This window comes from Ipomoea triloba, chromosome 9 (assembly GCF_003576645.1).
Source record: "Ipomoea triloba cultivar NCNSP0323 chromosome 9, ASM357664v1".
Taxonomy (NCBI): domain Eukaryota; kingdom Viridiplantae; phylum Streptophyta; class Magnoliopsida; order Solanales; family Convolvulaceae; genus Ipomoea; species Ipomoea triloba.
The window spans coordinates 11,825,898-11,935,972 of record NC_044924.1 but is presented as its reverse complement, the minus strand read 5'-3'; the positions used below and the strand labels follow the sequence as shown (position 1 = coordinate 11,935,972).

General features: G+C 35.0%; 9 protein-coding genes, 2 long non-coding RNA genes and 7 other non-coding genes across 22 annotated transcripts in view; 12 read left to right on the top strand and 6 right to left on the bottom strand.

Annotated features, from left to right (window-relative positions):
• Positions 1-9,559: 9,559 nt before the first annotated feature.
• LOC116028381 (50S ribosomal protein L17-like) lies at positions 9,560-13,822 on the bottom strand. The gene is made up of 7 exons (XM_031270089.1): positions 13,541-13,822; positions 12,362-12,465; positions 12,211-12,265; positions 11,845-11,895; positions 10,448-10,539; positions 10,257-10,334; positions 9,560-10,040 (listed from the first exon to the last, which is right to left on the bottom strand). The coding sequence occupies exons 2-7, from the start codon at positions 12,415-12,417 to the stop codon at positions 9,890-9,892; spliced, it is 483 nt and encodes a 160-aa protein (XP_031125949.1). The 5' UTR covers positions 12,418-12,465; positions 13,541-13,822; the 3' UTR covers positions 9,560-9,889.
• Positions 13,823-15,751: 1,929 nt separating this feature from the next.
• LOC116030479 (tRNA uridine 5-carboxymethylaminomethyl modification enzyme MnmG) lies at positions 15,752-24,194 on the bottom strand. The gene is made up of 13 exons (XM_031272736.1): positions 23,869-24,194; positions 23,540-23,691; positions 22,665-22,756; positions 22,066-22,179; positions 20,105-20,435; positions 19,167-19,346; positions 18,462-18,542; positions 17,958-18,176; positions 17,675-17,817; positions 17,089-17,255; positions 16,648-16,865; positions 16,427-16,519; positions 15,752-16,239 (listed from the first exon to the last, which is right to left on the bottom strand). Exons 1-13 carry the CDS (start codon positions 24,050-24,052, stop codon positions 16,036-16,038), a joined length of 2,178 nt encoding a protein of 725 aa, XP_031128596.1. The 5' UTR covers positions 24,053-24,194; the 3' UTR covers positions 15,752-16,035.
• Positions 24,195-34,453: 10,259 nt separating this feature from the next.
• On the bottom strand, positions 34,454-35,511 carry LOC116030614 (stellacyanin-like). The gene is made up of 2 exons (XM_031272921.1): positions 35,182-35,511; positions 34,454-35,074 (listed from the first exon to the last, which is right to left on the bottom strand). Exons 1-2 carry the CDS (start codon positions 35,378-35,380, stop codon positions 34,665-34,667), a joined length of 609 nt encoding a protein of 202 aa, XP_031128781.1. The 5' UTR covers positions 35,381-35,511; the 3' UTR covers positions 34,454-34,664.
• A 4,637-nt stretch (positions 35,512-40,148) lies between these two features.
• On the top strand, positions 40,149-42,425 carry LOC116029558 (protein trichome birefringence-like 38). The gene is made up of 5 exons (XM_031271609.1): positions 40,149-40,390; positions 40,610-40,781; positions 40,871-41,034; positions 41,143-41,304; positions 42,131-42,425. The coding sequence occupies exons 1-5, from the start codon at positions 40,149-40,151 to the stop codon at positions 42,423-42,425; spliced, it is 1,035 nt and encodes a 344-aa protein (XP_031127469.1).
• Positions 42,426-42,796: 371 nt separating this feature from the next.
• LOC116031121 lies at positions 42,797-42,916 on the top strand. The gene has a single exon (XR_004100551.1). It is a non-coding gene; the product is annotated as a U5 spliceosomal RNA (small nuclear RNA).
• A 312-nt stretch (positions 42,917-43,228) lies between these two features.
• Positions 43,229-43,345, top strand: LOC116031113. The gene has a single exon (XR_004100544.1). It is a non-coding gene; the product is annotated as a U5 spliceosomal RNA (small nuclear RNA).
• A 5,102-nt stretch (positions 43,346-48,447) lies between these two features.
• Positions 48,448-49,286, top strand: LOC116030493. Its single transcript, XR_004100418.1, has 2 exons — positions 48,448-48,857; positions 48,963-49,286. It is a non-coding gene; the product is annotated as an uncharacterized LOC116030493 (long non-coding RNA).
• A 6,996-nt stretch (positions 49,287-56,282) lies between these two features.
• On the top strand, positions 56,283-59,310 carry LOC116030473 (ankyrin repeat-containing protein NPR4-like). Its single transcript, XM_031272730.1, has 3 exons — positions 56,283-56,790; positions 57,622-57,774; positions 58,101-59,310. The coding sequence occupies exons 1-3, from the start codon at positions 56,484-56,486 to the stop codon at positions 59,174-59,176; spliced, it is 1,536 nt and encodes a 511-aa protein (XP_031128590.1). The 5' UTR covers positions 56,283-56,483; the 3' UTR covers positions 59,177-59,310.
• A 3,840-nt stretch (positions 59,311-63,150) lies between these two features.
• LOC116031118 lies at positions 63,151-63,264 on the top strand. Its single transcript, XR_004100548.1, has one exon. It is a non-coding gene; the product is annotated as a U5 spliceosomal RNA (small nuclear RNA).
• Positions 63,265-67,242: 3,978 nt separating this feature from the next.
• Positions 67,243-69,745, top strand: LOC116028788. Of its 4 annotated transcripts, none has more exons than XR_004100216.1 (5): positions 67,243-67,613; positions 67,965-68,086; positions 68,181-68,258; positions 68,406-69,549; positions 69,684-69,745. It is a non-coding gene; the product is annotated as an uncharacterized LOC116028788 (long non-coding RNA). The 4 variants fall into 4 exon arrangements; XR_004100217.1 differs by having other exon boundaries at positions 67,941-68,086; XR_004100215.1 differs by having other exon boundaries at positions 67,243-68,086; positions 68,406-68,522; positions 69,442-69,549.
• Positions 67,332-67,434, top strand: LOC116031136. The gene has a single exon (XR_004100565.1). It is a non-coding gene; the product is annotated as a U6 spliceosomal RNA (small nuclear RNA).
• Positions 68,432-68,534, top strand: LOC116031138. The gene has a single exon (XR_004100567.1). It is a non-coding gene; the product is annotated as a U6 spliceosomal RNA (small nuclear RNA).
• Positions 69,746-70,427: 682 nt separating the features above from the next.
• On the bottom strand, positions 70,428-71,517 carry LOC116030927 (lignin-forming anionic peroxidase-like). Its single transcript, XM_031273297.1, has one exon. It carries the CDS (start codon positions 71,515-71,517, stop codon positions 70,558-70,560), a length of 960 nt encoding a protein of 319 aa, XP_031129157.1. The 3' UTR covers positions 70,428-70,557.
• Positions 71,518-86,326: 14,809 nt separating this feature from the next.
• LOC116031123 lies at positions 86,327-86,444 on the top strand. The gene has a single exon (XR_004100553.1). It is a non-coding gene; the product is annotated as a U5 spliceosomal RNA (small nuclear RNA).
• A 310-nt stretch (positions 86,445-86,754) lies between these two features.
• On the top strand, positions 86,755-86,873 carry LOC116031124. The gene has a single exon (XR_004100554.1). It is a non-coding gene; the product is annotated as a U5 spliceosomal RNA (small nuclear RNA).
• Positions 86,874-90,757: 3,884 nt separating this feature from the next.
• LOC116028341 (actin-related protein 2/3 complex subunit 2A) lies at positions 90,758-95,905 on the bottom strand. The gene is made up of 10 exons (XM_031270029.1): positions 95,573-95,905; positions 95,255-95,321; positions 94,930-95,137; positions 93,898-94,067; positions 93,191-93,268; positions 92,817-92,949; positions 92,643-92,734; positions 92,269-92,325; positions 91,232-91,303; positions 90,758-91,121 (listed from the first exon to the last, which is right to left on the bottom strand). Exons 1-10 carry the CDS (start codon positions 95,632-95,634, stop codon positions 91,080-91,082), a joined length of 981 nt encoding a protein of 326 aa, XP_031125889.1. The 5' UTR covers positions 95,635-95,905; the 3' UTR covers positions 90,758-91,079.
• An 8,962-nt stretch (positions 95,906-104,867) lies between these two features.
• On the top strand, positions 104,868-106,207 carry LOC116030721 (ribosomal RNA-processing protein 14-C-like). Its single transcript, XM_031273035.1, has one exon. It carries the CDS (start codon positions 104,936-104,938, stop codon positions 105,980-105,982), a length of 1,047 nt encoding a protein of 348 aa, XP_031128895.1. The 5' UTR covers positions 104,868-104,935; the 3' UTR covers positions 105,983-106,207.
• Positions 106,208-107,864: 1,657 nt separating this feature from the next.
• Positions 107,865-110,075, bottom strand: part of LOC116028786 (annexin D3) — a 4,234-nt gene continuing 2,023 nt past the window's right edge. For both annotated transcript variants that reach the window (XM_031270603.1, XM_031270604.1), the window contains exons 3-6: positions 109,400-109,627; positions 108,976-109,188; positions 108,762-108,854; positions 107,865-108,305 (exon numbers count right to left, since the gene is read on the bottom strand). In XM_031270603.1, the coding sequence (XP_031126463.1) occupies positions 108,102-108,305; positions 108,762-108,854; positions 108,976-109,188; positions 109,400-109,627 (738 nt within the window). In that variant the 3' untranslated portion in view covers positions 107,865-108,101. The remainder of the gene's footprint in view (positions 108,306-108,761; positions 108,855-108,975; positions 109,189-109,399; positions 109,628-110,075) is intronic.

The window sequence follows — 110,075 nt, the reverse complement described above, 5'->3', positions numbered from 1 at the left end:
TTATGATTGTGTGAATGTAGAGTTGCCCAGAAATGTGTGAATGTGGAGGTTTCAAATTGTGAATATGGAGTATAGAAATCGTGAATGTAGAGTTATGCATGTGTGAATCTGTAATAGAGCTAAGAAGTTCTAGCAACTTGTAGCCCTGTAATGTGTGAATGTGGAGTTCTTAAGTTGTGAATATGGAATATAAGACCTGTGAATATAGAATTTTGAATGTGTGAATGCATAACAGTGGTAATATAGTTACTAAACATATAACCATGTAATGTGTGAATGTAGAGTTTACAAATTGTGAATGTAGAGTATAGTGTATGTGAATGTAGAGTCTGTGTTCCACATTTCAGGCCAATATGTTTAGTAAAAAAAAAAGTAAAAAAAAAAACAAAAAAAAAAAAAAAAAAGCAAAAAAAAAAAAAAAAAAAAAAAAAAAGCTAATAGCTCACATGTTAGCACCAGCACCACCAAGCAACCAATTTCCGGGAGATCAGGCAAAGGGGCCATACCAGACCCAACCGGCTCGTCGGACATATTATCAAAGCGAGACAACAGTGATACACCGGAATAAGGAGGAATAATGTCCCTATCACTTTTGAGGGGAGCACCACAAGCAGTGCCATTCGACGAAATATAAGCAGAGCCTTCATGACCACCCACCAAGTCCTGCACCCAGTAGTCAATAGAGGAGCACACATACTAAGTTAACACGATACAAAGAATTAACTGAACCTGAGCCCACAATATTAACCAAAAGTGCACGCACTGGTATAGCACAACAATAATCCATAAAACAAAAAAAAAAACAATTAATAAGAAGAACAAATGAAACATACCTCATGAGGCGTAACAAACCCCGGAGCATCAGCCGAAACATCTACACCCAAGCCCGGCTCGAAACGGTCTGTAGCCAACAAACCAGGACTGGCGGGCACCTTATCAGCACCTACATCAACAACATCAACATTTGCCTGCACACCAGCCTGTTAAGACATTTAACGAATAAAAAAAAATTAGAAATGCAAAATCCCGAATCATAGTGCACATACCCCTGAACCACCAAGCACACGGCATCATATACAAATGCACACAGGTCAGAATACCCTTTGAAAAAGAAATGAAAATGACTACTACCCAGAATAAGGGAAACATACACCATACGCAGAACCAACCTCTACAGGAACAGGAAAACCATCACCCAACAATTTCGGTTCACCAACCTTAGGCAAGGGTTCAGTACCCAACGACCCAGACCCTAAAAAAAAAAAATTAAAAACTTTAAATTTTGATCCAAACCAAATCCAAAACATCAACATAAACTGCAAAACCAAAACAACTAAAAAGATAACTGTGTAGTAAGATCGGATCACACAACAAAAAAAGAAGAGAACACACTACAATACCAAACTGAAAAAACATATAACCTAAACAACAACAAAAAAATAGTGGTCTTACCAAATCCATATGGTCAGAACGAACACACCCCATGTCAACACCACCGTTAAAATCTTGGGTCAACCCTAAACTAAAAGACAACACATCCTTAAACTCATCACGCTCAGCAATGGCACGCTCAATATCCTCAATCGCCCTAAGATTATCGGAATTACTCCAGAAGATATCGTCACTCTGAGAGAACGTCGATTGAGCATGTTTGCCACCCTCAACATTGGAGCACAACGACCGCTGTTTAACACCCACAAAAAGCTGGACTGCGACACACATCTGCCAACAAAGGTCCCCATCAAAGTCCCCTTCACGCACAAGCTTGACCAACTCGGACAATTCAAGAATAGCCCGCGCCAGGACAGTGGTCTTCTCAGCAACCAAATCCTCCAAAGTCTAGAGAACACAACACCAACAAAAACACTTAAGTATTTAGAAGATGTGCCCACAATGACAAACCCGTGTGCACACCCACCTAAAGCACCAGAACATAGAAAATATATACTAAAACACCCAACTAGTCCTCGTAACCCACAAGCACAATTCAAAAAAGGAAAAAAAAAACAAAAAAAAAACATACAATGTACCTTAGGACCATAACGACAAGCTAGCAGGGGACTAGAACCATCAAAACCAACACCACCATCACCATCCCCCTGAGGAGGGTCACCACCATCACACCAGACACCACCCAAGAGCGGTGGCTCAATAACCCCACCACCAAAACATACCAAACGAATCTTCGAGAGCTCCCGCTGATGAAGTAGATCTGAATCCCACCCACGAAAAGACAGGACCACCCTCAGGACCGAGCGACATAAATGCATTACTCGGTCAACATAAAACAACTACCAAGAAACAAAAAAGGTAAAACCAACAAACTCAGAACAAAATCAACACAATATACAACACATCAATGCAACAATACCAAAAAAGATCAAAAGCAAAGAGGGAAACATACTGCCACAAACTCAGCATGGCCTATAAAACACTTGTGCCTGCCAGACTTCCAGGCAGCCAGCGTCTCAACCAACGAATCAACTAGAAGCTTGAACCAGTTTAAATCCCGAACACGTGAAACATCATCAAAATACTGGAAGTACATATGATTCGCATACCTGTTGCGCATACAAGAAACTAACGTCGTCAACACCAACATACAAAAATGCCTCTTGAACCAAAGTCCCCCCCGTCTACAAGCTCCACCATCACAGTCGAAATCTCCGCGGGTGTCACATCATGCCTCTTTTTCTCAAATTTATCCCTCCACCGCTGCAACAAATTACTAATCTGAAGCCTATCACGCTTCACCATATCAACACGACCATGAGGAAACTCCAACACTAATTCAACATCCCGCTCCTCCAATGCCAACGACCTCCTACCCCCCAAATCAAACGACCGCGACTGCCCATCAAAGTTGGACAACAACCAATAGACTAGGCGAGGCAGGCACTCACTCACATTGAACTCCAACAAAGATGAAAACCCAAGATCTCTAATGGCCTCCTTTTGTTGAAAGGACAAATCCTTTAGCGGATCAACGAAAACACCAGCAGGGGACCTAGTCTTGACCCTAGGAAAAGCTACGTCCTTCTCCGCAGACAACTTCCCATCCGGGGCTTTCCAGACAGGGTATTCTTGCAACCTAGCAAGAAAAGCCAAGGGCAGCGCGACAAAGTCATCATCAGTACTATCCGGTTGGAGCTGCACCACTCTCACCTTCTTCCTTGAAACAAACCCAACCACAACACATTAACACCCACCTGAGCCTCCTAAATGAAAAATCACCAATACAAACTATATAAAACATACCACGCAGACAACAAGTGCACATACCCATACACCATGAAGCACACGGGCCAACTATCACCACCAATCAAACCACGACCAAAAAATAAACAACAACATCAATGACAATATAGCAAATCCCGCATGCACACACCCACAGACCACACCGCACACGGGCAAAATATCACCAACACACAAAACATCCCACCACCACCAAAATAAAAACGACGCCAATGACAACACCAAACAAAAAACCCTCCAAACCCACCCACACCAGACGCCCCACCAACGAACAGACACACCCAAGTTCGAACAATAACTGTAGAAAACGAAATTGAAAACATTGACAACAAAACACCTAAAAACAGAATCATTATACGCCAAAAATACCCAACACACACCAAACCCCCAAATAGAAATTCAAAAATAACAAAATACTAAACCCCATAACCAGTGACCCACCGCGATAATGCATCGAACACCCAAAAACTCAACAGCGTGTAATCCATGAAAGTACAAGAAAAAACCAAAACAATACACCGAGAACAGACCAACAAGGATTTAAAAAAAAAAAAAAACAACGCGACAAAGAGGGAGAACAAATATACCCGGAACGCCTCCCCGTACCGGTGGTCCCCGCCGCTTCCTCCTCGTTTGGACCCCACCAATAACCATCGCTATGACTCAGACTCCCACCAAATCGTTGACGCAAACCCTCGGCAACTCCACCAAGCAACCTAACAAGTGTATAGAAGCGAGTGGAAAAAACTACGGAATGTCAAGAGGTTAACACAGGCCAGTGGAGAGGAATGCGGATCTAACTTCAATGCCAAGATGCGAAATACCAAAAGTACCTCAGTCAAAAATAAAAACAATACGCGCAGTAATACAAACACCAAAAAAGACATAAATAAAAAAATAAAATAAAATAAAATAAAAATCACAGCCATCCAGACTACAGATCTCACGATTCAAATTAATCCACATAGTTTTTATTTTAAGGGCTATTTGTACATGAATGTACTTCTATATATATATATATATATATATATATATATATATATATATATACACACACACACACACACACACATAGGGACAGGTTCAAGCGTGGAAGAAATCTCAGGTGTAGTCATGCGGTTAGGTCTGAGTCGTTGATCAAATCTAGATCAACGGTTCAAATCAATGAAATTAAAAAAAAAAAAAAAAAAAAAAAAAAAAAGAAGAACTTGTGTCTGGAAGGAAGAAACATAACCTAAAAATGGTGCACCTTAAGTGATAGAAACACTCACCTTAATTGTTAAATGACGTACCCTAAGTCTTAACATCGTGCATCTGCAATTTATAACAATGGCGCACGTCGCACCTTAAGTAATACAAAGACGCATCTTAAGGAAGAAAACCACGCACCTAAAGTTTTAGACCGACGCACCTTAAGTTATCAACTAAAGAACTGACTCACCTTAATCACAGAAACCGCGCACCTTAAGCACAAAACATACGCGCCTTAAGCTCAGAACTTATGCACCTTAATTTCTCCACTGCACACACCTTAAGCACAGAAACCACACATCTAAAAAAAAAGAACACGACGCACCATAAGCACAAGACTTATGCACCTTAAGTTCGACCCATATGAAAAATGACCAAATTGCCACCGCATTTTTTAAACGTTATTAATTCTAAAGTTGATTTTGGCAAGATCAATAGCTCTCCTCTCACCGCACAGCCGCACGAGAACCGATTTCATAATACATATATACACATATAAATACGCGTGCATATATATATTAAAGTTTCATATTCAATGAATGGAAAATAACCTTTTTATTTTATTTATTTTTAAGGTTCAAATTGGCAACTGAACGTAATTTAAAAATGCAATTAGGCCACTGAATAATAAAAAAATAAAAAAATAAAAAAATAAAAAAAAGTGCACTGAACACTCCAAATATATGCAATTTCACCTGATAGTAGGTTACCATCAATTTCATCAGGTTACTTGCTTACGTGGATCGTGAATTGACATTTTAAAATAATTTTTAATAATAAACTATTAAAATAAAAAACAAAATAAAAAATTAATTTAAAAAAAAAAAGTAGTAAAGCGCGCACACACACCATAATAAAACAAAAGTTATTTGTTAAAGAAGTTGACTTTTCATAAATAATAATAATAATAATAATAATAATAATAATAACAACAACAACAACAACAACAACAACAACAACAATAACAATAACAATAACAATAACAATAACAATAATAATTAATTAATTAATTAATTAATTAAATGTGATTCATCCACAAGTTTCCTATCAAGGTGGCAAGGGTATTATTAAGGGGGAGGGGTGCCTGCAAATGTGTTTTATTATTATTATTATTTTATTTTATTTTTTAAATTATTATAATATTTTATTTTAATAGTTTATTATTAAAAATTATTTTAAAATACCAACTCACCGTCCACATAAGCAACTAACCTAATGAAATGCATGTAACCTGCTATCAGGTGAAATTACATATATTTGAAGTATCTAGTGACCTAATTGTACTTGTTTTTGGTTTAGTGACCTAATTGCACTTTCATGTTAAATTCAGTGGTCAATTTGAACCTTATTCCTTTATTTTTTTTTCTCATTTTTTATTCCTTTGTTCAAAAGTAGGGAATGAGAATGGTAATCTAAAAACATAATAAATGTGAATGAAGGTTATACCCCTCATTTATGTCCATTTTTTCCGTTAAGTTTTTTTATACATTATGCTATAAAAGTTGTACTACATAATATTTTGGACAAATATACTCCTACCGTTATAACTTTCGTTATCCTTTTCACTATTGTTACTATGCACATGCATCCACTATATATTTTCTTATCTTCTTCAATAATAATAATAATATATACACATTAAATATTAGAGTTATATGTTAGTTATTTTTCAAAATATAAATATCTAATTTATAAAAATATTTTACATTATTATTATTATTATTATTATTATTATTATTATTTACTATATTAAAATTTAAATAAATTTAAAATTTTAATATGAAATATTAATATTGAGCACCTATTTTTTGCGCATCGCGCATAAGAAAAGCTAGTATGTTTTATAATTATTAAAGAATTTGAATTCAATAGTAAGGTAATAAAAGTAGCTATGATAATCAATATCAAATCCAGTAGTAAGGTAGAAAAATCACCAACCGAAACGTTACCCGATATTCGACTCTTTTTAGAGCATCCCAATAGTTGAAATTTTTCTTCAATATTTTGTGTTCCAACATTCCACCTTACTCTTACTGTCTTATTCAATTTCAAAACTCTTTTTTCTCAATATTTTGAGTTCTTTAAGTTTTTTTTTTTTCACTCACCCATCTATATCAAATTTTATTTTAATTATTTCTTTATTTATATTTTAAAATTATAATTCAAAAAGAAAAGAATAAAAATTTTAAAAGTCAGTTGGCAGTAGTATCAAATACATTTGATTAATGAGATTTAAAGTTACCCTCAAACTGCCAATTTGCACTCACTTTGAAGCGTTGAAATGCACTTACAAATTGTATTAGACGCACCCAACGCGACACTATTGGTACGCTCCAACGTGCACCAACCATGTCTCTCTCTCTCTCTCTTTTTCCTCGCCCCGTAGGCCCCACAAAAAAAAAAGCTTAAGAGCAATCTCAAGAGCAAGGTTTTTTTGATAGTTTTTTAGGCCACATAGGATGGAGAAAATTGAGGAAAAAAAAAGGAAACAAAAAGAAAATTAGTATCAGAGAACAAAAAAAAGGAAAATAATTATTTACGCGCACTAGCACGAGAGCTTTTTTTTTTTTTTTTTTGTGGGACCCACAAAAAGCTAGGTTCTCTTGCAATTTTTTTTTTCTCTTTCTTCTCCTCTCTCTCCTCCAAGTCACTACACTCTCTCCTCACAATGCCCAAAAAGAAAAAAAATTCCCTTGTTGGGATGCTCTAATTGTGCAATTTTTTTTTCTTATCTTTAATAAAAGGGAAAGGTTGGAATAAGGTAATACTTAAAATTGATGCGCAAGTGGTGACAAATGCTGTTACCGGAGGGCAAAATATGACTCGTTTGGTGCGATTGTTGATGATATTCAGAGTCTTTTGTCACAAAGTCCTATGGTTTGCTTTGCCTTTACGAAACGTGGTGCAAATATGCCGGCTCATATTCTAGCTCGTCAGGCTTTATGTAATCGTGGGGTGGGATTGATTGAATATTTCGATTGTATTTCTCGTACCATTGCCCCCTTATGTATTTGAAAACTACCAGTTGATTAATTAATATATTTCCGTTTTTCAAAAAAAATCTATAATACCCTCTCTTTCCTCTAACTTTGGTTAGAATAAAACTCAACAAAAATGAGCAATTAGGAATGCTTGGATAAGTTTCATCATTGGTGATTGATATCCTTCAATTTATATTCAATTGATCATGTTAGATCCCTAGCGCTGAGCAACATTTCTGAATAACCAAAAATGCATGTTTTATTTATTTTTTTAGAAATAAAATGTACAAATATTTTAGGCTCAATATCCTACTCATTATTACGTTTTTTTTTTTTGGCCAATTTTGGTTCTGAGAATACAATCTTTGTTTATATATATATATATAGGAGGTTGTTCAGGTGAGAACGGGTTGCCAAGAAAGAACTAAGAATCACTCACAATTGTCCACGTGTCCAGATCTAACGAATCAGAAATATTGATTTCTTTTTTTAAAACGCGGTGTGTATTTTCGTAAATAATTGAAAATTGGAATGCAAGTAAATAGTGTTAAAAGTGCAAGTAAAAGTTTCATATAGTGTACCTAAGTGTAAGTAAAATGTATTAAAAGTGCAACAAAGAATATACAATGAGCATCAATATTAAATGCGTCTATCATTATCAATAGTTGCACCAATCGTTATCATTAAGTGCATTAATGTGAAAGATATTATCATTAAGTGCATCAATGTATTTAAGAGTTTATCATGTTAATACGAGAGGAAAGACCAGTGTGAAATTGCAACATTTATTTCAACTTCTAAGAGCATCCATTATAGGGGTTTTTTTGAGATTATTGGAATAGTAAATAGTGAGGTGAAAGAAAGAGAAAGTGGAGAGAGAAGAGCAAAGTATCATCTGCAAAAATAAAGTTTTTGTAACAGTATCCAAAGTATCAACAGAGCTCTGTTGTGCGCACAGCAGCGCCCACTCAGGCGCGCCCTGACAAAGCTGTTTTTTATTTTATTTTTTTAAAAATCATATTTTTTTTTCCTTCCCTCCCATTTTCTCTTTCCTAATCACACTTACAAAAACTCTTCAAAAACCGCAAAAAAAAACTCCATTGATAAGGATGCCAGTTTCATGCCATAATAAGCAAATAGTTGTGTACTACTGACTCTGTTGCAATGTAGTATCTGTTCATAGCTACTTTCTCAACCTAATGAAGCACAAAGAGTCAACAGTTGACTCCACTAAGGCTCGAATCCACTCACATCATCCATGTGAGAGTGTTAACCGGGACACCGGATACCACTAGACAACAAGTTTTTTGGCGAATAAGCAAATAGTTGTAATAAGAATTAAAAAAATCTTGTGGCCTAGAAAAGGGCACAAGAAAGAAACAATTATAATTACAAAGCTTAGCTTCCACAAGATGCCAGCAACCCGTTGCGATAACATCCCTAGAAAGAAAAAGAAAACGGAAAATTTGTCTATGTTCACACATTTTGATGTGCTTAACTAAGCTTAAGTAATACTCGGTAATAAATTATTAACTGATCACAATAATAAACTTAGATAATTACTTAATTAAGAGCTCAACCGCTTCAAATTATTTCGAAACAAGCTAATGATGATCGTTGGAAAAGTCGTTAAGTGACCGAAATATGCAAATCACCTGTTAAAAATGTTAATTGTTATTTTCTTTTCGATTTAGTAACTTAATTGTTTTGTTTTGTTTTTCTGAGTTTACTGGTTTATTTGGAAGTTATTCGAGTTCGATGGATTGCTAATTCTCAAATAATTCAGTGGCTTATTTGCACCTTTTCCCAAAAAGAAATGATGAGATAAGGTCATTAGAGCTTAAGATTGAACCTATATAAGCAATCTATTTGTCACTTGGGCAACTATATATATGCTTGTTTGAGACGTACAAAAATGGATAGTGAGTTGAAGCCTTGCACCCATCGCTACGAAAGTCTACATATCATAACCATATTCTGTGCATATATTAACTATAAAATACTGTAGTTGTCTATTTTATTTTTGAGTTTTTTGGGCCCTAGCAGTAGACCAGATATAATCAAACAGTTAGTTAGCAACCACCATCATACCTCTTTTTATCCATGGAATTTCTCTAAATTTTTCATTTTTTTATTACACAAGGAAGGGAAAGGAAAACATAAGCCAAAGGGAAATGGGAATCTTATGTCATTGCAAAGAGTCCAGACAAATTCACACACAAACTCACCACTTGAAAACCTCAAACACAGCTTTTCTATAAATGTTGTAAAGCCTGGATATTTCATCATTTGGCGTTATTCTATCCCGCTGTTGACAACCGTTATGTAGAGGCTGGCTCATTAAAGATAACAAGTAGCAGATTGGACAAAATCTCCATTAAATTCAATGGGTATATCTTATTTCAATTCTCAGAGTCGGTGCTTTTCTCTTCTTTAGGGGGTGCAAACTGCCTACTGAGCCGAGACTTTGTCCAGGGATCCATGGCTGGTCTTTGTGGTAGCTGTGGAGTGGGTGGTTTTGATTGTCTAAGTTCATTTTCCCTATCAATGAACCTGCCAAGGGAAAATGGAAATTTTTCAGATAAATAACAAGATGAAAAATTATGTCCTCACAGTATGTATGGTACAGATTAATAGGAATGCCAAATTATTTACAGTATAGTCTTTTCCAAGCCAACTTTTGCTATATATTTTCTTTACATTTTAAATTCAAAATAAACAAAAGCCAACTTGTTCTTGAGCTAAATGCAAATAAGGTAAATATCTCACTCAATATAGGCCATAGGTGCAGCATCACCAACACGTATTCTTGTTCTTAACAACCTAGTGTATCCACCAGCTCTCTCTCTGCAAGTTGAAACATCAAGATGTTATGCAACCACAAAGAACAAACCCCCAAGCAAAAAAAATAAAGCCAAATAAAATGAAAATGAATACAATTTAAAAGATTCCATATTCACTTGTATCTATAGGCCAGTTCTGTAAATAGTTTGTGAAGAACATCATCCCCACGCACAAAGCCAGCAGCACGCCTTGCAGCACATAGAGTTCCCTGCAAAGGTTTGAGATGGTTTCAGATTCATACAGATACAAATACCTACACCTTGAGTCCTTGAGGTGTTGTTTGGTTGGAGGGACAGACTAAAGGGGATTAGAAAGGATACTGGACAATGCTGGCACTCCCCTTAATCCCTTCTTCATTTTGATTACTTTGGCCTAGTAAATCCAAGTCAATCTGGATCAGATGGTCCCAGAGGGAACACTGGTATAGCCCAAAACTGATTAAAGAAAAAATGCCAAATCCAGCGATTACTTATGCCTTACTAAATACAGGACTGTTAACCAACCCTAGGACATCATCACCTTAATCCATTAAGCCAAGCATGACAGCAATCACACCAATAAATTATAATCCATAACTTACAGTAATCCCAGCACTATTTTACCACCAATCTGTAATCCTCCACAGTGGTTGGATACTTGGATTACAGCCAAACAGCCACAAAGGGATCAATGCAGCAATCCCACCCCAAGATAAGATTATGGGTCAGAGTTTAGTTGTTAGAATTACAGTAATACTTTTGGATTTTCCCATGACCAGTAATTCATTGTTTGTTTGTATACTGTTCCTAGAGATTAGGCCTTTACCAATGGTTCAAATGAATTTACTAGGAGCCTAGGATGGTAAATCCAGGAATTATAGTAACAAACTACCTGAGATCATCTAATATCAAAGGACTAAGAGTAATACTGGCCCCAACCCTCCTGATAGCTCCTTAATCCCTCCAACCAAATAGCCCTATAATTTGCAAAAAGCATAGGAAAAGAACATGACTATGAACCAAGAAATGTTTACATCATATAAAGAAATATATTGCACAAAAATGTTTACATCATATAAAGAAATATATTGCACAAAACACCAAACAGCTAACAATATCATACATTATAATGCAACACGACAAATGACAATAGTCCTTCTATATCAATTGAAATAGCTAATTCTATGCCACTATGATAATTGTAGATTTAGTTCTTGACTTTACAATTGGATAGTGTTGGTCACTTAATTATTGAGTAATGCCAATATTTGTCAAACTGTTAAGTTCTAGGTGAATTTGGATGGAAATTTGACACTAAAGATGACAGTAGTTTTATCAATTTTCACAGAATGTCCAAGAATTATTATTATTTTTTTTTTAAATCCCACTTTCAATTACATCTTCCTATATCTGAAGCCATTCAAATACAATAAGATTAAGCAACATAACAAGTGATTATAGATTGGAAGGAACCCCCAAGGACTGCACTTAAAACCATCAAGGAATCAATAACTAGACAATACATAGTGTCATACCTCTTTCCCAAGCTGCACCATATTATCAGCAAGCCTACGAACTTCCTTGGCCTACAAAAGGGCACAAGAAAGAAACAATTATCATTACAAAGCTTCCACAAGATGCCAGCAACCTGTTGCGGTAACATCCAGAAAGAAAAAGAAAACGGAAAATTTGCCAATGTTCACACATTTTGATGTGCTTAACTAAGCCTAAGTAATACTCGGTAATAAATTACTAACTCATATGCTTAGATAATTACTCAATTAAGAGGTCAATCGCTTCAAATTATTTCGAAACGAGCTAACAATGATGATAAAAAACCAATCAAAAGTACGCCAATTTAACATTAAAAAAAGTGAAAAGATTAAGCAAAACGAGATTACTTTAGCGACTGTGGTCTCTATACGCTCATGCTTCACCAACTGCGAAACCATCGTCCTAGAAGAAAAAATCCCAACAATTAAAAAAAACACACAGACACCGACACCCACACAAATTGACCAAAAATGAGGAGATAATGGTGAATGGAAGAACCTGAGCATGGAAAGTCGATGGCCCGTTGGGCGATTCAGCTTCCTAAGCTTCGTCATTGTCGAGCGCGCGTGAGAGAGAGAGAGTGTGTTAGAGGATGCAAAACCCTACAAGAGTACGGGGAGAAGGTTTTTGATTTAATCTTGTCAAATTGAACTGAATTATTCAACTATGTGGACTTGGGCCTTGGGCGGGTATACTCATCTTGAAAGCCCAATCAAGCTGGACCAAGGTTTAAACGGCCTTGGCCCATGTTACATGATGACACTTTATAGAAGCCCAATGGATAACTATCAAACAAATCACGAAATTAAATTCAGCCCTATTCACAAAAGTTTTTTTTTTAATTTCTTTTGTTGTTTAGCACAAGTCTTTAGAAAACACTTTTAGGGATGTTGGTTTAAGGTATCTAAAATAACCAAAATGATATCTGCTACGTATAAAATATTAGATTTTCATGTTCCGTTAAAGTTAGATTAGATTATTATTTTCTCAAGGAAAGTGATTTACTATTCACAGATTTTGAGGGAGTACAGAATTAAGTTTAATCTCCATCCTCACCATTTTGTTGGCATCCTTTGATATGTCTTGGTTTCAAAAAAGCATATCATGTCCACCTAGCTAGCTTCTAGGAACTCAATAGGCATGAATTTTGAAGAGTTTTTTTGTAAAGGTGACTATGAGAGAGAACATGGGAGAGAAAAGTGAAAGAAGGAAAAAAAAAACTGCAAATGAAATATCAGGGCGCTACTGGTAAGCATAACGCGCACCAGGGAGCTGTTTTACTGTTTTGGTGCAACCGGGGGTGATTAGATAAAGATGTATAAGAAATTATAACTTGAAATATTTGAACACAAAAAAAGTTAAGTAAAGAAAGGATGTACCCAAGTCAATTAATCAATTATATTGGTTAACACTCACACTGGCAGAGTGGCAGTATTGCAGTAACACAATGTTTAATTAAAAGTTCAAAACAATGGTAGAGAATGCTAGTCATTTCCAGAACACAATACTCAACACTCAAAATTAACACACTGGCAGTAAACAATAACGCACTAGCAGGGTGGCAATAAACAAATTTACCTACTTAATTAAACATGTAATAAGTAATAACATATTAATTATTAAGTATTTACATTAACAGTGAAAAGATTAAAAACAATAATTAAATACTTATATTACCTGACTGGTTGAGTGGGCGTCCGCGTCCGGCGAGGCTGAGGAGTGAGGAGCGAAGGCCGGAAGGCGTTGGCGTCGGAGGACAGACTACGGAGTCAGTGCGTGACGGAGAAGCAGTCAAGCAGAAGCCGGAGGCGTGAGGGAGTGACCGCAGACCGCCTGACCGGAGCTCGCCGACTCGCCGAGGGTGGAATCGGGGAAGACGGAGGGCGTGAGGACGAAGCCGAGTCGCGGAGAAGGTCCAGAGAGGAGAGACTCAGAACGATTAGGATTTAGGAATTATGATTTTAGGGTTTAAGACTTAGAATGATATCAGCCCATTAAGCCCATAATCATACTTGCATAGCTGATAGTTGCACAGAACCAACGGTCCATTCGAACTTAATGTATAAATGAGATTAATTAGGAGAATTAAATATGAGCTTGTTGCATGTGGAGTATTTTGATGTGCATATAAAACATCTATTGTGTGTAATATAGGTACATGTTTAATATGTACACGTTATAATGCTTTATATATGAGTTAATTCCATTTTTGGTCTTAGATTTATAAGTGGCATTCCACTTTTAGTCCTCTTTTATAAAAACATCCACATTTGGTTCTAGTATTATTGTGGCATGACCATTTTTGGTCCTCCGTCAACAAAATTGTTGAAATGTCGTTAAATACAATGGTTTTTCAATCATTTTTATACAAAGTAAGTTGACCCCACTATATTTTTATGTTTATTTTTTTGAAAAACTCTGTAATAGAAGACCGAAATGCCTTTGTATTTAACGACATTTCAACAATTTTGTTGACGAAGGACCAAAAATGGTCATGCCACAATAATGCTAGGACTAAATGTGGATGTTTTGATAAAAGATGACTAAAAGTGGAATGCCACATATAAATCTAGGACCAAAAATGAAATTAACTCCTTTATATATACACACGTGTTTTTAATTACCTAATTAATCTTATCAATAGATCTATTTTTTTAATGCATTATATTAGTTCTCATGGATTCATGAGGAAGTTGATTCTAATATAATCTCATATATATATATATATATGAATATTTCACATGATAATGTTATTAAATATAATGCATTAGGGTGCGCAAAGGACATGTGGCATCTCAACCGAGCATGCATACCACAAGCAAATATGGTGGCTAATCAACTTGTTAATAGGAAAATACTATGCACTCCATTTTCTACTCCAAAATTTTTCTTACAAACAAAATCTTGATGTAAACACTTGTATTGAAATCCACATGAAAAAATAGCTTATTAGTGCCGGCCATATCAGGAAGTAAAAAATTTAAATAGTAGCATCTTGTTAATATTGCTTTTAGGAGCACCAATGCTTGAAAAGAGCTCGGACTACGAGGACTGCCTAGGAGCTACGAGGCCTAGAAGAATCGGAGTGCAAAACCACTAAGGGGCCTCCCTCCCTTTGATCCAAAAGAAAATATGATAGAATAGTTAACTATCTGTTGACCATCTGTTACTCAAAACAAAAAATTAGAGATTTTAATTCTTAAAATAATTTTTTTTTTCATTCTTTAAGTAATTAATTAACTATGAAGTACTTAAGTTAATATTATAATTTGCACAAAAATACCTCTTCAACTTGTCATTTTGATGTATAGGTCTTATCAAAACATTTTTCTTCACATGGAATATTTGTGAACACCTCATGCTTGCTTCCTTGGATGAAAAGATTTATCCCCCAAAATGTCTTCAAATTGTTGTGATAGTAAACAACAAATTTTGGCCAAGAAATGGTACTAATTTGGTTAGGAATTCTTTTTTCTTCACGTGGGTAAATTAGTTATTATTAATGATTGTTCCTTGTGAGTAAGCTATGTGATTGAGGTGTTTGAACAAATTGGTTGATGAAAAACGCTAAATGGTAATTGAGCAACTAAGTAAGAGAAGCAAACATGTGATGTGAATCATTAGCATTAGATAGAGCAAAGAGATTACTCAATAAGCTTGTAAACGGAGCACACTCCTTAAGCTAGTTGGTCAATCATACAGGTGAACAAAAGTAAATTTCTCAATTAATTCTCTTCTTCATTAAAAAAAAAAAAAAGTGTTAAATTTCAATTAATTTACATGAAAATGTTAAAATCTTCTTGAATCTCGGTATTGAACACTTGAAACTTTTAAAGGATCTTTAACTAGTTACTCTGGATTCTCAACAATTAAAAGGCATGCCCATGGTAAACCCAAATGTAAGTCGTTGATTATAACTTATAAACTGCTCATTTTTACACTGAACTGTTGTTTAGCATGTATGTGACTAGTCACATACATATGTATATATACACACATCAACAATCCCCACTATCTTCGCAGTAGACTAAAACAAAAATGAGTATGAGAAAAATTGAGCGGTAATCAAGATTATTCACCCACCCTACAACTAACCTCCTTTGATGTTTTCACTCGATTACCACTTGTAGCTAGGATCTTGCATAAAAACTAGCCGTGCCAAATAGTGGATTTCAGGTGCAGACCGACTCTTTAATAGGATTCTCGGAAACTTTGTCGCCTGCATCAAGGACAGCGGGAGGAAGAGTTGCTTTCTGTTGCCTAAGAAGCTCCTGGGCTTTCCTTTTGTTGGTTTCAAGAATGATAACAAGTGCTGTAACGTCGGCAGGATTTACTCCACCTACTCTACTTGCTTGCCCAATCGTTTGAGGCCTGACCTATATGAAATAACACATTGTATGTCAATGGCATTTGTGTACATAAACTGACATAGGAACGGTTTTAGGACCTATGCCTTTTGTTTTACTTAATAGGATGGTATTGTGTCGAGATGATAACAATCAGAATGCATAGACAGGCATTGGGCAGGATATTAACCATCAACGAGTCATTATAGAAGGATACCTTTGAGAGTTTCTCGCGTGCTTCAAGTGACAAAGTGGTCATAGAATAATAATCAATGTTCTCGGGGATTGGTTTATGCTGTTGACGAGCCATCTAGAAGCAGAAAAAGGTCAAAGGAATATACCATATATTATGCATTAGAGGCTGCTTAAGAATATGAAATTTATTAGTGAAGGAGACATGCGTATATGAACGAGAATGGCAGGAGGTAGTTAGCCAACCTGTTGGAGTTGGATTTGCTGGCGAGCAATGAAGCCTTCATATTTGATGTCAATTTCTACGCACTGTTTCTCCTCTTTGGATAGGAGTCGATTTCCAAAACCATGCTTATCAAAGAGTTTATATTGCACATTAGGTTTCTTAAGGAGGCTCTCCAAAGTTGATGAATCCCTAACTGTCTGACCAGCGATAAGTGTAATTTCTGCAGCTAAATCCCCGCCTGAAAGCAAAGAGCTAAGGTCTATCAGAGTAACTAAATGTTAGAGTTAGGTGCATGTGTTGTTAACCATGAGATCTCGTTTGACTTATTACTTTGGAAAACTCATCTCTCTCATTACGAAATTTTAAAATATGGACAATACCGCAAATGCAGTGACAAGAGTGATGCAAGCAATTTGCAGGGATAAATATGAAAGGAGAAGCAATATGGTATGATCAAGGACCTGAAACCCTGACGGTCTTCAATCTCTTCTTTTCTTCCAATATTTGAGTTTGCTTGTCCTCATACAGAGCCCATCTTCTATCATCTATCAACCCAATTTCACGACCAAGCGGGGTCAGGCGACTATCAGCATTATCAGAGCGAAGAAGCAAACGATGTTCTGAGCGGCTGAAGTATTATAAAAATAAAAAAATAAATAAGAAGTTATACACTATAAACCATCATCTTAGTTACCCTCACTATACAAGGAGAAAGGGTTCTATTGGTTAGCACATGGTCAGGTGGACAGACTGGAGGTAGGACACTTTGTCAATTGTGATTGGGGACATGTTTCTACACCAAAGAGCTTAACAGGCTATAAAAGGTAATGAACTTGCATCTCTAATTTGATGTAGATTGTAGAATCAAATTGAAAAATTAAGATGTCCATTTCAATTTTATGCTTCAACATGTTGTGCATAACTCAAGACCACTTACCTTCAATTCTTCAAGGAATGAAGTTTTACTCTATATATTGTGGAAAATAACTGGCATTTACCAAGAGAACTGCAGCTTATTGCAACAACATAAAGTTGGCTATTTATTACCTAGTCAACATGCGGTAAGGCTCTCGGAGATCTTTCGTTACCAGATCATCAATCAATGTCCCTATATAACTGCTTTCCCTCTCTAGAACAATAAGGGATTTGCCATCAGAATGTCTAGCAGCATTAATCCCAGAAATAATTCCCTATCAAAAGGAAAGAAAAGTGAAGAAAATACAATGGAACCCAATTAGAGAGCAATCACAATGGCCTTGCTACATAATGTAATTGTGAAAAGTCCTCATTTATTGTCCCATTTACCAAGGAAACTGACGAAAATACAAACCTGTGCAGCAGCTTCTTCATAACCTGTTGTCCCATTTATTTGGCCTGAGAAGAAAAGTCCTCCTATTTTTTTGGTCATCAGAGATCTAGAACACTGATAAGCAGGTAAGTAATCATACTCTACAGCATAAGCTGGCCTCAGCATTGTACAGTTCTCAAGTCCAGGTAATGTCCGTAAAAGTGGCAACTGCAATCTTTCCGGTAAACCAGTAGAAAATCCCTGTGAATTAATTACAGAAATTGATCAAACTAAAGCATTTAGAGAAATGAAAGCACTTCATTGAACTGGATAACATCATTAATAGGAACTCTCATCTTTAACCCAAAAAAAAAAACCATTATCATTGTCATTTTAGCAGTAATCAAGCCAGCAATCATGCAAACCTCATTCGGAAAACATCTTTTGAGATCTATCAACCGAAAGGGTAAAAAGGAATAGGATGAAACAAAAAGATGAGATTTAGAACAGTAGTAAATGTTTTCAAATAATGGAAACAAAACCAACCTGCACATAGAGCTCAGGAACACTCCGACCCTCTGGTTCAAGGAATATCTGATGTGACTCTTTATCTTGAAATCGTACAATCTAGTAAACAAAACAGTAAGCTATATCACAAGAGCAAATGGCCCCGGGATATGAAATGGAAACAAAATTTCAATCTGAATCAGAAAAATATTCCAAAGTAAAAGAAAATAGATAAAGCTAATCTTCATTCAAGTGACCCCCCACCCCCCGCTCCCCTCTTTCTTACCCAAAAAGAAGCAAAAGGCATCTTGTATGGTTCTAGGCGGAAAATTATCCAAGTTTCTTTGTGAAAGGGCCACTAATCTTCATTCAAGTAAAGCACTCTTCCCCCACCCCACCCCCGCTCTTTCTTCCGGGCAAGAAAAAGAAGCCAAAAACTATCTGGTATGGTTCTAGATTCAATAATGATATGGTAAAAAATTATCCAAGTTTCATTTTGTCTTAATCAATTAATGTAAGATGAATGGATCTATGGGCCATTCTGGAGGGAAAGGGGTAAGGAACAATTTATCATCAGCATGAGCATAAATATACAAGAGATAACTTCCACCTGATATTTGACCCAAAGTCTAGTCATTCCTATGGAACTCCATTTCATGGACAATGGGCATGAATTATAATATAGCAATCAGATACTACAAATCCAAAGGGAGGAAAGTTGTTCTAGAAGAATATGAAGCATACTTTGTCCTCGATGGAGGGGCAATACCGAGGTCCCTTGGCCTCAACCCATCCTCCATAAGTGGGAGTTTCATGCAAATTATCCTTAATTAGCTGATGAGTTTTCTTTGTGGTACGTGTAAGATGGCAACACATCTGCTCCCTTTCTATGTGGAAATCAGGATCAAAACTGAACCAGCTAACCTGAATAATATACACATTAACTTTTCAACATCAATAGCAAGAATATAATACAGGATCAAATGATGTCATCCACATCATATTTTAAACTATCCTAATGATTTTAGCAGAGTGATAGTAAAAAAGACAGCATTTAAAAGTATCCATAGCTGTTTGGATAAATTTCAGTCAACCCTAAGTATATATAGCTAGTCCACTTCAGGAATTCAGGGCCAATCCAAGAATATGCAGAGACATAAATAGCTTCGTGGTCAGGAAGTGTACATGAAATAGATAATGTGCTTCAGTTTGTACACGTGCACAAATAATGGAGTTCATTCTTCAGACTGTTGGAAGATTTCCCATCTAGATAGGGTGATTTCAATAATACTTAATCTGGTATTCCAGCAGTTTTTACATCTCATAGCATGCCAACTATTTGATGTCAAACTAAACCAGAAAATGCTGATTATTGGTTATTATGAATTTTTGCAGTTATCATGGCAGAGCATCAGAATACGGTTTAAAGAGATCAGCAAATATGGAAGTGTCCCAATACTTCTGTAAACATGTCTATCTCTAATTGGCGTGCTTTGTTTAACATCATCATTGTGGATCACATGAGACACTAAAGTCATCTAAAATACACTTGTTACACTGCTAATGGCATCTATGTAAACACTTATTTTCTAGGGATAATGGACTAAAGCTCAACATGGTCAGCAATTCAGCATGCATGATCTAAAGAGCCTACCTATTTATTAATTGATAATTGAACAGACCTCTTCATCTCCATACTGAGGCTCCAATTGGGAGAAGTCTACTGTACGGCTATCTACACGTGCAGGTGTGCCAGTTTTCAGTCTATCAGTCTCGAATCCAAGGCGCTGTAAATTTTCTGTCAAACCATGTGAAGCTGATTCACCAGCTCTCCCTGCAGGCATTGAAGTTCTACCAACCCATATTTTTCCACTCATAAATGTTCCAGTAGTAAGAACCACAGAAGGTGCATAGAAGTTCATCCCAAAGAATGTGCTAACACCTTCTATATTGTCATTCTTCCCCAGCAAAATATCTACAACCATTGCCTCTCTAATGTAGAGGTTTGGGGTGCTGAAATGGGAATCATTAGTTAGAAGAAAATACACAAAACGGGTAGACACAAGATGGCATGCTATGCATACATGACTGCATATACTTCATGCATACGCTATATGTCTTTTCAAGTGTGTAACCGACTGCAGTTGAACTTTTTCTAGGTGCTTCAATAACTATTTGACAGCAAACATATAAATCCTACTCTGAGAAAAGCCAAAAAAGGTACACACACACAAAGTAACGTATTCAGCAGAAGAGAGAAGAGAGAGCTAGTGAAGGAAGAAGGAAAAACTGTATAATTCAAATGAAGTCAACACCAATACATTTATTCAATACCCAGCACAGCTAGGCAGCCGACTAACTGCAAGTACTAACAAACTTGTTAAGAGTCCCACATTGATAAAATAAGAAAGAGAATATGGTGTTAAGAGTCCCACATTGATAAAATAAGAAAGAGAATATGGGTTTATAAGGCTATGGGTTAGAAAATAAGAAAGAGAATATGGGTTTATAAGGCTATGGGTTAGACAATAAGAAAGAGAATATGGGTTTATAAGGCTATGGGTTAGACTAGCTAATTGGTAATATGGGTTTATAAGGCTATGGGTTAGACTAGCTAATTGGTTGAATTCAATCTTTTAGTGTGGTTTGGGACTAGCTAATTGGTTGAATTCAATCTTTTAGTGTGGTTTGGCCCATGTGCATTATAGTCCAGTTCAGTGATCCTAGCCCAATATTAAATTATAACATGGTATCAGAGCCTGTTCGGTCCACTTTGTGTTCACCCGGTTATGGGTTGGTGGCGTGCGGTCCACTTTGTGTACACCCGGTTATGGGTATTGGTGGCGTCCAGAGCTTTCGTTTCAGGGGGAGGGTCCGATCAAATTTCAAGTGGTCAACCGGTTAGATTCAAAATGGCCCGGTTGTCCACTTGAGGGGGACCGTTGAGGGGGAGTGTTAAGAGTCCCACATTGATAAAATAAGAAAGAGAATATGGGTTTATAAGGCTATGGGTTAGACTAGCTAATTGGTTGAATTCAATCTTTTAGTGTGGTTTGGCCCATGTGCATTATAGTCCAGTTCAGTGATCCTAGCCCAATATTAAATTATAACAACTCAACAAAATAAACTGACTAGGCTTCAACGTTTGGCCCATGTGCATTATAGTCCAGTTCAGTGATCCTAGCCCAATATTAAATTATAACAACTCAACAAAATAAACTGACTAGGCTTCAACATCAGCATGCAAGCTGGCATTATGCGCTAGTACAAAAATCAATAGAAGAATGCTAAAGAGCTTAGGATTTTAGTCTTATAAATGCTCCGGGCATAAAAGTGATTCCATATTTATAGAAAAAAATACCAGGGCTCACTGGCCTTGTGAGTTGTGATCCTCAAAAGTCAAACAAACGGGAATTAGAGCTAAAGAGACACCTCAAGCTTGGTTAATGGCTCAACACAGAACCAAGTAGCTCATGCTAAATTGCTAATCTCTTGCCTAAATCTCTAATGATAACAAATGAAAACTAAAAGCCATATTATCCCAAGACTTTTTCACATGGTTCCCATTCTCATAGATGGAGCTTAAATAGAAAACTATATGTGTATTCATTTTTTTTTTAATAGTGGGGTTGAATAAACTTGCCTCTCTACAATCTTTTTCATTTCCAAAGCATACTCCCTCTTATCAGTTTGTGCACGCAATGCCCAGACAGCCGGACCTCTGGAGATGTTGAGAATACGTTTCTGCAGATAGCATCTGAAGAAAAGAATACAAGCGTGGCATCAGTACTTGAAAACTAAATGGAGCTTGAAGAATTGAGTTCCCTATCTAAACTAAAGGCATCCATTACATGACTGCTGGGTGCAGCAACATAGTTTTTATCTTTGGAATTAGCAGGCTACGTTATAAGATTTAGAAGTAAGGGGGCACAACCTTAAGACCTTCAACTACTTAGCTGAATAATCATTTTAAGTAGACCTCAAGCTTGCCGGCAAATACAAGACTAGCTAGTTATTTTCTACATTAATTTATATGTTTTTTTTTTTGCCTCATAAAACTCATCTTGTTTGAATACTGAGCTAACATATTTCCCTAACACAAATGAAAGTCCACATTCAAAAAACCTCCCATTAAGTTCATGGGAGTACATCTTGGCCTCTGTTTCAGCAGGAAGGCTAATATACTTCAGTCTTTGCTCCCTCAAGCATTATAACATAATTTCTTAGTTACTTGGGATTTACCTGTCAGCTACCTTTCCAATTTCACCACCTAGTGCGTCCACTTCATGTACGAGCTGGGACTTTGCAGGCCCACCAACAGCTGGGTTACAAGGCTGCAAGGATTTCAATTACTTACTGAATCCAAGGACATAAACAAACTCAAGGATCAAGTAAGCATAGATGCTCACTTGCTCAGTAAATAAAAACACATAATAAGACATTTAATTTAACTAACAGATTCTGTCCTTTAACTATGTATTAGTGTAATATAGGAACATGAAAAATCAAAAGGACATTCTGAATTACAAATATAACTGGTTCTAAACTCTAAAGACATTGAAGATCAAAAAAGCAGATGACCAGAATTAAGAAAAATGAAAATATTTAAAACAGTCTATGAAGAAACTATTCTTAACAATGTTATTATAAAAAAAAAAAATTAAAAAGGAAACAATGTATTTGTAATTAGTTTTGAAAAAGAACCAAAAAGAAAGGGAAAAATGCAGCATTATGATATTTCTTCAAACCTGTCAGTCCTTTCAATAAATAAAAATTAAAAAAAAACATAAAAATAGAATTGAAATTTTGATATAACAGATCATAAATTGTTATTGACAATCCTTAATTACTCCTTTTGGACCCAAAAAGAAAAAACAGCATTTTTTCAAAACATAAAATTAAATTTGCCAATTTTACTAAGAATAGAAAACAGAAGTTGATGAATGGATTAACACCCACAATAACTCTCCAATAATTCTTTAAAAGGCACACATGGATGAACAGTGATATATTTCCATAAAACAGAGCAAAACAGATAAATTTTCAAAGACACGAAAGTACTAAGATTCTTCACATCAAAGAGTACAAATCTGAAACCTGAACATTTAATTAGTTACCTGCCAGGCAATGCGGTCGATGTTAAGTGTAAGAAGCAGTGTTTTCGCGCCAAGTCTAGCCGAAGCCAAAGCTGCTTCGCAGCCGGCGTGACCTCCTCCCACGACAATCACATCATATCTCTCATTGCCCACTTCACCATAGCTATATGTCTCTGCAAAAACTGTACTTTTTCAGCAAGAGCACAATCGCAGTACCAAAATAATCATTAAACTAAATATAAATTAAAAAATTCTAAGCTAAACTCTCTTTATAATTTCGTGCTGTTCTGTTCGACGAAATGCCTCACAGAGAAAACAAGACAAATTGACCAATAAATTTAGTAATTTACCTGGAGAGCTCAATGCGTTGACAGTGAAAGACCGCAGTGAGTTAGAATAGAGTGTACTGAATCGGCGGGGCAAGCGGAAGCTCCGGCAAAGTTTGAGGAGTTGGGGTTGCTTACGAAGAACGGGGAACAAGCTAGGAAACTGCAAAGCGAATCGAGTAAGGTTTGGACATAGAGTGGCTGCCATTTCAACCAACCGAAAGAGGGGGTGAATTCTTCAGTTATAAATCCATGAAACTCCACTGAAGAATGAAAGGTGAGGAGTGCGAAACAAAGAAGCCCTGAACACTGAACATGAAAGGAGAGAAGGACACTTTTTAGTCCCTGAAGTTTTCTAATTATCCAAAGACAAATGTGGGCCTTAACTTATATTTTATAACAGAGTTTTTCCCCAAAATGGTCATTCGACTATTGCTCATTCTCAATTTTGCATTTCGACTTTCAATTGCACCAAATGTGGTCCCTCGAGTTTCAAAAACTCACCCAATTTGGTCCTCTGTTACATATTCCGTCAAATCAGTGTTAAAATGGAGGGCATTTTCGTCCATTTACCTATTGTTAGCCTAATAAACATTGAAAAATTGTTGAGGGACCATTTTGAGAATAGTCAAGGGACCATTTCGGGAAAAACTATTTTATTTATTTCATTTTTGTTTATTTTCATTGTTTAGACTCTATAAAATTAGAATTTCTATACATTTTTTTTTCTTACAAACATAAATAGTTAAAATCGCGCAATCCATCCTCAAAAGTTTTAACTTTTTTACAAATTTTTTCCCTCTATCTAAATATACAAATTATTCCTATGCAAATTTACAATAAGTTTCGTAAATTTCATAAATACTCATTTTTTAGGCACCGATTAAAATAATTCTTAGTCACATCCGTAGTACTAAAAATATTACTTTGAATTTTTTATAAATAAGATATAATATTATTAAACTCAAATAATTAAAAACAATGTGCCCACAGCACAAAAGATTTAATGATTGACTTAAAAATTAACTATAAATTTTATTGTTGAATACCAATTGACAATTATTAGACATTATTTATAATAATTATTGTGTCCCGTGTAATATACTAAAATTATTAGGTAGGATTTTTATAATTAAGGTATAATTTAATTAAATCAAAATTATTTAAAATAATGTGTCCACATTACAAAATAAATTATACTTACCTTAATAATTAATAATTAATAAAAAAAAATAAGAAGAGGAAATCATATAAAAGATGTCATATAATATCTTAAATAATGTAAATTAATATAAAATTTAATAATTACTTCGAAATCAAATACAGAAAATATTGCAGGAAACATTGACGAGATTTTACTTTTCGACTCACCTGAGAAGTTTACTAGAAAAATTTACCTTTCGGTCCAATATTTTCCCTACATTTTACACTCTTTGGGTGTCTAAGCTTGAAAAAAATATATTATTTTCAATGGTAAAAGTAATATTTAATGTGATACATAGTGATTGATTGTCTATGAACATAAATAATAATAATAATAATAATAATAATAATAATAATAATAATAAAATAAAAAAAGTATATGAGCATTTATGAAATTTACGGAACTTATTGTAAAACTTCATATGAATAGTATATTTAGAGGGGAAAAGTCTGTAAAGAAAGTTAAAAATTTTGAGATTGGATTGCGCGATTTTAACTATTTATATTTGTAAGAAAAATAATGTATAGAAATTTTAATTTTATAGAGTCTAAAAAATGAAAATAAACAAAAATGAAATAAATAAAATAGTTTTTTCTAAAATGGTCCCTTGACTATTCTCAAAATGGTCCCTCAACTATTTCTCAATGTTTATTAGGCTAACAATAGGTAAATGGACAAAAATGCCCTCCATTTTAACACTGGTTTAACGGAATATGTAACGGAGGACCAAATTGGGTGAGTTTTTGAAAGTCGAGGGACCACATTTGGTGCAGTTGAAAGTCGAAATGCAAAATTGAGAATGAGCAATAGTCGAGGGACTATTTTGGAAAAAAACTCTTTATAACAGGAACAACCCCGTGTAATACTTTTCTTTTTTTTTTTTTCTTTTTTTAAATGTAATACTTTTCTTTTATTCATCCAAATTTGGGTGACAGAAAGAAATAAAAAGAAATAAGGGTTCAAATAGGACACTGAACTAAACATCAAATTATAATTAGGTCATCAAACTCAAAGAAATATAATTGAATTTCTGAACAACACAAACACATGCAATTTAATTCAAAATAACTTGTTTACCTGATATTACCGGTTATCGATTTTAAAATTAATTTTAAAACAATTTTAAATAAAACAATTAATCAAAATTAAAATTAAAAAAAGAAAAAGAACCAGAACTGTTGCCATGGCCATGGAGTCGTCTCCGGCAGGCAGTTATTTTTTTATTTTATTTTAATTTTAATTAATTATTTTATTTAAAATATTATTTATAAATTCGGTAACCGACACATTAGGTAAACATGTCATTTTGAGTTAAATTGCATGAATTTGTGTTGTTTAGAGACCCAATTATATATTTTTTTAATTTGATGGCTTAATTGTAATTTGATATACAATTCAATGACTTGTTTGACCCTTATTTCAAATAAAAAATAAGGATGGCAACTGATCATTAAAATTAGGACAAGTGTGAGTATCCTATCCAACTATATAGTGTGGCAACTACAGCTAATCCCACAAGGAAGGGCAAGCAAGTGGATGTCGTTCCAGTGTCTAATGGTTTTTCCTTTTGCAGGATCTGGAGGGGTTACAGGAGACACCGGTTTTATTTGAGAAGGAAATGGCGGCTAGGGAAGCACCCAGAACAAAGAACAACCGGAATAATAATAAGAGCAAGAATCAGACCCCAAGGACGCCAGGGACGAGCTCAAGTCGTTCGGGTCGCTCCGCTAACGGAATTTCTGCCTCGGATCAAATTTTTGTTTTTGGTAATTTTTCTGGCTCAAGTTCTAACCCTGTTTCAGGGGGTAATGCGCCGTCTTCTTCGGAGGGCAGGGCTCGATATGATAATTAGGGGACGCCAAAGGGAGGCGGTAGTAATTCTCCCTTACCGCGCGCCGGGTCCCAATGATTTGCATCAGTTGGAATTGTAGGGGTGTGGGGAATCAAAAAACGGTGAACCATGCCAAGCTCATGATGTGTGATCAGGAGGTGGGAGCTATTTGCTTCCTGGAAACAAAAACTAATGATGTTAGTAAAATAAAAAAGTTGGCAGACAAACTTGGGTTTGATAAGCATTTTGTTGTTGACCCCCTGGGTTTTGCTGGTGGGTTAGCTCTTTTCTGGAGGTCTAGCATTTTCGATTTTTCGGTAGTTAGACACACGTCTCAAGCAATTCATGGAATTGTGGGAGGTTTGGGCACGACGGCCACTAGAATTTCTTTCGCTTATGTGAGGCCCAGCATCTTGGCCAAAGAGAGGTTCTGGACTAACTGTTGTGATTACGCTAACAATAATGGAGGGCCATGGATCATGATGGGTGACTTTAATGACATTATTGATACTAGTGAGCAATGGGGTGGCTCTGCAGTCAACTTGAGTCGATGTGCTAAATTTGTGGAAGGGTTTAATGCTTGTGGACTACTTGACGCAGGAACTATGGGAGTTAGATACTCTTGGTATAGGCAAGAAGGTGGGCGGACAGTGCTTCGTAAAAAGTTGGATCGAGTGTTCTGGAACCTTGACGCCCAATCAAAATTTCCTGAGGCTAAGACAGCAATCCTCCCGAGGACCCACTCGGACCACCATCCCATTAAATTCATTGGAGTGGCCGGGAGACCTCCTAGAAAGGATAATAGACCCTTTCGCTTTGAGGGGGCCTGGTTAAGGCGGGAAGATTACAAGGACATTTGGAACAACGTCTGGAATGATTCAAGCTTGGATTTAGCAAGTACCATTACCGAGCTGACAAACCGGAGTAAAGAGTGGAATAGAAAGGTGTTTGGAAATATTTTCAAAAGGAAATCAAACCTTCAAGCTAGGATCAAGGGAATTCAAGAATCTGTTTACTACCCTTCCTCGAGAGGGTTACAGGTCTTGGAAACTAAGTTACTGGCGGACCTAAATCAAGTTCTAGCAGAAGAGGAACTCCTTTGGTTCCAAAAATCAAGACGGTTGTGGATTCAAGATGGGGATAGAAATACGGCTTTCTATCACAAGTCCACTCTCATCAGACGCAACCGGGCCAGAATAAGAATGCTCAAAATCAATGGTGAGTGGAATTCCGATTTCAAGGACATCTCCGATCACATTTCTAACTTCTTTATTGATTTGTTTAACAGGAGAATTCCGGAGCATGAGGTGATCGATATCCCTCATGGGGGTCCCAAGCTTAATCATGGCCAAAGGGTAGCGCTGGCAAGAGAGGCGGGTCCAGATGAGGTACGGAAAGCGGTGATGGCAATGAAAAAGTTTGGGAGTCCGGGACCCGATGGTATTCAACCGGCTTTCTACCAAACTTTCTGGGAGGGAGCGAGAGTTCGGATCACTTCCTTAGTCAACGAGGCCTTAACTACTGGGAGGGTTCCACTTAGTCTCCTTGAGTCTTTCATCTCTCTCATTCCAAAGAAGTAGAACCCTGAATCTGCTGCGGATTTCAGGCCAATCACCCTTCTCAATGTCTCCTTTAAAATAGTTTCCAAGGCCATTGTGAACAGGATGCGCCCGATCATGAAGAAACTCATTGGCCCTTTTCAGAATAGTTTTCTCCCGGGAAGGTCCACCATGGATAATATCATTCTCACGCAAGAAATCATCCACTCAATGCGACACAAAAAAGGGAGAAAAGGAAGTATGGCCATCAAGATTGATCTACACAAGGCTTATGATAGTATCAGTTGGGATTTCCTTGAGTCGACCCTGGAGGACTTTGGTTTCCCGACCAATATTATCAATCTGATTAAGTTTTCGCTTAGGGAAAGCTCCATTTCCTTACTCTGGAATGGGGAGAAACTTGCCCCTTTTCGCCCCGGACGAGGACTCCGTCAGGGTGATCCTATGGCACCTTATCTCTTCATTCTCATCATGGAGAAGCTCTCATGGATGATCCAAACTGAAGTCAACAGGAAGAATTGGAAACCAACGGTGGTCTCAAGAGGTGGTACTGGAGTCTCCCACTTATTTTTCACCGACGATCTAATGCTTTTTGCGGAGGCTTCCCAAGCTCAGGGTCGCGTCATAATGGATTGTCTGGACGTGTTTTCGAAGAAATCAGGTTTGAGTATTAATGTGAATAAATCCTGTATTTTCTGTAGCCCTAACACTAATGCAGGGATCAAAAGAGATTTGAAGAGGACTATGGGCATCCCGGTTTCAGACAACTTAGGGAACTACCTTGGTGTCCCCATTCTACAACATCGAGTTACTAAGCAGACCTTTAATTATATCCTGGAAGGTATGAAAAGAAAGCTGGCTAATTAGAAGGCGGAGACCCTAAGTCTAGCAGGACGTAGAGTGCTTGTTCAATCGGCGCTAGCAACTATGCCAGTATACTCAATGCAGGCTTTCAAACTCCCGGCGGGGATTTGTAAGGATATTGACGAGTTTGTAGAGGCTTTCTCTGGGGAGACACCGAACTCAGAAACAAGATCCACTTGGTTGGGTGGAATGAAGTTTGTCAACCCAAGAGTGCAGGAGGTTTGGGGCTCAGACGGTGCGCAGATTTTAACGATGCGCTCCTAGCCAAGCTCGCCTGGCAAATGAACACTTGTGAGAACAAACTTTGGGTTCGAATCATGAAGGAAAAGTACATTAAAAACGAGAATTTCTTCACAGCGCCTATTCCACAACATTCTTCTTGGGGTTGGAGGAGTATCATAAGAGGTCGGTCTACCATTGAGATGGGTGTAGCCTGGAGGGTGGGTACATGGGACTCTCTCAATTTCTGGTCAGACTGGTGGGCGGGAGATAGATCACTTGGACTACTGGATAATGTGAACATACCTGATGAGTTTGCCTACGCCAAGGTAAGTGCTTTCATTCTTCCTAACCGTTCCTGGAACATGGACTTATTGCAGGACCTTCTGCCTAGCGACAAAGTAGATAAAATCAGGGCTATCCCAATTCCCCTGGATGATCGCGTACCGGATGCTCTATATTGGCCGACTTCACCGGGAGGTATGTTTTCAGTGCGTGAAGCTTACAGGTACATCGCAGGTGGAGATAGCTCGGAGGACGTGGATTGGGTGTGGAAGATAAAAACCTCGGAAAGGTGCCGCATGTTCCTTTGGTTAGCAGTGAAGGATAAGCTACTCACGAACTCAGTAAGGGTCAAGAGGCAACTAACAGACGATGGAAGCTGCATGGCTTGTGGAGAGACGCCTGAAAGTGTTGACCACATTCTTAAGCACTGTGATGTCGCGCGAGTCTGTTGGAGGTTAACACATACACCATCCTCGTTCGCCAGGGGGTCTGCTGCTACCTTTTCGCGCTGGCTCAAGCGAAATTGTTCTTCGGCTGACATGGTGAACGGCATTCCCTGGGGGTTGACTTTTAGTTACACGTGCTGGGAACTCTAGAAAGCTCGTAACATGAGGATCTTTGAACGGGTTCGCCCCTCACCACTTGAAATTGTTCGACGAGCGGATTTTATGGCAAGGGAGTCCTTACAACTTGGTCACCAGCGGAGTCCAGAACCTACGGGGAGGATGCGTTGGGTTTCCTGGTCTTGCCCGAACCATGGTTGGATTAAAATCAACACTGATGGTGCCTTTAAGAAAAATACAGGGTGGCTTTTTGGTTTCGTTACCAAAATTGGGTTCACGAATAGCTTTGCCGCTGAGCTGTGGGGCCTAAGGGAGGGTGTACGGCTGACAAAAGCTAAGGGTTTTAGTAGAGTGGTTTTGGAACTGGACTCTGAATCAGTCGTCTCCCTAATCAGTGGGGACCTCGATGATCATGGATGCTATTCGACCCTTATCAAAGACTGCCGGTTCCTTTTGGGAAGTTTCGAGCAGCTGGTTCTCCAGCACACTCTCAGAGAAGGGAACAGATGTGCAGATCACCTTGCAAACCTAGGGCAACTAGGGGAGTGGGGCACGGTTTTGTTAGACTCGCCTCCAGCCAGCATCGAGGTGCTTTTAGCTGCGAATGCCGCTGGGGCCAGCTCCATTAGAGTTTGGTAGTCTTGTCTTCCCCCGTCCTTGACGGGTCATTCCCACCAAAAAAAAATATAGAAAATTAAGGGTCCATTTACTAACTAGAAATTTTCTCTAGTTTTTTGGAAATTTGGAAAATTAGAAAACAGAAAACATGTTTACTAGCACAGTTTTCTATTTTGAAAACAGAAAATAATTTTTCAGTTTTCCAGAAAACAGGAACACTATTAAAAACTGTTCTCCAAATGGAAAACAGAATCAGTTATCATCTATTAGACTATGTGTCACTATAACCACATTCTCACTATTATCTATTTACATATTTGTTCATTATTATGATTACATTCATTATCATCTTCTATCTTTTCTACTTGCATTACTTATTTAAACATAACTTATTTGCTTATGTTTAAAATTATACATCATTCACTTTATCAAAATTAAAAATTGAAATCTATACCACGTTTTATATTTTGATTGAACTCAATTGATTATTCGTTTGAATATTTTTAATTATGTTATATCGGATACAAGTTTGGTCCAAATATTAGATATCAAAATTTCACATATATTACTATATTAAATTTCAAAATAAAAATTATATATTATATACATGTCATTCAAATAAATATATCCAAACATATTTTAAATATTAGCTCAAAAAATATTAATATTATCTAAACTAAATTTTATGTAAACTTAATATATTATTGGTTCGAATATATTTTTATTTATGTTATATACAGATATAAATTTGGTTCAGATATCAAATGTACAAATTTTAAATATATTGGATTTAAAAATAAAAATTATATTTATTCTATTTAAACCAAATTATTTTAAATATAAGATCTAAAAATCACTGCAAATTAAACTTATTGGTAATTTTATAACGTTAATCTAAAAAATTAAATTTAAAAAAGTAAGTGTTAGTAAACAAGTTTTCTAATCAAAAAACAAAGAATGGAAACAGAGAATGAAAACTGAAAAATTAGAAAACAAAAAACAGAAAACATAAAACAGTTTTATGTTATAAACACACCCTAAATGTCCTATAATTAGATTTGAGAGGAGTACGAGTTGGATTCATATTAAATGTAAGTACTAAGTAGTACTCTTACCACTATTTTAAGAATTATACTACATGGATTCTCATTTTATACTCCCTAATTTTTACCTCCCATGTGGCAATTAAGATATGATAAGTTATCTTTATCCTGTAGGTCTAGGAAAGTATAACATCAAACTTTTGTGTGAGGGAGTAAAAGTAAAGAGTAGAACTTGGGAGTCCAAGTAGTATTTTCCCTATTTTAATGATCGAATAGTATTCTTGTGGCAAATTATTCTGTGGACCCTTGTCTAAAACGGTGTAGATACACAATATACATACTAAATGTTCACAATTTACCTTTTAAAAATTCTCAATTTGTATACTACGAACACACAATATTAACATATATTCAATTGATTACCTTGTTTTATATTCACAAGTTCCTTTCAAATATTGCAGATTTAGTATGTTAAAACCGAATTCTATTCTATTAAACTGTTACACTAGAATTTATCACTATATGTCTTCATTCTTTAACTAACATGTTTATGGCATAAATGCATAATTGAGTTTTAAGTTTTATCAATTTAGATTATTATTAAAGTTATTAAATCTCAGCTTGACTACCAAACAACTATACTTCATTTAGACTGTAAAAAATTGAATACTAAAATGCAAAGTTAAACTTTACTTGTTGAGGTTATCATCAATAACAATTCCCAGCGTAGCTACAATACCAAGCACTAAAGAACACAAACTAAAGTTTGTCACTATGACATGTATATAGACATAATCGATCCAAACCATCTTTTTAATTGCACTATATAATATTTGATGTTATACTTTATATACTTATATATTGATCCAAATATTCTTAAAATATTATTGCAAATCCATTCCGTGCATCGCACGGGTGAAAATACTAGTATTATTTTAATACCCAAGTCCAATAAGAGTCTGTGATCAAGATTTGAGTGGGACGATGTAACTTGTAAGCTTCATGTTTTCTAATATCTCGAGTTTTCATAAATAAAGATTCATCATGTGTATCATTGTTTTCACTTCTAATTAAAAAATTTATGGTTAAATCTTGGAGAAAGTGTCAAATAGGCCACTGAACTTATCGCTTTTGTGCAATTGGGCCATTGAACTTAAAAAGTGTGCAATTCAACCATCAAACAAGCAAAATTTGTGCAATTGGACCATTTTTACAAAAATTTTCTAGTAAAATCCAATTATATTACTAACATATATGTATTAAGAGTGGCATTTTCTTCTACCATACTAGTTGGGAGTCAATATTGAAATGTTTTTAACTCAAATTGAATTAAATTTTGTTTGTAAAAATGGTCCAATTGCACAAATTTTGCTTGTTTGATGGTTGAATTGCACACTTTTTAAGTTCAATGGCCCAATTGCACAAAAGCGACAAGTTCAGTGGTTTATTTGACACTTTTTCCTTAAATCTTAGAGTATTTTACACATAAAACCCATTTGACAAAGCAATCTAAAATTACACGAAATATGAATTCATTCAATAATAATAATAAAAAAAAAGAATGAAGTTTATTTGCTTATGTATTCGTTCTAGGGACAAATACAACTCATGGCCGAAAAAATAGGAAAATATTAAATATCATTACAATCTTCACTTACAAATAATCACTCCATGACAAAATGTTAGACGTGCACTTTTCATAATTTTAATTTTCTTTTTTAATCCTTAATTTTATGTGTTAGCCAGGGAGTAATAATATAGTTTGTGAGTGATAAAAGTAGTGAACAATAACAACAATAATAATAATAATAACAATAATAATAATAATGCTTAAATATTTATTAATATTCTTATAATAGTCCATATGCTCAAGATTTGAGTGGGGTGTAATATATTTAATGTTTTCTAATCTGTCAAAATTTTATAAATAGGGTGTTTTCCATACAGAAAGTTCAATTTTTGGATCACTTTCACTTCCGATTAAAGTTTCCCGGTTAAAGCGTATTTTGCACATGAAACCAATTTGACAAAGCAATCTGATTACATGAATTATGAATTCAATAAGGATAATTATTTGGTTATGTATTCTGGAGACAAAAACAATTCATGGCCGAAAAAAATAATACGGAGTATATGAAAAAGAGATGTTTATTAATAGGGATAATTTTATTTTTGGTTCCAGAGATTTATAAGTGATTGTTCACTTTTAGTCCTTTTCTATTAGAACATTTTTATTTGGTCCTAGTATTAATGTGACATGATCAGTTTTTATCCTCCGTTCCGTCAACAAAATTATTGAAATGCAGTTAAATACAAGGACATTTCGATCTATTTTTATACAAAGTTGGTTGACCCACTATGTTTTTATGTTTATTTTTTTTTTTATGAAAAAACTCATAATTGAATACCAGAATGCTCTTGTATGTTACGAAATTTGAAATGTTTTATTGATAGAGAACAAAAAATAGTTATACCAAAATAATACTATGATCACTTAAAATGGACTGTTACCGATAAATCTAAAACCAAAAATAGGATTAAAGTCTTTATTAATACAAATCATAAGTGGAAAAAATATATAATCATGTAAAATAATGAATGTTGTAAATGGCAAAAACTTAGAAATGGTGTAATCTAATACAAGAAAGCTAAGGCAAGCGACAAAAAAGTGAGTGGCAAGGTGGCAATAGCGATAGAAGGTGCGGCGGTGCTAGGCGGCGGCGGAGAATCTGCGGAAGGGACGGATGGTGGGGTATCGGTGGAGGAAGGCACGGCTGCGGGGGTTGAAGCTGGAGCCTGGGAAGGCACGGCTGCGGGGGCGGCACGCGGTGGAGACGCGGCGGCGGAGACATTTATAGCCAACTTTTGGCCAATTCCACAGTGGCCTGGTACGGAGCAGATGTAATAGTGTTGACCAGCAGTTGTGAGGGTGATATTTGCTGGGCCATTAGTGTTTTGAGAAATTGGGTTTGTGGCATTGCATCCATCAAATCCAGCCCTTGATACTTGAGTCACGTCATGGGCTCCTGTGCTGAATCTAAAAACTGCAATCGAAACAAGAGAAATTTAATTTAGTCGTCAACTAAAAGCTAGCTAGCTAGAAGAAAATGAGTTTAATTAATTTGTTGTGTTCTTGCTTAGCTTATATTACCGAGAATATCGCCGACGGTGAAGGTGTTCCGGCTAGCCCAGGCGGAGTAAGTGGAGGCGCCGCCGTTGGTGGGAATAGTCCAGCCGCTTGTATCACCCACAACATGAGTGGTTTGTGCAGATGATCCATGCAACATGGAAGCTACTGCAGCTGCAACCAATGCTATAACCAAACCCATGCTCATCAACTTGTTTGCCATTTCAATTCTGCTGCCACCAAATTGTGTTTTTCAAAAATAGATCGCCGGGCCCCTGAACCAACTTTCTGTCTCTCTCAATCTCTGAGCTCTCTCTTCTCTCTCTATATATGTGTTTGATTCTTGATTCTTTATCTGAAGTGATAAAGAAGAAGATGATGGTGGTGGTGGCAATGGCAAGTTTGTATTTATAGCCACTCTTAGCTTGGTGTTAGAAAATCTTGAATTGGCTCCTCTACCAAATTCTTGAATTGGTCGGGACCGTGTGATAGCCTGATAGGGTCAAGCCTGGTGTGCTGATAAAAGGGATTAACATTTCAAAGTAATTAAATTGCTTCCTAACAACTTAGAGGTGTATTTAATCAAGATTTAAATATCACATGATGATAAGAACATTTTGCTCTTATAGAACATTTTTAATTACCTTTGACCAAAATGTGTATTATAACTTATATATATATATATATATATGTATGTATGTATGTATGTATGTATGTATGTATGTATGTATGTATGTATGTATAATAATATTTAAATTTATGATATTGTTTTTTATAAATAAAAATATTTTAATTTAAAAATTACTATCACTTTAATTATTATTATCATTCACCACGGCAGGAAATCAGCGTTTTTTCGACCACTCAAAAAATGATTGCAAAAAGTGATTTTTTTTTCATTTTTTTGATGGAGAGTTAAAGTGGTCAGAGTTTTTTTTCCCAGCAGTTTAATTTTTTTAAACTCATATTGTTTCCGACTACCAAGTAAAGGTGGTCGGAAATCCTCCTTGTTTGTTTTTTTTTTTTTTTTAATTTTTATTTTTTGTGGTTCAATGGTATGAAGGCCACATGATTTATTTTTCTATCATTGATAATTTCACTCATACTCTTCTTCTTTTTTTCGATTACTAGTAGATACTATCTCACCATTCTTGCTATGAAAAATAAGATTGTGCTGTCATTTCCATGTAGCTGCATGCTGTAACTTCAACATAACTCTTTAAAACCTTTATTTTGTTAGAACTCTACAATTCTAGTTCTATTGAGTTTCATAATCCTACATTATGTATTGTATATGATAGCGTAAACGGAACTGGGGGTTACGATTACACTACAAATATGCATATTTTGTGAACAAGTGGGAGAGTGTTCGTAGGTCAGCCGATCGGTCTACTGTAGGGCGACCGGGCAATCTAAGGCTGAGTAATACTACAAGTATCAAGTGGTTACAAGCGAGCTGCTAAAACAATGTAGGTTCCAATTGTAGGGTGCAATTTATGAGCATGTTGCTACAAATGGTGCAAATTGAAATTGTAGAGTGCAATTTATGAGAGGGTTGCTATTATAGAGTGGAGATTACAAGTAGTAGGAAGTAGATGTTGTAGTGAGATAAAGATGAGAAGTGAGGGGGAGACCCTCCTATTTATACTAACTAAGTCGGTCTACGCATTTAATGCACCTGCTGCAAGTGGCTTGACTTGGCGTCTTCTTATTGGCTTGGTCAGACGGTCGCTTTGCAGGCTACGTGTAGGTTGACTGGTCGAGGTTGCAGAGCCGCTATGTAGGTAGGCTGTCAAACGCCGCTTTGTGGGAACAAGTTGGACTTCATTTCTTGTTGTGTAAGTTAGGTTTTCAGCTTGCAGGTTGTGTCACTTTGTAGACCGACCGGTCATCCTACGGTAGTCCGGTCAGGCGGCTTTCCGTTGGGGCGTGATCCGATAGTATCTTCTTTTGTCACGAGGCCTATTGGTACGAGCGGTACGGTTGATCACAAGTGAATTATTCCAGTTCGGTTGATGGCTATGATGGACCGGTTGGGTGACTTCTTGACGGGACCGGCTATACGAGTTAGTCCTTTATGCGTAGTTACCCATTAGTATATCATCGTGTATTATACTACGTATTATTTTATCACAAAATACAAACATTCATATGGTATTAGTAGTCTAGGATTTCTCATAGCGTCCATTCCTGATGGCTTTGCCATTTTTTCGCCTGAGCGAACCATTTCTGACGCTGCTACGGTGTCTCCTACGCCGATGGCCATGATTTCCCTTTAATTTCAACGGCACATCACTTTGTTTCTATCAAACCTTCCTCAATAACATATCAGTTTTCTAACACTAGAATTCATATTATTTTGTAAACTTTTTGTTTTCTCTTTTGAACTATTATAACTGATACATCTGATTTTATACTATTATTTGCCACATAATTTAGTTGGTTTTGTTGCTTATTTTCTTTATCTTGGTGAATTTGAGATTCGTTTGTGTATTACATTTGCTTAAGCTTAGTTTACTTACGAACGAGGAGAAAAGGAAAGATTTTTGGACATCTTGGACAAGTTTTCGAAGCATAGAAATCCACCCAAGGTTGGAAAAGGAGCAGCGGAGCACGAAAGAAGTCAGAAGGCGAACGAAGAGGGCATCTCACGCCCGTGAGGCTGTCCGTGAGCACCAACGCGGACAGCAGCGGGTCACTGCACCTCACGGCCACGATCCCGGCCGTGAGGGCGCCCGTGAGCACCCCAGCTTCTGTCCAGTATTTAATGACGCATTCTGCTGTCTTTTTGGGTATTCCGAGCCCTAGTTTAGTTCAGTACAATTTTCCTTCTCTTTAGAGTTTTCCATAGCATAGAATAGCGCAGATTTACATACTTGAATTCGTTTGCAAGCTTGGAATCGTGGTTTGGATTGGAATTACTCTTCGAGATTGTTAGTAAAGTTCTTCCTTTTATTCTTTTATTCTTTAGATTCACTGCTATGATTTCAATATTTAATTATTACTTTGTTTTGTTTACTTTAATAATGAGTGAGTTGTTCATTTATGGGTTTAGATTAGGAATTTATTGTTAATCTTGATGTTTAATTTGTGATTATTGCATAAAGGGATTGAATTATTCACCTAGGATTTATGTTGAATTGGGGATTAAATTCTACTTGTTATTAATTGATGGCCACAATTGATTGCTAGTTTAGGAGAGGGATTCATTGTAACGAAAGTTGGGTGAAGACCTCGAGCCTTACCAATTTCAACTTGATTTTTCCTACTATGATACCAATTTCAACTTGATTTTTCATACTATGAGAATAGGGGTAATTTGGGGGTTTACACTGCTTAGGTGCTTAAGATTATGACTGATGCATCACGAAAGTGAGGCAATCCTAGCCTAATTCTTTTTATTGATTATGAAAGTAGCTAAATTGAATTCTTGTGTACATTGCCCATAAAACCCCAGGTTAATTCTTCCTTCCTTAATTCTGAGATTGTTAGAGCATCAAGATTGCAATCCCCCTAATCTAACCCATTCCATTATCATACAGTTTATTCACTAGTCAATCTACTTTCCTTTAATTTCCCTATTTAGTTATCATTTACTTGGATTCAAGTTAATTCAATTGCTCTAGTGCCTAGAATTTGTTAGTTCACACAAATACGTGTCATAACCACAATTCTCAGCGGAACGACATTTACACCCTCATATTTACATTCATCATTATACTCATCAATAACTTGTACATGTTTTATATTTTGTGATATTCCCATTTTACATAGAATTCCTCTTAATTTTCTGAGTAGTGATAAATTTCGAGAAGCAACAAAGAACTATATTAAACCTCTCCTGACTAACGCGCACTACAAGAAATTTCACATTTAGTGACAATAGAAGTTGTCACTAAAACTACCGATTTTGGTCACTATTGAAATTAGTGACCATTTTTTGAAGTCGTCACCTATCATCACTATATCCTCCGTCACTATTGTAGTAGTGACGACTTTTGAAAAGTCGTCACAATTACTCAGACTTTTGTGGCAATGCTTACGTACACTAAAAGTAGTATGAGTGATACCAATAGTGGTCACAATAAATGTTTTCTCTCTTTTGCACACTAAAAATTTGCTAGTTGTTTTAGCAATTTACTTGCAATAAATTGAATGGACCAGCAACTTCAATCTAAGTGAAGTGGAGGTATTTATAGGTGTGAATTTTTTTGTCCATTGGAGGGAACACAAAATAAAAAAAAAAAAAAAAAAAAACCTTTTTCTTTGTCCAGTGTGCAATATCCTCTAGGTATTGAGACCATGTGGGTGTTAGTACTGTTTTTTAATTTCATTTAACAATATACGTTATTGAATGAGCTCTGTTTTTTAGTTTCATTTTCCATACACAATAATTTCATTTTAGCAACACTAAAGTATTATTTTAGTTATATTACAGTTTCATTTGATGATCATGATCTACATAACACTATGGACTATGGTACACTGTATAACAATTGTCATTGAGCTAGCTAGGCTTCACTAGTCTTTCACTAATTGGGCCAAGTCTCTGTACTCCTTTTTAATAGCTCTTTACCAAAAAGAAAATCATTTTACTAATTGAAGAATTTGATCCAATATGTAGGCATATATTAATATACTTGAAATGATAAATCAATTCTTAAACCTTAATACATTGAAACCAGACTTGAATGTTTCCAAGGATTGCCTGCATCTAATTATGAGTGAGATTTTTTTACTCTTAATTTCCTTATCATTTCTACCTAAGCTATATATGTCCATGTATGCATTGAAATCCCATTTTATTTAAGTGCACATTGTAACATATTCCACAAGAAAACAAAAACAAAAAAAAAATGGGAGAAAGAGTATGGAATAGTGTATTTATTGTCATCCTATTGTCCCTAGCCTTTGCATACTTCTGCTCCAAATCTCTAACACCTTTCTACTGGATAGAAGAGGGAAGCCATGAAAACATTCATCACCTGGAAATGCAGGCTGTCTGCAATGGCACTGGTGGGGGAAACTCGTCGCGTTCGATAGCCAAGAAAATGAAGAGCAACAGCCACTGCAATTGGTTCCAAGGGACATGGGTGTTTGATGATTCTTATCCTCTGTATGACTCCATATCCTGTCCCTTCATCAGGAAGGTGTTTCACTGCATCAGATTCGGTCGCCCCGATCGCCAGTATCTCAAGTACAGATGGCAGCCCCATGGTTGTGAATTGCCCAAGTATGTTGACATGTTTTTTTTACTGATGTAATCCGCTTCAATTCCTTTAGAGTCCGTTTGGAAACCCACCAGGAAATGACATCCGGGAGTCATTTTTGGGGTTTTAACTATCAGTCAAACAGAAAAAAAGACAGTTTTCTGACAATCTGACATTCAGACATTCAGTCAAACACTAGAAAATTAAAATGTATCATTAATTTGTTTTGGATGTGTGTGTAGATTTGATGGTAGGGATTTCTTGAGCAGAATGAGGGGCAAGAAGATCATGTATATTGGGGATTCTTTGAGTCTCAACAACTTTGAATCTCTTCTTTGCTTGCTACATGGCACAGTTCCAGGAGTAAAATACAGAGAAGAGTTCACTGCTCTGAATGTTACAGTCACATTTCTGGTTTCTCTCTTATACTCTTTTTGTTTTTTTTTGGGGTTTTTTTTGAAGTGAATATTGTATGAATAGCAAAATATGGTATGGATTTGCAGGAGTATGAAGTTGAAGTCATCCTATATCACTCAGAATTCCTAGTAGACATCGAGAATCGCGTGGCAAAGATGAATTCCATCAAGAGTGGAGAAATATGGAAGCAAATGGATGTCTTGATATTCAATAGTGGGTTATGGTGGATGAGGAAGGGACCAAAACAACCGTAAAACAACCAACCAACCAACAGTTCCATTATCATTATCATTGTTGTCTGCTGAAAATCATGTTTGGTCTGAAATTTGCAACTCACTTGTTTTTTTTGTTGTTGCAGGTGGGATTTCATCGAACAGGTCGATGGCCGAGTGGTGAAAGACATGAGCCGTTACGGTGCTTATGAAATGGCTCTGCAATCATGGGCAAAATGGGTTGAAAGAGAAGTGGATCATACCAAAAGCCAAGTTTTCTACCAATCAGAAGCTGCAGTCCACTACATGTAACCAACCATCTGTCAACTCATTCTTGAATCAGTGTTGCAAAAATCTCACTTAGGCACTGATTAATTGACGCCTAGGTGCTAGGCGCTGACTGGCCGCCTAGTGTATCATCATAATCGGTGGTCTAGGCGGCCAACTAGGCTGCCTAAGCACCGTCTAGGTCTCTAAGTGCCCGATTAAGCCTCCTAGGCACCGACTATGATCAGAATTGTATTTCAAGGCGGCCGCCGTGACCCTTCTGCCATGACGGCTTAGCCAACGACACTTGCCCTTGGGGGCCGAATGGCCCCTACTGCGGGTTGGCAAACGGACGGCGAAAGCATGCGTCGGTCTAGCCCGGATTCTGACTTAGAGGCGTTCAGTCATAATCTAATGCACGGTAGCTTCGCGCCACTGGCTTTTCAACCAAGCGCGATGACCAATTATGCGAAACAACAGTTCCTCTGGTACTAGGTTGAATTACTATTGGTCGCCTAGGCGGCCAATTAGCTATTATTCATTTCTTTTTAAAATGGCTATTTCACTCAAAACGACATCGTTCTGAATGAAATAACACTAAATTGTTAACTCTAAATGTTTTTTAGGTTAATATTTAGTAGTTTATAATTATCAAGTCTAACAAATTAAAAAAATTTAAACAAAATTTTAAAAAATAAAAAATAAAATAAATACACGGGCGTTAGGCACCGATTAATTGCCGCCTAAGCGTCAAGCGCCCCCGAGCGCCTAAGAATTTTTTCAACTATCTCTGGAATATAATGTTGTGCTTATGTAAGTTTGTTTGTTGAGGTGAAACTGATGAGTTTGGTGGGGTGAAAACAACAGTGGAGCAGAATGGGGGAAGCCAACAGTGACAAACTGTGAGAACGAAACCATACTTTTGAATGAAACATCAATTTCAACAGCTCCATCACCAATCACAAACATAACAAGGACCATTGTGAGACAGATATCAAATCATGTGTATTTACTGGATATATGGACACTCACAAGATACAGAATAGATGCACACCCAGCAGGCTACAACCCCTTCAAAGGAGATTGCACACATTGGTGCCTTGCTGGAGTCCCAGATACTTGGAACATAATTCTCAATGCTGCTCTTCTTCAACGTTCTTGATTACACTATACTATACACACTCTCTAGTTTAGATCTCTATTTTTATTTTCCACTGTATGTATCGCTATTTTCCTTTGACTTTGCATAATCAATCAATATCTCCATTTTGATCATTGAACTTACCCAACAGGGTTATGCTAATTTCCCATTTTCCCACAAGTTATTAACAAGCAATCCAAAAGAAATAACAGAATTTAATTTTAAAAAACTAAGTGATTATCTACTCAACTCCAAACAGCGTACAATATAAAATTGCTGGAGTCATGAAAAAGAAGCTGGGCTTGTTTACGGCTCCCACATCGGACAAACAACATAAACACCAGAAGCCAGGCTTCTTATAAATAGATGCCACGACAACGGTTTACTCAAGCAGCCATGCAGTGAACACAAAGCGAACTATTCTTTCGCCTTTTACTAAAGAATACCGTGTGTGCATTGCAATGAATGGCATACTCCAATTTTTTGATGGTGTTTCTCCTTTTAGGGAGAAGCCCAACAAATATAGTTTTAATAATTAATGCTTTAATTTCGATTTCAATGTTTCTTTGCGATGTGGGAATTGTAGTTTCTGGTAAATTCACTGCTGTATTTTCTAGTCTTTTCCAAATACGTCCTTGATTTGCTGTGTTTCATTGTGGATATGTTTTATACATAAGGGAGAGCTTAAGGAGAAAGGCGTATTGAAATGTGATGAATACAGAGCGAACAAACGCGTTACCAGTCCCACATCGAACAAGCAACCGAAACATTAATGGCCAGGTCTCTTATAAATCCAAGTACAGAATCTCAAAACAAACTCAAGCAGCCATGTGATGAACACAAAGCGAACTATTCTTTCGCCTTTTACTAAAGAATACCGTGTGTTCATTACAACCAATGGCATACTCTAATTTTTTGAGGGTGTTTACTCCTAAGCACCCAACAAGCCTAGTTTAATGAAAGTTTTGTCACTGGTTGATCTGTTCATGCTTAAGTTTTTATTTAGAGTATGGAGCTCTGATCACTGGCTTGTTATCCTTCCACTGTAGAGGGGAGGAGGTTTGGTAGTATATATGTCAAATTTAGCAGTTTTGATCATATATTGCGTTTAGGGGAAATTAGGGTTGTGAAGTGAGATTATGCATTTTTCTTTTCATGCTAATTTGATCCTTTTTATGGATTATGGATAAATAATGTAGGCAGTTTACACTTTACATAAAGGCAATTCCAAATGCATTGGTGGAAGAGTATCTATCAGCGAGCACACTCTTACTGTGTCTATATTGTGGTTATGATGTCTCCTGGTGAACTGTGAACCTACCACTTTAATTTCTTCTTATGATCTTGTACTTCCTTACTAAGTTACATCAGTAGAAGAATACAAAACTAAACAAAGTGGTACAATCTTACTGAATAATGCAAAAGTACACTCCAATATCCACAGGCATTAATGCTATCAGTTTTTAATCTTAATGAACGCACAAGCTTACTGTGTAGTTACTATTATATTATATATGCTTAGCTCTGTAGATGGATATGTTGAAATTATTACAGTTCAAAATTAAATGTTAATTAGCAATTGCAGCATCAACCCTGAGTCTTGCATTATATTGTCATTATGATGTTTTGCATTGTTCAAGCTCCGATCGTCAAAGCTGCCTTGCCTTGGTATTTAAGATTGATGAAGCAGTGTATTGGTATGTGAATTGAAGGAGGTATGGGCTTCACCCAAAAACCTCTACTTACTATTGTGGATATTCAAGGAATTAAAGCTAATTAAGATTTTCAAAAAAATAAAAAAGCTAATTAAGAAACGTGAATCTTCTGATAGTACGGTAGAAAATGCAATAATCTCTTGAGTTTGCAGATGCTTGAATATTATTGAATGTTGTAATGTGTCAAGTGCATGTTATTTTAATATATCAACTGTTGTGTACAATATTGTTGACAATTTTATTTTAGTAATACATTGTGTTTGAATACATTTTTTTTTTTTTTTTTTGCAAACGTGTTTGAATATTGTTGAAGGTTATTATTTGACAAGTATTAGTTATAATTGATTTTAGTTTAAATTGAATCTATATATGGCGTTTATTATTTGTGATTGCAATTGAAATTTGAACATATATAGAGATTTAGGGGGAAAAATACAACTAAATGGTAATTGTTGTAAAATAACATACAGACACATACATAAATACATACATACATACATACATACATACATACATACATACATACATACATACATATATATATATATATATATATATATATATATATATATATATATATATATATATATATATATATTTTTTTTTTTTTGAGAATATGGTAAAATATATTTATATAATGGTCATTATCCTATTTTCTAACAACAACATATATTCAATTTCTCTATTGTATGTATATACTCTGTCGGCTATAATTAAAAGAGCTATTCCTTCAATTTCTCTTCTCTTTACTTTCTTCTCTCCACTCTCTATATTGTTCCTACGTACAACTACATTACAGGTTGAGTTTAAAAGGTCCTGCGTACAAAATCATCATCCCAGAAGATTGAGTTTAAAAGGTCAATTTACAACACGTTATTCACATGACTTGTCATCATATTCTCTGGTGAATAGTACACTCAATTGATTTTCTATATATATATATATATATATATATATATATATAAACGTTTTAAAAATTAATAATAAGATGTATAATTTATAATGTATTTTCTATTTGAATTATTTTATCAAATTAATTATGTTTCATATATTGTTATAAATATTTTTATAAAGTTTTGATGTGTTTTATTTTTCGCCTATATCTAACAATATGTATGACTATATTAAAATTAATAATGAGATGTGTAATTTATAATGTGATTTGATAAAATAATTCAAATAGAAAATACATTATAAATTATACATCTTATTATTAATTTTAAAAACGTTTATATATATATATATATAATTAAAAAAAAAAAGCATTGAAGAAGTTATTGAAAGGAAAAAGTTGTATATGTATATATTAAAAAAGGTATGAAGAAACAAGGGATTTGAAGCCTCTCCCTTTTGCAAATAAACACAGGCGCCTATCAAGTACCAAGTATCAACCGAGCATACTAAACAATTGTTTACTTTTATCTATTTTTATGTATTTATATATGAAACATGTTCTATATATATATATATATATATATATACACACATACATACATACCAGGGTTATATATGGGATGGAGGTGGGGTGGGGTAAGTGAAGGCATCTAGCTCCGTCCTTGCTGTTAGTTATGCTACTTCCATCGATCAGGTTGTCAATTTTACGTAATTGACTTGTGAAGTCTTCTGCCAATTAATTTATAGAAACAAAGATTACGTGAAAGATCATTATATTGAACAAATGATGAAGACAAATATTAATAGTGGATTCACATTTCACTCTTCAATTCCTTTTTTTTTTTTTTGAGTATAATGTTTTGCAAGTCATATCTTCAATTATTCACAAAAGATCAGAATTCAAAGTTTAATGCAAAAACAATTTACACATTAATCGCAAAGTTTTAACTTTATAATATCCAACTTATTTGTATTAGTTGGCACATGACTATAAAAACAAACTTTGTAATCTTCGGTGGATCATCTAGTGGATTGGACTGACGTGAGTTGCCCTGTAGACGTAGGAGATTTGGCTCCGAACTGCGTTACCAATTGTTGCATTCTTGGTTTTTTTTTTTTTTTTTTTTTAAACTTCTTTTTTTATTTTTGTTCTTTCATTGTGTGAAAATCATGACTAATAAATTAAGATAAGTAATTGGACTAAAAACTAGTAGGAACCTTTAAATTATCTTGCATTCAAGATTCACAATCATTTTTCAAGGTGTGTAGTTTCTGTGCTTAAGGTGCGTCCGTTCTTCAGCGAGAACTTAATGTGTGTTTTTGTTCAAACTTAAGGTGCGTCAGTTATAATATTTAGGTACCCGTTTTAAAACTTTAGGTGCGTGGTTTGTGTTTTTAAGGTGATTTGTTTGTGTGCTTAAAGTGTGTAGTTTGTGTCCTTAAGGTGCGCAATTTTCATGCTTAAGGTTAAGTTGCTTGGTTCGTTCTAGACGTGCATTTTTTTTTTTTTTAAATTTTCATTGATTTGAGCTGTTGATCTAGATTTGATCAACGGTTCATATTAAACCGCACCTCTACACCTAAGCAAATTCTCGCACTAGAACCACTCCCTATATATATATATATATATATATATATATATATATATATATATATATATATTTCAATTCAGGCGAGAACAATTCTTTAGGTGTACGTGGATGTGAGGACAAATTATGGTTGTTGATTATGTTAGATCTAATGGTTATTATTTATTTTGATATATTTATTATTGCCATTTTTTTAAGGGCGGGGTAGTTTTTTAAAGAGTGGTGATGGCAAATTATTGGGTGGACCATGTGGTCTACATAGCTGTGTGGACCATGAATATAAAATAATTTTTTATTATACTAAAAGTACATTATTTTTGTATTGAAGATACACTATTTCATAGTATATATAAAATAATGTACTTTCAGTACTTAAATAATGTACTTTATGTACAAAAATAATGTACCTTTCGTATATTAATAATGGTCCATGCAATAATGATTGAGTGGTGATTATATATATGAGTTAATCTGGGCCATGCAAATTATTAATTTAATGGTGTGGATTTGAGACTTAGGGCAAAATTATGATTTTATTTTAGAATTAGACTAAGAAAATTGGGGTCATAAAATATTATAGGACTTAGTAATTAAAATGTATGAGCTTAGGACTTAATAGTTATAAAATAGTTTTAGCAGGCTAGTCTCAGATAAATTTTTGGATAGTAAAAATCATGGAATTTATTTAAACCTTCGGAACAAAATAATTTAGTTTGAAAGTATTCTTGCTAAAATATTTAGGATTGTAAAATAAATTATATTTTCAAGAGTATTTTTATTAAAATAATATTATTTAAAATAACGGAGTATTACAAGCGCCTTCTGCAACCTTGTGTGAATAGTGTTTTTACTCAAGAATGTCATTTACTGCTTTGTAAACATAATTTGCAACCTTGTTATGATTATTGCAAATATTTTATTTATTTCTAAATGAAATATAATGGTACATTAACCCCAAAAAAATAAAGAAAGAAAAAAAATTATGGCTATCATTGTGAAATCCACTAAAGAACTGTAAAATAATACTATTAGTAAATTATTTTACTAAACATATTGGCCTAAAATGTGGAACACAAACTCTACATTCACATACACTCTCTACATTCACAATTTGTAAACTCTACATTCACACATTACATGGTTATATGTTTAGTAACTATATTACCACTGTTATGCATTCACACATTCAAAATTCTATATTCACAGGTCTTATACTTCATATTCACAACTTAAGAACTCCACATTCACACATTACAGGTCTACAGGTTGCTAGAACTTCTTAACTCTATTACAGATTCACACATGCATAACTCTACATTCACGATTTCTATACTCCATATTCACAATTTGAAACATCCACATTCACACATTTCTAGGCAACTCTACATTCATACAATCATAAGTCTACATTCACGATTTCTATACTCTACATTCACACATTTTTAGACAACTTTACATTCAGCAATATGTTTACTATTTTTTTTTTTATAAAAAAAAAACAAAAAACAAAACGACGTCGTTTTGGACCCAAGGTGGACCTGGGTCCACAACATAATTTGCGAAATAATACTCCTTAATAATAAAAACCACTTAAAGATTGTAATGTGACAAGCCCACATAATGGGATAAAAAGGCACAAACATTTATTTGTATATGCACATTATAGTGTATTTTAGGGAAAAGTTGAGAAAAGTGTGTTTTTAAGCAATGTTGTATGTCGTTTATTGATTGGGTCATGGCCCGCCCATTCGCATGCGTCCAAATGAAAATCAAAAAAGATGATGGTTCAATTTGGATGGCCCATCAGGCGCTATTGGACTAAGGATGCACCGACCCGTTATCCTTCCACTGCAGAGAGGAGGAGGTTATCGCTGCTCTGTGAAGCCAGCCTAACGCGGTGCCCTCCGATCTAAGGACGGAGAAGCCTCTGCCTTCGTAAAGACTCCACCGCCCAAACTCACCACTTGGAACGGGCAGGCCAGAAGATAGCACTCAAAGCCCAACCATCAAGGCAAACCCAATTGTTCCACCATCTTAATGCTCCCACTTGGGTCACAGGCTCGCGCCACCAAGCCCAGCGAGCAACTATTCTAGCTAGGGGCTTATTAAGAGAGAATAATTTTCATCTGGTTCCGATGTGGGAAATTCTACGAGGACAAAAAGTGGAGCGGTGAGCTGTGTGCATCGTTGCTGATGGATCAGTTGCTTAGCCCCTGATGCTTCTCTCCAAATCCACCTACTATGATCTCCAACTTGTACTCTCTCCATTTATATAACTTCCACTTTTTTTTTTACTAAAAGTTTGGAGAGAAAATTTGTATATTTTTATTTCAAATGTGGTTGGATGTATGTTGATGCAGGCGAGGGAGGAGATGAGGAAAGAGCGGCCGCATTATTTGGAACCATGGGTACTATATATGTAAAATTTTGCAGTTTTGATCATATATTGAGTTTAGGGGAAATTAGGGTTGTGATTTGAGATTATACTTTTTTTTTTTTTTTTCATTCTAATTTGAGTGCAATTTGATCCTTTTATGGATAAATAATGTAGGCAATTTTACACTTTACATAGAGGCAATTGGTGGAAGAGTATCAGCGAGCTCTTTCTGCAGCAAATCTTTTAAAAATTCATCCTTTTTGTGAACCATTTGCCACTTCAATTTAGAAAGATGAATTTTGCTAAAGCATCACCCTTAAAATTATACTTTGTTGCAATTTCCATATTTAGAGAAACACATCTATGCTCAAAAAAAATGGGCCAAGAATTTGTTTGGTGATATTTTCACGATATGTGAAAATATTTTAGGTTTATGAAGCTCTTGAGCTTTGGCTTGTATAGCTGCAGAAGCTGCTCAAAGGTTGAGGATACCTCTTATCTATCTCCAGAGATGATGAAATTGAGGAGTGGAGTGTACTCTCAAGAAGTTCCCTTGACAGCACAAGTAGCAGTGTCACAATGAGTTGTATATTTCTATTCTAATTTTGTGAGATCGGAAATCATTTAGATGCTAAATGTGAAAAGTTAGCAACTAATCTAAATGGTATTATACAATCCATAATCTTTGATTGTGGCCTTGATCAATACTAACATAACTTGGCATGTGGCACAATTTTGTTACTCTAGGATCTGGCATTTTAGCTTTTACATTTTGTTTCATTACAGAGTTTTTTTAAAGGACTTATCAAAAACTGAAGCCAGTGGAAGTGTGGAGATATATTTATATAGATTGTTCTAAAAAAATTACTTCATTGTATAGCTCTGAGACAGGTTATCTAACTAATCATCTAAACAGGGTAAAGTTTGTAATTGAGGAGATTGAGAGATAAGAAGCATTTCTGCGTGAAGATTTATGTTCATCAGAATATTACAATGTATGGATCTCTTCCCTTTTATCTGCACTTTCCTCTTCTTGATCTCTGGACTGGATTGTGCCTTCCACTGATGTAAAGAACTTTGTTTCTCAGCATGCTGACATATAATCTGTGTTTCCATTCAAGGTTTTGGAGCATCAAAATGAATTGTTGATGGGGTAATTAACTACCTATAAAAAGTTTATACGGTTAATTGACTTTTCAACTAAAGTTTGAGAGCATATTTGATCATTTTCTCACAATTAAATAAATTAAAATATTAATGATAAACATAATAAACTATCAACTATTTTTTAGATAGAGGCCTGCAAGCAGCGTCCTAACTCCTAAGGCATTCCTAAATAGTTGTAATTTTGGTGTGATTTTTAAGGAGTTTTTGTAAGTATGATTAGGAAAGAGAAAATGAGGTGGAGGAAAAAAAGGAAAATAAAAGAATAAAACAAAATCTAAAACAGAAAAAAAATATATAAAATATACAAAATCGCAGGCGCAGCTTCCTCCTCTCTGGGCAGGCCCGCCATTTTCTGACAAAATCCCATATTTGCAGTGAAAAAATGTGGCTAAAATCTCATTCTTCCATTTGTGTAAAAAATAATGTGTCAGTTTTTTTCTATTAAAATTTGTGCCAAAATAGATTAATGGGTAGGCCTAAGAAAGAAAATAATACCCCACATTTGAATAGAAAATAAATTCCTTATTTTACTATTTCATCAACACTAAATAGGATATGCATAGCCAAGGACCTTGTGGTCTAGTGGCATCAAACCCTTCCTTTTATATGAGAGGTGGTGGGTTTGAGCCTCAGTGGAGTCAATAAATATGTTGAGAAAGTAGTTACGAACAGATACTGCATTGTAGCATAAAAAAAAAGTGTCTTTTTGGACTTAGAACCTTTTGTAGTGAACGTTTATCGGACTTACTTTGTGGGTAGTGAACTTTTATTCTTGAACTAACCACGTTTTGTAGTGATTTAAAATGTATAAATTGAAGTGATTTAAAATGTATAAATTTTTTAAAGGTAAATCGTATTTCTTTAATTTATTAAAGTGATTTAAAATGTATAAATTTTTACTACATTATCTAATCTTATTCCTTAAATAAACTAGAAATTTCTCTATCCACAAGAACTCATTCAACAATAATGGTTGAACCAAAAGTATCTCAAGCAGAACACCTAAAGAACTGATATGCTTTTTATACTTATAATAATATGTAAATGGTAATTAGATCATTATCTTGCGTAGCTATAATTAAAACTCATTATTAGAAATGTCAATGTAGGGTAATAGAATATCGTGACACACTTGACGCATTGAAAAGATGCAGAGACTACAACAATGTTGCAATCAATCTTACAAATCTAGAAAATGAAGAAATTTTAAAAATAGCCACCATTGCAACGCTCGTTGATCCTGTATGTAAAATACTTATTGTGCATCCTTTAAATATATTAGAACTAATATTTACAATTATCATTTTCTAAACTCAACGTGCTTGTATTAAAGGCAAAATCAGCATCAACATTAACAACCAAAACACTTGGTATATAGGATGTAGCCACTATTTTAAAAGGAGTTATACACAAAATGGCAAACTATTTAATCGCATGTATTGTGGTGAAAAGGGAGTAGTTGATACTTCAAGGTTAGTATCAATTCAACAAAAAAAAATTTACAAAACACACACACACAGACACACAAAATCAAGTACTACATACACTTACTCAATTCATACTAATTCCAAAAATATGAACAGATGCAAAATGGATGTAGAAATTGTTGATGAAACTGGACACATTGCGGCATCATTATTTAGACTACCTGCAGAGTCATTGTTGTTACTATCAAGTAAACAAGTTACGGAACTAGAGAACACGATATACTACTTATTAACCTTCTACAAATATAATACTCCATAAATATTAATATTTTTTCAATACTTTCACATTAGAATCTATGACACACATCTCATAACACATGAAATGTGTAGGACGGGGAAAAACTACCACTAGCTAGCTGTCAAATTTCAACAAGCGATTGCAAGATCAAGAGTTCATAGTACAACTAAGAACTAAGATCTCAGTTATATACACAACAAGGTAATTTCTTTATCTTTTATTAAAATAAGCACTCAGATTATTTTTTGAACAAGATAAACAATATTTATAATGGCAATTATATTAACTTTAACATATTATTTCAAGCTTAAACTGAACTCCATCCATTTACTTAATTACCTATTAAATATGTGTGGTGGTATGGAGTAGTTTGCTATTTAATATCTTATTGAATATCCTACTCGGTGCCACAAAATTTCACAGTAACAATGACTATATGTGCCTACATTGTGTTAAACTCATGGCCTTAAGTTTCCTTGTGTACTGTTCCAATGTGAAGACTGTTTCAGTATTTCTACAATTTAAGCACCACATTAACAGTGTCCTGATTTAAACTGCAAAATTACAAATTTTAGCATTTTTCTCTCTCATTATTATATGAATACTTTAACTAATTCGGTAACACTAATTTAAAAATACACATTAGGCATTGGTTTAATCGCGCAAAGCACGCGCGGTAATTAGTCATTGATTAAAGCGACAAATTAAATTGTGATTCTTTGCTTATTGATATTAAAGCAAAAAACTAAGAAAAGCTGGCAATTAAGCTAATTTAGCTTTGAATTTTCGCATAACAAACAAGGTGGTTGCTAGCGTGTAAAGTACGTGATAGCAAGCATCCATTATTTTGAAGTGCTATAAAATAGAATGGTCTGCATAAATTTTCACGACCATAAATAACTGTCGGTGTAAAATATCAACAGATGTTTGCAAGATCAAGAGTTTATAGTACAATTAAGATCTCAGTCATATTCACAACAAGGCAAATTCATAGCTTTCTACCCCATAATCTCATTGCATGACGCTGGTCTCTATGCTACTACTAGTAATAACCTAATTGCACATGACATACTACTAATAAAAAAGAAGATGATAAGTACGGAAGATAAAGGCAATGACGACAATGCTACCCAAAAGAGAATTAAGAATACTCTTTTAGTTTGCATTTCTCTAAGTATTTAAACTAGCATTTTTACAAGTTGCAAACATTTATTTTAGTAACAATTATAATCAATCTCTTATAATATCTTGCATTCATATCATTTGAATTACCGATTTAAAATTATTGTAAATACGCTGCGTACGAACTATAAAGAAAACAATGTCGGACGAAAGTCCTTTTGATATAGGCTGGATTTTAGATAGGGAAGTAGTAAGAATATATAATCTTGGATTGATATACTTTGAAGTATTTATTTAAAAATAAACATTGGGTATTATCACATTCGCATAATGCACATGAACAAATAATAATAATGATAAACTTAATCAGTTATTCTCATAACCAAGAAAAAAAATAAAACTCATAATTAATCAAGATATAATTTTGCTGCCCTATTAATCTGTTACCTCACAATCGAAACTCAATCAATTTAAGCATCAAATTAATTTGTTAGTACACATAAAAATATATTCAAGCACCAAAAATAATATAAATAAGTGACTAATAATAACAATATTATACTAAGTACTAATTTAGCAATTAGACCGAACATTGAGTGTATGACTATATTCTTTGCTTATCGATATATAAAGCAAAAAAGTAAGAAAAGCTAGCTAGCTAGCTTAGCATAGCTTAGCGGCAGTGACTAAGCTAGTTAGCATAACAAATACGGAGTATAAAATATTATTTTTAAAACAGTATAAAACATGTGTTTTAATGAGATGTTTAATTTATAATGTATTTTTTATTTGAATTATTTTATCAAATTAATTATGTTTCATATATTGTTACTAATATTTTTATAAAGTTTTAGTGTGTTTTATTTTTTGTCTTTTATAAAGTTGTAGTGTGTTTTATTTTTTGTCTATATCTAACAATATTTATGACTATATTCCTTTTAAGTGATTCAATTTATAATGTGTTTTTTATTTGAATTATTTTATCAAATTAATTATTTTTCATATTTTGTTATGAATATTTTTATAAAATTTTGATGTGTTTTATTTTTCGCTTATATACAACAAATCTATGACTATATTTCCTAAATGTTTTACGGTTTAAGAAAAATTTTCGCCCCACTAACTAAAATTTCTGGATCCGCCATTGAGTATAGGGTCTGTGAATGTAGAGTTTGTGTTCTGTTGCGATAAGGAGCCGCCGTTAAATTTTTTTTTTTTTTAAATTGTGAAACGACGTCGTATTGGACCCATGTCCACCTTACAAGGTGGACCTGGGTCCACGGCATAACTACTGGCATGTTGCTCTTGCTTCGGTTGTTGGATTTGGACGTACTAAAACTAAAATTCAAATGCAGCATGTACCTTCTTGCTTGTAAATTGCTAATGGGAGTAATAGCAAAGGAAATAAAACAATAATTAAGCGATCTAATATAATAGTGACTAGTGGCACCCGGTTGCACCCCACATGGAAGGGGGTGGGTTCGAGTCTCAGTGGAGGCTATATTGTCTCTTTGTGTTTTATTTGGTTGAGAAAGTAGCTATGATTTGTGTTTTATTTGGTTGAGAAAGTAGCTATGAACAGATACTAATCATACTACATTGTAACAGAGTCATATATATAGAGAGAGAGGATGAGAAAGTAGCTATGAACAGATACTAATCATACTACATTGTAACAGAGTCATATATATAGAGAGAGAGGATGAGAAAGTAGCTATGAACAGATACTAATCATACTACATTGTAACAGAGTCATATATATAGAGAGAGAGGATGAGAAAGTAGCTATGAACAGATACTAATCATACTACATTGTAACAGAGTCATATATATAGAGAGAGAGGATGAGAAAGTAGCTATGAACAGATACTAATCATACTACATTGTAACAGAGTCATATATATAGAGAGAGAGGATGAGAAAGTAGCTATGAACAGATACTAATCATACTACATTGTAACAGAGTCATATATATAGAGAGAGAGGATGAGAAAGTAGCTATGAACAGATACTAATCATACTACATTGTAACAGAGTCATATATATAGAGAGAGAGGATGAGAAAGTAGCTATGAACAGATACTAATCATACTACATTGTAACAGAGTCATATATATAGAGAGAGAGGATGAGAAAGTAGCTATGAACAGATACTAATCATACTACATTGTAACAGAGTCATATATATATAGAGAGAGAGGAACAGGAACAGATACTAATCATCTCTTTGTGTTTTATTTGATTGAGAAAGTAGCTATGAACAGATACTAATCATACTACATTGTAACAGAGTCATATATATAGAGAGAGAGGATGAGAAAGTAGCTATGAACAGATACTAATCATACTACATTGTAACAGAGTCATATATATAGAGAGAGAGGATGAGAAAGTAGCTATGAACAGATACTAATCATACTACATTGTAACAGAGTCATATATATATATAGAGAGAGGAACAGATACTAATCATACTACATTGTAACAGAGTCATATATATATAGAGAGAGATGGGTGTAATATCAACCCGTTTGAACACAGATTTAAAAAAACACGGTGGCAATTTGGTCTTTTTGCATCTATGTCTTTTGATATAGGCTGGATTTTAAATAGGGAAGTAGTAAGAATATATAATCTAAGATTGATATACTTTAAAGTACTTATTTAAAAATAAACATTGGGTATTATCACATTCGCGTAATGCACATGAAAAAGTAATAATAATGATAAACTTAATCAGTTACTCTCATAACCAAGAAAAATAAAACTTATAATTAATCAAGATATAATTTTGCTGCCCTATTAATCTATTATCTCACAATCTAAACTCAATCATCAATTTAAGCATCAAATTCATTTAATTTGTTAGTACACTTATAAAAATATATCCAAGCACCAAAAATAATATAAATAAGTGAATAATAACAATATTATACGGAGTACTAATTTAGCAATTAGACCGAACATTTAGTGTATGATTATATTCTTTGCTTATTGATATATAAAGCAAAAAAGTAAGAAAAGCTAGCTAGCTAGCTTAGCATAGCTTAGTGACTAAGCTAGTTAGAAGCATAACATATACGGAGTATAAAATATCATTTTTAAAACAGTATAAAACATAGCGTTGGTGGGGTCAATTTTTATGAGAGTTAGGATACGATCCTAGAGAATAATTTTAATTCGTACAAATTAAATTAAATGGCAGCTCCTTCTCCAGCACTTCCTTGTGAACGCCCAGGTAGAGTGCTTTAATTTAATTTAATTTAATTAATTAGACATATGATGATGGTGATGATGTGTTGCAGTAGATTTCAGCAAATACCTGCCACTTTACAGAGCTATAGTGGCAGAAAATTGGGAAGAAGCTAAAATATTCTTCAACCAAAACCCATCAGCAATCCAATCTCCACTCAACTATAACTTAGACACTTCATTGCATGTTGCTGCTAAAGCTGGAAATGCCTCATTCGCGGAAAAGCTAGTAGCAGTGATGCCAGATGAAGGGCTTCGCCGCAAAGATGTGTCTGGCCAAACCCCACTTCACGTCGCTGCCTGGCATGGAAACGTTGAGGTGGCCGAAATCCTTGTTCGGAGGGATTATAATCTCCTCTACGTTCACACCCAAGATGGTTTATTCCCCATCCATTTTGCAGCTCGGAACCATCGCAAAAGCAAGGACGCCTTTCTGTATTTCTTCCGTCTCACTAAGGATGATGAATACGGCCAACCTAATCCATATGAATGCAGCCCAATTGGTGTGTCTATTCTTGTTAACCTAATTGGATCCAAATTCTATGGTACGTACTCGCGGGCCCTCTAGCTTATCTAACCCCAAATTATTCTGTAAATCCGGATCCAAAATACACAATTTAGTAATTTACATATTGAATGTTCACAATTTAATTTACATACTGAATGTTTACAATTTGAATTGTGAACATTCAGTATGTAAATTGTGATAGGTCCACTTTGCAAGGTGGATCAGGTCTATGGCATAACTATTGCTTATCTTACCATTGTTATTGTTGTTCACATAGTTGTATAGACCATAAATACAAAGTACATTATTTGGGTATTGAAAGTACATTATTTTGTATATATACTATCAAATAATGCACTTTTATATATTAAAAATGTACGACATTGTATTCATGAAAAACGCTTTATTTGAGTACTGGAAGTACATTATTTTGTATAATGTACATTTATTATACAAATAATGTACTTTTAGTGTATTAAAAATGTAACTTGTATTCAGGAAAAACACTTTACACTTTATTTAATTTGAGTACTGAAAGTACATTATTTTGTATAATGTACCTTCACTATACAGATAATGTATTTTTAGTATATTAAAAATGTACCTTGTATTCAAGAAAAATACTTTATTTGAGTACTGAAATTACATTATTTCGTATAATATATGTATATATTTACTATACAAATAATGTACTTTTAGTATATTAAAAATGTACATTATATTGAAAAAAAATAATTTTTTTAAATACTGAAAGTATATATTATTTTATATAATGTGTATTCAATACACAAATAATTCGCCAATTAGCTTATAATTTAATTGAAATTATATATATGACAAAATGCCCTAATGCCAATTGACATTACAGATTTGGCGCTGAAGTTGGTTAAAAAGTACCCTGATTTGGGCCGTCATAACGGGTTGTGTAGCAATATGTCTGCTTTGGATACCATCGTTAGATTCGACTGTCCTATTATTAACAAACACAATCTAAGCTTTTGGCAAAGTTTCATATACTATTGTGAGTAAATGATTTCCATCATTTTTTTTTTGAGTACTACTGACTCGGATACAATGTAGTATCTATTCATAATTACATTCTCAAGGTACTGAAGCACAAAGAGTCGATAATTGCCTCAGTGCATGTTCATAACTACCTTCTCAACCTACTAAAGCACAAAGAGTCAATAATTGCCTCAGTGCCTCCACTGAGGCTAGAGTGTAAACCGGGATACCGAATCCCACTAGACCACAAGGTCTTTGGCAATTTCCATCATCTTTAATTATTTACTTATTCAATTCCGATAAATCATCCGGTTACCTAGCTAGCTACTACTATATATGCAGGTGTTTCTAAGGGGTCAACATCTGCGGTGTTAGGGAAGAGCATTGTAAACAAAATGGTGATGCACCAAGAAGCTGTGAAGCTTCTTAAATGCTTGTGCGACCAACTCAAAACCCTAAATGAAAAACAAGTGCTCTCACTCACATTGGGTGCAATGTTTCGAGCAACAAGTTCAGACATCTGCAATGTCATTCTAAATATTGTGGAAGCGTATCCTTTGATGGCGTATTCCACAAACTCCATGGGGCAGAATATACTTCACGCTGCAGTAGAGAATCGCAGCGAAAATGTTTTTAACCTTGTTTGTGGAACCAGGGTGCTTAGGAGTCTTTTATCGGATAGTGAAGACAGAAATAAGAATAGCGTTTTGCATTTGGCTGGGAAATTGGCGCCTCCACACAAACTAAATCTTGTTTCTGGTGCAGCTCTTCAGATGCAACGAGAGTTGCAATGGTTTAAGGAAGTGCAGAAAATTGCGCCATCATATTGCCTGTCATTTCGAAATGTAGATGATAAAACTCCGAATATGATCTTTACGGAGGAACATAAGGGGTTAAAAGAGGGAGGGGAGAAATGGATGAAAGACACAGCAACTTCATGCACAATTGCAGCAGTCCTTATTGTTACTGTCGTCTTTGCAGCTGCCATTACAGTTCCTGGTGGCAACAATGGTGGAAATGGCCTCCCAATCTTCTCCAACCACACTGCTTTCACCGTATTCGCCATCTCAAATGCTGCCACTCTCTATACATCCACCACGTCCTTGCTCGTCTTCTTGTCCATCCTAACTTCTCGCTATGCAGAGCAAGACTTCCTATATGCTCTTCCCAAGAGATTAATCATAGGCCTCTTCACCTTATTTTTGTCCATAATATTTATGATGATTGCGTACTCTGCCACAGTCTATCTCGTAGTTGGGCATAACAGAAGGGGAGTTCTTATTATAGTGGCTGCACTTGCTTGTTTGCCTGTCACTTCATTTGTGCTTCTTCAATTCCCGCTGCTTGTAGCTTTGGTGTCATCTACGTACGGACGGGGCATTTTCGATCACCGTGGCTTTCCCCAACTCCTAGTTTGACTTAATTGCCGCATATATGCCACTCATAATTATTACTGCTTCATAACAGGCAAATTAAACTTATTTGTAATATAATGCTTCATTTCAATATTTCATTCTGTAGTCCATTTAAAATCGCACTTTTAGTCCCCCAATTATAGCTCGATCTGCAATGTTGTCCCCCGAAGTCAATTTTGGTTGATTGGGTCTCTAATTGTCTTAAACCGTAGTCAATATTGCCCTCCGGTCAGATTTGGCTATAACCAGTGTTAACACCATGGGCAATTGGGTAATTTCACAACCCAGTCAATTTTACCCCCAATTTCCTCCATAAATTGATATGGGAGATCGATGCAATTTCATCCCTTCACATTCTCACTATACTCAAAGGGCGATTCGCAATACTTTCTGATTGAAAACTCGAATTGAAGCAATGGCGGCTCAATTTGGAATGATGAAAGCCTTTCTGGTTGTCGTCGTAGCTGTTATCGCCGTGTTTTCCGCCGTCGACGCGGCTCAGGAGCTCGGAACTGGATGTCCTCCAGCAGGACCAACACCAGCGCCTGGACCTGTCGCCGGAGCGGCGGTTACCGTACCGGTCTCCGGTGCGTTGTTTGTAGCCTCTTTTATCTTCTCTGTCGCCGCTTTTCTGAGGCACTGAAAAGCTAGCTAGCTTCGTTCCTCTGATCAGTTGATGATGATGATATGATTCTTTTGGCTGCGCTGTGTACGTCAAGTTACTACTACATAATAAAATATTCATATTTTATTAAAAAAAAAATTGATATGGGAGCAACCACCATTATGTTACCGGCTACACCCATCTACCAACCACCATTTGATTGCCACTACCGGAAGTTCCACTCGCCGGAGGGCTGCTTCACGAACGGGAAAACGCCTGAGGAGGTCTTAAAGCTGTCGTCGAAGAAACGGGGAAAACCAGAGACAAGAAGTAGTTCCACCATAGCTGTTGCGTTGCTTGCCGGAACAGGGAAACAGGGAAAACCAGAGACGAGAGGAGCTAGCCCATGTCGCCACTGCTAACTTTGCTCGCCAGAGGAAGGAACCAGAGGTCGACCTTGCTCGCTGCGTCAATCAGTTGACCAGAGTTTCGTCGTTGCTCTGCCTGCCGACGAGAAGGACGGAGCCGTAGACGTGGGGGATGAAGGTTCAGAATACGTACAAATCTGGAATTTAGGAAAAGAAGAACAGGCGCTGCCTACTTTCTACCGATCCCAACTCAGACCAAGGTTCATAAAGTAAATTCATCGGAATAATCAACACAGCTTGACTCAGCTAATAGGGAAAGATAAAAACATATGAATTGCTCTGTAAAAGAAAAAGGAAGCAGAACTAGTTCAATCACTCACCGTGAATGAGATTGAAAAGGCTGCCATTGGGTTGATAATCTAGATGATTAGCCTTTCCTGTTTGGCCTGGAAGTAAGCCCTAATAGGGACCAAATTCGGATGCCAAAGAACGCCTACTGCCTCCATGTGTTGCAGGAAAGCCTCCGCGCCGGTAATGGAAGTTTTTCCGGTGTCGAGTCGCGGTGTGAGATGCTTGCATTTTGTTCTCTTTGACTTGTTCGTTGTTTCCGCCTTGAGGTGAGCACATCACATCCTCCATGTTGTGGTTACCAGTATCTGAGTTGGAATCGGTAGATTTGTGTGGGAGTTCTTGAGAAGATGGCTGCGTCAATGCCTGAGGCGGGGAAGAAAAAGGAGCAGTGCGTTCCATACTGGGGTAAAATTGGCTGGGGTTGTAAAATTACCCAATTGCCCATAGTGTTAACACTGGTTAGAGCCAAATCTGACCGGAGGGCAACATTGACTACGATTTAAGACAATTAGGGACCAATTAACCAAAATTGACTTCGGGGGACAACATTGCAGATCGGGCTATAATTGAGGGACCAAAAGTGCGATTTTCCCTAAAAATGTCTTTGCATTATGTTGCTTTAGTTTGTTGCTTTAATTTGACAAGTCCTTGTTGCACCTTCTCTCGAAGGATGTGACAGTCTGATCTATCTCGATATGTTTTGACCGTGTTTGTTAAATAATTAGCCTATCAGTCAATTTTTGCTTATTTGACCACTATTAGTTGGTAAATAATAAGCTTTTTGTAACTTCAAAAGGCTAAAATTCAAAAGGCTACTCAAAGCAGCCTTTTCAATTAGCTTTTTGAGAAAAGAAATTATACCAAACAGCTATCAGCTAACAACTAATTTATCAAACAACTTTCTACAATCAGCCAATGTTATCAACAAATCATACCTTCTAACCCAAACAGCCAACCCAATCAGCTAACAGCCATTTACCAAACAGGGCCTTTGTCCTTTCATGAAATACAGAATTTTGAGCAATGGCAGATGCTGATTTGTTGTCACAAAAGAAAGTAGCTGGTTTGCTAGGTACAACTCCTAAGTCTGCAAGCGGAAAAGAAACCAAATCCATTGAGTCTAACAGGCTGCCGCTGCCAAGGAACTATATCAGCCCGTTTGGTTCGCTGGAAAATATTTGAAGGAAACGAAATTCAAATTCCATGGAAAACAAATTACCAGGAAAGTAGATTCCATTGTTTGGTTGGTGTAAAAGAAATTACTGGGAATATGAATTCCATCGTTTGGTTAGATGTAAAAAGGGTAAGGAATAATGAGTATAAAGACTTATATGTCCTTATTGTATTAATAATGATAATAAAAATAATAATTGTTTTGTTTCAATTTGGAGTCCAATATTTAGTTTTCTACGGAGTATTTGCAAGAATTTTGGGCCAAATGTTTTTTTTTCTTTATTGATAACATTTTGGGCCAAATGCTAGGTTTTCATCTTTCTTCAATATTCTCCTCATTCTTCATTCTTCAATTATATTCTCGTCAAAGCCAGAGAGGCAGAGACCAGAGGGCGAGGCGGCATAGCGGACTAGCGGTGAGGCGGCATCACGGACTCGCGGACTCTCGGCGGCAGGAGACGAGGCGAGCACGGGCGAACGACGAGGACGCGATGAGGGAGATTCCAGTTTTCATTTTGGCAGTGAGGAAGAAGAATCCAGTTTGGCAGTGAGGAAGAAGAAAAAAGCGAGAGGAAGAACAAAGCCAAGGGTAAATTAGTCGTCCAAAGCCAATTTTTCTTCCCAACAATCCAGGAAAACAAAATACCAGAGTCTCCAACGGATTTCATTTTCTTCAAAAGTGAGGAACTCAACTTCCTATGGAAAATGGATTCCAATGAACCAAACAGGGAAAACTATCACTTTCCATGATTTTGAAGAAAATCTTTTCCTTGGAAAAGATTTTCCTTGCCAACCAAACATGCCATATATATTCAGCTTTAGAAAATGATTTGGAAATCGTTTAATTTGCTGCTTTTTGGATTTCCAAGGAAAACGCATAAGACTAAGACTGATCTCCTTGCCTCCAAGCAAGCTGCCCATCCAATCTGAATCAGAGAAGACCTGTAGATTAGAGATGACAATTTTCCCGTCACCTATGTAATACCAATTGCATCATTCTAACTACACTGAATTCGATCTCACCTAATAAAGTACTGAAAGATCACAAGATAATAATAAAGGAAAACCAAACATGGAATGCTTGCTTAGCTTCTTGGGGGTCTGGCCAAGGTTATTATTTATAATACCCTACATGAACAAGCTAGGCAAAAGATATGGCAAATACAATCATCTCTTCACAGTAAAGTCTTACTTGCAGTAGTTTAATATTTCATTAAACACTTAAATTAGTATTTCCCAACAAATTAAAGAAAGCTAATAACCATATATACCAATTTGCGCCTACTTGTCAGCTATATAAGTAACTGAGGTTGTTTGTGGGTTTGATTGTGGATGATATATTGTTATACAAGGAAGCTTAAGTATAAAGGCGTAGGGCGGAGTTTCACTAGCGCTACCTCTCCCACATCGTACAAACAGCATAAACGCTAGAGGCCACTTCTCTTATAAAAATAAGTACAGAACTGCGACAAAACTCAAGCAGCCATGTGATGAACACAGAGCGAACTATTCTTTCGCCTTTTACTAAAGAATACCGTGTGTTCATTACAACTAATGGCATACTATAATTTTTTTAGGGTGTTTAGTAAACACCCAACAATTTTAGTTTAATAATAGTTTTGTCACTGGTTGATCTGATCATCTTTCAGTTTTCTGATAAGAGGATGGTGCACTAGATCAGTGATTTTGGACTAAACACCCCAACAAGCCAAGTTTAATTAATTATAGTTTTGTCACTGGTTGATCTGTTCATCTTTCAGTTTTCTGATAAGAGGATGGTGCACTAAATCAGTGCCACTGATCTCCTATTTGTTCTTGCTTTTTAGATTGATAGTTTGTTTTGTGTGTAATATTTTAAGGTTGATCTATTTCAATGGCTCTATTGTTCCTGGTATAATTGATATTACATATAAATCTTTTTTTTGGATGACAAGGGAAATCCTGCCTTGTGATCCTAACTAGCAAATGATCACAAGGAACTAAATCAACTTAAGTTACTCATAGCTGACCGACTCAAACCAAGGGGACAAGGATTCATGACCTCGTGGTCACAGGTGGGCAAGTTGGTATATATGGTTATTAGTTTTCTTTAATTTGTTGGGAAATACTAATTTAAGTGTTTAATAATGAAATATTAAACTACTCCAAGTAAAACTTTACTGTGAAGAGATGATTGTATTTACCATATTTTTTGCCTTGTTCACGTTAGGGTATTATAAATAATAACCTTGGCCAGACCCCCAAGAAGCCTTGTTTGGTTTTCCTTGTCTTGTTTGGTTTTCCTTTATTATCTTGTGATCTTTCAGTACTTTATTAGGTGAGATCTAATTCGGTGTAGTTAGAATGATGCAATTGATATTACATAAGTTGTTCCCGGGAATGAAGCACAGGACTGTAACTTTCCCATTAATTAGTTTTAGACACTTGCTGTGTTCATGATCATGAGTAGGTAGCTGCAATTGTGATTCAGACATATATCAGTTGGAGCAATTTGGAGATAGTTCCTCAATATCTATATCTGCTAACCAACTATCATCTTCTTTTCCTTCATTTGGATCAGTTGGAAGATCGAACTGCAGCATCTACAACTAGAACTGGAACATCTGGGGCAGCTGGTTGATGGTTTTAAGATGCATCAACAACTTTCTTGGTCATTACCCCAACTCTTTTCTTTGGATTGCTCTATATCACACAATGAAATTACAAATTTTAGCAGTGTTGCAAAAATCACGCATAGCGTTTCACCATAATCGGTGGTCTAGGCGGCCGACTAAGCTGCCTAAACGGTACCTAGGCCGCTTTGGCGTTGACTGCCTAGGCCTCATAGGCATTGACTAGGCTGCCTAGTCGGTTAATTAGTTATTATTCTTTTTTTTTTAATTGGTTATTTCACTCAAAACGATATCGCATTAAGTAAAATAACCCTAAATTGTTAGCTCTAGATCTTTTTTAGATTAATATTTAATATTTTAATTTTAACTATTAAAGTATTAACTAATTTATAATTATCAAGTTTTAATTAAAAAAATTAAAAACTTTTAAACAAATTTTTAAAAAATAAGAAGATACACCGGCCCCCGAGGAGTGCCTAACAATTTTTTCAACCGTGAAATTTAGTAAGACTTGCATAATATTGTCCACAAGCAAAAATAATTTAAGTATTCAAAGCATTACCAATCTCTCTCTAATAGTATGATTTTCAAGGCATTTTCTTTTATTACTTCATTCTTTCTTACATTTGGTGCGGTACATCTTAACAAAACTTCTTTTGAGATTTATCCCATCTTTGGTTATCTAATCAACTCCTTTCTTTCTCAATCTTTATTGGTCTTCTAACTCTGGCAATGTACAAAGGTGAGAGAGGTGGCTCTATATCACTAGCAGGTCATTCTTCAAGTTCTACCATGGGCTTTATACTACTTCTATATGATTTCAAATAAGTTTTAACAAAGTAACAAGAATGTATGGTACTCATTCAGTGGACCCTTACCATATTTCATCTATATTGCACTTATGACATGCATGTCTACATGGTATGTCACTCAACTCCCAACTCCTAGCTACAAGCTAAGCTAAGTGCAACGCATTCAACCCAAATCAACCTCAGGTTACTCAAACAACAAATTAGTTAGCTAGCCTCGTGTCATCTCGCACAACTTGTCATTACTTTGAATGATTGTATAACCCCCGATTAATTTTTCATCCAAAGCAATTTTGTTAACAATCATATGACAAATATATATAGTCCATTTCAAAGCTTCTTTCCTACAATCATACAACCTAGACATAATCAATTTTATCAATTTTTTGAGACGACTAATAAGGGCCTACTCTTTAGCATCTAAAATCACATTATAACACTTGCAAATATTATTGACTAAAATATCACAATATGATGATGTAGTAAAATGTGACATGAATCACTCTGAGGGATGCTTGTCACACAACCACTCATATAGTCGTATGCCTTATTCTTCATAGTAGGTGTGAAGGTATATATTAACAATGGTGACCCTAGCAACTTCCCATAAAGTATCCTTGATTGCCTTTCCACTAAACCTAGCTTGCTTCATGTTTCTATATATATAAATGCCTCACACAAAACATGTGAGTCACTGTAGGAAGAACAAAATCAAAAGTAGGGATTAAGCCCTTTTGCTTATCTGCAGAGAGAGAGAGAAACATTTACTCACATTTGTTATTAGAAACTTATATCAATATTGATAGATACATATTTGAAATGAAAGTTAACTAGAGTTCATCTGTAGGTGTGATTGAAAGTGTTGGACAAAATAGCATAAAATGATTTAAAGTGGCTATTTTGTAGTACAAATACATGTGACTCTACTTCCAATTTAGGTCGGGTCAGTGGATTCGAATCCTTCGTAGTGAGACGAAGAGATCAATATATTGTACGTTCAAAACAGATAATGGGTAATGAAAAATTGATTCTCAAAGTAGACTCATTTGAATTGGAATGAATGTAGAAAGGCTTGTAAGTAGCCTGTGTCCCACCTTGAAAAAAGAAGTGAATTTTACACCACTATACATACAATACCCTTTTAAAGAGAATTTGAATTGTATACCTTAATGGGGCGTTTGGTTCAAGTTATATAAGATAACTAAGGTTATATTTGCTTAGAAATATAAGATTTCCATGTTTGGTTCAAGTTATGTAACATTCCTTAGTTATGTAAGATTCCTAAGGAATGTAACATAACCTCCCGATGAAGTTTTTAGCTATTGGAAGGGAATGTCAGATACACCCCGATTTCTTAGGTAATCTCACATTCTCTTATCTTATTACTAATATTGAGATTTTGGCATTTTAATCAATTTATCTTATTTCCGTTGTCTTATTTACCTACTTCAATTTTAAACCAAACACAAAAATCTAACATTCCAGTTATCTAACATTCCCAGCAATCTAATATTCCCTAAAGTAATCTAACATTCCGTGAACCAAACGCCGTTTTCTAATGCATGCAAGGGGGTGCGGCTTAACTTGTGTCTGCTGGCATCTATGAGGTGCCACTCTTTGAGAAGTGTAATTTTTGGAGTATTAATTCTAATACTGCGCAATTAATTTTAAATGTGCATTTTTTATACGAGAAGTTGATTTTACTTCTCATACCTAACCTTGTGGGTGCCTCTCGAGTGTACTTTTCAAAGTACGATTTTGGAGTATTAATTTTAATACTACGCAATTAATTTCGAATTAATTTTAATTTTAATTTTTAGAATTAATTTCCAGATTAATGTTTTGTATGTTAGGGAGGTTTAAGACTAGGTTTTAAATCATTGTTAATGTTATGATTAAATGCTATTTAATTAACGATAATCTAAATAAATACTACTTTTAGGTGGAATTTTTTAAGTATTTTTTTTCTCAAAATAAAGTTGAAGGAAATACATTTTATTACAAGGATAATATTGAAAACTAGTTTGAATTAGAGAATCAAATGAAGGATATATAAAGACAAATATAATTTCATAAGAAAAAGAAAACTACATAACACCTTTCGCCCGGGCCTCCATGCCTTAATGGGCTGCTATTAACATGTATTCAGTTTACGCGGTAGTCGCTTAACTCTCCTCTCCCACATCGGCAAATGAGGCAGCTTTTTTCCAATAGACATAGACCGCCATGGAAGCAGAGAGTGTCCCTTCGGGGACATCCGATAAAATTGGAACGATACAGAGAAGATTAGCATGGCCCCTGCGCAAGGATGACACGCACAAATCGAGAAATGGTCCAAATTTTTTTTAAACCAAAAATCTGGGAATTTAATCTGCTTTTCTGCTAAATTTTTTTGTGATTTCCCACTTCCTCTGAATTGAATTTGGCATCCTGTTCGTCAATCCAATCTCCTGATGAGGGACTTATTCAAGATGCCATCATTAACAGGCCTGTGTAAATTCCAATTTTGTTAATCGTATAAAGGTAATGATTGAATGAATTTGTGGATTATAATTTTGATAAACTTCTAGCTGATTATGCTACAAATTGGATTGAATATTCCGGTTGTTTTTCCCCCAATATTTCAACAAAATTGTCTGCTACTTTGTTGGGATTTTCCACTTATTCTTAGATTCCTTTGGTGTTTTCAAGGAGTTCCTCAATAGACTAAAACTGGGTTTTGATTCCTTGTATCATTTTGTTTGTTTGTTGTGGCAAGTATACAATGCAATCACGACTCAGACTGCCTTTTATAACAGCTCTCTCTTTTTGTTCTGCTTCCTTTATGCTTTCTTTGTGCTATCACTATAGGGTTTAAAATTTCTCAAATTACAGAAGAAAGCCAAATCAGACCATCTATCCCTGCATTTCTTGTTAAATATGCATGGTGTGGCTGTTCATTTGGACTCAAGGAGTGTTCTAGCCAACCAATTGTTACTTCAACAGATTAATAGAAGGTTAGTTTTAGCTACTGACTTTTAATACTTTTCTTAGCTTCTTTTGAGCTTTTCTTTGGTGATTTCAATTAAGGGGTATGTATTCTCTTTCCAGGTAAAATATATGTAATCGGGGCAACCCCAAGTCCCCGACAAAGTTGGTCAGACTTTTGACTTGCTTGGTAACCATTTGGTTAGTTTTGTGATTGTCTTATAATCTTATATTGTATCTTTGGTTTGGTCCCAAGGATCTATGAACTCTTTAGTGTGGGTTTCAAGTCATATACAGACATACATCAGCATTTACTAATAATATAACCTTTGTTCATGTACAAAACAGAGTTCCTCAACCTTATACGTGAGAGTGTCCCTTCGGGGACATCCGATCAAATTGGAACGATACATAGAAGATTAGCATGGCCCCTGCGCAAGGATGACACGTACAAATCGAGAAATGGTCTTTTTTTTTTTTACCTCAGAAATCCTGACAATTTAATCTGCTTTCTTGCTAATTTTTGGTGATTTTCCACTTCTGAATCCAATTTGGCCTGCTTTTTCCTCTCTATCCAATCTACTGATGACAGGATTTCTTCAAGATGCATGCCATCATTAACATTTAACAGGCCTGTGCAAAATTATAATTTTGACAACTTCTACTGCTTATGCTACAAATTGTTTGCTAATTGTTTGGGATTTTCCACTTATTCTTAGCTACTCTTAGACTCGTTTTGTGTTTTAAAGCAGTTCCTCAATAGACTAAAACCTGGTTTTGATTCCTTGTATCATTTTTTTTTTTGAGGTTCGAATTCTTTCAAATAGTTGCTCAGTTGTGTAACACTCAAATCTTAGGATTTTTGGTTACTTTAATAATTGGGTTTAATTTGGTTTATTTGTTACTTTTTCCAGTTGAGTCGAGTGTTGTGGTAGAGGTATGTTTGGCTATTTGGGTTTAGCTTTAATGGTTTAAGTTAGGCAGTATAATTCAGCTGTTAACTTGTTTCTGGTTTAGTATGTTCTTGAACAGCTAAAAGAAAATATCGTTTATTGCACTATTAAATATCATGAGCTTTTGTTATTTGGATGCTGAATTGCATGCCAACAAGAATAGCAGAATCAGCTTAGCAAAATCTTTATGAGTAGCTTATTTTGTGAATTATATATATGCTTATTGTAAATTAATGATCACCTTTTAAAGTGCAAGCCCAAATGCATCACCTTATTCATGAGGTAGAATTTAAGTCTGCCTGTCCAAATCAAAAAACCCGAAAAAAAGAAAGCCCCCTTTCATTCTGTAACTTGGAGCTTCAAGTAGTGTTTCAGCTACCATCCACTTCGATCTGCTCTATACAACTGATCGAGCATGTTTCGACATTTAGGAATTTCCATGGTTTCTCATTCGATTGAGATGCATAACGCCCAACCAAATTGATGATCAACTAGATTCAACAGCTCCTGTGCAACGTAACGCAAGCCTGCTGCATCTGGTTAGTTTTGTGATTGTCTTATATTAATGTATGTTTGGTTTGGTCCAAAGGATCTATGAACTCTTTAGTGTGGCTTTCCAGACATATACATCAGCATTTACTAATAATATAAACTTTGTTCATGTACAAAACAGAGTTCCTCAACCTTGTACATATGATGCCCGGATTCCTGCTGGCAATGTGTTCTTACAGACAAGACAATATAGATGGACCCTTTGCTTTTTGGCTTAACGTTGTTGGAACTAAATTAATGATCTCAAATCCTCAACAAAGAATCTATCCTAAACTCATCTGCTTTTTCATGGGGATTGAGATCGAGTAGAGCTAAATTAATTAAATGGGCGGGAAACAAAAAAACTGTGGTTTTGGAGCTGTTGAAATTTGTGATACAATCGAAGATTGAGCAGAAATTTTTGAAAAAAATTCAGGTTTTTTTGTTCTTTTCTTATACAATGTTTTTTAAATTAGTTTTATATAATGCTACCTAAAAAGCATTTATCTTTGAAATTAAAAAAAAAAAAAAAGTAGAGTAGGGACCCTTTTTTAATTTCGCCCAGGCCTCTAAAATGTTTGGACCAGCTCTAGGCGGGTGGCCGGTTGGTAAGGCAAAAAATAGAATAATAAAATAGCAGAAAATTAATATAAAACTAGGAAAATTTATATGACTAGTCTGATTGTAAAGTCAGTATTTAGAGGCTTATATGATAACAAATAAATCTAAAAATATAATATAGTAAAATACTTAAAAAACTAAATTCTATCTTATTGAAATCTCTAACTGTAATTTGTAAAAAAAACTTTGTTGACAATGAATAACGTAACCTTCAATTAGTTGGAATAATGTTCAATAAAAGAAACGTACAGGTTGTGTTGCAGATATATAATGAAAAGTACAACAAATTATTACATGCATTTTTCTAAAACACGAATCAATGAGTACAATTATGAAGAAAAGAAATACAATTAATTAACTTCATGGAGAGGAAAAACTAAATTGAAGAAATGAAGCTAGTTCAAAGCACCACAAACCTTCCTAATGATCCCATTTTGACCTGTGAGCGGCTGAATTTCAGACATTTTAATCATTGCTGACGCGAAATCTGTTTGGAATGCCTGAGGGCTCCTTGCATACTCCGAAACTATACTGTCAGTTGCTCCACCGCTGAACAGAACTTGATCCGATTGAAGCAGACCTTTCTTTTGCAACAGGTTCTTATAATAGTTGTTATCAAAGGAATTCGGGGTCACCAAATCAAGGGGTGCCAAGTTTCCATTTCCGGTGTCATTTGGACAATTTCGTCTTCTAGTGTTAGCAAAACTGGCATCAATGTCAGTATGGTTGCCATATATTCTATCGCGAAATAGGAAGCATTGAGCTTGGCCGAGAGTATGTGCACCAGACAAGGCAACCATGTCTCTTGTATTAAGGCCTTTGCTTGCAAAGCTGGATATAAGGCTATCCAGATTGGCGAAAGGACTAGGGAGATCTATGGTACGACTAGCCATGGTGGAATCTCTTCTTCCTAGTTTCACTATCCAAGACGGACCTCCCACAGCAGCAGTCGCATCACGTGCAGCCACCGACAATACATCAGCACAAGATACAATACCAGGACAAGCTTTTTCCAACTCTCGCTTGGCAGCCTCTATCACGTCGTAACCCCTGACAGAGCCAAGGTTAGGCAACGCCGTCTTTTCGCTCTTAATGGTTAGTGAGTCGTCTAGTAAGATGGAAGCGTCACAACCTTGGACAAAGCAGTCGTGGAAATGGAGGCGAACAAGGGAAGCGGCCATGCGACGCTCACTGGACACGGCTTGCCTTACGGTAGTGCGTATGATGTTTAGAGCGTTAGGGCATGTTTTGTCGTAAAATGTAGGGGAGAGTTGCGTTTGGGATTGCGAGAAGGAGGAGAGCAGCAGAAGCAAACATGATAAAGTTGCAATGCATGGCGTACTATGAGAAGCCATATATTATAGATAGATAGAGAAATGGCGCGCAAGGTTTAGGTTTGTTGCAGAAGGAAAAAATGAAGCTAGGGATTGTAGCTGTGATCTGATATGAAAGATTGGGTTGGTATGATGATTGAGAATGGGAAAGTAGAAATGAAGGCGTTCGCTATTGTCTGCGTTAAAGATGTAGTAGTCTCAGCTAATGTAATAACCGGGCGATTTACTTTTAAGAATGATCTGGGTGAGAGAATAATTCTGGAAAGAATACTTTGGTACTTTGGTTATGTAAAGTATAGGTAGGGACTTTTATAAGGATAAAGTAGAGATAAGGAATGATAAAGAGAAATATTTACTATGAATACCAATAGTCCTAATCAGATAAGGAATGGTAAAAAGAATATTCATAATAATAATATAGAAAATGGGATGATAAAATAATCTAATGCGATTGATTTAGGGGCTAGAATACATTATTTTTATTTTTATTTTTTGAAAACAGAATACATAATCTTAATATGATTACTTAAATGGTGGTGCGAATCAATGACGAAGTTTGTAACCATATAATAACAATAATACATTATTATTAATTTATTATTATTATTATTATTTTTCATTTAAATTTTTACCTATTACTTGTACTTTAATTAAACGACAAAAATAGGTACAAATGTGATACTCATGAGTCATGAATATTTTTGTACAAAATAAGAAATTAAATATTGAAGTAATGATATCATTATAATCAAATGACCATTTAAATAATTTAGGGAAAAAGGTCAAGTGCTCAGTGGAGTTGATAGTGACTCTTTGTGCTTCAATAGGTTGAGAAAGTAGTTATGAACAAATATTGCATTGTAATAGAGTTAATAGTGTTCAACAAAAAAAAATTTGTCATTTAGTGCACCGAAGTCCAAAAATTGATTAGTGACATATAATAGCAGGTCACTAGGGTTTTGACGATCATCTGACTAGAATGGTTTGTATCCCTATAAATAGTATTTTCATATGCTTTGCATAGCCAAAGCTATTCAATATCAATATTCTTATCAGAATTGCTGTTATTACAGACAGTAATTATATAATTCACAATTTACCTCTTTCAGCGATTCTTGAGCAAAGATTTTGATGACTTAAAAATTAGAATGATACTTAAAATATGTAAAATAGCATTATTAATAAAAGTATACAGATTAGATAGTCAAAAGAGTTCGTGGCTGACTTGGTACGGTGATGATCAGTCTGGTTTTGACATTATAGCACACCATGCACTATACAGATTAGATAGTAAAAAATAACACTTTTCCCCTGAATTATATCGTTATAGCACTTGTATGCACTGTCCTCTTCATTCAATAATAGTAACCCTATCTAAGTTACACATCATAAGTTTAACATTATTTTATATAGAGTTTATTACCGAAATTGTCTCTCGACTATTGCGAAATTACTAATTTGGTCCTCGACAATTTTTCATGCCCAATTAAGTCCTTCGACTTTGAAATTTTTAACCAATTTGGTCCTCTGTTTATTTTGTCGTTAAAATCGGGACCAAATTGGTAATTTTTCTATAGTCAAGGAACCATTTCAGTGAAAAATTAACTACCAATTTGGTCCCTTGACTATAGAAAAATTACCAATTTGGTCTCTTGACTATAGCAAAATTACCAATTTGGTCCCAATTTTAACGGCAAAATAAACGGAGGACCAAATTGGTTAAAATTTTCAAAGTCGAGGGACTTAATTGGGTACGAAAAATTGTCGAGGACCAAATTGGTAATTTCATAATAGTCGAGGGACCATTTCGGTAATAAACTCTTTTATATATTTAGACATTACTATTAAAAACAAAAATATTATATATAAAATAGTAAGAAAAATACTAAAGAAAAAATTGATGCAATGAAATAAATAATAAATATGATAGATAAAATTGAAGCAAAGACTCATATTTATCCTCGTGAACATGACTAAAGGAATTTCAATATATCTTTTAGGAAAAATGACTCTTTTCACCTGAATTATATTGTTATAGCGCTTTTTTCATTAATTATTCATGTAGATACTCACATTTGCCCCCTTTTTATTATTTTAAAATAATAAAAGTGGCTATTTCATCCCCTTTTTAATTAAATATGCTTTTGAATTGTTAAAAATAAGGGCAAATCAAGTATTTCAAGTCACATTCATTCTCCAACAAATTACTGTTTAATTTTGAGAATTAGAATAAACGTGAAAAAGAACCAACATCATTTGCAAAAATTATAATTTAATTTTAAGGTAATACTAGTCACAGATATAATTAAGACCACTTAAACAAAAATAATTCATTAGTACTAAATTTGTGTTCAAGTCTTAATTAATTATGTTAGAGTTAATTATACTTTTAGTCCTGTGACTATTGAGGTCTTGTTAATTTCAGTACTCGACTTTAAAAACTAACAATTTAGTCCCCTAACTATGCAATTTTTAACACATTTGGTCCTTCCGGTCAAATCGCTGGCCAAATATCGCCGGAAAAATATAAACACTATTTTATTATTTAATTATGGGGGCATATCGGTCATTTCAAATCACTTTCTTCTTCCTTGCACTTTGGCCAGAATTGCAATGCTTCTCCCGCAAAAATATCACCTGCAATGAATTGTGAAGTCATCCATGGAAGTTGCCCTCAATTATTTATTCCCAATTTTCAAGAACCAAGTTCACTACCAAGTCATCCATGGAAGTTGCCCTCAATTTATTCCCCATTTTCATCCACAAATCTAAAACTCGGAATCGAAAAAAAAAACCCAGAAATACGAAAGCTATTAAAACCCAGAAATACGAAAGAACAAAAAAAAAATCAAAACTTTTCAATTAAAGTTTCAAAAGAATTTTAAAAACTCAGATCTCCAATGAAGCCAAAATTCAAAGAAAATCAAAATAGAAAGAGAGAAACCCAGGGTTTGCGATATCTCAGTACAAGATCCTGGAATGCGGTGGTGATTTCGGATTCAGAGACACCAAATTGGACCAGCTTGTCCAAGTGGTGCTGCAAAGCTAGTTTCTTGGTCTTGCCTCACACCGGGTCTGCAGTCTCGTCTAAGTGGAGCGAATTTCGTCGGGTCTGCAGTCTCGCCTCACGCCGAGAACCTCATAGATGCATGCATCGCTTATCTAGGGAAGACTCCAATTCTTTATTATTTTCGAAGAAGTACAAAGAAGGAAGACTGCCGGCGTATATTTTCGAAGAAGGACAAAGGAGGAAGAATGAAAAATATTAAATGACCGATTTGCCCCCAAATTAAACAAATTAAAATGGAATTAAAAGATTCCGGCGACATTTGGCCGGTGATTTGGTCGTGTGGACCAAATGTGTTAAAAATTGCATAGTTAGGGAACTAAATTGTTAGTTTTTAAAGTCGAATACTGAAATTAACAAGACCCCAATAGTCACGGGACCAAAAGTGTAATTAACTCAATTATGTTACTAGCATCAGCTTAAAATTATATTTATAATTTAAACAATAATTAATTATTTGTATTTAATTAAGTCTTAATTGTGTTTCTACAATTAGTTTAAAATTATAATTATAATATTTATTACAAATGGTGTTTGTTTATTTTTTTTTTTTTTTTTTTGTTTTTTTCACTTTTTCTCCATATAAACAATTGTTTGTTGGAGAAGGAAATTGAATTAAAATACCTATTTTTCTATATTTTTAGCAAACCAAAGGCCTATTTACTAGAGAGAGAAAAGTCGCGACTTTTAAAATAATTGAGGAGGTAAATATAGATATATGAATAATTTAGAGGAAAAAAGCTATAAAGATATAATTCAGAAGATAAAAAAGTGTCATTTTTTCTATTTTCTAAGTGTATAAAAAACGACATGTATTGTATTCTGTTTACCTCATGTTGTATTTGTATTTTTGCGGTTTCTTAATGAGAATGCGATTTTTTGGAGTTCTTGAGATCAACTTGATATTCGTCTTCCTTTCTCTCTGTATGATTATAGCGTACAATTACACAAGATTCACACAAGTATACATCCTAATTCACGGTACATGTTTAATATTGTTTTTTTGCTTATTATCCTAGGGCCAACCATAACCTTTAGGATGGGCATTGATAATGTAAATTAAAAATATAGATTAAGACACAATTTTAACATTAAAACTCAAAAACATCATATCATAGGCTTTTTGGGACACAGCCAAATTAAGGGTTCCATTATATTTGCTGAAAATAGTATACGCAATGTATAATGATTAGGTTTTGATTGGAAGCGATTAACAAAGTTTCAGAGTTATGAAGAACAAGAATTAAAGAGGAAGAAAATGGGTTGTAGGAGGTTATTTGTTAGATTAATTCACAAGACAAGATATTTATCACTTTCATATGAATTGTCTTGCCTACAATATAATATCTAGCTTAGTATGAAACTGTGAGACAGGAAGGAAAGGATAAACACTCCATCAATAATTCCATGACAGAAATTTTAGGCCTAATAATATTAATTACAATGTAATTTGAGTGGATATATCAGTGCATTCTTTTGTTAAAATTGAAATACGTTCCGGTGGCTAATGATACCACCCGCCGGAAAGGTAAGAATAGAATAGAATAATAAAATAGCAATAGAAGGAAAATTAATATAAAACTAGGAAAATTTATATGACAAGTCTGATTCATAACGTACAATGAAAAGTCTGTATTTATAGACTTATTATGATAACAACTACATCCAAGAATATAGTAAAAAACTTAACAAAATAAATTCTATCTCATTAAAGTCTCTAATTGTGATTTCTAACACGCCTAAGCTAGAGCATATGGATGCGAAAAGCTTGCAAATTAACATAATATGTAGCGTCATCCTCAATCAGCAAAGCACAAAATCTACTGACCAGCAATCTCATAATTGAACGGAAAATAATAATACAGCATACCAAAACAATGATGGTAATGCCAAAACAAACAAAAATCCATGGGAAACTCACTGCCTTTGAGAAGTAATATGGCAACGAAAACAAAGACCCTTGGAAAACATTGAGATTAGACACATGAAAGTTCTTAACTGAAAGCTATTGGTCTGATGCCATGTTTAAATTGGCCATCCGGCGGGTGCAGGGCTGGTCTTGAGCAAGGGTGGCTGGGCGATCGCCCATGGCCCATTCTGGAAAGGTACCATCCATATATATATATATATATATATATATGTATGTATGTATGTATGTATTTTTTTTAAATAAATATTGTTATAATTATAATTGTGATGGATTTAATTAACCCGGGTAGCCCGAATCAATAAACCCAATAAGATTATAGGTGGTATGACAAGTATGGATCAAAGTGTACCTCGGAGGTATTTTATATATTGAACAAAGGGTAAAAGCTATTACAAGATTGGTAATAACAGGACAAGAATGTCGTTAGGACAAAGTATGAAGAAGATGTCTCAATAGGACAATGTTGCATGTTTTTATACTAATTCCTAGGCCTAACCGCTCGGAGAAAACAACTATAACGGCCTAGGACCGCGTCTTGCGCCGGGAAGACCGCGTCAAACCACGACCCCGGGGCCGTGGCCGAGCCCGGAGCTCGGCCAAGACGACCCCGGGGTCGACTCATAGGGCGGGGTTGCCCATGAGTCGACCCCGATGGGTCAAGTCATGGACCGAAGTCGGCCAAGTCGACCTCGAGGGGTCAACTTGGGCCCATACGGCCCAGTCGTGTGGGCCCGGGTTGGCCCTCTATTTCCACTCCAGGGCTGACCCGTGGTAGACCCGGGTAGTATTTATCCATCAAATTGAAAATAAAAAATTAAGAATAGATGAAAGTCTAATCGATGTGAAATGCAGAGAAGCTGGAAATCGACACTTAATTAAATAATTTAGAATCGACACTTAAGTAGTACCTAACCCATTCGTCTTCTTCAAATTTTTTTTTCCTAATTTCGAATATCATAATTATTTATATAATTATCCTGAGTTACTGAGTAGTGTCTAATCCATTCTATTAGCAGGGATAGAAAGTGAAAGAAGGAAAGAACAAAAAACTGTGGTTTTGGAGCTCTTGAAATTTGTGTTACAATCGAAGACTGAGCAGAAATTTTTGAAAAAAAATCAGGTGTTTTTGTTGTTTTCTTATACAAAGTTTTTTAAATTAGTTTTATATAATGCTACCTAAAAATCATTTATCTGGAAGTTAAAAAAAAAAAAAAAAAAAAAAGTAGAGCAGGGATGCCGCTTTGGTCATTTAGCCACTTTTGGGCTATTTTGTAAGGCTTTGCCTCTTTTTGCATGATGAAATGAAAATATATGGTCTTTCCAAAAAAAAAATAAAAATAGAGCAGGGATTTTTTTAATTTCGCCTAGGACCTCTAAAATGTTTGGACTGACCTTACCTGTTACGTTTTTTTAGTAAAAATATATGTAATGTATAAAACATTATAAGCGCGACATATACAAAATTACAAACTGATGGGGATCGAATCGGATTCTAGCTCTTAGGAAACTTAGCCGCATGTTGGGGTGGTTTCCTTATTTTCTTCAATTCATTCTAGTTTATTTATTTATTTTCAATTATATATCAAACTACTCATGTTGCTGCTTCACAGCCCTCCATTTATATTGTTTCTTCATTTTCTTTCTCTTGCAGTAAAACCATTTCTCGGCCTTCACGACTCAATCAACACGGAATTATATTGTTCTAGCTTCTTCTTCTTCTTCTTTTTTTTTTGGGTAATCTAACAAGTTATTACTCATCAATTGTAGATAATTTGGATATTGTGATTTATATACTTTATTGTGCAGGTTATTTTCCTTTCTAATGTCTGTCTTTTGAGGCAAAACTGATAAACGAACATTAATGTTGTCTATATTCTACGTGTTAACAGTTGTTATACCGTGAACCATGGTCATGGCTGATACTGCAGTTGTGTTGAAAGGGAAAATGCATGCTCGGAACAGAGGCCATTTCATCCGTCTGGAACTACAGTTGTGTTGAACTGATACTGTAGTTGTGTTGAACGGACGAATGGCCTCTGTTCCGCGCAATTGTAGTTCCCTTCCAACACAACTGCAGTATCGATTAGTTCAACACAATTGTTGTATCAGGCATGACCATGGTCCACAGTATAATTTGCGACGTGTTAGACAGCGGAGTTGAGTGGAGGAAGCCAAGAATGACAAATTGAGGAAATTTTATTGTGGACCATGGTCCATGTAGCCGCATGTGAACCATGAAAAAAATGACTGCCCTTTTTTTTTAGTTTAATTACACTTTAATTTCATTTGACAATATATGTTATTTGAGCTTTGTTTTTTAGTTTCATTTTTCACAAACTACTTTTATTATAGCAACGTTAAATGTATCATTTTAATTACACTTCAGATCCATTTGACAATATACATTATTGCATGAACTTTGTTTTTTATTAGTTTCATTTTTCACACACACAGTGATCTATCGTAGAACAACTGGACAAATTGCTAGATTGCCAAAATGAATCCATACCTTTAAATGTAACAATAATACCACATACACCATCCTCAGTTACAAGCTAAGCATAACAAATTAAAGAAATTAATTATGATCTGTGCAGGACCGTTCCAATAAAAATTTGGATCCTATGCGATATCTTAAATTGGACCCCTTTTCAAGTAATTTGCATATATAAATAATAGTTGTTCAAAAAATTGTGTCAAAAATTCAAAATATAAATATTTTATAAAAAATACAACTAAATTTCATTTAAAAAGTGACATGCCCCGTGGCACATTTAGACGCAAAATCATCCACCAAACTTTTGATTATTTTCATTGTCACAATGATCCTTATCATCATTGTGCACGCTATGATTTTAATTTTTTCCAATCTCACAATCATCTTGATATTCTATATGAAGATTAACATCTATCAATTTTTCCTTGCATCTATCATCTTTTTGCACATCTATTTGAGTTTCTTTTGTAATGAATCTTTCAAGAGCTCCCTTTTGATATTGAGTTAGTTGCTCAATTCTTCTTTTATTTTTTTATATATGCTTCTCAAACCCAGATGAATATTTTTTAAAAGACATAATTATAAATTTCTTAGAAAAAAATAAAAAAATTATTTAGAAACTCTATAAATAATTAATTAATCAAGAAACAAATTCTTGAATACATTATTCTGAAATAAGAATTACTAAGTCATGTAAATAAAACAATAAACAAGAATTGTGAATATTTAGTAATTTTAATTACCTGTTAAGAGAATTGAAGAACTTGAGTGATCAAGAAGAACTGAAGAGTTCTGTTAAGCAACGTCTGTCATCCATTGTTTGCGTCAATTGCGTATTTGCGTGCTACTGCTGCCTGTGACTGCTGAGATTTGCGATTTTACATAATTGATATTGTGTCTCTGTCATATGCTAATTGATGTTTGCACCAACTAGAAAATTACTAAGAGCAACCACATCAGTGGTTATTTCACAGTATTTTAGGGAATAAAAGCCACATGGAGGGGAGAGAAGATAAGAGAGAGAAGATTGGGGTGCTCCGGCAAGAATGGGGTTATTTAGATTTCCAAGAAAAAAGAAATTTAATGATTGGTCACACTACTTTATTTATTTAATTATTTATTTATTAAAATTATATTTGTTTTATTTATTTTTTCCTCTCATCTCATTTTCTCTTTCCTAATCACACTTACAATAACTCCTAAAGAACCGTGAAATAACTCAATTGATAAGGATGCTCTAATACCTAGACACCTAGTTAGGCTAGTTGCGGGATTTGTGTAAATATAAGCTATATAATGTAATAATGTTGGTAATGACTAATGAAAGGAATCAAAGGATTGAATTGAAAGCTACGGTAATTAGAGATTAGGGAAAGCCAAAAGCCACATTAATTAGGGTGATGTGGGATCATTGGGATGGCTGCGCACTTGCGCCGAACTGCCGAAGGAAAAAAATTGTTTAATGCCTAATGGCCCTTATATACTGTACTAGTTTTTCTTATGCGCGATGCGCAAAAAATATGTGCCCAACGTTAATATTTTATATTAAAAATTTAAATTTATTTATATTTTAAATATTTAAATTATTGTAAATAATAATAATAATAATGTAAAATATTTGTTTTTATAAATTTTATATTTATATTTTAGAAAATAACTAACACATAACTCCAATATATGTGTATATATTATTATTATTATTGAAGAAAATAAGAAAATATATAGTGGATGCATGTGCATGGTAACAATAGTGGAAAAGATAACGGATGTTATAACGGTAGGGGTATGTTTGTCTAATATATTGTAAAGTGTTATAACGGTAGGGGTATGTTTGTCTAATATATTGTAAAGTACAACTTTTATAGGGGTATGTTTGTCTAATATATTGTAAAGTACAACTTTTATAGCATAATGTACAACAAAACTTAACGGAAAAAACGGACATAAATGAAGGGTATAACCTTCATTCACACTTATTATGTTTTTAGATATATATACCTATTAATTTTTTTTTTTTTAAATATGGGGCCCCCAAAAATTGGGGGCCCTGTGCGCCGGCCCTAGATCTGTGTATTGGCAAATTATGCTGTGGACCCAGGTCCACCTTGCAAGGTGGACCTGGGTCCAAAACTACGTCGTTTTTGTCTCTTCTTTTTTTTTTTGTTTTTTTTTTAAATTAGTAAACATATTGCTGAATATAGATCGAGTTGTCCAAAAATGTGTGAATGTAGAAGTTTCAAAGTGTGAATGTAGAGTATAGAAATCGTGAATGTAGATTTATGATTATGTGAATGTAGAGTTGCCCAGAAATGTGTGAATGTGGAGGTTTCAAATTGTGAATATGGAGTATAGAAATCGTGAATGTAGAGTTATGCATGTGTGAATCTGTAATAGAGTTAAGAAGTTCTAGCAACTTGTAGCCCTGTAATGTGTAAATGTGGAGTTCTCAAGTTGTGAATATGGAGTATAGAACCTGTGAATATAGAGTTTTGAATGTGTGAATGCATAACAGTGGTAATATAGTTACTAAACATATAATCATGTAATGTGTGAATGTGGAGTTTACAAAATATGAATGTAGAGTGTAGTGTATGTGAATGTAGACCCAGGTCCACCATGCAAGGTGGACCTGGGTCCACGGCATAACACCCCCTGTGTATTTAGTAAATATATGGATGCTCACGAGGTTCAGAATAGATATAGACCTTCACAGGTGATTGCACACTTGGAACGTGTATAATTCTCAGTGCAGCTCTCCTAAAAGATACTTCACTATTTTTAGGATAGAATTAATACCTCCAATGGTCCTTTGAGTGGTGTGTTATTACCAGTAAACATCCTTCCAGTATAAAATGATTAGCAAACGTCCTCCGAATATAAAATGACCAGTAAAGATCCTCCGAGTATAAAATGATCAGTAAACGTCATCCGAGTATCAAAAAATGACCACTCGTAGTCTTCCGTTAGCAAATGTGTGAAAATGACGTTAAATTGAATGGTAAACTGAATGTACCAAACCAAAGTCATAAATGTAATGCCACTTTCATTCCTTTGTTAACGGAAGACCACATGTGATCATATTTTATGCTCGGAGGACATTTGTTGGTGACTTTTTGATACTCGAAGGATGTTTAATTTGCTGATGATTTTATACTCGGAGGGCGTTTGCTGGTAATAGCACAATACTCAAAGGACTATTGGAGGTATTAATTCTTTTAAGATACAATAATGCCAATAATATTTCATTTCAACGATTATTACTCAGTAGTTTACTCAAAATTTTGTATTTTAATTTCAAATAGTAAAGTACTCTGTGGTTAAATTAAACTCGAACTAAATTTTATGATTGATTATTTTCCAAACCTTCTTCATGAATACCAAAACACAAGTTGAATTTGGTTAATTCAAGAGAAAACATAATAAAGCAATTAATAAACGAAAAATGACATTTTTAGTCCCGGTTATAGAGATATAATTGATTCAGTTCTCCAATTATTAGGGCCTTCATATTTAATCCATTAATTATTATCTTGATTGTAGATAAAGTCCCTCAATGACAATTGAGGGACTATATATATCCACTACCAAAATATTTAACAATTGTTATTGAGGGACTTTATTGAGGGACTATATATATCCACTACCAAAATATTTAACAAATTTTGCCAATAAAATGGGGGCTAGCTCTACCACCAAAATGATAATTGAGGAGGTAAATATGAAAACTACTTTAATAATTGAAGAACTACTGAGTCAACTATTTCACCAAAGTTTTATCTTTTCTTAATAAAATTGATGACAATTATTGAAACATGAGTTATCTTCAAGTAAAAACGCGGGTATATTTCAACCAAAAAAAAATCCGGATATATTCAACTGTTTAAGCCTCATTTGCACTTTGTGTACAAAGATGACAACACAAAATGAGTCGCCCAATGAGCTGGGGTGAGTGTTAGAGTAACGGCAGGGTTGAATGGAATTGGATGTTACTCATTTGGAGTCTCACTCATTATCCAACATGGTGGTTCCAACTAACTCATTTAAAGGACATTGAAGATTGGGGTTCTCCTCACCACTCTCGACTCATAACAAGTTGATCCATAGAATGCTAATTGTGACTTTATCATTTGCAATTCTTTTGGTAATAAGGTCATTTGATCGTGGAAAGTGTTAGCTACGTGATACACGAGGTTCGCAAGCTTGCTGACAAGCTTGATGTATCCACGAGAGATGTATTGATACATGCTGGTACCATGATTATTTAGAAAGTCCTATTTCATTACTATTACATTACATTTTTTAGCAAAATCAAGAAATATTATTAACTAAGCTGGAGAATCAAGTAGTTTGGAGAGGTGTCAAACCACTCAGACTGACCCGTACGAGCTCCAAAAGCCTTGACAAGCATGTGGGCTGGCCGGGACAATGCAGGAATATAATCAATTGAGCTAATAATCAGTTTACAAGCATTAATGACCAAACCCACATAGGACCGGTCCATAATACTCCTAGACAAGCTTGTATACAGGCTCAGGCAATCAATTTCGATGCAGATGTTGACAAGGACTTTTTTCAATCCACGAGAGCGGCTCACGACAAGTAAGAGCCTTAGCTATGGCTGGATTCGAAACACTTTACATTACATAGTTTAGATATTAAGAAACCACCAAATACTAATTTAAAAATTATTAAATAGTTATTTAACTTATTACTCTTAGTCTTCTAATTTTAGTTGAGGTAGTTTAATTATTTAGAAACTATCAAATAATTAATCATCTTAGTTTAGGAATCTTTGCAACGAACCCTATAAAAGGGAGTATTATATTTAGAATAATGGGGGAGAAAAAAGTCTAATGGAGTTTTGGGTACGAAGCAAACCCAATATTTTCTTCAATTTCTTTTCAAAACTTTTCTTTGTTCTTTTTTCTTAAGTTTTATATTGCCCGTGAGCAAATAACAAAGAGAATAATCTTCTTCTAATTGGTTAGGCAACTCATAGTGGCATTAGTGGGTACTTGAATTGATGTCGAATGTTGGTGCGATGGAAAATTTCTATAGCAGCCTAATAGGTTCTCTTGGCGAGGAAAGGGGAAGTTCCAGCAAAGTTTGAGAAGTTTAAGCTGGAATGCGAAAGTAATCATGTTTTTATTTTATAGAAGAAGTAGCCCAAAGAAATGATTAATCCTGCAGAGTCAACAATAAAGCTAGATTGACTGAGAAACTGCATGGACGACTCATGATATACTTCATCTAACTTGGCAGGGGTTTCAAGGATTTAAGATTAGTCTAGCATAAGCTAGAAATCTAATGTATCAAAAAAGAAAATATCTTTCGTTTATGGTAATCAGTCATTTAATATTCAATTATTGTGCTAGGGGTTATTCTAACTTTTTTTGAACTTTTATATAATTTTTCATAGTTTATAGAATTTTTTGGAAGCTATGCATGTACATAATACTTGTAGTAGACTAGTAGCTTAGTAGAGATCTATAATATTCTAGAATCTTATAGAACTCATAGGTTTGTGTAGAGATTTATGGAGGATTCTAGAGATTCATTTCTAGCCGTAGGATGTAATAGATCTCCACCGTCCATTAAGGATGTGGAATGGATATACATACCCTCAATGGGCTCATTTGTAACCAACAATTCGGGGAATCGAAGTTCCTATTGAAACTTTTTAGTCTTTTCTTAAGCTTTCTTGCAAGATTGGTTGCAAGTAACGTCATTAGCTAAACGAATCCATGACAAAATGTACGTAAAAAGTGTTTATTTGTTTAGAGATAAACTACAAATAAGCCATCGTATTATTTGGGAAACAATAATTAAGTCATCGAACTCAAATAACCCCAAATAAGCCACTGCTTAAGCCCCTGAAACTGGAGGAAAAAAGAGCAATTAACTGATAACCAGCAATTACCGCCGGTCGCCATCTCCAACGAGGGAGACCATTTCTGGTCACCATCGTCGGAGAAGGCGACCAATTTGAAGTTCCTACTTCAATTCGATCTGTTATTCAAATTGTGGTTTCGATACTCACTGTAATTGAATTTAACAACTCTTCTCTATATCTAAACATGGAGCACTTCTAGACTAGAGATCGAATAATTGTAAAGAGGTCAATTTAAATATACACAAACATAAATATATAAAATTTATATATCTTAAAGATTCAACTTAGCTAGATCGAGTTAAGTGAGATACTCCAATCCTGATGTTTAGATCAGAAAAATAAACGGTAAACATTTCCCTAGCAATCTAGCATAACCAAAGTATGTATGTTCATTTCTACATAAATGGATGCATCTAAGCTGAAGATTTTGTAAAATTCAAAACCGCCCCATAAAAGAGGGTGGGGTTTACAACCATCTTGGACCGAAACACACGCGGCAAAGATCGTGTCCGCATGAAGACCTAACACCTGGCTGAGCACGGAGCTCGGCCTAGGTGGCCAAGCGTTGGGCTCGGCCAGGCCAACATGGAGCTTGTTGAGCTAGGTCGCCGATGCTTAGCTCGAGCCACGCCTGGGCTGACCAGGTCGGCCGGGTTCAATTCCGCGCGGGTCTCCTCTGGTATTAGAGCTTGATTCCCTTTGGGTTGATCCGCACCGAGTCTATTTGTAAAATATCCATCAGTTGGTTTATTCAGGTTGGAGTTTTGATGAATTTTCTTTCAAATTTTGATTAAAATTCCCCTACATTAACATGTAACAAACAACTTTCAAATACCAGAAGACTAGAAACCTTGAAAATATACTTGCGGGGCATGAGTAGATATAAGGAATATAATAGTGATTTAGAAGAAATAAAAAAATTCTCACCAAAAAAAAGAAGAAATATAAATTAATAGAAAAATCATAAATTTCACCTAAGCAAAATAGGTTGAAAATTTGAAGTAAAATTTCAAGTCTGTAATTACTGGAAACTAACAAGTAAACACGGGCCAATTGAAATTTTTTTCATCAAGTTAAGGTGGTTGAGCGGAGCTTTTTGGAGTTCAAATGCCCAATTGCTTTATCCAATATGTTCGAGGGCCAATTTGACCCTTATCCCATGTTTTTCTAATCTTTTAAATCTCGCTCTCACTCCATTATTTGTATTCTTAGAGTGTTCTATAATCCTATCAATTAATAAAGAATTTCTGAATTCCAAATAGCTAGTGAGGATGCAATCTTATATATATTGCTTGGAGAATAATGGGATTGGAAGTGATATGAGGTAGAAGACTAGAAGCTAGGACCTAAACTAGTGTTATGACTCCCACATCGGACAAACAACTAAACACCAGTAGCCAGGTTCAATATAAATTGATGTACACAACAACGTTTCACTCAAGCAGCCATGCAGTAAGCACAGAGCGAACTATTCTTTCGCCTTTTACTAAAGAATACCGTGTGCTCGTTGCAATGAATGACCTACTCTAATTTTTGAAGGTGTTTCTCTTTTTGGAGAAAAACCCAGCAAATCTAGTGTTAACAATTTTCATTTAATTAATTTCAATTTCAGTGTTCACGATTGCAAATTAAAAAAAAAATTTCCTTATAAATCTGCATGATTGAATTTACCAGCCAATTCCAAATACATCATTGGTAGTGCTGGGTTTGATTGTAGATGATATATTATATTATACAAGGAAGCTTAAGGATATAAAGGCGTAGAGCGGAGTCTGAAATAGCGCTACCTCTCCCACATCGTACAAGCAGCATAAACGCTAGAGGCCAGTTCTTTTATAAATACAAGTACAGAACTCCATTAGAACTCAAGCAGCCATGTGATGAACACATAGCGAATTATTCTTTCGCCTTTTACTAAAGAATACTGTGTGTTCATTGCAACCAATGGCATACTCTAATTTTTTGAGTTTAATGATATATTTTTGTCACTGGTTGATCTGTTCATCTTTCAGTTTTCTGATAAGATAAGAGTATGGAGCTCTGATCTTTATTTGTTCCTGTTTTTCAGAATGAAATAGTGTTTTGTGTGTAATATTTTATGGTTGATCTTTTTCATGATTTCAATGGTTCTATTATTCCTGGGAATTAAGAAAAACCCCACAACCCTTTCTAAGGAACTAAATCAATGGTTACTCATAGCTGATCGGCTCGAACAAGTGGGTAAGTTGGGAATTAAGAAAAACCCCACAACCCTTTCTAAGGAACTAAATCAATGGTTACTCATAGCTGATCGGCTCGAACAAGTGGGTAAGTTGGTATATATGGTTATTAGTTTCCTTTGTTGGGAAATACTAATTTAAGTGTTTAATGAAATATTAAACTACTGCAAGTAAGACTTTACTGTGAAGAGATGATTGTATTTATCATATTTAATTAATTTTTTGCCTTGTTCATAATGTAGGGTATTATAAATAATAACCTTGGCCAGATTCCCAAGAAGCTAAGCAAGAATTCCATGTTTGGTTTTCCTTTATTATCTTGTGATCTTTCAGTACTTTATTAGGTGAGATCTAATTCAGTGTAGTTAGAATGATGCAATTGATATTACATAAGTTGTTAGTTAGAATGATGCAATTGATATTACATAAGTTGTTACAGGGAAATGGCCAGGAATGAAGCACAGGACTGTAACTTTCCCATTAATTAGTTTTAGACTCTTGCTGTACATGTTCATGATCATGAGTAGCTAGCTGCAATTGTGATTCAGATATATATCAGTTGGAGCAATTTGGAGATAGTTCATCAATATAATATCTATATCTGCTAACCAACTATCATCATCTTATCCTTCATTTGGATCAGTTGGAAGATCGAACTAGAACTGGAACATCTGTTTGATGGTTTTAAGAAGTATCAACAACTTTCTTGGTCTTTACCCTAATTCTTTACTTTGGATAGCCACAATGAAAGTACAGATTTGAGCCGTGTTGCAAAAATTAGGCTTGATGTCCAAAAGAGGTGTAATGATACATGTTACGACCATGATTATTTATGAAGTCTTGTTTCATTACTATTACATTACATTTTTTTTTAGCAAAATCAATAAATATTATTAACTAGCTGGGGACCACTCAAACTGACCCGTACGAGCACCAAAAGCCTTGGCGTGGGCTGGCTGGTTATGTTCCCTACGAATAAAACGGACAAAGCAGGAACTAGCCGACACAGCAGAGATCGACCATCCTCTCGTCCACCGCCGCAGCAAAGATCGACCGCCGTCGCCGACGCAACAGAGATCGGCCCCCCTTTCACCCACGGCTTGAGCTGGGGATCAAGTTCAAACACTCGAACTTGAGTTGCTCGAAAATAAGGCGAGCCAAGCTCGAGCTCGAGCTTGAGCACTCCCAAGCTCGAGCTCGGCTCGGCTTGTTTACACTCCTTAGGCATAATAATGTGCTTTACATGACATAACAATGTGCTCTAGAAGAAGAGATAATGTGCACTGGAAGGCAAAAAAAAATTAACTTACAAAAAATTACAATAATGCCATAGCATTTTTTTTTTTAAAAAAAAAATCTCCAATTTGGACCCTTGATCTGGACTCAATCTACGGAAATAATTACATCCTATTTCTCACCTAAGGAAATTGCTTCACATGATCCTCTATATATATATATATATATATATATGTATTCAGGTGAAGACTAATATATTATAGAGGATTATGAGGGCTATTTGTGTACCTTGGATTATAATATTGAATGGTTTAAGATTGATGTTAATTTTAGTTCTATTTTGGATGATGCGTGCAAATATACTCGAGGCACACAACTCATACATTATAGGCACACAATATATAGTAAATCGGCACACACCTATGTATTAACTTCTCTTACCATTCCCCACTAACTGTATCAATAAGTATGTTCTAAATCACCACCCATATTTTTCCCAAACCTCCTTCGCATTCTTATTCATTTATCAAACATATATTAAGGGTTGAAATTGCGTTACTTAACGTAGTTTATTGCCATCTCTACGTTCTATTCGTACCCCATTCGTTCATCTTCATCCATGGCAGCATCTTCAACCCGTGTCACCTTTGCCTTCATTATTTGCAGTTTTCGTATGTTCTATACACTCTACAGGAGTAAACGATTATATCTCTGCCAATTACTACATATATGTTAATTACAAACTTACCTTAATTACAATTCCTATCAAAATCTCCTATTTGCCCTTAATATAAATATAGAGCGTGAATCCAAGCTTAATTATCCTTAATCTCAGCCCTTTAATGTAATGAAATGGATGGTTATGATTTGCCCTCATAGTCCTCTATCAATTAGTGTCCTCAATAAGTGCCTATATATATATATATATATATATATATAATACTCCGTATATCTTAGGGCCTATGGTCTTGATTGAATACACCCCCCTAAGAAAGTTTAGAAAGATTCTACAAAAATCATTTAAATTCGAGTTTATTACCGAAATAGTCCCTTGACTATTGTGAAATTACCATTTTGGTCCTCAACAATTTTTCGTGCCCAATTAAGTCCATCGACTTTGAAAATTTTAACCAATTTGGTCCTTCGTTTATTTTGCAGTTAAACATCTGTTAAAATCAAGATCAAATTGGTAATTTTGCTATAGTCAAGGGACTATTTTAGTGAAAATTAATTACCAATTTGGTCCCTTGACTATAGCAAAATTACCAATTTGGTCCCGATTTAACGTATGTTTAACGGCAAAATAAATGGAGGACCAAATTGGTTAAAATTTTCAAAGTTGAGAGACTTAATTGGGCACGAAAAATTGTCAAGGACCAAATTGGTAATTTCGCAATAGTCGAGAGACCATTTCGGTAATAAACTCTTTAAAATCCATCACTTTAAAAGTCTTTGAAAGTCTTTAAAAGTTTTGATTGAATACATCATTTTAGACCTTTCTTATTGAAATCAATGAATACGTTAACAATTAAGGTTAAATTTGAAAATCTGAAGAAAAAATATAAATATAAGCAATCTAAACCATTCATTTAATTTAAGGCAAAAACTTGTGTGAGACCGTCTCACCGTGAGACGGGTCAGATCGGGTTGGATCAAGGTGAAAATGTAATACTTATACGCACAAATGTCATATTTATATGCTCAAATGTAATACTAATCAGGAATAAAAAATTTGTTACTTATAATGGTAAATGTAATACTTTCTAGGGAAAATACAATACTTTCACATTTCAATTTAAAAGTATTACATTTTTCGTCAAAAAGTATTACTACGTATATTTTACCTTTTAAGTAAGGGACACTTGTCAACATTACTTAATGGAAAATGTAATACTTTTTCTCTTATAAGTAACAAAAATTGTATTCTTAATTAATACTACGTATCATATTTGAGCATATAAGTATCACATTTGCATGTTGATTCGACTCAACCCGACTCATCTCACGAATAAAGATCCATGAGACGATCTCACACAAGTGTGACCCTTAATTTAATAATTTAACCATCATTTTTTCTACTCATTATAGGCCTAACTTTTTTTTTTCTCTTAGATATAGAAAGTAGATATTATTTGTATATTTATTTATGAAACTGAAGTTTATAATTTAGAAACTAAGAACTTATAATTTAAGAAAATACTAAAATTTATAATTTAGAAACTAAGAACTTACAACTTAAGAAAATTAAATCAATACAAAATTATTGTAGTTCATCTGTACTGAAGTTTCCCTATAAGCTATAGGAGGTCAAACATTAGACCGTCCATATTACCATTAGTCCATTACATTGCACCCCGTATAAAGGGAAATAGCCCCAAGTCCCTATAAGGCTAGAACCCATCATCTCTATTTGTAACACTTTTTTTTGAAAGGGGATAGAAGCCATTTTGTATTGCATGGTGGCCAAAAAAATGTGTCAAATGTTTACAACAATTTCCCAAAGAAAATACAGTTTTGATGCCTGACATAATAATTGACTGAAAGAGGAACATGTATGCACAGATAATGGCATTTAATTTGAACTTTGCAAGTCAAAATTCGTGAAAAAATAGATTTATCATGGAAACTTAATTTGTTTTATGAGTACCTACACCAAAATACATGGAAATAAATAAAAATGAAGAAATGTTGTAAAGCAGGAATTGACAAGCTTAGCCGGGTTCGGATGCTGTCCCTGCCCCTCATCTTCGTGAATTGAAACCACTCTGGCTATCCTTAAGGCTCTAAACAAGGCAAAAATGTGACAAAAATAGCAGATAAGATTTCCCTTTTATAAGTAAGAGCACAGACAAGATAATCTCAAAATAACAATGACTAGGCCAAAATTACACACCATTCGTTTAAATGACTTTGGTGAAGGACTTTTCTTTGGGGTTTCACCTTCCGGCTTTGCACGGTCAAGAGCCTGAAGCAATTGATCAAACAAATATAGTTTGAGAAAACTAATAAGTTATCACAAGAATCCACAAACAAATGCCACTTGATGTTGAACCCAACCCCAAAGCAAAGGCAAAATCTCCTATGAGACCATCTCATTGATCTTTATATGTGATAGTGTGAGACGGGTCAAGTTTTTCATAAGTAATACACTTTCCCTCATAAGTGTGTGTTTTACGGTTTCTCTCATAACTCTTCAACACCTAAATATTACATTTTGATTTAAAAGTATCACATTTTTTCTAATAAGAATTACACTTACCCTTATAAGTAATAATCAATTTATCCATGACTAGTATTACACTTTTCTTCATAAGTACGGAGTATTACATTTTCCCTCATAAGTAATAATTAATTAATTTATCCATAATTAGTATTATACTTTTTCTCATGAATAACTATTCACCCCCTAAATATTAGGGTTTAATTTAAAGATATTACATTTTCAACAAAGGTATCACATTTTCCCTCATAAGTAATAATCAATTCATCTCTGATTAGTATTAGATTTTCCATCATAAGTATTACATTTCTATCTAAACTCAACCCATCTCAAGGAAAAGGATCCGTGAGATGATCTCACAATGTCACTTGATGTTGAAAACCCAACCCCAAAGCAAAAAGGTATGAACTTCAAAAGGCTTTATTCAACCTTCTAAAGCTTACAGGGAAATGGCACTCCATAATAATTGACCTAATGTCTAGAACTAGAATAAATCCTTCAACTCAGTAAACTCACTTTGCTTGAAAATCCTTGCCTTTAATTAATCATTTTTTTAAAAAGCATCAATCATGATAACCTCAGCAAGACCATGTATAAAATAAACAAATTGTGCACATCAGATGCTCAGCAATGCCTATATTTATTTAAAAGAAGCAAAGATATTCTCCTTAAATGCTCATGACAAATATAAAGCATAAAAAGAGAGTTACTTGTATAAGTGATTCCACCCGACGCCTCATCCGAGTATGCATGAAACCCTCTGAACACTGTTTATAAGAGAGCATTGAACAAATTGAGAAGAGAGGAAAAAGCAAAATATACTATGGTGGAACCGTGGAAATTAAAACCCTTCTAGCATGCTTAACATAAAATGACAATCAACAAAAGCCAGCCATGTTTAACGAAAGAAGAAAAATGTAAATTCTAATAAAATGGCAAATCAACTAGTAGAACAAATAAAATTCCCCTCTACTGAAAATGAATTCCAATAAAGCCATCAATTGAAGGCAAAAGAAAGAAGTGAACCAGGAAGAGGACGTGATGAGATATAAAAACTAATCCATTTAAATAGAAGAAATTTCACCTTAACATGATAATTCACATACGCATGAAATGTTGAGAGATTCCAGACAGTTCTATCCAGTTTCTTTCCTTCCACATGACGAGGGAAAATTACTGTAGACCAAAAACATAAATATATGTCACTGAAATAAAGGGGCATATACAAAAAGAAGCAAATTGAAGTACCTAGCATTACCAAATCTGAAATATCCAGCATTAGCTGCTATAGCCTCGCTAGCCACTCCCTCCAGTTCTTGAGGAGGAGAAGGGGACCAAAAACAGGGAGGGGCAGTGTTTAGTCCAGCAGTTCGCCTTGCCTCCACAAATTCCTAATGATATATTGATAACCAGATTGTGATTTACTGAAATGTGCTGTTCAGACACACACACACATACATAGAGATATATAGACACAAAAAAGGAAACCTATGGTGAGGGCACTCAGATGTGGCACCAAGTTTCAAGTGAAATTGAACATGACTTGTTCATAGTGACATTTCCTATATCTTTGGAATTATATGATAGAGGAGACAGGAAAGAAAATAAGTGTAATTAAGATAATCAAATTACCTGAAGGAAAGACGATGCAAGAACGGTATCTATAGAGTCATTGAATCTCATAGGAAAGATGGCAGTTACTTTGTCTATCTGCAGCAAGCAGTTACAGTTTTCATTAAAAAATGCACTGGATTCTTCCAAACTTGCAATGGCATAATTATATGTTATGTGGTGTGTGTGAGAGAGAATTAAAATTAAAGCAAGACAAAACATTATAGGTAGATGCTACAACCTAGAAGGTTCAAGAAAAAATTGTAAAATAAATAAATAAAAGATTATTGTACCAAGTGCTTTCCAGGGGCATTAAGACTTCAAGATTTAGGTTGCACAAAATAGGAAAAAGAAACACTTTATCATGTCAGAACCTACTGTAAACAGCGAGGTGACAGAAAAAAGGTAGTAAGCTGATATTCATGATAGAACATGTGCATTGTGGACCATAGAGAACCTCTGACCCTTTGGGGTAAGGGGCAACCCAGTAACATGTGAAGTTGTGAACAGCTGATACACTTAACGAGGCAAGGCAAGATTCAGACAGATCTAAAATTGAAAATTTAAAAATAAATCATGGGAGGATTCTAAAAATTAGACCCAATGTTAGGACACTTGGTTCTTAAGATGCCAGACATTGGATAAATAACTTGGTTCTAAGATGCCAGATATAGAAATATTTATGCTCTTGCAGTAATATACTAATGTACATTGAACAAAAGTTTCACCTGAGGTACAAGGAAAAAGGATTCGTTTGGCCGATGAACAAGGGAAATAAGCTTTTCTGAACTAGAAGGAACTGTTCTCAAAACTAGATTTTTCAAAACTGCTCTTAATGGGGCCCCCATTACCACTTCCCTCACAGATGCAATCTTCATCAATAAAGCATTCTTGTGATCTACAATAACACAACAGGAAACTTTAGAAATGCACACATACAAGAAATTTAAAATATGAAAGTCAAATGAACCAGAGTTTATATAGCATCATCATATTACTTACAAATTATGCACACATCAAAACATTTTTTAAATGTACACAAGCAAAGTTCTACTGAAGCAACTCCAGAAATATTGGTTCAATTGCTTCAGTGGGCTCAATATACATATAAATACACAGACATAAGTGGGCTCAATATACATATAAATACACAGACATAAATATATGAATTATTTTCTTCTGTATTCAATTTGACATTGTGATCCTATTAAATATAAAATTTTCATATTTCCAGTAACCCCACTGATTACATTAAGTTATACAAAGCACAAACTCTGTTTCAAAGAGAGATTTTCCTCTTTGCAAAAGACTAATTGTGCAATCCCCCAAAAATAAAATAACATCACCAAAGATTTGACAGCACACAAATAAGCCTAGCCAATAAAGGCCAGATTCTGAATTACACCCTATTGGGTACACAAAGACGCATTTGTCAAATATGTTACTGATATAATAATCCTTTACTGCAAAGAATCTGAACAAATTTAATGATAATCCTTCTTGATTGAAATAAGTTATGACATTTCAGATGTAAAAGAAAAAATTCCTTGTCTTTCCCCTAGTAAAAGTCAAATCAAGGTTTAGTTATAATACAAGTTTCTTTTAACATGTAGATGCATATAATACAATATTAGACCAGTATTTACTGAAATGTAAAAGAAACTAATGAAATGACGCTTTGGGGGAAAAATATGTCCTACAGCGCACAATTATGACGAGCTCTTAAGTCATAATGACCTTAAAGAAGAAACTTGTAGAACCTTCATCTGGAGGAAGTTTGGACAAGTTCAGTTTCAATGTGAGATTAAAGCCATCTCTTGGAGGATCAAGAATCTGAGCAACCACACCATATGCTGCTTTTATGGCTTCTATCGCTCCCTGAGGAAGTCCCCCGAAGAATACAGTTTCAGGAGGTGGTATTGGTATCGACATTGAAAGTAGCAATACATTCGAATTCTTCATTGAAGCCTGCAGGATAACAAAAATGTTCATCTTAATCAATGCATAGAACACCAATCTACAAGCTCAAAAATACAATTAGAATGGCTGGAGGCTCTACTAAAACAAGGCCAGTCCGAAACTCACCTGAATATGGAAACGAATATCATCAAATTCAACCCATTGGCAATCAAGTTCAACACCTTTATCAAGACTGCAGAAATCAAGCGAGTAAATCAGGTTTTAGAATATTAAGTTGAATAAAAGCATGTACAAACAATCAGGCGAGATTATTCAGCTAACACGGAATATCATTTAAAATAATCAAAATAACAACACCGAAAATTACTAACACCTCATTATTAATACAGGTAATCACACAAAAACGATGACAATAGTAACAATACGACAGATTGTGAGAGAACAGGAGAAGAAAAACAAAACAAAACAAAACTGGATACGAACTTTTGAACGCGGGTAGACAAGATCTGAAGGAGGTATCTGGAGTGGGACTGCAAGAGTATCATCTGATTTCACTTCGATGTTTCCGATGCCGGATCTCCAGCTTGATTAATTAACACAATCTGGTTGGAGCATAGCACAGAGCTCCCCGGAAACGATCTCCCTCCACTGTTGTGTTCGCCACTGTTGTTTGGAGCTCCGGGAATGAAACGATTATGGAGGAGGAGTCTCCGCTCGGCTTAGTAAATGCTAGAAATGAATTTCTCCGTATTCCGTAATAAGGCAAGGGTTGCCTGGCCGGTGTTAGAATCGAAGATAGACCGTCGGTCACGTTTTCTTCAAAGCCTAATTATTGCTTTAGGCCACTCTTCTTTGTTTTCTTGTCGCTCAGACCCCTCAAGTTTGCGGAATTGGACAAAGTTATTGCTAGGTTAGTGGATATTGCATAATAATGATTTAATCAAATTTGTAAAATGTCTTAATCATTAATCAAATTTAGAGCTATCAAAACAGGTCAACGGGGAGTTCATTAAAACCCGACATATGGCACATGGTAGGGTCTCTCTAAATAGTCCGCCAAAATACGGGCTTAAGGGAGGTCGCCTCGTCCCGCCCTGTCTTAGGCTCGCCAAATTTAAAATATTTAAATTTAAATAAAAATCAATATAAAAAAAGTTAATAAGTGTATACTAAAATAATTTGGATAGTTTAAATATACATTAATGCATTTGTAATTTGTTAAATACAATATAACACGTGCGTTGTTATAGAGTAAATTAGGACGTTTTTATTTCAAACTATACTATTCATCCTTGGCTCTAGATCGATCTTCAAATTTTGATTACTTTATGTTATTATATTTTTTGGCAGAAACTGATTCATGACATTGTGTTTCCCTATACTCCAACGTACTATGAAATCCATAATTATCTTATTTATTAAAAAATAATAAGTCTTAATAAATAATTAAATACATAATGTATTAATTTATAAGCCAATAACAAATAGGGGTAATTTATACAATGTACTACTTACTAATAAATTTTAATATAAATAAATAAATAAACATATATTAGTATATATAATTATATAAATTATGTAACATATACACTAATATTTAAAAGGTATATATACTACATGGGCTTGATGGGCCCCGCAAACCTGCCAAAGCTTGCTATTTTGGCAGGACTAGCTAAAAAGCTCGTCAAAATACTAGCCATAAATTCAAAGCTCACCTCGCCCTCTTGGCGGGGCGCGACGGGGAAGCCCGTTTTGACATATCTAATCAAATTGAGCTTCTGATTTGTTAATTAATCGAACTAATTCTTTATAATTAATTGGTTAGTTAACCAATTAATCAAAATATTTTAGTAAAATTTAAATTTTTTAAAATTTATTAAAAAAAATCTGTATTTCACTCTAGAAAATAGTCGGTATATCAATACATAAATGATAAAAATTAAAAACCAATCTAATAGTGATGGTTTTATTAGGATTGGGTCCATCATAAATCGGGTACAAGAAGTACAAAACAAGGGTAGGAAAATGACAATCTTATTACCTGGGGCGCTATGCCCAAAATAGAACGTATAAAAGCCTGAGATATTGGCCCAAAACGATAGCACAAAGAATATAAATGAAGTGTATGACAATTGACATAGTGGAAGCTAAGAAAGTGTGTCTAGATGTGTTGAACGATAGAATAAAATAGTTAGGGTATTGTGAAGTAGGAACACTAATTTATTGTTGTTGAAATGATAGTTTGAAGTTACTACAATTAGAGAATGATGTTATATCTATATTGAATGAGGTCAATCCAAGTAATATGTTGGAGTTTTGGGTGGAATAATGGATGGTTGGACTTGATCGATGCAGAAATAGAAGTAGTTGAGCCAGATAGTGATTGGGAAAGTGAGGTTAAGGTAGACTGTGTGGGGGCAGATGAGCATGTTGGTCTAGGGGTTGGAGATGACTTAATTGCAGACTAAAAAAGGGAGGCTAAAGTAGAAAAAGTAGCAGAAACAAACAAAATGATAAACAATTTGGATGAAATCAACTTTTTGATGAGGAGTCAGTTGTGGATTTTGATAGTGATGGTGAAGGTAAGTGTCCTATATTTAGACCTGCAGCAGACATGAAAGAGCCACATTTCACTTTAGGTATGACTTTTGCATCAAAACAACAGTTTAGAGAAGCAGTGCAAATTATGCTTTCAATAAAGACAAAGAAATTAGAACAGTTAAAAATGACACAGAGAGGGTCATTGTTAAGTGTACACATGAGGATTGTCTTTGGAGAATAGGGTTGAGGAAAGTAGTTAACTCACTGTCATGGAGGATTTTGAATATGACAGATGAACATGAAGGGTGTTCATGGGTTTGGGAGAATTCTGAGTGGTGAAATCTACTGTGGTGTCTAAGAGGTAGTCAAGTGAATTGAAATACCACCCAGATTGGATGATGAAAAAGTTCAAGGATAAGATGTGCAGTAAGGAGGGATTTTATGTTAGTGATCAACAAGCATATAGGGTTATTTGGAAGGCAAAGAAGCTAAGAGAAGGTCATGAGGAAGACAACTTCAAGAAGCTTTGGAGGTATTGTGTAGAAATTTCAAGAACAAACCCTAAGACACCATGTATGGTGAATCTTAGTGACTTAACTAATGAAAGTGGTCATTAGAGATTTCTAAGAATGTGGGTTTGTTGGGAAGGTAACAAGCAACGATTCAAGCATTGTAGAGGACTGATAGGTGTAGATGATTATCACCTTAGAGCTGCAACAAGTGGGATACTACTTACTGCTGTAAGTGTAGATGCAAATGACAGTATATTTCCACTAGCATATGCTATTGTGGAAGGAGAGAAAAGAAGTCTTGGAGTTGGTTTCTACAGCTTTTGAAAGAGGATTTGGAGATAACAGAGACTGTTGAGAATGAATTCTGTTTCATAAGTGATAAACAGAAGAGGTTAATTACAACCTTTGAGGATTTGCTACCTGTTGTGGATCCCCGATTTTGTGTGAAACACATGCATGTAAATATGAAGGTGGTAACCCAATGGGGTAGCTCAAGTGGCAAGTGAGCTCTCTTTGTGGGGAAGAATTCCGGGAGAACCCAGGTTCGATTCCCACAAGTGACGATTCCCCCTGAGCTAGCTCCTGTGCCTCTCGGAGCGAACGTGGGTGGACCTGGACCGTTAAACGGACAGAGAAAGACCCCGTGAATTTCCCCTCTATGGGTTGGGTTTGTGCTAGGCAACCACTGTAAATGCATTCAATATTGCTTTAAGTAAACTGAGATTATTAGATGAAGATGCATACCAATGGTTAGGTGATAAGAGTCTAACAGAATGGTCTAGATCCCACTTCTCTACAAACTGCCAATGCGACATGTTGGTAAATAACATATGGTGAGTCATGGAATGCATCTATATTGGAGGCTGCCAATGCGACATGTTGGTAAATAACATATGTGAGTCATGGAATGCATCTATATTGGAGGCAAGGGAAATGATAAGGAAAATGTTGATGGGTAAATTCTTTAAGCAAAGACAGAAAGTAACAGAACGGAAGGCTTTGATATGTGCTACCATTGTCAAAAAGTTTAATCAAATTGAGAAGGATGAAGCAAGAGCTATTTGGCATTCCATGCAAGCATGCGCTTTGATATGTGCTACCATTGTCAAAAAGTTTAATCAAATTGAGAAGGATGAAGCAAGAGCTATTTGGCATTCCATGCAAGCATGCAATATGTGCTATTTGGAAAAAAAAATATGGGAAGGGTGCAGTGTTTGACTTTGTCCATCCATATTACTCCAACAAAATTTATTTGAAGATATATAGTAGGTGTATCAACCCCATGGCAACCCCATGGCAGGTCCTACTGAGTGGCTTATGTGTGACAAACTCATCCCCCCCACCATTGCCACCTTTGTATTCTACGAAGGTAATTACTGATTGCCTACTCATTATCCTTTGTATGTGTAATCTATGAACTTTGATTTAAATTTGGGTGCTATGCAGGTTGGGAGGACAAAGAAGCTAAGAAAAAAAAATCAGTTGGTGAATTGAGTCAAGATGGAATTTCAGTGTTCAGAAAGCATATTCAACTACATTGTTCACTATGTAGGCAAACTGGACATAATTAAAGGAAGTGTCCCTCTAATCCAAATAAAAGAGGTATAATTTAATATAGTGTTGCATTAGAATATTAATGGGGAGTATTTGTAACTTATACTTTTTTTTTTCAGTTGAAGCCAAAGAAGATGGTCATTTTTGCCACCAAACAAAGCCTCATCCACTTGCCTTCAGGACAGAAGTAACAGGATGACCAAACTGGAGTAGGACAATAACAACAACATGATGACCACACTAGAATAGGACAACAGGAGCAGGATGAAGAAAATGGATTAGGGCAGCAACAAGGGAACCAAAGTGGCCAAGGGCAGCAATAGGAGGTGAACCAAAATCAACAGCAGAATCAAGTCAAATCCAAGGGCAGCAGTAGCAAGAGGAAACCAAAATCAATACTAGGCAATCCAACCGGAAAAAAACATATTATACAAGAAGCAAGATAATCATGATGTCCAAGTTCTTTGGAAACAAGGATGATCAAATAGACATTGAATGACTACAAATTAGCTTTGATTGTTTTTTGGAAACTTTAAACTGAATTTGTTGTACTATAATGGTAAATGCATGTATATGTAAATAGTTCATGTAGTGTTGGTCAATGCTTTGAAACTAGAAGTTTTTTTTTTTTTTTTTTCAAAGGAAAGAAACGAATGCATTAATAAACTTGAAATTTGTTTGTAGAATTGCCCATGTAGTCTTGGTTAATGAATTTTGTAATTATCAATACTCACTTTTTGGGAATTGTAATGCAGGCTTAGTTAATGAAATCTGTACTCTTGCTTACTGATTGTGTACACTGTAATTTTATCTATTTTGACCTATTTTAAATAATTAGATTGTTTGTAATAATATATATAAATATTATTTATTTATTATATTTCTACTATACTAATGAGAGCAAAAAAAAAAAAAAAAAAGTTAGGTTTATAATGTGTAAGTAGGCGCTAGGCGCTAGTTCGGCGGTAGACTAGCGCCTAGCGCTTAAGCGATCTAGGCGGTACCTAGGCGGCGACCTATAAAACAAAAAATTAATTCATGTGTGCGGTGTATGTCATATATTATATTATATATATATATATATATATATATATATATATATCTTACTTCTCTTACTTATATAAATAAATAAATATTATTTTTTTGAGTACTACTGACTCTGTTACAATGTAGTATCTGTTTATAGCTATTTTCTCAACCTACTGAAGCACAAAGAGTCAACAGTTGCCTCCACTGAGGCTCGAACCCACTCCCATCATCCATGTGGGGAGTGTAAACCGGGACACCGGGTGCCAATAAATATAAATATAATAATAAAATTAACAAGGTCGACTCGCTCGAGTTAACTCGGCTAACTCTGCCAAGTTGGGCGAGTTAACTCGGCCAAATTCGGCCCAGTCGGCCGAGTTAGGTGCTAGGCGGCCGGCCACCTAGGCGGACGCCTAGGGAGCAATTCGCCTCGGTCTAGGAGCGCCTAGCGCCTAGGCGGGGATTTTTGCAACAGTAAAAATGACAGTCAAATTATTGAATCAAATGGATAGTTCAGATTGTTTAGACTTATATTTTTTCTTGAGATTTCCTAGTTTATCCTTAATTATATGATTATCCGTTAAATATTTTCTTCTCTATTAATATTCCATTAAAACTTTTAACTTACCCATTAATTTTCTATAATAAAGGTCTTAAAAAAACAACATATTAACTACTTAGGGAGGATTTGTTGATTAAGAAGACATTCAAATAACCTAATAAATTAATTTAAAACTCATTATTAAAAATGTCAATGTATGGCATTAGAACACTGTGACACACTTGATACATTGAAAAGATGCTGAGACTACAACATTGCTGCAATCAATCTTTCAAATTCAGAAAATGAAGAAATTTCAAAAATAGCTACCGTTGCAATATTCATTAATCTTGTATGTAAAATACTTATTGTGCATTCTTTAAATATATTAGAACTAATATAAACTTACAATTAATTTCATTTTCTACCATCAATTTGCTTGGATTAAAGACAAAATCAACATCAATCTTGACAACAAAAATAATTGGCATATAGGATGTAACCACTGTTTAAAAATATTTATGCACAAAGTGTCAAACTATTTAACTGCATGCATTGTGATGAAAAGGTAGCAGTGGGTACTCCAAGATTAGTATAAAATTAACAAAAAAAAAATTACAAAACACACACACACACACACACACACACACACACACACAAAATCAAGTACTACACTCATTCATACTAATTCCAAAAATATTAACTTCAAAATAAACATGTGCAAAATGGATGTAGAAACTGTTGATGAAACTGGACATATTGCAGTATCAGTATTCAGACTACCTGCAAAGTTATTGTTGTTACTATCAAGTAAACAAGTTATGAAATTAGAACAAAATGTACTACTCATTAACCTTATACAAATATAATAAATATTAATATTTTGTTCAATACTTTCACATTAGAATGTACGACACATATCTCACAACACATAAAACATGTAGGGGGAAAACTACTACTACCAAATATCAATAAGCGCTTGCAAGATCAAGAGTTCATAGTACAACTAAGGTCTCAGTCATATATACAAACACAACGAGACAAATCCACAACTTTCTACATCATAATCTCATTGCATGACGTTGCTCTCTATACTACCACAATAACTCAATTGCATATGACACGTTACCAAATATCAATAAATAAATTGAAAAAACAAGTACTGAAGATAAAGACACTGACAATATTACTCGAAAGAGAATTAAAAAGACTTAGAGAAATTCAAATGGAAAAGTAGTATTTATTTATACTATCATTTTTAGACTAAATATTTAGATTAAGGTTTTTACAAAATTGGAAACATTTATTTTAGTTACAATTATAATCAATATCTCATATATTATCTACTAGTTATCACACGCGCGTTGTCCGATTAAACTAATGTCCAATGCGTGGTTTTAAATTAGTATTCCTTAATTGGTTAAAGTAATCATATAATAATGAGAGAAAAAAAATGCTAAATAATAAAAATCAAAGAAATAGTCTCGATGATTATAATTTAATAAAACATAACGAAATTGTAAATAGCTAAATTACAACTAAAGTAAGTAGAAACAAATAAACCACTAACTATAGATGTCTATCTATCATGATCAATCAATGGAAGAAAACAATTGGATAAAGAATACTTATTTGAGCAGAGTAAATTAAATTTTCTTAGTGTGCATTTGTTGAGGCTCGGAACTATCTTCATCTTCCCCATCTTTAGTGAAATTGAATTTCATTTTTGTTGGTTGTGTCTTTATTACATCTTGTTTACTGGTGGTAGTGAATGAGAATGATTCGTGCAATGATGTTATGGTATATGATAGCGTGTGTTTGCCTTGTTGTGCATAAGATTGAGACCTCAATTGTATTATATATTCTTCATCTTGTAAGCGGTTATTGATATGTGGAATTCTTAATTGTTGACTCTGCAACTAATAATGACAAAAATAAAATAATAATAATAATAATAATAATAATAATGGGAGAATTTTTTTTACTATTTACTTACAGTTTCATCCTCAAGGACGATGAGCATATATTTTTTCCAGGTGTTTCAATAACGTTTTTTGGTTCGTTTTTCTTAATGACACAAACTTTAGAACTCCAACCCACAGTTTGTGTGTTAATATCAATTAACTTTATTGCATTTACCATGACTAATATCTTTGTGCCATTAGAAATATGTTCATAAAAGTTGTTATGAAATAATATAATGGGAACAACAACATAAATTAAAAAACTATAGATTAGGGAGTAAAGAGTAATTAAAATGTGTAGATTATAGAGAAATATAATGAGAACCACAACATTATATACAAGAATACACGTATAGATGAATAGATTATACAATAGTTATATTTACATAATGATATTGAAGTTATACTAATTAATGAGTATACTATCATTGGTTTTTAAAAAAATTGTAATCATTATGATGAGTACAAATACAAATAATAGAATCATCATGCTAAGATTTTGACAATCATACTTATAAAATGTCACATAGATGGTGTGTTGCAAAATATGTTAGGTTTAGTTTTTGGTGAATACTGGTGAGAAGGGGAGGAGTTTATATACTGTTGTTTTGGGTAGAATAATGATTTAGTTAGTAATCTATACAAAATTGTATTACAGAATCCTATTAAAACTTCAATATTCTAATTTTAAGTTAGGAATCTATACAGAATTGTATTACATAATTCTATTAAGACTTCAATATTCTAATTTTAAGTTAGGAAAATTAACACATGAGATGTTGTGATTATTAAGAAATAAATTACCAATTTGTTTGAAAATCGCAATAAAGAAACAAATTGCTTAAGAGTATCTTTATCAGTTGCTCCTTTTTGTCGGTCTTTTGTGTCCAAGTAAGAAAGAGGTTAGGAGGTTGGAAGAAGCAAGAAAAAAAGGGGAAATGAAAGGAGAAAGTTGTAAGGAGTCAAGAAAAGTAAAAATAAAAAAATAACAAATAACAAATGGGATTTACACGCAGTAGGTGCGCGAATCGCGCACCTACGTTTGTAGGCAATCTGTTCTCTTGAGTAGTGGGGGCCACAATAAACTCATATTTGCAGGAGTTCAAAATCAAATTAAAACTACTTCCCACACTAGATAGAAGCTCATTCATGGACTCATGGTTATTTAATCTGACATAATCCCCTTAAAAACCATTGGTGGTGATGCTCTAAAGAATTTGACGCTAAACTTTTGTTATATTTGACGGAAAGAATTTGATAAAATTATAAAGGATTAGGATATATTAGAAATTTAATTAGAAGTTGCACAATAAGAAGAACACAAACTACAATATATTATACCATACTATTATACTAACATTTTTTTAGTTTCAATTAAGGACACATTATTGATTTGTAGATATATATATATTTTTTTGAAAACTAAAAAAAATATATATATATATATATATATATATATATATATATACAAATCAATACTTATTTAAAAATAAACCTGGGATATTATCAAATTCGCCCAATGCGACTAAAAATCTAAGTATAATATAATAATAAGTATAAAATTGAAACCAAAACCCAATAATCTTAAAATATACGAAAAACTGAACATATTTTAACATCCCTACCCTAAAATCCCTTAATACTTAAAACGATACGATTGCCAAACCACGCTTCTTCCTCTCTCTCGGACAATAGCTCCCCAAAGATGAAGAAAAGGCAGAAGTCCGTAGCCGCCGACGCGACCACCGCTGTCGCAGCTACTGACCTGAAAGCCCTAATTCACGAGAGCAGCGTCTTCTTCGACAACTTGGTAAATCTCATCCCACCCAGATTCTACCTACCAAGCGACGATTCCAAGCCATGGTTTCAAGGCTTGTCCAAAGCCAAAAAGGCCTCTTTCAAACGCCAGTCCAGGGAGAACCTCAAACTCGCCCGCCGTAACCGCCTCGACCCGGACAAGAAGATTGCCCAATCCTCAACTCTCGACCTCCTCAAAGAGTCCATCGAGAAGCAGAAAATTGCGGAGCTATCGAGCGGGAATACGGACGATTCTGACAAAGAAAAACCTATCGATTTCGGCGAAGAAGATGATGGTAACGGTAACGATCGTTCGGTTACCTACGAAGAGTTGCGGCAGAGGCTCAGGAGGAAAATCGAAGCCCTACGCGGTAACCGAGGGGCCGGTGAGAGATCAGAGAGGAAAGGGAGTGGCAAAGATGGGAATTCGGTGAACTCAGAAGGGAAGAAGCGAAAGAGGAATAGTGAAAATAGTGAAAAGACGGGCAATGAGGCAAATCCTGGGAATGTTCTGAGTGAAATTGAATTTGGGAAAGTAAAAATTGGGGACGATGACAAGCAGGGGAAGAAGAAGAAGAAGAAGATGTCAAAAGCTAAAGAATTGGAGAGGTTGAAGAGGTTGGAAGAGGTAAAGAAGGAGAATCCAAAGGTGGCTGAGAAACAGTCGTGGAAAGCTGCAGCGGATAGGGCAATGGGGGTGAAGGTCCACGATAATCCCAGGCTTTTGAAAGAGAGTATGAAGAGGGAAAAGAAAAGGAAAGAGAAGAGCACTGAAAAATGGAAGGAAAGGGTGGAGAGTAGGGAGAAATTGAAGGAGGAGAGACAACAGAAGAGGAGGGACAACATTTCAGGGAGAATCCAAGAGAAGAAAATGAGGAAAATAGCTAAAAGGGAGAAGAAGCTTATGAGGCCTGGATTCGAGGGGCGGAAGGCGGAATTCATTACCAAGGATTGAAGTTAATGTGCTTATTTAGCATTCTCCACAATATAATACCCTTGTGTTCTCGATAAAATGGCTTCATGCTATTTTGGATACGAACTTTGCTTTTCATTATGATTTATGAACTATGTTTGTGTTAGTGTTACTTTTATGCTAGTTGGTTTTTAAATTTTGTCTGAATGTTACTTCATGCTAGTTTTTATGAAAGAAATACATGGCAATTGGTGCATAAGGCTCAAATACTTGCTATTGATTCCCAGCTTTTTGAGTTCTAGATTTTAACTTGTTTAGGATGTTGGTTTATGATATTTGAGTATGGCTGTTACATTGCTTAGAACATTTTACTTGAAAGCATATGCATTTTTTTCTTTTGATTACTATGTGATTTGGTTTTGGTTTGTCTTGCAAATTTAGGGAATGATTTATAATCGTTTCTGGATTTAAAAGCTTGCTTTGGTTTGTCATTTTATGGGCTTACTATGTGAAATTTATTGCATATATAAGAAGCAGGATTTGTCTGTTAATTAATGCTTAACATAGAGATGATTTTGCTGTTATGTTTCTTGTATTGTTACACTATCATTGATGTGCCATCCTCATAATTTCTTCATCCTTCCACACATAGGCACCATAATATATAATGTTTTCAGAAGACACATAAATGCCCAAAGCTTTTTATATGGCTCCTAGGGTAGAACTTTTAGAGAAAACTTGTGTTATCACAGGTTTAGCTGCCTAAGTTTGTATGTGCAGGCTGTGCTGATAGAGAAGGTAGCATAATTGTCTTTGAAATAAGCACAAGCGGAATGAAAATAACACATTGCATCTATACTTATGCTATTCCATAAAGGTTGCTGGCAAAACGTGACACAACATTTGCAGCACTGGTGATTCTATGTCTGTAAGTGCTGTGTATTGGCGTATTGCATTGCAGGTGCATTGAACATCAGTAACTCTTGAGGTGCGTTTGTGGTTTTCCTCTTCCTCTATGCAGTTATACTAGTGGATTACTTTGTCTATACAGATTTGACAGTGGAGTTCAAAATATTTGGGAATTTCTTTCATTTTGAGTGGGTTCTTAGAATGGGTGGATGGGTTATTGTAATCTTTCTTATTTTGAATTTTGGCGAGATCCTAAACAGTAAACACCATTCTTCATATGATGCATCTATCTGGAGTTTCTGGGGCATGGCATCATTATGACATTATGCAGCCTGCCCATTTTTCATACCAATAGAGCCATAGTCTTTGCTAACATCCTCATGATAAATACACCACTATAGTCTTTCTTATTGTCCTACACTTGCATAACACCAATTATACTTTCTGTGTAAATTGTGATGTCTCCCTTTATCCAGGGAAAAGGATACAAGCAATTCTTTGCTTGCAAAATCCAATGAATGTTATGCGTTTATTGAATGAATGCAAGGATTTGAGTCTATGATGATGTGTGTCTTACTCGGGATTCTTAATCGACTAAGGGGGTGACATCCAACCCTTAGAGCATCCTCAATTGTATAGTTTTTAGTACAAATTTTTAGGTGCCTACTAGGAGAGAGAAGGGAAAGAAGAAAAAGAAGAAAAGAAGAAGAAATCAGCAGCATAAATAACGCGCCCGACTAGGCGCTCCTGGTGCGCCGCACGTGCACTAAGGAGCACTAAGGAGATGCTTTGTTTTCTGGTGGGGCCCACTATGCCTGCAAAAATCCAGGTGCTTGGACACTCTCTCTCATCCACATAAGTCTTGAAACTTGTAAAAATCATATAAAATCTCCCTATTGGGATGCTGTTAGTGTGTTTAATTGGATAAATTTATTAAGAACACTAGTGAGTGTGTTTACTAGTGAGATAAAAAATTTCATTTTTCTAAAGAAATTGAAAAAAAATAGATAAAGGAAAACAAAGAAGAAAATATGTTTATTTATACATTTGGTGACTGCATATTGTTCAGCCCGAGTGCAACAATCATTTTCCCACATAAAAACTGCTTGACCTTAATTCACACAACCCCATGGCTCCAATCTTCAACTTATTAGTAGATAAATGACAAGTTATAAACAAATTGTTGATCATAGTCAACAAGCTAAAATCTTCAAACCATACAAAACAAATAAATATATGGATTGCAAGACAACTAGATTTTGGCCCCAAGGAGGGTCATTAAGAAATCTCTGTAGTCCCCAGAAGTGTCATCTTCAACTGCATAGTCAAGACTGGTTTTGTACATAATGTTGTATTCTCCTCTCACTTTCATCATATCAATTTCAGCTCGCATTACAATAGCCCGTGTGAGAGAATTCTCATCGGTTCCAAACCCAACCACCGAGTCTTTAACAACCTGAAATGTAAGAGAGGATGAAACGGCGGGAAAATGTGTGAACCCTAAGGCTGCAGCACGCTAAAGGGAAAACCGGAGAATGATCAACAAATTTTGTTGGACAGAGGCTTGAAAGATCAAGTTCAGCACCAAGCACCAGATGGTTAGGGGATTGTTGGGCAGAGGCCTGAAGGGCTAAGTCTAAATCCAGCATCGGGGGACAAGTCCAGCACCAGATGGTTAGGGGATTGTTGGACAGAGGCCTGAAGGGTCAGGTCTAAAAATCCAGCATCGGGGGACAAGTCCAGCACCAGATGGTTAGGGGATTGTTGGACAGAGGCCTGAAGGGTCAGATCTAAATCCAGCACCAGGAGGACAAGTCTAGCACCCTACCTTTCGAAAATGTGACACTCCCAAATAACAGAAGACCACTTGAACTCGAGAGAAATAGAACATTTGGTTTAAGTAATTTGTTACCTCGGCAAAATGTTTCTCTGGAGAGTGTATGCAACAAACGATCACCTTCAAGATGGATTCCAATAGGCCCCTGCCACAAGTCTTGGCTATGTCCTGCTAGTGGGAGTGGGATTCATCAATGTGGATAGGTTTTGAAGATAGAAACAGTTGAAAACAAAGCAGAGATTAAAGAGAAAGCAATCCTCAGGGAGGGGTGGTGGGTTAAATAAACAACCTGATCAATGGAGTATCCATAGTTTTGTTTATAACACTCGAAACAAGCCCCGAGCTGATAAATGTTCCGGGTGCTGAGTATAAATACAAGATCATCACGGTCTAGTTTTTTCGTTCGGATGGATTCACGAAGCTTAGCTGCTTCTAGGTTTGCAATACTATTATCGACCACTTCTTTGTCATATCTGTAGGAGCTCACCATACTAACCAGAATCTGTCCAAGAATCCAAGATAGGCACAGTATGTCACTTCAAACACGCGCAATTCTCTAAACATGAAATAGGAATATGATGCGAGGAAGAGAAACGTTAGGCATTCCAATGCAGACTCAAGGTTTCTGCCAAAGGGTACATTACGAGATTCTCATGGAAAACTATCACATTACAGACACACGAATGCCTTGTAGAATTGAGCGTATTTTTTACCTTCTGCACAGGCAAAGAGACATTCTTCGTGATGTCTTCTTCGAGTGAGCAGTTGAAGAGCGAGCAGTATTCTTGCCTCACAGCAATCAGATGGTCGGGAGATGATGCACAGGCTATCTCGACAATCACTTGTAATTCCTTTAGATTTTTCCTTCTCGACTTCAAAGCCTCGTTTGCCAGCCTTGCATCTCTTTCAGGAGGATCATATGTCCATAGTATCACAGCTTTCTGTCAATCACCAAAAGTAAAAAATTGATACTTGTAACCCGAAGGCTAGCGAGCTCTTATGATCAGATTAAAGCATACACTTTTCCCTGTTAAATAACCAAGAGGAAAGCGAGAAAATTGAGCATCAATTCAAGCCACTTTGTAACACCAAGGGTGAGAGACAGTAAAAAAGGGAATGTGAGACTAGCGACAGTGAAACCCCTCCTATGTTAAATGTTGGTCCTTTTCCCATATTAATCTGGAATTTCAGAAACATAACTATTCCCTTGTGGACCAAAATAATCCAGATATACAAGAATATGATCATTCACTGCATTAAAAGTGAACAACTTTTCAACCAAAAGCAGTAATATTCCAAAATTTGGAGATCCCATATAAGGATACAAAACTAACATTCATCTGGCAGGGGGGGGGGGGGGGGGGGGGGGAAAAAAAAAAAAAAAAAAAA

Bases quoted from the DNA above. Each gene is read 5' to 3' on its own strand.
- LOC116029558 (XM_031271609.1), top strand. From the start codon at position 40,149: ATGCAGGCTGTCTGCAATGGCACTGGTGGGGGAAACTCGTCGCGTTCG. The intron at 40,391-40,609 runs GTATGTTGACAT...ATGTGTGTGTAG, and splicing joins CATGGTTGTGAATTGCCCAA to ATTTGATGGTAGGGATTTCT. The intron at 40,782-40,870 runs GTTTCTCTCTTA...ATGGATTTGCAG, and splicing joins ATGTTACAGTCACATTTCTG to GAGTATGAAGTTGAAGTCAT.
- LOC116028341 (XM_031270029.1), bottom strand. From the start codon at position 95,634: ATGATACTCTTGCAGTCCCACTCCAGATACCTCCTTCAGATCTTGTCT. The intron at 95,322-95,572 runs GTTCGTATCCAG...TGATTTCTGCAG, and splicing joins TTGTCTACCCGCGTTCAAAA to TCTTGATAAAGGTGTTGAAC. The intron at 92,326-92,642 runs GTGAAATTTCTT...TCTTATAAACAG, and splicing joins ATGTGAATTATCATGTTAAG to TGTTCAGAGGGTTTCATGCA.
- LOC116030721 (XM_031273035.1), top strand. From the start codon at position 104,936: ATGAAGAAAAGGCAGAAGTCCGTAGCCGCCGACGCGACCACCGCTGTC.
- LOC116030479 (XM_031272736.1), bottom strand. From the start codon at position 24,052: ATGGCAGCCACTCTATGTCCAAACCTTACTCGATTCGCTTTGCAGTTT. The intron at 18,543-19,166 runs GTATGCTTCATA...TTTGTTTACTAG, and splicing joins GCCCCTCCATCGAGGACAAA to ATTGTACGATTTCAAGATAA. The intron at 16,240-16,426 runs GTATCCTTCTAT...TATTTCATATAG, and splicing joins CACGCGAGAAACTCTCAAAG to GTCAGGCCTCAAACGATTGG.
- LOC116030614 (XM_031272921.1), bottom strand. From the start codon at position 35,380: ATGGCAAACAAGTTGATGAGCATGGGTTTGGTTATAGCATTGGTTGCA. The intron at 35,075-35,181 runs GTAATATAAGCT...TTTCGATTGCAG, and splicing joins CACCGTCGGCGATATTCTCG to TTTTTAGATTCAGCACAGGA.
- LOC116030927 (XM_031273297.1), bottom strand. From the start codon at position 71,517: ATGGCTTCTCATAGTACGCCATGCATTGCAACTTTATCATGTTTGCTT.
- LOC116030473 (XM_031272730.1), top strand. From the start codon at position 56,484: ATGCCAGATGAAGGGCTTCGCCGCAAAGATGTGTCTGGCCAAACCCCA. The intron at 56,791-57,621 runs GTACGTACTCGC...TTGACATTACAG, and splicing joins AATTGGATCCAAATTCTATG to ATTTGGCGCTGAAGTTGGTT. The intron at 57,775-58,100 runs GTGAGTAAATGA...CTATATATGCAG, and splicing joins GCAAAGTTTCATATACTATT to GTGTTTCTAAGGGGTCAACA.
- LOC116028381 (XM_031270089.1), bottom strand. From the start codon at position 12,417: ATGACGAAGCTTAGGAAGCTGAATCGCCCAACGGGCCATCGACTTTCC. The intron at 12,266-12,361 runs GTTCTTCCATTC...TTTTTCTTCTAG, and splicing joins CATCGACTTTCCATGCTCAG to GACGATGGTTTCGCAGTTGG. The intron at 10,335-10,447 runs GTGAATATGGAA...TTCAACTTGCAG, and splicing joins GAACTGGCCTATAGATACAA to AGAGAGAGCTGGTGGATACA.